At 42.4% G+C, this 142494-nt stretch overlaps 9 protein-coding genes across 10 annotated transcripts in view; 4 read left to right on the top strand and 5 right to left on the bottom strand.

The window, feature by feature from the left end:
- LOC306797762 (calmodulin-binding transcription activator 1-like) overlaps nt 1-17448 on the top strand; it is a gene marked incomplete at its 5' end in the record, with an annotated part of 47702 nt that extends 30254 nt beyond the window's left edge. Inside the window, 17 exons of the mRNA XM_079297174.1 lie at nt 393-464; nt 2298-2451; nt 3829-5690; nt 6722-6848; nt 7337-7471; nt 11446-11597; nt 11948-12132; nt 12214-12292; nt 12395-12662; nt 13283-13815; nt 14899-15047; nt 15146-15389; nt 15613-15681; nt 16328-16473; nt 16553-16624; nt 16757-16787; nt 17318-17448. Coding sequence (XP_079153300.1) covers nt 393-464; nt 2298-2451; nt 3829-5690; nt 6722-6848; nt 7337-7471; nt 11446-11597; nt 11948-12132; nt 12214-12292; nt 12395-12662; nt 13283-13815; nt 14899-15047; nt 15146-15389; nt 15613-15681; nt 16328-16473; nt 16553-16624; nt 16757-16787; nt 17318-17350 — 4311 coding nt within the window. The 3' untranslated portion in view covers nt 17351-17448. The remainder of the gene's footprint in view (nt 1-392; nt 465-2297; nt 2452-3828; nt 5691-6721; nt 6849-7336; nt 7472-11445; nt 11598-11947; nt 12133-12213; nt 12293-12394; nt 12663-13282; nt 13816-14898; nt 15048-15145; nt 15390-15612; nt 15682-16327; nt 16474-16552; nt 16625-16756; nt 16788-17317) is intronic.
- Nucleotides 17449-22518: 5070 nt separating this feature from the next.
- On the top strand, nt 22519-35146 carry hipk1b (homeodomain interacting protein kinase 1b). The gene is made up of 18 exons (XM_079265730.1): nt 22519-22813; nt 24456-25186; nt 26437-26628; nt 26747-26928; nt 27094-27217; nt 27506-27625; nt 27756-27842; nt 27985-28169; nt 28279-28429; nt 28517-28703; nt 28823-28932; nt 29855-29989; nt 30966-31126; nt 31634-31705; nt 31840-32004; nt 32098-32312; nt 32398-32510; nt 33152-35146. Exons 2-18 carry the CDS (start codon nt 24458-24460, stop codon nt 33602-33604), a joined length of 3381 nt encoding a protein of 1126 aa, XP_079121856.1. The 5' UTR covers nt 22519-22813; nt 24456-24457; the 3' UTR covers nt 33605-35146.
- Nucleotides 35147-38243: 3097 nt separating this feature from the next.
- On the bottom strand, nt 38244-45726 carry ube2j2 (ubiquitin-conjugating enzyme E2, J2). Its single transcript, XM_079266199.1, has 7 exons — nt 45591-45726; nt 43176-43306; nt 41178-41218; nt 40872-40974; nt 40648-40786; nt 40467-40547; nt 38244-40358 (listed from the first exon to the last, which is right to left on the bottom strand). Exons 2-7 carry the CDS (start codon nt 43304-43306, stop codon nt 40068-40070), a joined length of 786 nt encoding a protein of 261 aa, XP_079122325.1. The 5' UTR covers nt 45591-45726; the 3' UTR covers nt 38244-40067.
- Nucleotides 45727-47486: 1760 nt separating this feature from the next.
- On the bottom strand, nt 47487-94362 carry LOC306775907 (arf-GAP with coiled-coil, ANK repeat and PH domain-containing protein 3-like). The gene is made up of 26 exons (XM_079266473.1): nt 94182-94362; nt 71038-71095; nt 67661-67780; nt 67079-67132; nt 64842-64900; nt 64406-64589; nt 64141-64185; nt 63790-63885; nt 63155-63229; nt 62150-62161; nt 58404-58516; nt 57864-57915; nt 57547-57647; nt 57198-57309; nt 56838-57070; nt 56233-56302; nt 55962-56056; nt 55498-55718; nt 55238-55330; nt 54884-54976; nt 54477-54697; nt 53953-54062; nt 53290-53400; nt 52476-52537; nt 49070-49119; nt 47487-48276 (listed from the first exon to the last, which is right to left on the bottom strand). Exons 1-26 carry the CDS (start codon nt 94226-94228, stop codon nt 48208-48210), a joined length of 2556 nt encoding a protein of 851 aa, XP_079122599.1. The 5' UTR covers nt 94229-94362; the 3' UTR covers nt 47487-48207.
- A 1406-nt stretch (nt 94363-95768) lies between these two features.
- Nucleotides 95769-105010, top strand: pusl1 (pseudouridine synthase like 1). 2 transcript variants are annotated; one of them, XM_079297229.1, is made up of 9 exons: nt 95769-95998; nt 96082-96142; nt 96862-97049; nt 98325-98420; nt 99781-99930; nt 101237-101407; nt 104318-104372; nt 104597-104759; nt 104875-105010. In XM_079297229.1, exons 1-9 carry the CDS (start codon nt 95940-95942, stop codon nt 104937-104939), a joined length of 1008 nt encoding a protein of 335 aa, XP_079153355.1. In that variant the 5' UTR covers nt 95769-95939; the 3' UTR covers nt 104940-105010. The 2 variants fall into 2 exon arrangements, with proteins under 2 accessions (XP_079153355.1, XP_079153356.1); XM_079297230.1 differs by lacking the exon at nt 98325-98420.
- A 1889-nt stretch (nt 105011-106899) lies between these two features.
- On the bottom strand, nt 106900-111157 carry ddx19b (DEAD-box helicase 19b). The gene is made up of 12 exons (XM_079296963.1): nt 110985-111157; nt 110478-110517; nt 110278-110394; nt 110024-110159; nt 109586-109678; nt 109283-109385; nt 109053-109167; nt 108728-108905; nt 108405-108642; nt 107890-108052; nt 107385-107576; nt 106900-107215 (listed from the first exon to the last, which is right to left on the bottom strand). The coding sequence occupies exons 1-12, from the start codon at nt 111039-111041 to the stop codon at nt 107154-107156; spliced, it is 1494 nt and encodes a 497-aa protein (XP_079153089.1). The 5' UTR covers nt 111042-111157; the 3' UTR covers nt 106900-107153.
- An 11896-nt stretch (nt 111158-123053) lies between these two features.
- On the bottom strand, nt 123054-124342 carry camk2n1a (calcium/calmodulin dependent protein kinase II inhibitor 1a). The gene is made up of 2 exons (XM_079266309.1): nt 124158-124342; nt 123054-123325 (listed from the first exon to the last, which is right to left on the bottom strand). Exons 1-2 carry the CDS (start codon nt 124324-124326, stop codon nt 123255-123257), a joined length of 240 nt encoding a protein of 79 aa, XP_079122435.1. The 5' UTR covers nt 124327-124342; the 3' UTR covers nt 123054-123254.
- A 3011-nt stretch (nt 124343-127353) lies between these two features.
- Nucleotides 127354-131660, bottom strand: LOC306775595 (trypsin; the record flags this gene model as incomplete). The annotated part of the gene is made up of 5 exons (XM_079266053.1): nt 127354-127524; nt 128544-128810; nt 128975-129116; nt 130162-130321; nt 131603-131660. The coding sequence occupies 5 exons, from the start codon at nt 131658-131660 to the stop codon at nt 127354-127356; spliced, it is 798 nt and encodes a 265-aa protein (XP_079122179.1).
- Nucleotides 131661-136901: 5241 nt separating this feature from the next.
- LOC306775596 (trypsin) lies at nt 136902-141445 on the top strand (the record flags this gene model as incomplete). The annotated part of the gene is made up of 5 exons (XM_079266054.1): nt 136902-136962; nt 137127-137277; nt 137482-137623; nt 140197-140454; nt 141296-141445. The coding sequence occupies 5 exons, from the start codon at nt 136902-136904 to the stop codon at nt 141443-141445; spliced, it is 762 nt and encodes a 253-aa protein (XP_079122180.1).
- Between the last annotated feature and the right edge of the window lie 1049 nt (nt 141446-142494).

A 142494-nucleotide genomic window follows, 5' to 3' on the forward strand; every position in this document is an offset into this window, starting at 1 on the left:
TACTGATCTCTCTTGCAGTGTCTGTGAGCTGACGACAATCTGACTTTTTGTGAATTCCAAGTGGGTTATGTCTCGTCTTGCTGAGGCAGTAAATTTCACAATCTCTTGTGCTGTAATTGTCAACATCAGATTTATAGCATTTTAGAAAAGACATTAGGAAAAAATGCATACAGCATGTTTGCAATTTAGTTTTAGCACCGCAATCAATACAGCCTAAGTGGGTATAACCTAAGTTCTCCTCTCCTGTTCTCTCATTTACTCTCCTCTCCTCCTCTCCTCCTTTTTCACTTTTTGTCTCGCTTCCTCCATTTTTCTTTTCTCGTCTACCCCTGCAATCTCCTCTCCTCTCCTCCTCTCCTCTCCTCTCCTCTCCTCTCCTCTCCTCTCTCTAGTGTCTGTATGGCTGCTACGTCCACTCCTCCATCATCCCCACCTTCCATCGTAGATGCTATTGGCTGCTGCAGGTAAGCCCACCCCCCTTTCCCACCTTGCCTTTTGTCACACATTTATACACATACAAAACAAGACTTGGCCAGCATTCATAGTCTGGTGATAATTTGTCATATATGGCAGCATATCTTTGTAATTTCAGGTCTTTTGCCCCACACTATGACCATCTTGTAACATTTATTCCAGCTATGTTCAGGCATTATTCCTTATTTTTCACAAAACTGGGCAGCCAGAATATATATTAGCAGTTGTACACAAAGGTTTGTCTGTTAAACCGTCCATTTCCAAAACAAAACACTAAGATAAACCATTAACCAGCAATAAACATCACCCTCCTCTAAATTAATGAGGCAGACATAGTGAAATTACTATCACAAAGCTTGGGTCATAATAAAATTGAATGATTTTTGGCTGAGTGAACACACACACACAGTTAGACCACTAGAATATACCTAGAATATGCCAGGTATATACAGCTTGTATAATACTGACATACAGTGTAGAAAAATAAGAAGAATATTCCGTTGCAAGTTGACTGCAACTTCCAGAGCACAGTGTGTTATCGAGACCCTGACTCCCGATACATAGCTACCATCAAGGACTCAGGCGATACTCATGTGGTCTTGTCTAAGAACACACCCTGGAGCTACAAACAGCACGCTCAACATGCGCACTCCAACACACACACGCACAGGTGTCCCATGTGTATAAAAGCATGTTGTTTTTCATAGAGATGTTGGACTCACTCTGCTGCTCATGTGAAAGACAACAGAGAGCAGGATTTACACACACACACACACACACACACACATGTCTCTTTCTCTATTGGTCATGCAAGACGTGGTCACCAGGACCTCATCATCTTCAAATGACAAGTTACATGATGAATCTTAAAAAAAATGAATTTACATTTACACTGCCTCTCTCTTCATCCCGCTCTGTTCATTTCAAAGAAAATATTGACGAACCAGCGTTGTTCATTTAAAATATGGAAATGCGTACATATTTATGTATTCTTCGGCGGAATGTCCTGCATAATCTGTCACATGGAATTTACAAGGACATTCCAGCCATCGGCTGTAAATTGAATATGCCCTCAACCAATATATTTTCTTTTGCAGCATGCCCAGCTAGTTTGATTCCTGCAGTCTGAAATTATGAAGGGAAATTCGACTTGCTTCATCTGTAAAGTGCCATCTTCTGCTCTTTGCGCCGGTATCGAAACACATCAGTGAATATGATCATAAATCAGTGTGTGAGTGCTGTTGCATGGCACAGTGTGCTGCTCTAGCAGCACACTGTGCCATGCCCTTTTGGAGAGAAAAGTGTTCCAACTCAGCAGGTCCTCCCCCTCACCTGAGTCTGTCTACTGAATCTTTCATCAAGAGGAGCTTCTCTCCTTCTCACTCTCCTCTCAAAGAAACACACACACACACACAGAAGCACGTGAATGCACCTGTTGAATCATTCATGGTTGAGAATATCCATAGGTGTGCTGGTGGCCTACAGTATAGTGAGAAGAACTACTCTGAACTGCACGCACATCACACATGTGGACACTTCCACAGCCTCTGCAGGGTCAAAGAGAGAGAGCGATGAGTGGGCTTGAGCTGTTAAATCTTTTATGGGCAGGTGAGAGAATCTTATCTGACACGCAATGCCCAACCTCCTCCCGGACCTCCACGTTCTCTCCCGCTTCCCTTCTCTATTTCCTCTCCCTCTTTAAAGAGACTTTATCCTCCCATGTTGGTAAGAACATTACAATGAATAAATGGATAGGAAGACCATGTTAAACTAACACAATGTGCGTACATGTATCTGTGTGTGTGTGTGTGTCTGTGCTGTAGAACCCAGACATTGTGCTGGTGCACTACCTGAATGTACCAGCAGTGGACGATAGCGGGAAGCCATGTGGTCCTGTCCTCTGCTCCATCAACACAGACAGGAAGGAGTGGGCCAAGTGGAGCAAGGAGGAGCTCATTGGACAACTCAAACCCATGTGTGAGTTAGCGTGACGGTCATTTCAGTATCTACTCTCATGCTTCAGCCCTTGTATTTTTCCTAAACCTGGGGATATGAGTCACCTTGGGTCAAAACAACAACAACACCTTGTCATGGTGCAGTAATTCTTCAAATTAATCTGTAGCAAACCTCTAAAGCACAGGGTATTTGGTTCACTGGCTTGCTTTTAGGCTTTGTAAACAACTTGGCAGCAGATGGGGCATGGTCTGGAGCTGTGCCATTTCTTATCAGAACAGACAACAGGTGATTTCAGCAGTTCAGGGGAGATGATATGAAAATGTCTCTCTTGCATCAATTAACTACATTGAATATTGGCAGTGCTGATTCAGCACAAACATCTGATTAAGATATTAGAGTAGGTTAAGATAACTCAGCAAGCCAAACACCAGGTATGTTCAGGTGTAAACAGTGGCTTTATTTACAAAGCAGTGATGTATTGAACAATAATATTCTGCGTTAAAAAGCCACTGTATGAAGAGAAATTCATACCATTCATTCAGGCTTTATACAGATTTAGATTTGTTGTTTTGGATGGCTCCATCAGTCAGTGCCATGCTGCCACCTAGAGGCAGGTACACATTTTACCCATGAAAGGGAGGGATAGAGGGAAAGAAGACAGAGGTGCTCGAAATATCCAACATGTATTATTCATAAATGTGCATCAGGGAGTAGATAACTCCAAGACACACACTAACACACATACACACACACTTACCTAATCTCTCCCCTCTTTGTATCTGGTTTGGAAGGGCAAATCAGGACAGCTGCCCAAAACTAAGTGACTTGTTGACTTAAGTAGCACCTCAATTCTCACTCTCCCCATTGAATCATATTCCTTCTCGCTCTTCTACCTGCCCTAATTTGCTCACATGAAACAGCTCTATGCTTTTTTTCCCTTTTCTAGCACTTCTCTCTTGACCACTTACTTGAGCCATCTGTGCTCAAAGGCTTTTCGTGGGCATTAGGTCTCTGACACTTGAAGTGTTTGGTATTTGTTACTTCACTCTGAAAATGCTTCAGCTAAATCCCAAAAATGTAAATGAAGACATTGAATTTAGAAACTGGAAATACCCTCAGGTGTTAGAATTGACATGTCTTTCATGCATATTGCACGTTTTGCATTTATGTATTTCAAGTTTTGAACACTCAAGAGTCTGAACCAGTGTTATCAGAGTATTCATGATCTCAGTTATCAGTGTACATTCTGAACACTGGAGGGCGCCCTTACACACTGTCAAATGTGTGTGGGGTAATGCCACAACACTATAAAGATTGACCTGAGCAAATGAAAGGGCATACAATGAAGATGCACCTTAATAAATGATGTTTCCTTTGTTTGAATGTCTCTTCTGACAGGTGCTGGAAGCAGCTTGCATCAGAAATGTTCCAGTGTCAAGCAGCGCATCATCTCATCCAAGCAGGAGTCAGGGGCAGCAGCGGGAGGTGGAGCTGCAGCAGGTATGGGTGTAGCGGCAGGCCAGAGAGCTGAGGAAGCAGATGGCACAGAGGTCCAGAACAGCGATGTGTCAGAAGGACAGACTGAGCCCAGTCCTGGAGGGGGCAGGAGTAGAGCGGGTGGAGGAGAGAGGAGGAATGGCAGGATAAACAACAAACCCTCCTTGCTCCCACAGAGCAGCATGGAAGTGTCGTCATCTACCTCCACCAACCAGGTGGAGGTCCCTGACACCACCCAGAGCTCCCCATTGTCAATCACCAGCGACATGGCTGATAGTCCCGCTCTGGCCATTGGGGCTGGCTTGACACAGAGCACAGCTGTGTTCATGTCTGAGGTCACCACGCTGACTGGGGATTCGGTCTACTCTGCAGGCCACACCCACCTGCTGGCATCCACCCATGAGAGCACCACCGCTGGCATTCTGTTGGCTGTTGCCCCTGAAAACCAGAGGTTTGCTGCGTTTCCTGGTGGTGTGAGCTTAGGGGAGGGAGGAGAGTTGGTCCTGTCTAGCTCTTTAGACTCTGTTGGAGGAGTCAGCCTTCCTGAGGCCGCCATGACGTTTGACCCTGATTGCTTCCTCAACAATCCCAAGCAGGGCCAAACATATGGGGGAGGTGGAGGGAAGGCCGAGCGATGTAACGGTGATGATGGAGGACCCCACTGCTCCTCCAACGGCTTCATCTACAACCCAGCCCTTGTCATCAACATCAAGACGGAACCTGCACCCCTGGAGCCGCCGCTGGCCCCTCAGAGCAGCTATGTAGGGGAAGGGACAGGCCTCAGTCCCAGCACCACCCTGGAGCAGATGGACTTCAGTGCTGTGATGTCATCAGCCTGTGTCCCGAGTCTGACCCAGCCTGTACACCACCCCTCCCCCAGCCTCTTCCTCCAGACCTCCCCCCAGACAAGCCAGCCCTCCCAGCTGCACTCCAATGGCATTGAGGCAACACAGGAATCAGGCGAGGCCCAGGTTTATATAGGCCTGCCCACGGTGCCAACAGACACACCAGTCACCAATGGAGACCCGCATACACACCTCCACCAAGCCAGCCCAGACCAGCAGGGCCTGTGTGGAAGGAATGGACAAGGAGCGGCTATGGGCTCCTTTCCGCTAACACCACAGGATACCACCGTCGAACAGTCAGGCAGTAGGGGACATCGAGAGGTCGGGGGCTTAGATAAGACTTCTGAGAATGGAGGGGAGTTGCTTCTCAAGCCTGGGGATCCTCACGTGGCCTACACGAGTGTTGACACCGAACACTACCTGCAACCCACCGATGACAATGGAGGAGGAGAGGAGGGCGGAGGTGGAGGAGGACGGGGAAATGAGATTCTCTGTAATGGTGTTAGCTTGTCAGGGGGCAATAGTTCAGTGGTGGCCAGTCCTCAGTCAATAGCTGCTGGTACAAGCATTGAGGGGGCACTCTACAGCTCTGCTCTTCCTCAGCAAGGTCGGGGGGTGTCAGCTACAACAACAGGGGCAGGAGCGGCCATTAGTCTGGAAGGCTTTGAGGCTTCCTTTGGAAGCCAGTTCTCTGATCTCATCAATGATTTCATCTCAGTTGAGGGGTCTGGAGGTGGGGTGGGCGCAGCTGTGACTGGGGTTCTAATGCCTCAGGAGGGGGCAGCAGGAGAGGAGCAGGGCACAGGAACAGGCCACCTGCAGGACTCGGAGGTGGAGCAGGGAGCTCTGGGACTGCTCCAGGAGACTGGGAGGCTGTTTGGTGTGACAGACTACTCCCCAGAGTGGTCTTATCCAGAGGTTAGTAAACCCTACATGATTATCATTCATTATTTATTCATCATTGTTCCCTACAGGAAAAGCAGTCCCCCTCCCACCACATGATTGACTTACTGATGTTAAACTCTGAAATCATGCTCGGCACAATGTACTTGTAGACCGCCAGCCTGGCTGTGTGGTCATTAAGGAGTCAGAATATCTCAGACTCAGCTGATTGGATTTTGATGTAATTTCAATATTACACTGATTACGCTGGGTGGCTTCATTAATTTACCCATGTACCACTTACAACATCTCAGACATCAGTTCTGTCACTGAATCATGATGAAACTTGTGGAAACAGCATCTTTTTGTAGGAAATAACTTTTTTAACTATCTCATGTCTCATGAGCTCTCATCCCAACGTGTGCACATATTCAGCTAATATTTTTCTGCCACTTTCTTCCAGGATCATCAGTGTCACATCATACTGGTTATTCCACGGTTTCTAGTATCTTAAAAAGCAGCAATGTTTCACCCCAAAGGCTCAAAGGGTGATGGTAGAATTTTTAGAATTAATTGAAAAAGTGCACCGCAAATGCCAAATAAAAACTACCAAATGCTAGTAAATTGTTTTAAAAGCGAGAAATGAGTTGTTGATCTACTTCATGGCTTAACATTTTTGGGGGACAATATGTTGTTTGCGTTTTATTTTTAGCTACACTGGAGAAAACACATGGCAGTGTTGTTCAGATGGTTCTAACAACTTAGATGTAAGGAGCAAACCACCCTCTAGAGGCTGCTACCAGGCTTGTTCGTCTCGTAGATTTATCACTGGCAAAATGATAACCACTGTAGTAATGAGGCAATTACTTATATGTATCAGTTTAGATTCATATAATAGAAAACAAAAAAGTAGGCCACTGTGTCTCTGAGGTTTGTTTTTGCCACAGATGGAATCACGATGGTTGATAGAAACGCAGTACACAATGCTTAAATGTGTACAGTGTGTGTGTGTGTGTGTGTGTGTGAGAGTGTGGTGTTAGACTGAGTCCTCTGTTTGTGTGCTCCAGGGTGGAGTGAAGGTGCTTATTACAGGTCCGTGGTTGGAGTCGAGCAGTGAGTACAGCTGTCTCTTTGACCACATCAGTGTCCCTGCTGCACTCATCCAGCCTGGGGTGCTGCGCTGCTACTGCCCAGGTAACACACGTGTGTATGCATGCACTATCACATCGCACACTCCTTTAACAAAGAAAAAGCCATTACTTTTACAAAAAATATTCACCTAACCCCAACCGTCACTGCACTAACCCCTAATATGAGCAATTTATTTTTCTTCAGCATGCAAAGAAAGAGTCTTACTATGTCGGCCGCACACCCTTTTGGGAGAGTCCTACAAAACAATTAGGACAATACAAAAAAAGAGCATTGTGAGGAGGGACACTATAAACACAGCTTTGCTTGGAATTTGTTTTTGGGATGGTATCGTAAATGATAGATGAGTCACATCCTGCTACATTAGGTGTGATCAGGGAATAACTGCAACTTTTTCAGGCACACGTGGGCAAAAGCAATATTCAACATTCACAGTGTCTGATGGATTACAGACTGTCCTGAAATTATTCTTTGACAAGAGATCAGTCTCAGCACACAATCTTACTAATTCCTTACCTGATGTCTGTTTACAGCACATGACACAGGACTGGTGATGCTGCAGGTAGCTATGGGTGGTGAGGGCATCTCTTCCTCTGTGGTGTTTGAATACAAAGCACGTGACCTTCCTGCCCTGCCATCTTCTCAGCATGACTGGCTGTCCCTCGATGGTGAGAGCAATTTTTCTTTTGCACAGTTACACTCTTATTGTCTTATTATTGACTCAGTAAAGAGCATAAACATGGACATAACTGCTTCATTGTTGCGTGTGTGCAATTTATTTTGCATTTTTAGACATACTGCATGTTTAAGGTCATGCACTTGACTGATTTTAATCCCAAAAAGTTAAACCAACATGCAAAAAAAAAATATTTTCCTTATTATTAATTTTTACTTTTGGTGCACCTTACCTCACCTACAATTTTGGATTTGTTAAAACTTTGAGAGAACCTTTTGATGTGTCTCTATGTGTGTGTGTGTGTGTGTGTGTGTGTGTGTGTGTGTGTGTGTGTGTGTGTGTGTGTGTGTGTGTGTGTGTGTGCGTGTGGCTGTCATTATGCTGCTCTGTTTTGGTAGATGCATCCCTTGTTGTCATGCTAGATGTATGGTATCGTGGCTGTGTGTTATTTGGCTGAATTGTCTTCTGTGCTGGGGATGCAGCTGTTTTTTTCTATCGTCGCCCTCAGCTTGCATGCGGTTACTAAAGAAGGGATCTAAGCTCCCAAACCGTTTGACAACAGTGAAATGTGTAATGTGTACTGCTCCTTTCATTTTAACAGACCCTCATTTATAAAGGCTTTAGACTTTGTCTTGTTGAAATTGTTTCGGTCAGAATCATTTTGTCAGCATGTTTGCAAGTTGAAGAGAAATCTGAATTATTTAGCGAGCTTTAGATGTTGTTTTAGTGAGGTTTCAATTAATCAAATTAAAACGTAAGATGTTGGAGGGAAATTAAATGTTCCTGGAGTCAGCTCAGGGGGAGGAGTTGCAGAGTATGTGCACAGCACGGGGGGGGGGCTTCTGTGTGCGAATAATCTTCTGATGCAATTGCGGCTTGGAAACACGCGGGTCTCCTCTGCGAGGCATGTCCTGGGTTACTCTGTGTTCGCCCCCGTCTCTGCGTTGCGCAATGCGGCACTGCGGCTCTACAGTCACAGCATGGCTGGCTGTTTGCTGGAGTGAAGGGAAAGGACATCATGGCACAATCGCGGTCCACTTGACAGTCAAAATGTTTGGCACCACCGGCAACGTGCTGTGCAGCCTCATACACACTATATATAGGCTCTGCCTTTGACTTTCAATGGTGATGCCGAGACCCGAACGTGCGCTCTGGTGTTCAAGTCCTTTGTTTGGCCTCAAATGTTCATCAAAGGCGCATCGCCTGGAGATAAACAACTCCGTTCGTTCGTTTTAATCACATTTGCGTCATCACACGACTTTGTTACATGTCATTGCTCCAATTTAGTTTGTGTGCAGTTTATTGTTGAACCGATGACGACCGAACCTCCTGCAGCTCAGTGTCTGGCGGGCGGATTTGAAGCGTGTCTGCTCTGCTCTCATAGAAACAACCTCTCTCGCGCTCGCTCTCTCTCTCTCTCTCTCTCTCTCTCTCTCTCTCTCTCTCTCTCTCTCTCTCTCTCTCTCTCTCTCTCTCTCTCTCTCTCTCTCTCTCTCTCTCTCTGCACTTACAGTAGTTGTGTTTGCTCGATCGGAGTAGCAATGTGAGTCGCATGCTTCAAACTAACGGGGTTGAGCAGAAGCGGGAACAAAGAGAGCAGCAGATAGAGAGACTTGCTGTTTGGGTTCGTAGCTTATTTGATTTTAAACTGATGTTAACTTCAAACGGCTTCTAGGTCTGTGTTATTTGTACCCAGGTTAAGTTTTTTTCTTTTTAATCACGCTGCTGTCGATTGCTGATTTTTTAAATTTCGACTTCATAGCTGTAAAGCCTTAAACTGCTTTTGCATTTCATGTTTCAGTCCAAATCTTTGCACTATATGTGGTGCAGCCTCTGTCGATTTGAGATAATGGGACGGAAGAAATGCCACAAGTCCTCACGTTGTTTGCTCGCTAGATGTTTGAACAAAAAGGCACGAGGCGGTTTGCTTGTTTGATGTCTCAGGCCTGATGATTAGAAACTTGTTTAGCTGTTAACTTTCAGCACCACCAGGAGAGGACAGCTCCACTGAACAGGACAACAACAAATGACGGAGGGCTAATGTGGCTCCTGCTGAGGCCTATAGGCACAGACATGTGGGCATGTTGTTGATCACCCAAAGCTTGAATACATAACATACTCTGTGTTGTGGATGTTCATGTTTATTACTGTATGCCAAAAGTGTGTTTGTCTGATGAATGTTTCCCCAATTAACGTCAATGAAACAATGCAGTTTGAGTCCTACGAATTTCACATCGATGTCAAATGTGTACATATTGTAAAGCCCTCTGTGGCAAATTTGTGATTTTGGGCTGTACAAAAATAAATTGAATTGGATCGATTAAATATGTTGATTCAACAAAAAATTACTTGAAATTGTATGCAAACCCACTTGGATTTAGTAATAAAGCCACTAGTTGTTTGCCAACTGTAAACTGATTTTAAAGTATTCTAAACCTTTATCATAGTTTTGGTAGAATATTTAATATAAATAATTTGATAGAATATGAATGGTAAAACAGATACACTACATAGTGTTACCGTTAAAAACACAAATTTGTCTCAATGGTCTGCTCTTTCTTTGGTTTCAATTGGTTTGCAATGCAGTCATCTGTTATCAGAGTTTGTTGATGTCACTTCTAACTGTGTTGTGGTTAGCCAGTGGTGAAAGTTTGTGCAGAACCAAACAGACCAGAAAAGCTGGTCAGTAAATCCACAGGTACCCAGAACAACTACAAGTATTACATTGTATTGAAGAGCAGAAACATAGAAGCTGGAGTGTGTCACCAGAATATTTATGACGTGTTTTTTTTACTGGTCAATTTTAATCCATTTACTTAATTAATACACTCAACTTAATAATACAATGAATTACATTTGCATTTAAACAATGTGGTTAAAAAAGCTATTCGTTAGGATATGATTGCATGCAACTGACATGATAAAGATTTTTTTAGTAAATTCTTAATTTACTTTTAAAGGAGTTCCTTTCTTGTCTTCCTCTGTATCCTTCGTAACATAAGCCCTGCAGGATTTAGTAGCATGATTTGCAGGTAGATACGTGAATTGTAAAATATGAAATGACATTAAGGCGCAGTAAATAAATAAAACAATGTAAAGCCTGTGTGAAAGACATTTTATAAACATATTTTAAACTTGACAAATCCAGCTGTCAATATAAGAGGTTAATCAAATGACTATTTCCCAGCTTTCTAATTATATTTGAATGTATTTGTTAATTAAGTTATTATAATTAACCACAAAGAAGTCCTCATAGCAGATGCCAACTTCTGTAGTCTTCTCAATCATTGCTTTCTGTTTTAAAATGTCTGAAAGCATAACATGCTTTATTTGTAACCAGAAATTCGTTTTTGTGGATGTACTTGTATGTGTTTGTTTGAGTTTGCAGATGGGGGAAGACTGCTGCTTCTTATGTGTTCAAATAGTGGAGTGTTTTGATTTGTGTTTGAAAAAGCTGTTTCTCCAGAAAACTACTGCTTTTCTGATTGGCAGAGTGGAAAGGGAGGAGCCTCAGCCTCCGTTCACACTCATGGCTCCACCCTTTCAGCTCAGTTTGTGTGCCTCAGATAGAAAGAAAGAAAAATGGGAGTGAAATGAGAGGAGAGAAAAATAGAGAGACTGAGTGCAGAGCAGCAGGTGGGATGACATAATGGGCACTGCAGCAGAACTACAGCAGCACTGACTGAAACAAAGGGTCACACATACAAACAGCCATAAAAACATTACATTTGTTCTCTAATCTAAGATCGATAATCTTTCACTCACACATACACAAACAAACACACAGTTTTCTTGGTTCCCATTGTTGGTCAGGGGTTTTATTGATTGCAGTACTGATTTAATCTGCAGAGCTTCTCTCCCTGAGCCTCTCAAAGATTTACGAAAACATGATATTGATTTGCTGAATTGCAACAAGCAAGTAGCCATTGTTTACAATTTCTACATGTCCCACCTTCATTCCCGTAGATACCCAGTTCAGGATGTCCATCCTGGAACGTCTGGAGCAGATGGAACAGAGGATGGCTGAGATAACCAATCAGAACCCCAACTCAGAAACCATGGCAACCAAGGGTGGAGGATTGGAGGGAGGAGGAGGAGCCAGTGATCAGCAGTCTCCAGTAAGGCAGAAAAGGAGTGATTTAGCTCCTTCTCACCTTTAAAATCTAAAACAGTATTACGAGAGCAGTACAGGTGAACTGTTAAACAAAACAGAACTTGTTTTAGTGTTAAAAGTTTAATTAAAGCAAGTCTTGAAAACCTTGACTGACTCGGATTAAATTTGAAGATTGCATGATGATGATCTAGTGGTGTAAACCCCTACAGTATATTATAGGCCTTTCCACCATTTTGGGAACTTAAAACACAGCCTCTTTCTTGGTAAAAGCAACCTTTGTAAAAGGTTTTAAAAAATCTGCAAAAATGTTCATGATCAAAGTCCTGGAAACCCTTTTTGTCTCTGATCTTCCAGATTTCTACCGATCAAGGTTCGTTCGAGGGTCGTGTTGTGGTGGTGTGTGAGAAGATGATGTCTCAGCCTTGCTGGGCTTCATCTAATCAGCTCGTCCACAGTAAGAACTCCAGAGGAATGACCTTACTGCATCTGGCTGCAGCTCAGGGCTACGCAGGGCTCATTCAGACACTCATTCGCTGGCGGTGAGTAACACACAATCATGACACACCATTGTGAACGCACAGACTGTCGGTTAATTTCACTTGTGTTGTCTTGCTCTGCAGCACAAAGCATGCCGACAGTATTGACCTCGAGCTAGAGGTGGATCCTCTCAACGTAGACCACTTCTCCTGTACTCCATTGGTGAGTAATCAATATCAATATTTCTGAATGGTGTTTTGAGTGTGTCTTTCTTTACGTGCCTGTGTGTGATCTTTTTTTTTTTTTTTTTTTGGGCCTCCACAGATGTGGGCATGTGCTCTGGGCCACACTGAGGCAGCATTGGTGCTTTATCAGTGGGACCCAAGAGCTTTGGCTATTCCTGATTCGCTGGGACGCTTGCCGCTCAACATTGCCCGATCCCGGGGTCACACTAGATTAGCTGAGCTCTTAGAGCAGCTGCAACAGACTCCTCAAGCTCAGGGCCCACCTGCTGACACTTGGATGGACAGGTGGAGAGGAGAGTCACAGACCAGCGGAATAAGCAACAGCCCTACGCCAAACCCTAACTCAGGTGGGAAAGCCTGCTGTTTTGTGGTTTGTCACCACCAGGAAATAATTTGTCTCATTTTAAAGGGTCAGGTTCCAGTTGTCAGTGAGACTTGGTATATAGCAGGTTAGCTTAGCTTAGCATGAAGGCTGGAAACAACTCTGTCCAAAGGTAACAAACTCAAAAATTGTAAAGCTCACCAATTGATACATCATAAGTGTAAAAACAACAATTCAATATTTTACGAGGGTTATGTGCTGTATGATTGTCTCAGCTGGTTTCCTCTTTCTGATCTTTGTGCTGAGTTAAGCTAACCGGCTGCTGGTTTTAGCTACAAATTAACCGGGCAGACGTGAGAGTGACATCAGTCTTCCCATTTAACTCTGGGCAAGAAGACAGCCAATGCGTTTATTTCCCAAAATGTTAAACTATTCCTTTGAAATTAACATTTGAAAAACTTAACAGCAATGTGTCTGTCCGGTAACTCTGGATATTCTATACACCTCTTTATGGTACAAATTATTGCAAGCTATTTCTAGGTCTAAGTGGGTACAGGTACAGGCGTTTTAATAAGTTAGAAATCCAGTGAGGTAGGAATCTGTGTTGCCACTTGCTCTTATTTTCCAGCATCTTTGTTTCCCCAGAGCTGAGGAGAGCCAGGACGGAGAGCCAGCCAGACAACCAGAACCCGAGCTGGAGCCAAACAGGACACAGAGCCCAACAGGGAACCCAGGGAGAACAGGGAGGCCCACCCCCAGCCAAGAGACTCAAACCCAGCCCCGACACACAGCAACAGCTAGCTAACTCAACCCCTGGCACTAACACCCTCTCCACCCTCCTCAACTCGTCCCCTAGTCCTAACCCTCAATGCTCTCTCCTCCCCAACACCCTACAAACTCAACCCTCCAACCTCAGCTGTCAGAACGCACCTCCTGCCAGCTCCAGCCCTAATCGGCCTCAGCTCCCCAGCGCTCCATTCTCCCACCTGCAGGCCAGGATAGGGGGGTCTGGAGGGGGCACCAGGTGGAGTCTAAGACAGACTCTGGGGCAGCGTAGCCTAGCCAGGAGGATTCTAGGAAAAGAACGACTGGCCATTCACCTGCGCCAAAGGGTGCTGTCTGACAGGGGAGAGGAGACAGAGCTGCTGACCTATCAGGATAACACAGAGGACCTGCAGGTAGGGGGAGCAGTTTGTGAGGGGCAGTTTTGATCTTGGTCCTGAACCAAAACTGAACTTTTTGTGCTGTATATAATGGACAATGTATACAGCTTGCTTGCATGTGTGCCATGTTTGTGATAACATACATGAATACATTAAAAAATCTATGAAAACAACACTTTGACCTTCAGTGTGAATAAGGGGAAACTCCCATGATACCTCATTAGGGTGAATATAACCAGATAATGATATCTATTGTACTCAAACGTTGTCGACATTGAATTTGTCATCATGAGAAGGGCACCTGGTGCAAGGGCAGCGGTGCTATCTTCACCACTCAGTTACTTCCACACAAGCAGACACACACAAATACAAAAGCATCAAGTGCACTTACAAAAAGGGAAAACAGGGCACACGTACTCGATGCTCACTGGCAAGAACTAGAACTGAGTACTAATTGGTTAAACCTTAAATTAAAGGGATAGTTTAACTCTCAGTTTGTGTACACCACTGACTTTGGCCAAACAATGATAAAGGCTAAAATAGTTTGTATTGATTGCCTAATCACTTTATGACTGAAAAAAGAAGCGCTGATGCCTTGATTTTTTAGATAATTAGCCAGTGGAAGACATGTGGCTGTATATTATATTATATAGTTAAATCAGTGCAGGCCTATTTAACTGTTAAGTACCCTGATGTCACATCTACCATGACATGGGGGGTCATGAATAGAGGATAGAAGGTGTATTACATTATTAAACCTTTTTGGTTTGTTCAAGAAGCAGTCATATGTTTTGTATCAGCTAAAGACATTTGATGTATACAGCATAATGCATACATGCACTGCCTACAGATTAACTTTAACAGAAAGTTGATACATGATGATAATGCACAGACTTTGGGTCTGTGCAGGGAATTAAGAGAAACATAAATGTTTCACTAGCCCACCTAAAAGTATAAAAAGCAGTCGTTGCCGTACACAGAGTTGAGTGTCATTAGTATAGGCATTAAAATAAATGCCAAAATGAAAGATCATTTTTAACTTAAAGGGCAGCAGGTGTTAGAAATATGTGAGTAACGTCTGCTCTGCGTGTCTTGCAGGTGGACATTACGATGCTAGCAGATCACATCATGGAGGCTTCGACTTGTAGGCTTAAGCAGGAGGACATGGAGACTGAAACAGACTCCAGCAAGGTGGGGATCAGCAGTGATGTCAAGTTACTGTCTGGTTACCTCGGGGAGGTGGAGAGGTGAGTCAATGAATTCCTGATTCCTTTACCTAACTCATCAAATAGCGTAAATCTTTTTCAGTGTTCAACTTTCGCTTTCCTCCCCTGCTTTTCTCCAGGTTTCTAAACTCCAAGTCCAAGACTCCTAGCCCCAAACCAAACCCCCTCTCAGGGCCTGAGGATCAGCAGAGTCCACAGGCTAGAGACACCCTATCCGCCTCCTCTGACTGGACCTCCTTCCTCTGTGCAGCTATGAAAGAAGAGAGGTTGAAAACTGACTCCTGTCTAGCTATGACTGAGGAAGAGCAGAGGGAGCTGTATGAGACCATCAGGCATGCTCTGCACTCCCTCAGAAAACACAAGGTACATGCCTGGTTTCCACTTCTTTAGAAAAATACAAACGTTTGCCGAAGAGATTGTAAAATAATCGGATGCGTTTTGTCACCATGTTGTTTATAAATCCTGGTTCTGGCATTTCTTCAAATTATCCTCCAACCCATTTCTATCTTTCATGAATCACAATCTTAATCTTAAAAAGTCAATGAACCATTTAACATGTACAAACTCTTAATCCCTCTCCCGTCAGGGTCCCATTCAGGAACAACGTAAAGAGATTGCAGCAGTGATTCAGCGCTGCTATAAGAGATACAAACAGGTAAGCGTTAACAGCACACAGCACTTGCTTTTACGTCAAGCTGACCTACAGTTAGCTACTGAATTAGATATCCAGAAATTATAACATCAATGGATGTGTTCCCTTTTATTTCATTTGGGCTCAAATGTCATCAAGCATTTTGACTCTCTGATTTGTGCTGAAATCTATTTTGTGATTTGGACATTGATTTTTAATGAACTGAAAATACTAATGTGGCTTGTCCACATCCCCATTGCTACAGTTTTTTGTCTTTTAATGGTAGTAACTTGTTTTTATCTTTCTAATAGTGCTAATGTACTAATGTATAACGAAGCCATACAGCTTAGTCATGTCATTTAGTATGTGTCTCCATATTATAAATAAGTTTAAAGCACCTAAGTCAGTTTATTGCACATGTTAGTTTTTTGCTTCAGACAGCTTGATGTGATTTATTAACAAATCTATTAAGTGTACGTGCCCTTAAACTGTGATCAGTCTGTGGGTCATGGTTCGAGATTGCAGAAGGAAACATTTATAGCCACAAAGTTATAACAAAAATGAAGAAATCAAAAATGATGATACATGTGTACTCAGGATTAAACACAACAACGGTACATATCTTTTGATGAAATGGTTTACAACACGCTGCTTACGTCTTCTCTCTCAGTATGCACTTTATAAGAGGATGACCCTGGCAGCCATCCTGATCCAGAGTCGTTTCCGGAGTTTCCATGAGCAGAGGAAGTTCCAACAGAGTCGAAGAGCAGCGGTCCTCATCCAGCAATACTACCGCTCCTATAGACACTCCCTCGGGTACTTCACTCTCTCGCACACACAGAAAGGGCATAAATATGCAAAAGATTTCTTCTTACTCCTGTGTCTTACCCTACAGCAGCCTCCTGACGAAAAAACAGAACCAGGCTGCTCGCAAGATCCTGAGATTCCTGCTCCGATGCCGTCACAGGTGATCTCCTCGCACCCTCTTCAACACCTCTGCACAGTGCACACACATCCAAACCCGCACACACTTACAGCTCACTGCCGTTAATGCGCTCTCTACGTTGGTGCTAATAGTTGTTTTACTATTCCTGTGAAGCCCCTTGATGGACCATAGGCCTCTGAAACGGGTGAGTTTTCTCTCTTTCTTCTGTCTTTCCCTCTCTCCTGGTGGCTGATGCCTGTTTGCATGTCAGCGGAGGGAGGGGGAGAGGAGATCCTGGATTATCATCCTTCCCTTTCGCTCTCTCTCTTCCTCCCTCCCTGTCTCCCGGTCTCTCTCTCTCTCTGTCTCTCTCCAAGGACGACTGAATGATGTCGATACTTCTGCATGATTGAATAATAGATAGATAAATAGAGGAGCGATTCTTGCATATGGTGTTCATGGGAGCATGTTCTGACTGACATCACTAGGGGACTTTAAATGTCTTGCTTGGCCTGCCAGCCTCTCTTTTTGTGCTTTGGGAAGGGGCGATTACAGGATGTGTGTGTCTGTGTGCGTGCCGAGCAGAATTGCAGGGGGTTTGCTGAATAACTTTTCTTGTTGCTCCGAGTATGGCTTTTAGATATAAAAATGGAGAGAAAGACACATGCAAAAATACACACATTCACACACAACAATTTCTCTGAGCATGTCTCCAACGTGTGTTTTTTTCCCCAGGGCCAGAGAGCAGAGAAAGGCCAAGGGTCCTGAGAGCCCACCACCAGGCACCACACAAAGCCCCCTCAGCCTGTGAGCAATCTATAAACCCTCCCCGCCCTCCATCTTCTCCCTTTTCCTTTCTTCCATCCCCCCAAAAACTCGTTCCATCTTCCATTCCCCAACCCCTTCTCCTGCCCTTTCCATTCCTCTCCCCCTTCCTTCTTTCTCACCCTATCTCCCTTCTTCTCTCAAGAGGGGACAAAAACTCTTCCCAGACAGACTGAGGACAGGATAGGTGTCCATCATGGCAGCTCAGACAGACAGACTGCTGGGTAGAGCCACGGGACCTGGCTCTACCCACAGCACTGATCCTCCGCCACAGTTTCACTGGGAGGCCATCACATTAACCTCATGGCATTCTTTGCACTCCTCATGGGTATGTTTCTTTGCAAGAGCAAGTCGACGAGTCAGACGAGAGAGCACGAGGATGCGCCTGGCGACAACATCCTGACTTTTAAGGCAGCATCTGGACGTGCTGGCTCAAGATAAAAGCTACTGGCGACATGCAGAAAATATACAAACCCTGTTGCGTTTTGTATCCAAACAGTAATCCATGAAAGAATAAGAAAACATAAACCAAAAAACTCACTTCTGTGTTGCATTTGCATGCAAGGTTTTTTCGCTTATTCCTCCTCTCCATCATCCTGAAAAGCTATAGTGGCAAATCATTCTGCTGATTCAGTATATCACAATATCACTAACCACTCACAGGCTTACAAACCTATTAATCAGTCACCCGATCAAAAGGGGAGGAACTGCACTTGAATGTAAGAGGGGCATTGTTAGACAAGGGTTGGGGTCTGAACAACGATGTCTTAATTTGTTACATGGACTTTGTATGGAGTCGTTCTCAGAGGCAGCACTTTGCTCGCCTGACGTGGTGTGTCCGTGTTTGTTCAATTCAATGCATGTGTTTGAGCTATGAGCTCCTGCATGCTTGCCAAACTGCTTTAGTGTTGTTTCTTTTGTATTTCTATGTGTAGTTGTGTCTCACTTACGTCCTCATCAACTTAACCTTGCCCTGTGTAATGTGAACTGTGTAAGGACAAATGACTTATTTTGGGTGCTTTTTTTAAACTTTATTTATTTATTTAATTAAGGGTCTAATTATTTATTTAATTGGCTCAAGAGTGGTTCAGCTTGAGACTGGTTTTCCCCCCTTGTGTGGTAAAATATGACATGTCCCAATGGTTAAATGTCTCTGTTAGTTTGTTCTTTGCGTGAACCTCTAAATCCTAACTGCGGTTTTGAGGAGAGAGTCACATACCATTGCCTTGACTTCTTCTTGACTCTGAGAGGTCTCTATGCTTGCTCTGTACAGGACATGGGTCCTATACCTGCCCCTATACAGGGCATTGGTCCCCATACTAGCCCATATGGGCAATCAAATCCATATTTTGGACTATTGCATATTCCTGTATATAAACTGACGAGGTAAGGGGATACAAGGACCCTGAAACTTTTTCATAAGAGGACTGTATTTAAGATTATAAATTATTTTACTCCCATAATGAGAACTTAAGACAGAGACCTGGGTACACAGGATGGCTGTATTGCTTGTAAATAATGTAGATATTACAAACGGAGTAATGTGCATGAGATTTAAGACAAAGAAACAGCAAAAAGAAGATGTTAGTGGCTATGGACTGTGAGAGGATTTTAACTGCTTCACTTTAAGAGTATCCAGTATAAGTGTTACTGAAAAGAACATTTTGTTAAAGCATGCAACTGAAAAATCTAATGTTAGAATTATAAGTGGGAAAACAAACTTAGCTGAAACAATGATCTTTCACACAAAACATTTACATTTTGTGCTTTCGTTTCTTGGCTAGCAAAAATTAAACCCTTTTTGCCAGTAGTGCCAATTATTATGAATGCTATTTTGCCTAACAATATGTTACGTTGGGGAAGCCAACACCCAAAAGATATCAGTAAGATCCACAGAGGCAACACATAGACAATAAACCGTGGAACAGATCTAGTACTAGCTCAACCATAGATTAGCTCTGGGGTTTGTCTAAGGCAGACATAAGTGTCGACGACCATGATGCAAGTATGAACATGATACTAATGGTGATGCTGATGATCATTTTAATATGAATGCAATGAATGATGATCCAAAACGGGAAGAGGGCACTACATTATTTACAATGTGGTTGTGCTTCAGCAACACACTAGCTTTTATTAAGACCATTCATCACACCTACAGAGGATCCAGCCTGGCCTCCAGTCAAAGCTTTCCATCTTCAAACAGAATGTCTCCTCCCCCCACCCCCTGCTTTTAACATATCATTTGGTTAATTTTTCTTTTCTCCTCATTGTCACTGCCATTATGATACAACATGTACTTTAGACTTCTGGAAAGCTCTGTTGAGAAAGTGCCTGCTCAATAACAGAAAAGTGCAAGCTAATATCAGGAAATATCTATTGTATGTCATCCAAAAGGTTGCCAGTTACCTGTTTATTTTCCTAAATTGTGTGTTAAAAGTGAACTTGACAGTGTTAAACTTGATCTGAGTCTAAGTTAGAAGCTCTAATTTGTCAGTGGTATGAATGAATGCTCATGGCCTGATGGATGCTGTGTGTTGCTTTATGAGACAAACCAGTAATTACAGTATCACTTTATGCCCCACTTGTGTGTCAGTTTTGCAGTATTAGAACAAGAAACCCATAGAAATGAGCCTCTGTGTATGAAAGGCACTGTCACGAGTCTATTCAACGTCCCAGTGTCGCTGTTGGGAGGAAGATGTGTTTTCTTGCAAGGACTCACTTTGTTTTTCTTTCTTTGAAGAAATAATCTTGCAGCATTTCAACGAAAGCATAAGCAGACAGTTTTTCCAGAGGACAAAATAGCTGTCCCTTCCTTTCTTTTTCTTTCTCACACTGATGTGCACACGGACACACACACACACACACACATGAACACATACGTACAGTACACAAATGTACACGCTCAGAAACAGCCACACTCTTTCTCTCTGTGCTTATGTCTTTGGGAACAATTAAATCTCTCCCTTAGATTTTACTCAGGGTTGAAGAACAGGGAGATGGTATGTGGAGTGTGATGATTGTTGACACAGAGTTGTACTGCTGCTGGTGACCGTGTACATTTGTGTGTGCATATGTATATGTATGTATTTGTGTATGTTAGGGATACTCCAGTTGTTCATTCACTAACCTAGTATCTACTAATTTTCAAATCATGTTCTTGATTGACGCAATCCTTCTGATAGTCTCATTTTGTGAGGCAGCAAGTGTGATGCTTCATCAAGCTGCCTTTGCATCACTTTTTCTACAAGAAAAGAAAATCTCCAAATCCGGTATTTTATAGGATTTTGTTTGATGATTATGAACTAAATTGAAAGCAAGTAACAAGTGTTATTTCTATTCAGATACTTGCTCTTGTCTTAAACGCACAAGATTCTTGATACAAATAGTTCTTGAATAAAAATAGGTAACGGCCACATATCACCTCAATTTTCTTAATTAAATAAGAAAAAATGTAAGAGATAATATATTGAAAGATTTACAATTGGACGATCTCTATTCTACGTGTTTCACATGTTTTCGGAATTTTCATCATACTGAGAGACAGCCATGGTTAGGACAGCGCTGTAAGGAGCATTCATGTTACGCTAACCTCTTCTTAAACTGCCCCTCTTCTCACATCAGCACACTCAAGTCACAAAGAACACTGCTTTGGCCTCCTATATATACATTATATATTTATATATATATAGATATATATATATATACATATTTATATATTTATATATATATATATATATATATATATATATATATATATTCATATATATACTCAAACAGTCAAATATACACAGACATCCAAATGCCTGTGCTTATCAGCACACGCACAGAGAATACACACACATACATATGAAATTAGACACACAGATTGCAGATAATCCATCAATCCATTCATGTTTTTGGAGAGGATGGTGACTGTAAAAAGAGTATATAGAGTAGAAAAAGTTTTTAAAAAATATAACATTAAGAAATAATGCCATAGTAGACAGCTGGTAGACATGCGCAGAGATGGCCTCTGTTCTAATAAATCCGCCTAGAAATGAATGGTATAACCTTTCAGGCCTTGTTTTGGGAGGGTGTGGCCAAACACCACATTGCATGCTAGAATGGTAGACCCTTATCGATAATCTATGGCTAGACCTCTCCTCGCCTTCTTCTTATTTCACCCCGTCTTACCTCTCTCTCTCTCTCTCTCTCATTTCCTGCTGTATTCCCACCTTGCCTGCTGTTGTGTTCTCCATGCCAATCTCAGTCTTTCATTCCTCTTTTCTTTTTTTGTAGCCTAGTTTTTATTTTGTTTGTTTTACAAACGTGCATGCACAAGCATCACTAAATTGTTGATGTTTTTAAAAGAATATTTTGTTGCTGAGGCCATGCAAAGTGTTTTGAATATTGCCCTTATCTGTGGAAAATGTCTTCTGAATGCTTTACATAATTTCTGCTGTAAAATGAAATCAGAATAAAAAGAAAATTTGCACTTTAACTTGTTTTTTTCGCCTGATATTTATTTCTTCTGTGTTTTGTTAAGGGGAAGATGTAAGTATCTTTTACCGCTTTTCTTATTTCATATTCTCAACACAAATCGGGGTCTATTGTATTTCTTCCCCTCCTGACTCCTCTCTGATATTTTGAAACATGTCCTTTCATTTCTATAAGGTTCAAGCTCCTTACTGACTAAAATATGTGCAGGTTGATGGAAACAATCTTTAAGTGTGCTTTGTCCAGTCGTTTTTAAGTTTCAGTTGGTCTTCAGATTTGTCCCAGGATGTGTGGAACATCTTGGTCCTACTGGAAAATTACTGGTATTTTCTACATTACGTCACGAGTATGTATTTTTACCGTAAACTTGTTGTTTCCCTTTTTCCTGGATGTGTCAAAAAACTATCCAGAATGCCCCTCGACCTAATCTTTCGACAACCGGTAAATCTTATAGCAGTTGAGAATAAAACAGTACCACCACTAAAACCGCCTTAGTTGTTGATCTTGTAAGAAACGCATCTATGTGCATCGCCTGCCAGATCCACGGTAATTACGGTAGTGTACCGGAAATGACGTACGAATCGCAGCTGATATAAGGACGTGGTTTTTCCGGTGAAAAGTGGATTTGCTGCTTCAGGACAGGCGGTTTTTAGAGTATTATTTATTATGTTTTAATCAACAAATGTACATATTTTTTAGCACTAGATGTTTTAAGTTCAGTAATACAATGAAACCTGTGTGTTTTTTCTCTGAAAACACGACACTGTAACGCCTTCCCCTGCTGCCCAGCTCTCCATCGATTGAAGAAACAATGCAGGCCTAGCTAGCATCTGAAGCTAACAGGATAACGCTGCTCCGGCACACTGCAGTGGGATTTAAACCTCGGACGAAGCCCAGTTTTTCGACGCTGTAATAACATCCAAACCGGTATGTAACAACGGTTTCTGATATAAATGTTGATTTCTCATCCAATCTATGTCATTCAACCTAACTTTTAGTTGTTCGTTAAGCCACTAATCCATCTAACACCATATTTTCATGAAGTTAAGCGTTAGCTTGTTAGCTTTAGCGAGTTAAGTAATGTTGCCTTGTTGATTCGTGTCATGGGGTTACCGGTGTTGATGGCCAGCAAAGCGATGATCAACACAATAAATGTCCGTGTTGTATCACATTAGAACAGAGTAACGTTGTCGATCACAGCTTGACTTCCACTGTGGTCCATACCATTTTGTCCTCTGTCTCCAACCATGTACACAGCACTCTTGTATTTTCGGTTGCGTCGAAACCTACGTTACATTTGCTTTACTTGCTCCTAACAAGAAAGTGTAGCTCAACCGGGAATCTGACACACCAAATACAGGCCCACCTGGTATTTAGATCCCAGCTTGTCATTGCATAGAAATACAGTTTGTGCAGCTTCAATTATAGAGTTAAGTTATGACATACACCTTTTTTGAAAGGTTTGTGTTGCTTGCATGATTTACTTTGAAATACAACATCTGTAGGATAAATGTATGTGAAATAGCTTCATAGAATCAAGAGTTGTCTTAGAAATACGGAGAAGCGATATAGAAACAATAGGATCTTGATAGAAAGTACTCATGCATAACCCTCACATGTGACTCGATGTGCTCACTTTTGTCCTTTTGCTTTTGCTTTCATTTAAAGTATACATGCTCCACTTTAGGAGATGTTTTTGTCTGTCCTGCAAATTACACATCCTATATGACATTCAATGCTGGAACCCAGATGCTCGTGGTGTCTCCTTATAATTGTAGTATAAATAGTTTTATTATAATAATTTATCGGTCAGGGACCCAGTCCTTCAGATAATACCTTTACAGTCTCTTAAAATATAACGTGTTGATGGAAAACAGACTGCACGTTTATGGCCTCGGGTTTCATGGCTCATTTCCATGTTAATGTTTTTGTTTTTTGTTGATTTCAAGTAATTGGATTTTACACTTAAATTGCCATTTTATTTGGGACAGCTAACTGAACCTATTCTAGTCTAATACAACAACCGTGCTATTAAACCTACCTTCACTAAGGTACATGTTCAGTTTAACGCTTTCTACAGCTAACTGCAGTATTTTCATTATCGGTTAAAGTGCTGATTGAATTGATAAATACATTGTTTAGTTTTTAAAGAATGTTTGGCAGTTTTGCTTGAAATATGACAGAAAAAATGAATAGACTTCCGGTGCAGTTGATTCATTGTTTCATCTTTAGTCCCGTTTCATTCAGTTTTTGTTGAAACTGTGTTGCAGTGGTGTTCAACTTGAGTCATTTTGTAGTCTGTAGACTGAGGGTCCTGTTAATGTGTATGGCATGATATTGGGACCTGTTTGTAACATTTAGTCACTGATATTTGGGCTGGACTGTTGAATTAGACTGCATTCATTTTAGCCAAGTATACGAAATACATGCTGCATATTATGTAACGCTGCAGTATAGCAACACAAATTGTAACGTTGTAATAGCTTTGTTTTAAGAAGTTATTACGGTGATTTAGGTTCCTGGCTATGTATCCGTATCTAATCCCTGATCCTCATCGATCTCTTTTCAGCTATGAGCTCTCAGCTGCAGGTCTTCTCTCCTCCCTCCATCTCCTCCAGTGCCTTTTGCCGCGTTAAGAAGGTGAAGGTGGAGAGCAATGTTTGGGACGTGTCCACCACCGAAGCCTACAGCTCCATAGCGGGCCAGTCAGCATACACCTTTGCTCCAGCCATGGCCGTGGCACCCTTTGCCCCATCCCTGGTCTTCCCCCCGGGAGCAGCCGCCTCCAGGGGTCAAGTGGTGGTGCGGGCAGCCGACAGCACCGGCAGTCTTCCCCGTGGATCCAGCCGACGTGTGGCAGAGCAGGCGACGTCTTCCTCTTACGCTCATACCGAGACGTCCACTGAAACGAGGGGCCACAGGCACGGGCAGAAGAGGAAGATTGAGGAAACCAATGAAGGCAGCGGGAGTGGATGTGGCAGTGTCCAAATATTGGAAGAGCTCTCGGCCCCTGCGGCAACTTACTCCACCCGTACTGGTGGTGGTGGTGGAGGCACGGGCCAGTCGATACCCCACTCGCCTCCAACCACCAAGAGCAGCAGCTCCAATGGTGAAGGGGATTATCAGCTGGTGCAGCACGAGATCCTCTGCTCCGTGTCCTGCAGCTATGAAGTGCTGGAGTTTCTAGGAAGAGGCACGTTTGGACAAGTGGCCAAGTGCTGGAAGAGGGGCACCAATGAGATCGTGGCTATCAAGATCCTGAAGAACCATCCTTCGTACGCCCGTCAGGGCCAGATCGAGGTAATTAAGCATCATTTTGTGGATAACATATTCGTGTGTCTGTTTTGATAAAACAACTACATGGACAGTGGTTTAGGGCTGCAGCTATCTATTATTTATCCAACTGTTCTATTGATTACTTGACTTGATAAAACAAATATTTTTCATTAATAACTAATTATTAACTAATTGGTTCCCTTTTTAGAAAATCAACATTTTCAACAATAATATCTGTCAAAACTAAACCTATTTAAGTGCATTATTATTATTATTATTATTATTATTATGTTATCCTTGTTATTGTCATCTATATTTGTTATTTACATAAAACCACACAATTCAAATGTTTACGAAATAAATATGTTTCTAATTAAATATGTCATTTGATTATGAAAGAAATCTTGACTTTACAAGTTTTATTCATGTATTATAAGCTGCTTAGAGCTACTGCTCCATCTCCAATGTGTATTTTACATTACTGTGAAAACAGCTCCTTCAAACAACTTTATATATTCAAGTTTCTCACCAAAAAACTACTATAATATAACTCAATGCAGCCTCATTATTTAGCCAAGCTGTGCTGTTTGCTAAATAACGGTGCATCTGCTGTTCTTTCCACTTAGCACTTATTGTATTCGTATTAGTTTGTTTCACTGTACTTTTGCTCTGGTTTATGCTCGTAGGTGCTTGTTTATAAAAGGAGATGCACTTCTGGTGACGAGTAGTTCTCTTGAATACTTATGTTGAACACGCTTATTGTAAGTCGCTTTGGATAAAAGCTAAATGACTGTAATGTAATGCTGACCGCTAACATGAACGCTCCTCCTGCCAATTTCAACACCGAGTTGTTGTTGTTCGAGTCAATATTTAACAGCAAAGCTGATTTGTTAACACTGATCTCCCCTGTGCCAGAAGGTATAAGGTATAAACTGTGATCACAGTAGTGTTCAAGGGTAAAAGTAGATTGAAGTTCTTGCCAGTGTTGTAATGTATTGAATACAATTTCTCCATTGACATGCGCACCTAAAACCTAAAGAAACATTTGACATAATGTATAGCGAATTACTTATTTAAATGGCATTAGCGGATGTGTTTTCGTGTTTGAAATACGATCTTGGCGGGTTTGTGTGTTTTTGTCATGCAAAACCGGCACTGAATCTTTTAGTGTTAGACCGGCTTACTATCACCCCCCTTGGTGTGTTTCCATGATTTTCCACTTCACCTGCAGATGCATCACAGATGCTACAAAGGTTTTGTGTTTCTCTTTACAGGTGGGCATCCTGAACCGGCTGAGTGCAGAGAACGCGGACGAGTACAACTTTGTGCGTTCGTACGAATGCTTCCAGCACAAGGGTCACACCTGCCTGGTGTTTGAGATGCTGGAGCAGAACCTGTACGACTTCCTCAAGCACAGCAAGTTCAGCCCGCTTCCCTTAAGGCACATCAGACCCATCCTGCAGCAGGTTGGCAAATGATCTGGCAGACATTCATAAAACCTGTCATATTGTTACTTTAATGTTGTTATTGTTGTGATGAAGTAGTAGCATTTCTGATGGCTATTTGCGTGTTTTGTGTCTTTAGGTGGCTACAGCGCTGATGAAACTGAAGAGCCTTGGTCTGATTCATGCAGACCTGAAGCCAGAGAACATCATGCTGGTCGACCCCCTTAGACAGCCCTACAGGGTAAAGGTCATCGACTTTGGCTCGGCAAGCCATGTGTCCAAAGCAGTCTGCTCAACCTACTTACAGTCTCGCTACTACAGGTAACATCCAGCTGCGTTTGGTTCATTTAAACGCGTCTTTTTTTTAATTTACCCCTTTGAGGATAAGTGGTGGCAAATAAGCCGAGTCACTGTGACAAAACTGTAGTTTAGTTCAGTTTTCCTTGGTACTCCAAGGTAACCGTTAACCCTCTTTTTGCTGTCTAGGGCTCCAGAGATCATTTTGGGTTTGCCGTTCTGTGAGGCCATTGACATGTGGTCTTTAGGCTGTGTGATTGCTGAGCTGTTTCTGGGCTGGCCTCTCTACCCTGGAGCCTCCGAGTACGACCAGGTCAGTACTGACGTTACTGTTTCCCAGGACTGGAAAAAAAAAAAAAGCGCAAATAAAGCTAACTGATGAGATGGAACAGAAGCCACAACTAGTTAGTTGGTAATGAAATGACTGTAGGTGATCTGTGTTGAGAGCTGCTAGTTTCTTCAAAAGCCAAGACATCCCAAAGTGCTGCAGGTGAACAAGTATAAACTGTAAGACTATTGCAGGCAGTCACGTTTGAGTCATGTCCACTTACTGTTTTGTCTCACTCTCATCTTACCCTGAATGCTGTTTTGTTGTTTCCAGATCCGTTACATCTCCCAAACTCAAGGCCTGCCTGCAGAGTATTTGCTGAGCGCCGGAACTAAAACCAGTCGCTTCTTCAACCGAGGACCTGACTCCAGCTACCCTCTCTGGAGGCTTAAGGTTAATAGAACCTCATATATCAGAAAATGACTGAATATGTTTCAACATAAAGACGTCTTGTCGTACCAATGACGTTTATAAGAACTAGTTTTTAACACGTACTGAATCAGAAATGGTTTATTATTTCCAGACCCCATCAGAGCATGAGATGGAGATGGGCATCAAGTCCAAGGAGGCGAGGAAGTATATCTTCAACTGTCTGGACGACATGATGCAGGTACATGGCTTTCACAAATATCCTCCAATTAAATAGTTTTTACTCTCTGCACAAATACTACACACACACACACAAACCCAAGAAACCACCTCACCTACACCTTATGTTGTTTATTACACATCTATTTCATTATGTGTTCCAGGTCAACCTGTCTTCTCATTTGGAGGGGACGGACATGCTGGCGGAGAAAGCCGACAGACGAGAGTTCATAGACCTCCTGAAGCGGATGCTCCGTCTGGATGCCGACAAAAGGATCACGCCTACAAAAACTCTGGGTCACCCCTTCGTCACAATGAGTCACCTCATGGATTATCCCCACAGCTCACAGTAAGTGAACGCTGTGAAGATGTTTTTATTAGGCGCTGCTGCACTTTGTTAGGCGGGGGATCTTTATTTAAATATAGTCGCTGAAAAACTGTTACTCCATTCTCTCCAGTGTGAAGTCCTGCTTCCAGAACATGGAGATCTGTAAGCGCCGGAGCTCCTACGACAGTAGCAAATCCCTGTACTCCACCAGCGCAGTGCCCAGCGCTGCGGCGGGCAACCTCACCGTTACCTTCAGTAGCCAACTCAACCAGCATAACCAGGTATGATTCGCTAATTCTCAGACATGGATTTCGGGGACGTGCAGCTCCCGTGGTATTAACCGGTGGTGTTCTAAATGTCTCCAACAGGTGCCTTCTGCGGGGGGAGCGGTGCCTTTGCTGAACTACCAGCCGGCTCTGTATCAGCAGGCGACTATCAACATTCCCGGGCTCGCTCAACAGAGCGTCCCGATTCCAACGCGTGCTGCTGGGCTGTGTAGCCAGACAGAACCCTTCCAGCAGACTCTCATCGTCTGCCCTCCCTCCACTATTCAAGGTAAAAGGATACGGTCGCAATCAAGCTGGTAAAAAAGGCCCAAAACGACGCAAGGGTCTGCGGCAGTGTTTTCATCAGTATTTTGGTGTTACTCATTGATGTGCTGAATTGTTTTCCAGGGCTACAGCCATCCAGTAAGAGTTCCAGTTTCCCTGTGAGGATGGAGAACTCTGTACCTCAGAACCCATCTGCTCAGTCGTTGCAGATCCAGCCTAGTATGCTCACACAGGTAAGAGCTCGTAAGGTGTGTTGGGGGGGGGGGGGTGTGTGAGGGGGCTTTTTACTGTAGTCTTTAGTGAAAAGACACTGTGCTTGTATTGTCTCTGGAACACTTGAGTTTCTTTGACAAGATGGACAAAGAACACATGCACACATATATATATATATATATATATATATATATATATATATATATATATATATATATATATATATATATATATATATGAGAGAGAAGTATAGACTTCAATTTCAGACGTTTCATACATATTTCTTTTGTCATCCGTCATTTAGAAACCTAAACTCAGGGTTGCAGATAAAATATCTGGCAACATCCATGAATCACGTCATGTCATTAGCGCAAAGCTGAGAGCGATGGTGCCCAGTTTTGCTCCTTCAAGGATACGACGAGTGCATGGAAAGAGTTTCCGTGTTGGAGTTCTCCTTTCATTCTCTCTTCTGCTGCCAGCAGAGTGAGCCAAAGTTTAGTGGGAACCAGTTTGAGAGTCTTCTTCAATGTAAAGGTTTGCTTTCAGTGTAGATGTTTAAATGCCTTTTTATACCCCTGACTTTTGAATTTACAAAAGATTTGACTTTAGCATCATAGTCCATGCTGTTTTTAGTTTTCTGCTGTATTTGCTTCCAGGACTGATTCAGAGTCAGGCCTCTCTTATTCCCAGTCTGCTATCTGGGATGGAGGCCAGATGTTTAATGTGGGAGACTCATCTGGCTCAAAAAGCTTCTTAATTGCCATTTGCTTTATAAAACTAAATAAAATAAAAAGGATTAATCGCTGCACACTCCAGAGGTCAGGTGTCCAGGTGGTGGCCAGTGGTACTTGTGTGCACCTCCTCAGATTTGAGCCTTTTAATGGACATTACTGTTCACCGTGCCCTAACCCTGCCCTCCCCTATCCTCCCTCCCTTCTCCAGGGTTCCTGCACACCCCTGATGGTGGCCACCCTGCACCCACCCTCAGCAGGCATAGCCCCCCAGTACTCCCTGCCCCTTGGGCTGGGCCCCGGGGTGGGTCGGCCCACCCTCCTGGAGCACACAGCCACAGTGCTGGTAAAGCAACAAGGACATCCCTGAAGAAATTCATTCACATGCACACTGCTACTGCCACTAACAATGCCGTCTCTTTCCCGCCCCACTCCGCCTTTTTCTTTTTTCATTTGTTTGCAACTTTTCCTCCCCCCTCTGTGCCACAGGGCTAGTCTTTAATGTCTGCGTCATATTCCCTCATTTGCCGTTTCACAGGCAGGCTTATTTTTTGTAAGACAATCCGTTTTTCTGGAATCTGAAATTTTGTGACATTAAATTAGAATTGACAAAATATACAGAACTTTTTTCCACTCCAAAGGACACCCCCCTCCCCACCTCATTCACACGCTGTGTCATTCCCTCCCCCACAGTCTTCTCCCGTAGGTGTACTGAGGGCATGGATGGAGCGCATGCGTTGCTGAGTTAGTCTGCGCTTTGCTTGCAGCTTCTCTTGTCCCGTCCTTCCTCGTTTTCAGCAAAGGAGGTTGCCGCTACAAAGCCCCACTAAAGCCCCCACTCGACAGCCCGACTCTCTGACACACACCTTTTGTTTCAGCCCCAGAACATTTCCCAAGACAGCTTATATCAGCAGACCTTCAGTGAACCAAACTAATCTTTTTCTTCAGTATTCTTCTTGAACAGGCACCGCGGTTCTGTGTATACTTGTCTTTCATAACCGATCTGACTGTTCGCAGTGCTTCATTGTTTGTGCTTTGCATGGGTATCATCTCGTGCATTTGTTGCAGGGCAATGCTATAATAAGAATGGCTTGGGAAAGGTTGCTCGCTTATCTATCTCTGTTGCTTTTGCCTGTTGAACAGTTTGGCCAGTCGGTTTGCCTCTTTTGTCTTTCGGTCTTTGGATTTATTTCTCGGCATGGTTCGGTTTGTCTGGTTCAGTTTGTCTGGCCCATTCCAGCATCATATCACTTGTGTTGACTTAATATCTAATCCTTGATATTGCATGTGCTAAATGTGTGGATGTCTGTTGTTTTTCTCAGCAGGCCTGGCCCACTGGCACTCAACAGATCCTCATCCCGTCCTCGTGGCAGCAGGTCCCCGGCGTGGCCATCCACAGCTCCGCCCACCAGTCCAATGTACCCGAATGCCCTCTAGAAACGCTTCACTCCAACGCTTCCACGCAGCAGGGACACAGCTGGAGGTGGGTCAACCAACGGCTGTTTAGTCCAGAAAGACCAGTTCTTTTTTTTACAAATGTAAACTAGCATCTTATATTTTTACAATTATTTTGAGTTTTCTTTTTTTTTTTTTTTATGTCAGACATAGAATGAAAAAATAAGTTTTTTTGCTCAGTATCTTTGGTCAAGGATACTTCTTTTTACTCACTTAATACTTATTATGGTTCTGACTTCTTTAACATTTTAAAAGTAAAAATATCATCATCATCATCATCATCATCCATCCAGTTTGTTCATTATGTTGACTTATTTGCGATATGTAAGGTACTGCAGATGTATGCTTGAATAACAAAGTCAGGGATGTAATGCTACGGGAGTTAAACCAAACATGGTAAATATACTAAATAGACTGGTTTTGGGATCATTTCCAACACAATGTCTGAAAAGTAAGCGTTCTTTGTTTATTGTTTCATGTTGTGATTTTGCCAGTGGTCTCCACCTCTGACTTGTTTGATCTTTGGCCCTAATAGGAGCACAACCCAAGCCAGGACCCAGCCGGAGAGGAAGAAGGTGAAAGCCAGACGTGGAGAGAACAGAAACAGGTTCGTCGTGTCCTATTTCTTTCTAAAGTGGAGGAAGACTTTTGCACCCTGTTTTTTTTTGTCTGTCATCACGGCTGAAATCACGTTTGCGTTCAGTGGGAAAACTCAACCTTTCCTCTTGTTTCTCTGCCTAGGGGTATATCCACTGCATCATTACTCAGCAGCAGCGGTGTGACCCCACCCAGCGCCACATGGTCACAGCCAATCGTCATCTCCGACACACCCAGCCCGACGGTCAGCATCATCACTATTCACAGTGACACCGACACCGAGGATGAGCGCAAGTTCCATCCCGCCAGGTGAGGAAGAGATACTCCTCTAAACTATCTCATGTGTTTTCTGAGCCTCTTCGACACAGATTTAACACAACACGTGTTTCTCCGTTTACATAGCGCTGGTCTCAGCCAGCGCGCTAATGTCATCAGCTGTGTGACGGTGCACGACTCGGACTCCTCTACAGCCAGTCCCCTGACTCCTCTGCCCCGCACACTGAACCCAGCGAGCACCATGTCGTCGCGCCAGGCCAAGTCTCTGGCAGTGGTGGCCCCGTCAATCAAAACCCAGGGGTCTGAGAGAGGAGCCGCTTCTCGTGGACGCCTGGAAACTGGTAAAAGTGCCTCATCTACCGTGTGTGTGTGTGGGGGGGGGGGGAATGAAAGCAGTGTTATTTAATAATACGTTTTAATTCACAGTGACCTACATGAAGCCTAAGAGATCATCCAACCGACAGCCCTGCAGCTCCGGGGAGAACATGGAGCGTCACGCACTGGTGCCGAGCCAGTCGCACCCCTTGAACCTCAGCCAGGTGAGGCTTCTTTTATATCGGCGGTTTCACAAGCTTTATTTTTAATTGCATTAAAATCACAGTTTAACAAAGCATTTACTTGTGAGTCACAGGACGTAGGCAATGCTGTAAGCAGTTCAGTATCTTAATCAGTGTTTAAAAAGTGAAACTTGTCAGCTGTAAAGGTTAAGCAGTCCATCAAAAACAGCCTTTTTTCATTTCATTTCAACTGTAAAAGATAAGGAAAACATCTGGTCATTAGTAGTTTTAATGATGCATCATAAGCTGTAAACGGATCATAATTCATCTCTAATATCTATTTTATGTTGTTGTGAACACATCTCCTTCATACAACTGGATTTATTCAAGTTTCTCACCAAAACTACATTTTATGAGATTACACGTGAACACATCATGATAACGTCATAATTTACCTTCACTGAACAGAGCCTGAACGCATCATAATGTAACCGAACAGAACCGTCGTTGTCACAGATCGGTGACTAGAAAAGCATAAATGTTGTTCTGGTCGCATGTTTTACTGAATATTGGCAGACAACAATGGTCAGTAAAACTTTATTTCAACGTTAACTGTGTTATTAATCCGGTTGATCCGTACAACGTTACGCCACTAATGCTGAGTATTGCTTTTTTTTTTTAAGGTTCAGCCGGTTGTTTCTTCATCTCAGGAGCGTTCCCACAGTGACTCATCAATGCGTCGCCAGTCGACGTTCCCTCCGGTCGTATCGTCCCACTTCAACTTCCCCGAGGTGGCGGCCCTGGCTTCGGCCGCGGCCCCCGGCCTGTACGCCTACCCGGCCTCCACGGCCCTCTCCTCGGCCTCTCAGGCCATGGAGCAGCTGCTAAGCCGTGGTCACGCCAGCCACGGACACTCTCCCTCCGCCTATGCAGCAACGTACGCCTCAGCATCCTCCTCCAGGAGAGACTCGGCCAGTCGTAAGGACTCTGTCAGCAGTCTGCTGCACGGCCTGCCCGCGGCCTACCAGCACCAGTTCGCCACTGGTTCTCCCTACGTTAGCGTGACTCCCCGGGCCGAAGCTTACAGTGCCTATCAGCTGAGCCCCAGGCGCCTCACACAGTATCCATTCCTATAGGGACTCACGCACACTTTGAACACAACAAAAAAAAATCTACTTCCCCACAATTTATCACAAAGGGACATTTAAACTGTGTTTCTCGTAGAATAACTGTTGCTCACCTCTGTGTTTGCTGCTTTTGACTCAAAAGTGGCGCTTCACCTGCAACTCATTCACATGCTCTTTTGGGTCATTTTTAAAATGTTTTCTGGGTATTATTTGATGTCGTCATATTGGTTTATTTCCCCTTAACAATATTGTTTGTAGCCCTTATTGTATAACCATCTTCTCTAGATGTATGATTATGGCATTGTGGTCAATGTATTGTACTCCTGGTGTGTGTGTGTGTGTGTGTGCGTGCGTGTGCGCGGAGAGAGATTCTCCTCCTGTCACAAGCTGCGACGACACTTTAGGCGAACTTCTAGACGCCTAACTCGAAGCTAGTGAAGGGCTAGCTGAAAGAGTTACAAGTCCTTTAGTTTCTCATGACCCTCATTATGACGTCGTCACACTAACCCAGTGTGACCCTGTGTTTTTATCTAACATATAATCATGACTACCATACTCATGTCTGATTAATCACAAATATGTCTTTTACTATGTTTTTTTTAAATTATGTTATGTCTGTGTGAGAAAGGAAGAGGAAGGTCCATGAAGATGTGGAGGAAGAGAAGCGATGTGAAAACTGTGATGGATAAGTGTTAATTTAAGTGCACATGTGATAGTCTGTTAATATAGTGACAGTGTTTAGGCAGCATTAATCATGTCCTTATGCAATAGAAACTTTAAAAAAGAAAAAAAAATGCATCAACTTGAGTGCTGAATGTATTTATGAAGTACAGCGGAGTGAGATCACCATCCTGAGGAATGATGTGGTAGCTTTTATTTAAATTTTCATGTTAATCTTCTTCCCTACTTATCTGCCCCTGAAATATAAAATAAAATAGTTTGACATGTACCGAAAAATATCCTATATGTTTGAGTTCTGATTGTGTCTGACCTGCTCATTTATGGACATGAATTATGGTCAATTTGAACTGTTTTCATACGACACATTGGAAATGCTCGCTAGGAAGTTGTAACAAAAATTGACAAATAAAAATAATATCACGCAATCTTTTAGCAAATTGACCTTCTGCTCGGCACAGTTATGTTTCCGACAATAAGTCAGTCAAAGGTGGCGCTGTCTACTAAATATACAAGGTGTATTCCCCCCCCCCCCCCCCCCCCCTAGAAAATGTGCAAAAGTGCCACTTTGGCTTCAGTCTTGTCGGAATATAAAACATGTTTTTCAGACATGGATGACTCGTGTGGGTACAACCGTCACACTGTTGGTCTGTGGCTGTTAGTCTAAGGAGGTGCATCTCGGGATGGTTTCTGTGGGTTCTGAAAGCTTTTTCGTAACACTTCCCTGTTGTGTTTGCATCAGTTTTGTGTTGTAATGCCTGAATATTTAACTGTATTTCACCTTAACATAGTATAGTTAAGAGGCTATTTAGTAGAACTAATTCAGGGAAAAAAGGTTTCAGCTCAAATCATCCACTGTTTTCAATAAAAATAACCACATATTCACAACGTTTTGTTTCGTTGTTCTTCGCCCCGGTTATGAGTGAGTGAGTTTCCGTCATCACGCTGAGCTGCAGATAAACACTCCGTGTTAGTGGTGATGAATGATCTTTGAGTTCTGTGAATGTTTGTACAGCGGCCGGCATGAGCGCAGACAAATAAACCTAAGCTCGGGCTATTCAGGCCTCTTCCAAGGTATGTTAACCGGTAAAGTGACAACGATTTTCCAGAGAACAGTGTTTGACTTTATGATGGTTCATAATCTGTTCAAGGAATGGATTACCTTTTAAACTGAAGTCAAAGCTTCACGACCAAAGCAACGTCGATCACACTGAACCGTGTATTCAACTGAAAAAATCAATCAGTGAAAAGCTTCAACAAGCAACCTTCAAAGTTATAGAAAGTCAGTGTAACATGTCAGAATAAGTGCATATGTTTGTAGTCTACTGTACACAGGTTTAAGCTGCTATTGTCTGACTTGTGTTTTCATGTTGATTTGCCTTTTTTAACTTTTACTACTATGCTATGACTTATATATATTACTTGTATCACTTTTTTCGGCAAACTATATTGTGTTCTTTTTTTTCCCTATGACGATGATATACTGTACTATGACTTTTTTAGGATATACTATTGTATGTAGCTGTGATCAGCTTATTTTAAGGTGACGAAGAGGCAACAATTTTTCAGGTAATTATACACATACACAATCAATTTCCAATAGATCGCCGAAAGTCATAGACTCTGGCCCCTTAAGGAAATATTGTTTAGAAAATTATTGTTTGACACAAAAATATGTCTTGAAAGGTTTTCTGACATTCACACATTACTTTACATCATGTCTTACATCATATCTTATAATGGTATGAAATACACAATGTTCGTTTTTAATAGTTAAATCCAAACTCCTGAGATCAACACCTTTAGGTTTACTCCTGATGTTAGTGCTGTTTTTTTATCATGGTTTGAAAAAAGCAAGTCGCATCAAAAATAGTTTTTAAAAGTTGTTTTTTTAGATTTATATGTTGAACAAATTTTAAAGTTTAAAAAAATATACTTTTTTCCATTCTGAAGTTCAGCAGATTAACTTAACTACCGGTAGTTCAAATAACGTTAAAGCCATTTAAGGCAGCAACAATATATTTTTTACAAAATAAGTCAAGGTGCATATCAATAGTTTTCATCCGACTCACCCAGAACGAATGAAGAAGAAAGTATACTCCAGCCAAGAGATGTTTTTGAACAACTTTATTAAAAACATTGAATTGCTTTGGTCTCAGAGATGATGTTAACTAACGTGGAAATGTGCACAAATGTCTGAGTCAAGTAAACAGCAGACGGTTTTATTTCTGTTCAATAAATAAATCAGAGTAAATTGTGCTCAAGTATTTAGAGCAACTTTGAGGATAACAATCCTTCACGTCACCGATACATGCAATGATCCTCATCAGACCTGTTTTCATTACAACTGCACCAAAACACATGCAGGCAAAGTGACGAAAACAGTGAAAAAATATATACATGTATAAATATCTATACATTATATTACATAAATCATGTCCTCTGAATCAGAATGAGGTCTTCCCACTTAAATACCATGCTGGTTGTTAAAGTCAGCTTTGGGAAGCAAATTAGGATTGATGAATATGGATTTGTTGATATTTCACAGTTGGTCATAAAAAAAAACTTGTGGCAGCAGAGACGTGCTGCCACATTCATCAGCGCCGTCAATTTAACCCTTCTGCCTCACTTTAAAAAAACTAGTTCTGTTGCTAATCAACAAAAATGTCTGAGTAAATAGTTTAAATAAAAATATTGTATCTTAATATTATTATATGTGTTTTGTATTTTGGCTACTAACTAACTCACAACCGTGCTAAACTTTATACAAATTTGCATTACAACAGACAAATGTATGGAAAAAGCCCAAAATGTCACTAGTGAGGCATTTGGGTCAAACGTGCTGAGGAAGGGAGATGCCGCTGCGGTAAAACTGTCAGAAGGTGTCCATCCCGTCCTTTGTGCTGCAGCACGCAGCTGAATATTGTTTGAAGTGTGGACATGAAGCCATGGTGTCTTGAATCAGGTCTAAAGAGTGACAGAGAGAGAGAGATCTGTTGGAACGGGCTTGCATACATTACACTGCTTGCTGTGACAGAAGTAGAATCCATTAGAATAAAAACTGAGGCTGAACTTACAGTGTTGACTTGATGAGCTGGGTCTTTGTCTTTTTCAAATCCTCCATCGATTCTTCATTCTTCTGCTGCTGCTCCTCCTCCGTAATCTGGTCCCAGATATCGGTGTTAACCCACAGGGCCCCGGGCAGGGTCAGACTGGCTCGGGTGCAGGTAATCCAGCGACACAGCGGGCAGGAGACGGTGCGGATGACCCCCTGCAGGTTGGACAGTTTCTGCAGGCAAGGGGCGCAGAAGGTGTGATTGCAGTGGAGCAGCCTCGGGACCCGGTCGCTGCGCGAGTACTCGTAGCAGCACACAACACACTCCAGCTCCAGCTCTTCGTTTATGGACATGGTGAACGAGTGGTGTGTAGAGACTAGAAGCAGAGTGGAACTCGTCACCGCACAACCTGCAGCACATGAGGAAAATCAAATAATCAGAAAAATTAGGAAATTATTTTCTTGATAAATGTTCCAGAATAAAAATTTAAAAAGAAAATACTCAAAACACCAACGGTTTTAGAACAATACTTACTTTGAGGGTTGATTGCTTTAGTACTGACGGTAAAGTGTCTGCTGGACTGACGAAGCTCTTCTGTGATGCTTGCTGCTTCGGTGCTTTAAAGCCTCCCCCGCCTGCAAACGTGACTCGTCTTGTCATGCGATTCCAACAGTTCCAAGTAAGCGGCCTCAGATAAAATTCTTCTGTGGAATTCAACTGAAGCGTGACAAAGTGCAAACATATTAACTTTAATAGCCTAATTAACAAGCTAAAGATCATTGCCTTTTTAAGCAATCTCCGCTTTATTAAAAGTCTTGATTTGAAGAACATAAATCTTTGACCTCGTTAAACGATGTTGATGTTTCTGTCACAGAAGCACATTAAACAGGTTTTCTAAAATGCCCCGCCAAGCAGGGTAATTTATTTGCATTTACTATGAAAACATACAATGTCACACAAGATTAACTGAAGCATGGAAATTTGGGCATTTGCTGTATAATCGCACACAAACACACTCATCATCATCGTCATCAGTTTGTCTTTTTTTAAGATGGTGCCAAGAAAAGAGCAATAAAAAGGCAAATCTTCTGCTTTCAGAGCATTTTTCTATTGAACATTAGATACACAGTAGAACCATCTTTACTAAATGCAATGCACAACAGTAATTATCAGCCAACATGTGAGCCTGGCTCATGGACAATATCCATAGAACCGCGACACAGAAGCCGAGGCAGTTTCTATAAATAAGAGAACAAAAACCAAAAAAAAAAATGATCAAAAAGAAAATATACAGAAACAAAAAGGTGGTTCTCTTCTTCCGTCTCATTACATGGACCTTTATAGATTGGTGTTGTATTGGTCAGCTAAACCAATTAAAAAAACAAACAAAAGATACTGGTCTGTATGTACTTCTGTGCAGACACTGGGTTCACTGTGTGGCTCATGGGTTGACAGGAAGGAACTGGACTCGCATCAGACTTTGACCACCGATCAGTAGCTCGTTCGCAGACTACCATGCCGAGCTTTATGTTTTTTTTTATCTTTTATGATAAAGAGAAATATAGATATAGAAAATACACTTGTCAATACCTCTCTGCACTACTTGCCCGGCCTGTGAAGCATCATCAGATATACGCTTTGCGTGCAGAAAGTAGACCCTCCTGATGAGATACAGAAACACTGACAAGTGTATTCAGTTTGACAAGTATCACGTTGTTGCGCACTGTTTTGGGACTTGTTTTTCTTCTTCTTTTTTATCATTCCCCGTCTGTCAACATGGACCAAAAGGCATTTCTTCTGAACTTCCATTTGTGCTTGAAAATCACAGGGCTGTTAGGGAGAAATGCTACAGAGTGGTCTTTCGGGTTTGTGTATTGAACTCACTCATCCGTGTCTGCATGATTACATGTTCTATTTAAACTAGAGCGTAACGTATTCCTAGGAAGAAAAAAAACAGGTTACCGAGGGCCAGATACACGCTCGTTACGTCGTGAGATTGAAGGTGGAGGAACCAGTTCTTTAGCTGTGGCTGCAGGTTACTGGCACCTGATGCCTCGATGCTATTCAAGATATGGAAAGATATGAAGTTGAAGGCCCTTCAAATGCACATTGATGAGGAGAATCACATAACTGGTCTTAGTGGCTCTTCCTTTTCTCTTGATTTAAGGAACTTTTGGAGTTGCAACAGCTTGAAGTCACAGCTCGAGGAGTCTTAGATCTGATGAATAACTAGTAAACACCGCAGAGGGAATTACTTCTTGTAAAAGTGACGGGCAGGGAGACGCCTTCTTTGAGAATTATCAACTTAAGCATTTTATCAGTAATGTTCATGACGCAGGAGAACAATGGTGCATTTTAGCATTTTCTGCTGTTGTGACCTGCCTCCAGCCTTCTTCCCTTTAGATCTACACTCTTCCACAACCCAAGTTTGTTCCTACTGCTGACATAAACCACTGAAGCACAGAGTGGATCGCAACCATTTTTTTAATAAGCCCCTCCAATTCCCCGGCCCTACTGCCACTCCCGTCCACTCCCCCACCTCCTCCTCCTCCTCTCAATCCTTCTCGGGTGGGTCGGCTTTGAGTTTCCGTCATCCAAAGTCCATGGTGGTGGTGGTCGTGGAGGGGTTTAACCCAGGACTGAACATCCCTCCCCCATGTAGTGTGTTTGTAGAATTTTGGAGTCCACTAGCTGGCTCGCCTACAGGGGGGAGCGCCGCCCTACAACGCCGGCTCCTGTCACTCCTGGGCTATGCTCCTCAGCACGTACTTGACCGTGTAGGCGAACGCTGCAAAGCCCACGATCACAAACAGGTTGGCAAGAGCGCCGCCTAAAAGTCCGTGGTTGCGATTGGCCTGCTGCAGGCCAGGGGCGGGGTTAGCGCCGCCGACGGGGACGGGAACTCCGTTGAGGGCGGGGAGCCCGTAGTGGGCGTGCTGAGGGTCCCCGTCAGGAACCACGTCGGGTAAGGGGAGGGGCTGAGTGCGGGCGCTTAACTCCTCCTGGGCCTTCCGTTTCTGCTTCATCTCCTGGTGTAGGGGGAGGAAGGAAATCGGACAATATTAGGCCAATAAATAAAAAAATAAAAAATAAAAAAACAGAAAACGTCAAGAAGTTAGAGATCCCCTCATACATACTTCGACCACATCGGGGAACAGCTCACAGAACACTTTATCCTTGAGGTTGAAGGTCAGGCTTTGGGCTGACAGCTGTCTTTTCTGCCGTAAAAAAAAAGAGAAAAAAAAAAAGAGCTATTTGAGGCGTCACAGGTGGGTCACTACCATGTGCTGCATTTTGGGGTCATTCGTTCGCACTCACTGTGTAGTCGGAGGTTTCAATGCTGCCGAGGGTGGGGCCTTTCTCCACCATGAAGCTGAGCAGACCTGTGAGGATGGTGGAGACGGACCACGCGGGGTTCCACGTGTCTGGATGAAAGTCTGTGATGGACAAACATAACCTGTGGAGAAGACAGGGCGGAGTTACAATAAAAGAGCATGAGCAAAGTCGCTCATTTAATTCAACAAGTAAAACTATATTCTTACCTTGTATTGCACTTAAATCTCCCATTTGGTGTTATCATATAGATGCTTGGTGGTTTAAAGGGAAATTCCCGAGGAAATATGAGTTTTCCATGATAATATCCTCCTATGGAAAATGGAATTTATGACATCACTTAACACGAAAAAGAATCGCCTGCGTACAGCTGAGACGGAACATTTGCCTCACTACTTCTGAAGTTACATCATTCACAAAACACAGAGAGCAGCTGGAATCAACTTGTCAAAACATGCTGAGTAACCGAAACTACTTGACGAGGTTGTGTTGTGGTAACTGGGAGCAGGTTTTACCTTCATATGGAGTTTTTTCAGGACCTCTGACTACATAGTGCCTAGAGAAGACGGAAAGAAAATTCCATTAGTGACTAAAAAATAACATTCAAAACTAATCGTTGTTGGTTAAATCTCCATCCTGTAGAACTGCATTCATGTGCTCGCAATGGCCTAGAATTAAACTCTGACTGGTTCACTTCAGTAGCTCCACTTTGAATTCTTTCCCGTTACGTTTCCATCATCTTAAACAAGTGTCCTGGTAGCTAAGATGCACATCATACAGCTGCACCGTCCTTAGGACCGTCATGCATTTGTTTTGATGACAAATGTTGATATTTCTGCTCTAACTGACTCAGTTGTTCTTTGCATCTGTTCTCAGCTCATTAAAGTGCAGTGTTGTCTGTTTAGTATCGTTTTATTGATTTGACGGACATTGTTTTGCCAACACTAATTACAGATCATCCATCCACAGAACAAGAAAATAAAATAGATGAACATGACTCAACACTAGTTTCAGAACAAATATTAAGAATAATGTGAGTGATTAAGGTATAAACATACAGGAACCAGGAAGAAAGCCCAAATGATGATTGGCGGTAGTGACACACAACGGATTTTATTGTTAGCATGCACACTGCTGGAGGTGATGTCATATTCTTTATAAATAGCTGTGTGGTTGAGGTTTTCCCTGGAAAAACAAATTAACTTTTGCTTATCTTTATTCCACGTTAAGGATTTTACCATAACAAATAAAAAAAGGTATTATACGAGGGTGTTGTCTAAAAACGATGTAAAGACTAAAATAATCTCTTTTGACCCACAGGCAGAGGGTGAGGGAGACCCTTCCCTCTGCTTGCATTTTCTCATTCGTTCTTCTGATGCGTTTGAGACGTTTCTGGGCATCAGCAAAGGGCCTTTGGGCCCCGTGTGGGAGTGTGACCCCCGGCCAATAACAGCGGGCAGGGTGTGCGGGCTGCTTTGTCAAGCTCATCTGCGTTTGATACAGAGTTAAGCATCACACACATGTTGACGGGTGGCAACAGGGTTGTTAGATTGCGGTGTGTTTTTTATGTGCACGTACTCCTCGTCTCTCTCTCCTCTGCTGTGTGCAGAGTGCTGCTATTGATGTCAGGTTGACTAAGGGTTGTGTGTGGGTGTCGCGAAACAATAGCTGTAAAGCCTTAAACTGCTTTTGCATTTCATGTTTCAGTCCAAATCTTTGCACTATATGTGGTGCAGCCTCTGTCGATTTGAGATAATGGGACGGAAGAAATGCCACAAGTCCTCACGTTGTTTGCTCGCTAGATGTTTGAACAAAAAGGCACGAGGCGGTTTGCTTGTTTTATGTCGCAGGCCTGATGATTCGAAACTTGTTTAGCTGTTAACTTTCAGCACCACCAGGAGAGGACAGCTCCACTGAACAGGACAACAACAAATGACGGAGGGCTAATGTGGCTCCTGCTGAGGCCTATAGGCACAGACATGTGGGCATGTTGTTGATCACCCAAAGCTTGAATACATAACATACTCTGTGTTGTGGATGTTCATGTTTATTACTGTATGCCAAAAGTGTGTTTGTCTGATGAATGTTTCCCCAATTAACTTCAACTAAACAATGCAGTCTGTTTGAGTCCTACGAATTTCACATCGATTAAATATATGGAGAACTATTGACTGTAGACCGGCCCTTAATAAGCAAACGTTACAGTGCGCTGCGATGATCTTATATCTATCTTAGAGATTGTCTTGTGGCCCTTCAGGCCCCTGAGGTTTTGGTTATCTTACATTTTTGAAAGTACATATTTTTTAAGCAAACCCGTTTTTTTTTTTCATTTAAATGTTGATGATTCACAGATTTCTCTGGACAAAAAGAGCCGTAGTGATTTAGTGACAACGTGTCAGAATTAGAGAATGTTTAAACTCTGCTGAGAACATAAATAATGTCCAAGTTAGAGCTCTGAGATGCAGCGTATTGGTGACGATGATTGCCGGCTCTTGACGGGATGGAAACCTTACCATTCTAGGATGTTAGACGGGAGAGGTTCTGCACAGATGTAAGGCACAGGGTCTTTCTTTATCCGGAGGTAATCCTGCTTAAGTCGCTGAGTGGCTGTAGTTGGAGCTCTCTTATTCCCGGTGCTGTTCATCTGAGGATTTAGAGGACATGCAAAAAGGAATTAATGAAATTCATCTTGATATTATCTCTTGATATGCATTACTGATACACAGAAGCACCACGATCAGGTTACATTGCCTTACAATACTAGGCCCAAGTGTGGCCTTCCTTTACATTTTAAAAAAATGTTTTACATTTGACTGATGGCATGGTGTTCATGATGATGATGATGATGATGATGATGATGAATTTAAATTGCTCAACACACTTAATGTTGCAAGTGTTTTCTCCAAAATTCAACACAAAATGCCACTTTTAATGACCACAGCAGTCTCAAAATGATCCAACCCCTTCATAACAAGCATCTTTAGTACATAGTAGAACACCCTTTTGCTGTTATGACCTGATTCAAACATGATGCACAGCCAGACACCAGGTTCAGAAAGTTTCAGTTTCGTTTCATCGCTCCACAGAACAGAATCCCAAAACTTCTGTGGCTTATTACCATGGTTTTGAGCATATTGGAGCAGACTTCTCTTGTGCTTTTGGCTCAGTAGTTATGTACGTCTTGGAGTTGGGGCATGGAGACCTTCAGCGTTTAGTATGCAGCTTACAGTGGAAACTGAAACCTCAGTGCCTGCTGCCACCAAGTCCTGCTGCAGGTATTTTGCAGTCACTCGAGGGTTTTTGGCCACCTGCCTCCTCAGAAGTCTGGTGGCAGCTGTCGATAGCGTCCTCCTTCTGCCACGTCCAGGTAGTGTAGCCAGTGTTTCTTTAACATTGAACTTGCGAACTATGCTTGCAACAGTATCTCTAGGAACATTCAGTGCCTTTGCTATCTTTTTGTATCCTTTTCCTTGTTTGTGAAAGGCAACAATCTCTTCTCCTAACTTTTTGGACAATTCTCTTGACTTAGCCATGTTTCTATTATGCAATCAAACGTCACTGCCAGTCCAGGTATTTGATGCGTTCTATCTCAAGCACACCTGATGCAACTAATGAGGCCCTTGATTAGTTACATCAGGTTTGCATCAGGTCATAACAGCAAAAGGGCGCTCTACTAAGTACTAAAGATGCTTGATATGAAGGGATTGAATCATTTTGAGACTGCAGTAGTCATTAAAAGTGGCATTTTGTGTTGAATTTAGGAGAAACCACTTGTAACATGAGTTGTGTTGAGCTATTTAAATTGTCCTTGTTTGAGTTGTTTCTTGAAAACAGCTGAAAGTTTGTAAATTTTGTCAATAAACCTAATTTGCAATAGGGGTTGAATAATTTTGAGTGCAACTGTATTTCAATCCTGCAATGAATGACTGATCTATGGATTACCTATTAGCGCACCAATGAATTGTTTAATCTGTAAAATGCCAATAAAGAGTTGTGAGCTGTTGCTCACAGAGTTTGACCCACAGTCAAAAGACCCAAAAGCAGTCAATTTACAAATGATACAAAAAGGCATATTGTCATGATACAAAGACAAGCAGAAAAATCTCATATTCAAGTTGTAAACCAGCAATAATTCACAAATGTCACTGATTAATCTTATGGCTGTAGAATCAGGCAGCAGTAGCTTTAACTGCGCTACTGTTGGAGATTTATACTACAATTCCTGAATAACATTTCTATTGCGGTAGCTGTTGAGCGGGTCGTACTTTAAACACACGGTTGCAGTTTGACCCCTCTAGCTCCTACTGTCTGCATGTCAAAAAGTGGCCTCGAGAATGATACTGAACCCCAAGCTGCTCCCCGAGCTCTTCACAGCAGCCTACTGCTCTTAAACGGCTTAGGACGGATAAATGCAGGGATCAAATGTCATGTATTTATATGACGAGCTTATAGTTTGTTTTTGAATAATAAAGTGCAACGTTTACTACATACAGGACACATCAGCATAATGAACTTGAGACTATTACAGTTTAAAAATGGAAATATGCAAATTACTTGGCAAGCTACTGCTACATATCTGACTAACCGCACTGATCGATTGGCTAGCTCAATATCGATCAACAACCAACTGTAAACTGTGTAACGTTAGATCAACTTCAAACTATTTGTATTTTCATCAATCACAGCGTATCAATACTGTCCTCCCAGACAGGGTAACTTGATACAGCGCCTTCGATTAAGCTAGCAGGCACAGCTGATGAGAAGTCCTGTCTGTGTGTACTATGTTGACGTTAACGCTAGCTAACGTAGGCCGGAGCTATGTTTGGCTACCTAGCTTGAGAAGCGGCTAGCACAAACAGTTGTGTGACAAGCAAGAGCATTCGCATCTCTCGTATTTACAAAGTAGCGGAAGTGTAGTATAGACATACCTCTCCAGACACTCCAGTGACGACAGGTATTCGTGGTTGGACACGAAATAAAACAGTTGTTTCTGTTGTCAAACCCCAACCCGATAAGACGATGACACCAACGTAGCTTTAGCTATCGCCAGCAGGAGGAAAAATCACGCTTCCGGTTTACTTCTTCGTCTTCTTCTTCTTCTGTGATGTTTAACGGCAGCTTGCATCCTATCACTTGAATTACTGCCACCTTTCCAAGCGGTGATAACATGTTCTACAGTTTCTGGGGCCTGGTTGTGCTTGCTGTGTCCTATTCTTAACCTTGATATTGCGACCTCTTCTCTCCTGTTTATATCGTACACTGCCCACTTTATTTTGAATTAAATATAGGTGTCTCCCCCTCGTCTCCTGGTCCCAATGTTGTTGCCATATGTTGTTGATATTTTTCCTTACAATGCCCTTTCCCTCTGGTTTGGATAACTTGATACAGATGTCTATATTATTTTCCTTCAGTGCGTGTTTAGCTAGTTTGTCAACTTTTTCATTTCCTCTGATACCTTTATGAGCTTTATTACCTAATGTAACCTCAGTGCCTTGTTTTTATTGCTTCAGAGTGAATTGACATTATTTTGAATAACAGATCTTGTCGAGTATTGGACACATCTGACTTTAGACTAGAAAATGCAGACGTGGAATCACTGCAAATAAGGACTTTGTCTGGTCGGTGTTATTAACCCGCTAGGGCCATAAAAAGTGCATCCAACTCAACTATATACACAGTGAAAAATATGTTTAAATATTTAAATTTTGTGACTTGGAACTGCAACATCAGAGCCTGTACTGTCTGTAGCTGGGTCTTTTGATTCATTGGTAAAAACATGCACATGATCGGAGTAGTTTTGATCTGTATACCCATAGAACTCACTCATTAAATCTGCATTTTTATATCTTACCTTAATTTGCAGCAATCCCATATCTACCTTTGGATCTTAGCATCCACACAGGAGTTACTGGCCAAATGACAATAGGGCAAAACTCTAAGCTTCTTGCTGTTGCTTCTCCAATCCAGCCAAAACTGGCCTTTGGTGCTTTATGGCTTTCCCCACATGCCTGTATAATACTTTTTTGGTTGGGTGAAAAATTTCTCCTGTCTCTACTTGGAGGGCGCACCCGGGTGATGTTCTTACTGCACCAATACGAACTCTTAGAGCCCTGGTCTGGGTAGCATAGTTGTTTAAGTGTGGTTTCTGATGTTGAACCATATGCTATACTACCGTCTGGATTTAATTAGAGCTATGTAAATGTGTATGTATCAAGGATGCAATGTCTGCTCCCCAGTCCAACCCTGCTAGATGTCTCATCACATTTATAACTTTTTTACGCTTATCAATAACATTTGTGGTGTTAATTCGTGGTGATTCTCTCATTCTTTTCTACCTCCACTGTCATTTGCTGTCAACGTCTCATGGGTTTAGGAGTATATTCCCTAACATTGTATTTTACAAATCCAAAATATAGTACCCTTGGGATGTCTTTTACATAAAACTCAACCAGAACAGTTTGTTTCCTTTTTCTCAGCTCCTCTTGTCATTATTTTAGCCCTCTTAACTACTCGCAAGTTCTCCGGTTTCCTTCTTCATTTGTGTAGCTGATCTGGAATATTATGCAAGAAAGTACAATAATATTTATTAAATAGTCTATTGTTACCCTGGAATATAATTATTTATAGACTCATCCATTTGTAGTCTACATCTCTGAGACATGCATGACACGTAACAAAGTCGCATGTGTCCACTCTGAGTACCCTTTCTGCATCTTTTCAACAATCAGCTTGAGGTCGTCTTGCTGGTGCTTTATGCTTGCTGCTCTCATTGTTCGCCAAAGTTGAGAAGAAAACCCAATGAAATGCACACAAACATTCATGGTTTAGACCTTTGACTACAGGCTATTTATCTTATTTCTGCCACCAGTTTCAAAACAGTTTAAAAAACATTTCATCAGAGATTCACAGTTTACTAAATCAAATCATGCAAAACATTAAAGTTCACTTCACTGATTTTCAGTTTCGTTTACTCATCACAGAGAGTATAATCAAGCCTATGGAAACAATTGCATTGGAGGGAGGATCTAACAAATATGGTGTCACATTACAGCAAATATAACATCCAGTGTTTTTGGTCTCAACTTACAGTATACCTGAGACTAAAAGTCTCAGCTTCTGCTGCTTCAATTTTGAAATGTTCTTTCTGAATGAATCTAATGTGAGTCCCACAACTTTATGCAGGTGCAATATTAAATTGTTGGCGTGCATTGGCCCTCTTAAAGACACCATGGTAATCTTTGTCCAGAGATATTCTGACATGCTACAACGACTGTTGTTAACTCCTTGCCATCAGGAACAGTTTGAACTATATATTATAACATTTTGACACGAGCAAGTTATATTATTTTTACCTTGACTTAACATATTTGCTTTTCACCATTTGCTTACGTCTGCAGCACTCACTCCCCAGCATCAAAATATTGTTTTTAATGGCATATGGCTTGCTCCCTCTTGTTTCCAAAGTGACTGAAGAGCGGTCACAAGAAGTGGCGGTCAGTGGTCACTGTGGCTTCTCGCAGTGGCTGAACTGTATGCTCCTTCTCCTCAACTTCTCGGGCTGGAGAGACGCGAGGAGAGAAAACTCGCGAAAGACATCAACGCAGGAGATCTCACCTGCAACATGGGATACTAAAGTCAAACAGAGCACTGTTGAGACTGCAATACTGCAATCTCCATTGAACCACATTTCCCAATCCACGAAGAAAGACAGATGAAGATAAGCCTTTGCATGAAAGAGAAAACGGCCCAAAGCATGGCCTCAAGACGGAGTGCAGTTCCTCAGTCTCCTTTGGTGCTACATACGACACCTATTCCTTCAGGAAATGACTCAGTCTTCTAAGAGTCTTTGGTTTATGAGTAAATTATTTTTATATACCCACTAAAAACTTAAGCTGTGCTTTATAAACATTCATAAAAGATTCCCCGCTAAATGGGACTCTTGGTTAATTTGCAGAGCAGAAATCAGGAACGTGCAGGTAAAGAGTGATGAGCATCCTGTCCATTTCACTCCTACATCATCCTGGGATCCCTTTTCCTCTATATTTTTAAGTCACTACCTAGTTATATCTGAATTCATGAGCTTAATACACTAATTTGCATTTCATAAAATGAAGTGTACCATACTTACCCATTATCTGTGACCTAGCATACATTTGATGTTTGGACGTTTTCTGAGTATGAACTATCCAAATGTACGGGATTTCTGCATTATAGCTATAGGTTCTAGACACAATAGTCCTCCACAAAAGATTTCTTTGTCCTTCCTTCATTGCTCCCCAGAACCCTAAAAACATCAAGACCACTCCAAATGTGTGTGTGTGCAACAGAACCCCACAGCCACCAGAGCAGAGAGAATCACACTATGACACTAGTCCTCTAGTAAGACAGCCCGGGATGCTTCACTCACTCTATCCAGAACATCCTTTGGTTTAACTCTCCTGCAGCTCGTGGCAACCCCTGTGGTAACAGAAGCAATGATATCAGTGTCAGTGATTATTTCCTCAGGTGGACATGTGCCGTTTGCCTGAAGTGTAAGGTGAGGAATTAGACATTTCTGGCATGTGGGAACATTTTTTCAGCGATGGTGTAACAATGCTTGTGAGATCACATGAATGTTTTACACCTTGGAGACACTGAATTATTCAAGGCACAGTGTTGCTGCTGCAGGCTAGAAACCGAGATACTCTTTGAAACTGATCCTATACACTTATACAGTTATCTTTAAATTGTGTGTTGACATTGACCTGGTTGTCTGGAGATGTCCACGTGTACAGCTCCTTTATATTTGTCATGAAGGAAATCATTTAATTGCTTTGAATAAGCCCAGTGCGACCCAAAAGTGTGTTATAAACCAAAAGACACACCAGACCAGATTGAAAAAAATAGCATTCTCCCAACATCGGACAGTATTTCTTCACAGCTACATTTATTCAAATTGAATTTAATCTTTTAGAGAAACCATTTTCTGTAAAAGTTTTTCAAATACATTGCTGCTATGTTGAGAGAATGTTATGCATAAGAGATGAGACAGGAAACAGAAATGAGAGCAACGAGCAGGAAGCAGGGTTAGTTCATCAAGAGTTTCTGTTTTATTGTACGCATTTTGTTGTCTTTTTTCCCCTCAGTGCTTCTAAAGACAAGGACGAAAGTATTTCAAAGATATCCAAATGTCAGTGAGCAGAAGAACACCTCAAACTGCCGTACAGTTCTGCCTGACAGGTTGTTGTATTTGGAAGAGAATAAAAAGACAGACATAAACCAGATCAGACAGTCAGGATTGGTGATTGAATGCTGAGAGGCAGAAAGTTGGGTTTAAATACACAAGTGTACTATTTACAACAGGTTTGCTTTGAACAGCATCTTTAATCACTCCTATGTCAATACACACAATGGACACAACATTTAATACTTCCGCTAGAGCGATGGCCCTGAACAGTTTGGTCACAGTAGCTTCACATAACCCCCTAGAATGGTTCTACTTGCAGTACATTGAACTATTGCAGAATATCACCTGCCATATCAAAATCTCTCAGGTCTGTCACATTTCTGTAACCTCTTTTCAACATGTGAGTACACCAACAGTGTTTCTACCACTCTGCCACTTCACAAAGCATGGTAAAACTATGCTTTACTCAATCTACTCTGAACAGTTTCAGTTTAAAAAAACAAAAACAACTGTGATATTATACAATGTCAGACGCTTTCCCTTTAAATAGTCTTTGGCAGAGGAAATAAACCACAAGATAAAAACAACATAAAATCACTAAAAAAGAGACAGGCATGAGGAGGTCACCAGAGATTTGGTCCATGGATGGAAGAATGGCACAGAGGTGCAAAAAGTGAGATATTTCTGACACCAGAGGGGTCATGGTGGTACATGCTTATTCCACGGGACTGCACTGCACGACATGATCAAACCATAATAAAATATCTTTATCATGCTCAGAATGCAAACGATGTTGAACTTCCAAAAGTAAATCCTGGTAAAGCATGCAGAGAATACTGCAAGCATCGACCAGAGAGGGAAGCCAGATATATAAGTCCATTGATCCCACACATGTATAAACTGTTCTGAAGAAAAGTGCACCTTCCTCTCACCACAGATACCATAACATGGATGAGTACAACACAATACAACACAATAGAAGTGTCACGAGTCATCTTTGTCTTGTAAAAGGAAGTGAACAGAAGAGCTGTTTAAAGGTGAGAAGTAAATCCAGTTGTACCGGTATGTACACCCTCGTTGTTGCTGCTCTGCTTTGTCTTAACTTCACCTTCACAATTTAGCAAGTTTACATCCCCATATAATAAACAACGGATGACTGCAATTACACTGTAACTACAATTTCCATATATTAGCTAGTAAAATCGAATTTAGTTATGTGTTTGAATGCCAATAATGACAGCAATGTAAGGCTGTTCCAAATGGGAAATTAAATGTCATAAAATGTCTTTTACGAGTGCTAATACGTAATAATCTGAAGTCAAAATGGTACACGGTAATCGAAAGAATCCTGTCAGTAATTCCAAGTAATACCTTCAGTTTGAAATGACAATCATTAACACAAATGCAGACGTAAACTGCACCCACGAATGAATTGCACTGGTCCTCTGGGGAGATAAACATAATTAAAAAGAAAAAAATATATAGAATACTGTAGATGGGAAAAGTGCACAGTTTCTTTTTTCCTTTACATAATGTATCATAATATCATATTATTTAACTCTCTCTCTCTCAGTATTCTTTGACACATGCTCACCTGTCCACTCACTCACTCACTCACTCACTCACTCACTCACTCACAAAGTATCTTACAGAGCAGGCAAGGGTCTCTTCTCCACAAGTCTTTCAGTATTTTTGTCACAGTTTTACATTAAATCTCCCTTCCTGACATTCTTTACAGTAAACTACCCTGCTCACCTCTACTGCAGCAGTTAACTCTTTTTCTATTGGTAATGAAACAAATACCATTTTTTTCACCTCATGCCACAGCACATAGTTTAAAGATTACCCATTTAACTTCTAAATACGTATATTTACATCTCAGATGAAGAAGAGATGGGTAAGTTGGAGGTCACACAGATGGTCTGGATAGATATTGTGTACGGGGTTTAATGTTCCGAGAGTCTTCGGAGGAAAGAGCTGTTAGGCAAAAGTAAACCCACACCCTCACTCAAGAGGTTAAACACCATGTTATGGTAAGTTGTTAGAGGATAAATAACCCTGTTGGCAAAAAGCAGATGTCATTTTATTGTGCGTGTCATGTAGCTAGCATAGCGTGGTTGTTAGCGAGTAAGCAGAAACATAGTTGTGATGCAGAAAACTGGTGGTGGTGACTGTATTGTCAGTATAGTTAAAAAGGTCCATCAGGGGTCTGCCTATGACACAACACACCCCCATAAAGCGCAAGTGGTACGCTCCTCTCTCCTCAGACACCCCCAAGAACTTGATCATAAGCCTGTAAGCAACAGACCTAAGATCAGTGTCTAGGGGCAACTTCGTCTCCACAATTATTTTAGGTTGTAATTCAGGAAGAATGTGTATATATATATATATATATACACATACACATATACATATATCTATATATATACATTCTTCCTGAATTACAACCTATATATATACCTCTCTATATATATATATATATATATATATATATATAGAGAGAGAGAGAGAGAGAGAGAGAGAGATAGCACAAGCTTCGCTTCTGGATAAAACAGTGGCCACTAGCACTCTTCTATGGTGAGACAGATGAATTCCTGGATGCACTTCCTATACTGCTGCTCAGTGGGGCTGCTGCTGTGGTATTGACCTGGTTGACCCAATGGAGCCTCCGCCTCTCGCATCTCCTCGTTCATCCGTGCAAGACGCAATCTGGAGGACAGCAGAAAAATACACAGGGCAGAGGGAGACACAGTGATGAAACAGAAGGACACGCATGGAAGCAGACATGAGAAATGGAATCGTAAGATGACAAAAGACAGGCGAGAAAAGAATAGGGAGTGAAAAAGTTGAGATGTCGAGGTGAAGCGGGGGCGATAGACCACAGTGGAGAGAGGAGGATGAGAGAAGAGAGGAAAGCAGGGAAAGAGAGAGTAAAGACAACAATGAGGAATACAAGTCAGACAATCAACCATCAGATTTTATAATTGAAATATAATGCAATCCGATTAAACAGCTTTTAGATATTGAAGAGTGAAGGTTCATTCATGAACTTCCAGAGCTTCCAGGGCTCAACCACATCTCAGTTTAAAGAAAAGCAAGTAAGAAGACATAGGGTGAATATTATTTAGTTTGTTTTATCACTTTTAGTATATTCCAAGCAGTCTAATGCTCTAGTCTGTTATTGCTCACATTAGAATGTTAACCAACAAAATGATCAGACTACACATTTCAAAATACAGCATTAATCTGACAAAAAGACACTCAGCCCATTTCACTGAATACAATGAATGTGATTTAATGATGCTGGGTGCAGCGTGTTACTTGCTGAAGGAAAGGATGAGCTACGTTTGATGAGACAATGACTTATTTCAACCAACTGTTCTCAAGCACGAGTGGTTATCAGTGAATAAAGAGTTGTAAGGAACTTGTTCATGAGGGCTGGTTGAAGTAGGATCACTCACAGGGTGACGATGTCTGCGTTGGCAGCCTGGACGGCGATGCTTAGGGGGTCATGACCCTGCTCATCCACCTCCGTCTGAGATGCTCCCCTCTTCAGGAACAGACACACTTGACTGCGCAAAACAAGAATTAGGCACAAAGGAGAGAGGTGAATATTAGAGTTATTGACACCATGACAGATGATGAGAGGGGAAATTAAAGATATTGTATGCTAGAGAGTTAGGAGAGCAGATCAACTGATGGGGTGGATGGATGCCTCAGTAACCAATTCACGGATTTGTCAATGCAATGACTTGTCTTTTTTATCATTTGCTTGTCTTTCTACTCCATGCTCTAGTCTCCAGTTACAGATAAGATTTCATGGGCGACTTAAGCTGTCCCGCCATGTTTTTATAGCATCCTCCCTCACGCTGTGAGTCAGGGAGACAAGACTCTACAAGAACGTATGCCATTCAAAGAAGAGAGCCACACAGAGAGCTTTTGCATTCTATCACAGTGCTGTGTCATGACTTTTTGCATTGATCAAACTTCCTTGTATGCTCGATTTACAGGCCAAGAAGGCTCAAAGATTATCGGCTGTGAAATACTTGGAAACTTGGAACAGTTTCAGTTGTGCTGTGCTCACACTATGAACAACATCCTGCCACGTTGCAGGCGATCCTTACCCAGTGTGTCCCAGGTAGGTGGCGTGGTGCAGCGGGCCTCGGCCTCTCATGTCCCTCTGGTTCACATCGGCTCCGTTCTGTAGCAGGAACTCACACGCTATCAGAGAACCCTAGTAGACAGACAGAGTGGTTTGCATGAGTTTATTTGCTTTGAGAAGTCTAGTTTTGGGCATTTTAACAATACCTATTCGAACTTCAACTAGTTTTCCTCAAAAGGAGGGAAAGTCATGCAATTCATAGCAGCAGATATTATGTTAATGGAGGAGATCTTTCCCATGTTTTTAATCGCTTATGGCTGAGGATGTTTATGGCTGTGTTTACGCTTAAAATCTGTGTCCTTCAGCAGGTTATCCACTTTTAATTTTTAACCCAGACAGTATCCACAGAGACGAAAGATCTTAACAATAAAAACGGTAATAAAATCAAATAAAAAGGTTCAGTTGACCAGGCTTAACCATGATGTGTTTACAAACCTCTCACTTCCAGCTAATTGTCTAACAGGCTGAGCAAGCAGAGTCTCTCACCCCGCCCACGGCTTGAATGAGTGGCGTTTTGCCCTCCTCCTCACTCCCAGCGTGTATGTCTGCACCGTGCGCCAATGCCTCAGCCATGAGTGGCAGGTTGTGTAGACGGGAGGATCGGTGGAGTAGAGCCCCGGGGTGGAGCTCCCTCGGGTCCTCGGGGTCTGAAGACACTTCCTGCTCGATCTCCACCTCACCACTGGAGGACTCCTCCGACTCCTCCTCTGAGGGTAGGTAAGGCAACAGGATGATGCAAATAAATAGGGAGGATGTCTTCTTTCAGCAAACTTTTTGGGTACGGCAGTAAATAGTGTCAAGTTTTTGGTATTAAACTATACATAATATGTAAAACATATGACAAGTAAACGTAACAAAAAGTAATATATAATACAACACGGAAACACACGTACCTTCTTCTGTGACACTGTCCACCACCGAGCCAAATACCAGGATGTCTGTGCTGCCGTCAGTACTTCCTCCCAGGCCGCTGTCGCTGCTAAGACCTGCAGGGCCAAGCATTGCCAAGCCACGGACACGTTAATCATTACACAGCACATACTGCTCTTCTTATACACACGCGCACCGCCATCACTGGAAGGACTGCACAATTAACAGAATTCATTTCAGAAATTGCAATACGAACTCTCTGAGTGTGTGAATTCTTCTGTCACAGTAAGGAACTCCGACCTGCATCTTCCTGAAAATGTACAATAACCTTGCAAGGTGCATTGTGCCTGTGTGTACTGACTGTGTAGTGGACTTACTGCGAGGACCAGAGCCAGTGTCAAAGTAGGAAAAGAGTGAGTCCAGCTCATCTGGACAGAACAGGGAGTCCCGGCGAAACTTTGCTGCAGCAGCTGCCAAAGGACAAAACATCACAACAAGATTTCAGTCTGGGCTTCAGGTTGTATTTATAGACTCGATATATATATCTATATATATATATATCTATATACTCATATCTTGCAGCTCTTAATTTCATGGGCCTTGTGCTTCTACGGAGAAGTTAATTCTCTGCACTGACCTGCTGAGAGGTTAGCAGGTGCAGCGCTGCCCGGCTCGTAGCGATGATATTTCCTGCGGGCCTTGTGGGGGGCCCGAACAGAGCTGTTGCGTCGCTGGCACTTCTTCACTGTCCAGGGCCGGGACTTCCTTTCACCCTCCACCAAAGCCTCGCTCCCACTCATCTTCTTCAGGAAGCGTTTCTCCACATACTTGGACTTTATCCAAGCCTCCTTCTCCTGTCTGGAGGTAGATGGTCACAATCGGAATATTTTAAATAATTGGAGACATGACATATACAGATAATTCAGTTTAAAATAAGATGGTGGAAACTGAAAGACAGATGTTACCAGACAGATAAGTCAGTGAAGACACCTTTAATAGACTTTAGAGTGGCCAAAAGTATCGAACAATGGAATATACAGAAGAACGTTTTCCTTTTTGCTATGATGCTCTTCTCCTTGCCAAATAGAGTAAAAGACTGACCTTGAACTGGTGGGTCCCGGTTTTTTCGCTCCCAGCTCCCCGCAGGCTCCCTCATAAATATGGTTGATCACAGTGTTCCCCAATTCACACATCAGCTAAACATGAGAGTAGAATGAAGGAGGGCAAAGATGGAAGACAGAAACAGAAAAAAAAGTAGCGGTTCAAAATTGTTTTGCAAAGCACTAAGGGATGTTAAATGAAACTCTGGTGGTGGGGGAAAAAAAGCACAGAACAGAGAGAAGCAGGAAGAAAATGTGTTGGGGAGACGCACCTTGAGTAACTCTGGCTCCCATGAGTCTAACGTCAGTGAACGCACTTTAGAGCACTGGACACCTAAACTCCTGACAGAAACAAGAAGAAAAAGAGATTATATATTAATATTTATACATATAAATATATAATAGATTATATGAAGAAAGTGTAAGGAGAGTATTTAACCACAAGCACAGTTTTACTCTTGCCTCTTTTAGCACAACTGCCTGAGGTGGCAACTTTTTCTGTGACTCTACTCGAGTCTCTAGAGCAAAGCTAAAAACTTCTCTAATTACTTCAACATTCACTTTGGTGACTGTAATTCTCATAAGAGTCGCATACCCATATTTTTAACTACCTCTAGCAGATATCTTAATAACTGCTGTTTTTCTGTTCACAATAGAGCTTTAACTGATGAGTTGACATAATAGCATAGCAGAGTAGTCACTGCAACGTAACATGCTAATAAGATGGGATGCTTTAAAGCAGAAGTAAGTCAGGTGGGCTGTGACAAGTTAGGAGGACTTCATGGAAAGATGGTTGAGGTGGCTTATCTCTGGCAAAACCGGTTCTTTTGTGGTTCTTTCCGCCTCCAAACTCTCTCGCATTGTTAAGTGCAGTCACCTGTGGATCCCTGAGCACTCGATGCAGAGCAGGACTCCCAGGTTGATGGAGGCCCAGCACGGAGCCGTTTGGCCACAGTCACAGCACAACTCATTGCCCGGCAGGCTCTGTACCCTATGGAGGAGGCTATCCACGCCTACCCTAACAAACCTCTCGGCCCTCTCCCCCCTCTCTCTGGGCTCGCTGGCAGAGTCGATGCTGCTGGTGGAGGGCGAGGCTGTCCGGTCCAAACGCTGCAGACACAGGTGGACAAGTCAGAGACGGAGAATCTGAAGCTACCTGGGGAGCCACTTGTAATGAAAAGAAACACCACTCGTGTGCTATTATGTGACTGTTGCGTAGTCATGTACGTGCTCATACCTCGATGTAATAATTGTCGGCGATGTCTTTGTAAGCAGAGGCGATGCTTGCCTGGACTGCCTGGATCCAAGCTTGCCGCAGCTTCTCAGACTCTGCCTGCAGCATACAGCTCCTGCAGGTTTGTAGAGGCCAGTTATGTAATACCTGCCCACAGCTGTCGAATGCTATGAAGCTACATGTTATTTGGCTGATAAGTAAAATCCAAATGACATAGTCAATAATGTAACAATTAATGAGTGAAAATCTAAGAAGATAACAGCAAAAGCTTTTAGAGAGGTTTAGTTTGGATTAGCCTTTACCCTTATAAAAGGACACACACACACACACACACACACACATTCAGACTTACTTAGAGGGTGAAACAACCTCGAAGCAGAACCTCCTCTCATTGTCTTCACATGGTTTGACAGAGCACAGCCTCAGGTCCTCCACCACCACTGTCAAAGAGTCCTGTCATTGGCAGAGAGGAAGGTCACAACAACTCTCTCCCATTTTACTCCTCAAGCCATAGAAGCAGGTTATCCTCCTCATAAATCCACCATTGTTCTCCTCTAATGTGCAAACTATTAATCATTTTACCAATAACGCTAAACCGTCAAACATTCTTCAATAGTTTACTCTTAGTGAAGAATTTGTTTAGTTTAAATTGACAAAATCAAACTGTACCTTGAGTTTCTTTTGGTAGACCAGCTGGCTGTTTTGTATAGAAAACCACCGCCTTGAGAAGGGGAGAAGGTGTGAGATGTGACAGCTTGTGAGAGAGAGACATGATCAATGGTATCAAATGTCTGCATGCTGAAATTTGTCCTGGAAGGGAAAAGCACTGGACATTACAATGGTGATTAATAAATCTGTCGATAATTATGGATGCGTTTTCTTTCTTATACAAATCAGTTTCTTCGGTAATAGTCATCCATCACATGAAGGAGTTCATGGACAGTCCAAAGTTAAGAAAATACCCGTGACATTGGGGCCTTTAGAATTTGGTGAAAAATATTCAAATGCTTTCTCAAAAAACAAAACAAAACAGACCTTTCCTTACAATACATTGTCTTTTTATTGTAATTTCACCCTGTTTACTGACTAACTGTTTGACAGTTCATTGTTTTGCATGTGTACCGGTTTTCATTAACTTTAATCAGAAGGTCTTTTGAATTGTAAATTGACTCCCTCTGTGCTCTCCCTCTCCTCACTTCACTCTTTTACCTGTTCCAGGTCTTGAACGCGTTGCTGGCCCTCTTGAAGAGGTAGCCCTCCATGACCACACCATTGGGTGCATCCACATTAAATTCCAACTTGTGGTCATCATAAGAAAAGTCCTGTCGGGGGGGGGACACATAGGTGCACAAGATCAACATAAGGGTATTGCTTCATTTATTCAGCATGCTTTCATTTTAAATGAAACAACTAAAACCAGTGTACTGCAAAGACCAAAGTTTCATGATTGAGTTGCTCCTGCAAAAACAATGGATGCCGTCCTTTCAACAAACTATAGCCAGTTTTTTACGATGGCTGTCTTTTTTTCCAAGTGTGTCTTCAAACATTACTAGCATGTGCATTGAAAGATTTAGTGGCGTCTGTAATCATTCCTCCCATCCACACCGCTGCAAAGAGTTTCCTCTCTTGAAACGATTCCAATGTGAGTGATGGGGGGCAAAATCCACAGTCCTCGTTCTGTGTAAAATGCATGGTAAAGTTCACTTCATGCAAGGCTGGACACACTGCATAAATACTAAGTGAGGTGACAGCATGGAGCAATACGTGTAAAAGTCCACCGTATCATAACAGAGATAGCGCCTTATCAGCACCGCATTCAATAACAGTGCTGCCGAACTGCTACTGTGGAACATGTCTTCTGTTATGTTCACCTTTTCCTTCTGAAATGCGTCTGTGTTCCTCCACAAAAACAAATGTCGGTCTACCATCTGTTTATGAGTTTACCTTTAAAGAATAGGAACAATTTGCACTTCTCAACCTGTCATAAGAGCTATTCTCTAATTTCGAATCTATTTTGTTTACACAGAGTTCCATTTCCCAAGAAACACGTTTAAAGTCACATGCCACCTGCTCAGCGAGGTGAAAAACACAAGGACACAGATTTTAATTAAAGCCGACGCTGAGGTTGGTTTCACTATTATTAAGGAGGCCTTTGGTTTGGGGCAAGGTGATACTGGGCATATGGCAAGCTGTGTACATAGGCAGATGAACACACACACACACACACACACACACACACACACACACACACACACACACACACACACACACACACACACACACACACACACAGACAGAGAGAGAGATGAATAAATCTTTTTTTCACAAAACCCCACTGACTGTATAATCGCACACCGATGTCATCATGTTCTTTCAGGGCCCCTTTGACTTTGTTAAAAGTATCGAGGCCTTTTCATTGATCAACCCAGATGCGGCAACATTCACAAACAGCATTTGTTTTTAATTTAATGCGGCTAGAATTGTCTGCTTTCTTCGGTTAGTTGAATGAGTCATACAGAGATTGACAACATGTGACACTGGTGACCAGAATTGAACTGCTGTATGTACTTTAAGCAACAGCTTTAATCATTTTTTCAGTGATTGTGTGAAAACATTCAGGCCATGTGAAGCAAAAACATGGTGGGATGCGACACAACAGTCTGTCTCCTTGCCAGCTGATGCGGCATTCACAGCTCAGAGGTGTTTCCTCCAAAGAACCTGGTTTGACACACACACACACACACACACACACACACACACACACACACACACACACACACACACACACACACACACACACACACACACACATTCAGATACACACACGCATTCAAGCATCACAGCTTTCTCCCACAATCTGAAACAGACCACGAGTGAGAAAGTTCATTTTCATCAACCCTGAGTAGAAGAAGACAAAATGACAAAAAGAGAAGTTTTTTTTTGTCTTTGACGAATTCCATAGAGACGTAAAACAAAGCACTGATAACCGAAGCATTCATGAAAACTAGGACAAAACGAAAGAAGTGATCCTCACCGTATAGTCCAGCCTGCCAAATATCTTCATCTTAACCACATTGACATCCAACAGCATCTCAAGCGCAACAAAAAACGTAAAAATGAATCACTAAATGATGCAAAGTTGTCAGAGAGAAAGGAGCATCTCTAAAGTATCCCACAGGTTTATAAGTTAGGGTAGCGGATCGGGAGAACCACGCGCATCCCACGCGAATACAGATGAGAGACTGCCAGCAGCGGCGCGCTCGTGCCGTTCCTTCACTCAACGCCACCTGTCGACTGCCGCGGTCGCGTGTAGCCTATCTGGCGCGAGAGCTCATTATCATACAGCTGCCACGGAGTCCCCGTGCCCCGCTGACCCCGTCTCGGTCTGCCGGGGATCAAACATTTCATTTTTACGTACCGTGCCTCCTCCCCGCCCCACAGCACGATTTAAGGCCCCCCCACTGAAGCGCAGCGTTTCATCCACAGTTCTGGAGTCCATCTGTCTGCGGCTCTGAACACTATTCCTGCTTAATCAAGCCAACATTATTGCTCCCCAAACACCAGCCGGAGCCCCTTCTTCCCACCTTAAATCAGTCGGACCGCAGAGGATTGCAGCACACTAAGTGTCCAACGGCACAAGAGGCTGCAAAACGGCCTCTATCCAAACCAGGGACCCACAAAATACATTAGAAATGTACGGTATATATTGCAGAATTGATCCACGATTTGTGAAACAATGTGAGACTGTGTCAGGGATGTTAATTCAATTATATGGTCATTTTTAGGTTGTAGGCTATAGATGTATTTTGGATTGTCCACAGGGTGAACAACAGACACACCTGTTCAATTATGCAATCCAACACACCCCACAGTGACACAACACAGCCTATGTAGGCTAAGGTTTAAGGACCATATTAAATCACAGCCTCTGCCTGGGATACAGTGACAAGTCGCCCCGCTTTTACTTCATTATTTAACTTCATTCTAATTCTAACATGATAGTAGAGACGGACAGGAAATGGTGGGAAAGACCGAGGAAGACGACATGCAACAAATCCATAGTTTGAATCAAATTGAAGACGCCCCCATCCGCCATGTTTTAACACAAATGTATTCAAAGCATTGATTCATTGCTATATCGGCTACAAAGACATCATAACCCGGGTCTGAATAAACAACTTAAGGTTGTAGTTTAGTTAAATGATTTAATATAAGTGATGACGTGTAGTCTGCATTGTAATGTAAAAACACATTTGGTTTATAAAATGTTTACTCTCCCACTCCCTTCCGTTTTCTTACAGCACTTGCATATCTTTCTCAGTGTTTTGGTCTCTCTCTCTGTTTACGTCTCTCTGACTTAAACAGATGTACAGCCAAATGCTATAACAATGGAGGAGAGAGCTGAGGCGACAATCCCTCTGGGAGCCACAATGAAGTCCTGCACAAACATAAAAGACGGCTGTGAAAGAATAGAGAGGGGAGAAAGAGGGAGCATGTGAAATACTAAGAAGGGGAGGGGATAGTCGAGATAGTGAAAGTAAAAGCAAGGTGAAGAACAACACAAAAAGGAGAGGAAGAGAAGTGAAGAAGAATTGTGAAAGAGATGGAATGATTAAAGTCATTGCTCTCACGGACACGTTTTGGCTTCATGTTCGAATACACAGATGTTCCGATGGATTTCCACTGAATGGTAGACGTCACTGAGCAGTGACAAGTACATTGATTTGTGTGTATGTCAGGCAAACTGACATACACTTCTTCATTACACATGCAACATTACACATGCAACACTCCCATACAGAATATACATAAATAAAGTAATCTATCTATCGATCTAAACCTCTGATCCTTGACAAGATTGTCCTATTTGGGTGTGTTGCACTGCATCACAGGGCATGTCTTGTGCAGGTTGTGTAATTCCAAGGTTCAGATCAAAGTGAAAGATATGAACTCACCTGCATCAGAGTCTGGAGGAAGAACATGGTCAGGAGAGAACCAGGTGAGAAGAGAAAAAGAGAGGTACAAGTGTTAATACATGATCACCACTGACTGCATTTCACCACATGAAGCCAACTATGTTATCATGAGACATCAGGTCCCAGTCAGTGTCTTGAAGGTCTTTTCACATAAGAAGTAATAAGCAATCATAAGTAATCAGCGGGAAGGGCCAAGTCGGGCAGAAAAACTGCCATGTTTTTGGCATCTCTTCAGGTAACAGATGGAGGAATTTTGTGCATCTGTGTGTAGCGTGACTGTTAAGCAGGGTGAGGTTTTTGAGTGAATTGTTTTTATTAAGCTGAGGGACCCGTAAAATAAATATATCAAAGTTGTCTTTGTGGAAACTGCTGTCTCCCTTTAAACTCTTAATTTGTGGCCAAAGAAAAAAATACATTCAACGCTCATAAACTTGTTTTACGGTAATTCTTTTTGGAAGCCTCTGTGAATAAAAAAGAGGAAAAGAAAAGACGGCAGCTCAAGTCACGAAACAGACAGCGTCAAAAGAATTCAACGCTTCCACAGAACGCTCTTTGTCAAACTTTCAAGATGCTTACACAAGATACGTTTTTTGTTTTAACGAGACCCATTTTAGATAAATAGGTTTTCAAAGAGCTTCTTCCACTGAATCCTGAGAAACTTCACCCTCAGTGAGACTGGAAAATGTTGATATGACTTTTGTGTCACGAGAAAAATCTAGTTCAGCAACCTTTTAGGAAACGTATCTAATCGTCCACTGAAAGCATAAAATAAACCACTGTGACATCTTCCCTTCTCTCACACTCCAACATGGTTTAACAAAAACACTTTATATGCAAATAATGTAGAATCTGCAATTGAAATTGAAATGCAGTTGCTATAAAAAAGAATAAAAACACAATGTCAGCATTAAAATCATGGCCACAGTGTTGAGGGGCTCCATATTAACCACATTCTCAGAGTCAAGAGTCGTGTTGGTGTCTCACTCTCTGCTGGATGAGGGCGTGTTTGTGCTCCAGCTCCCTCTTCTCCACGGCCGAGTCGATGACCAGCTGATCCAGCTGCACAGAGAACACGACAGCAGAGTCAACGCGACAGGCAAAATAAACTGCGAGCGGAATACAAGAAGCATGAAGACAGACAGAAAACTATGCACAAACAGAAGTACACGCTGAAACATGAATGTATACTTGCCCAGCCCAGCCTTATGTTAACCTTAAGCTTAACGTAACCTTAAGGAAGTCACTCTTTCTATAATACAGATTGGTAAAGCTGTTGTAGTTGTTTGACTTGATAGTATATTCTCCTGTGACTAAAGAAAACCAGAATGAATCTGGAAAATAACTTCAAGATGAAGTCACAGTTTCTGCCGTAAACATTTTTGATGCATTTGATGAAAAAAATGAAATAAAACCACAGACGCAACTCAAACAGTTGAAGTAACGAAACTGAGCGCGCTTATTTTTCAAGTGTGTGCATTATTTGCCAAAAGGGCTGTTGCTCATAAGGGAGTGCTGAGCAAACGCACTAACAAAAGTAGTGGTACACTGCATATGTATTTGTATTTTAACTGTGTGTGTGTGTGTGTGTGTGTGGTATCAGTTCGTTGATTTCGTCTTACCTGCGCAGCCAGTGTTTTCATATAGGGGTCAATCTCGTCCAAGATGTTAAAGCCTTGTTGGAACAGTGTGCACTGGGCACGCATGAAGGACAACATCTGGAGGAGACACATGGAGGCAATGATGGTTGTAATACAATCAGAATCAGAAACGATTTATTGCAGAGTATGTTACACATACAAGGAATATGGCTTGGTGAATGGTGCGTAACAACTGTATTACTTATCCTCCTCACACCACAGGGTGTACACAGGGTGTATTTACACCACAATGTAAATGTTTGATAGACTCTCACAAACAATAATGTTGAGATGTCAATCAGAAATTAGAAGATATATATTTGGGCTACTCACTGCATCCAGGATTTCAAACTTCTTCTTGGCCTGAAGCACATTAATCTGAAACAAAAAGGAAAATGTCGGTTTTCGGCTGCTTTTTTGAGACCGTATGTGATTTAATCCCTTTTTGAAACAACACAGCGCTTCCCTTTCTGCATTGAGGAGTATTGAGAGTGTGTGTATATCTAGGCTCAGCAGCTATTAACTGCCAGCGCCACTTACTGGACAGCAGTGATGAAACAACGTTGAGTATGTTTGCGTGTGTGCGCGTCTGTGTCACCTGCAGGACGTAGTCTAGTGCCAGGTGCCTGAAGGCTTTGCGGCTGAGGATGAGAGCCTGTGTGGCCTCTTCAGCCTCGTGCACCTTGTTCCTGGGTGCCTGGGCGTTCTTCACCTGGGCCAGCTCCATGTCCTCACGCACCCGGTCAAACTGCTTCTTGGTGTCCTTGAATTTACGCACATCCCTGACGGAGGCGCAGAGATAGAGGCAACGAGTTTAATTCATGTCCATGTCTATGCCAAATCACAAGAGTATGTAGGTCTTTTATTTTGAAATACACGTGTTATTCCCGGGCATTTTGGGGGGGAAACTTTACTCTCACTTTCTGCCCTAAGATGCCTGTTTCCTGTCTTTAGTCATTATATATAAACTTGAATACATCTTTCTTTAGATCAGCTGGGGGAAGCTACTTAATGCATTGTGATGAGATACTCACTCTTTAATGAAGGTGTGAAGCTGCTGCTTGATCGACCTCTGAGCCTGGTCAAACAATATCTGTAGACATAAAGAAGGTGCCAGAGGTGTGAAACATCAGCATTTTACATTACAACATGAGCTACAATGCTTGGCGGCAATTAAAGCACTGGCTGTAAGAGCAGCGTCTGAAAACCTGTAGTTGCTACATCACGCCACAGGATGGCAGTATGAATCCTTCCACATTATCGCTGTACCAGATTGTGCCTCAGGCAGAGGACGGGTAAGGACAGAGACATGAGGATTTCCACACACATGTGCACTCACTCAGCTGCTGCCTCAACAGATTTTTAGCCCTAAAGGATTTTACTCTTCCGGTTAACTGTGTGATTTCCACGTCTTCTTCTCCTCTTCCTTCTTTCTCTCATCTCACACTCCTGTCTTTCACCTCCCCTCCTCTTCCTTCTTCATGTTTCTTCTCATTATTTCTTGTGCAAGGTGAGAATGGCTACTGTTGAGCAGACCATCCATCTTTGTAATAATATGTAGCCATGTCTCGCCAATTTGTGTCCATGGACAACGGGAATACCTCAACGTCCATGCAAAACACACACACAAACACACACACACACACACACACACACACACAGACACACACACAGACACAGACACACGCGCACACCCAATGCATTTGGATTAGATTGTGATTGAAACAATGTCAACAACAATTACTGTTGGTAGGCTGTGGATTAAACTTTCGAAAGCAATCCCCAGTTAATGAACATACACATTGAGAATTACAGGCTTTGTGTGTGTTTGTGTGTGTGTGTCTAAATCTAATGACTTGACATGCTGGTACTCTGATTCCTTGCTATCCATGGCCGTACACACGTTTTCACAAATGTACACTGCACTCATTGTGGGAATATAAATCACCTGCTGTCCCCCTTTTTAAATGGCTGCCACACTGTGGTGGTCAGTCAGCTTCATTTATACGTGTCTTCGCACCTGCAGTCCCTTTCTACAAGTCCGATCTATTTGTTGCTGTGCAATATATTATCAATGCAAGAAGGAACAATATAGTTCAAATGAACAGTTCACAGCCCATGCAACGGTGTGGTTGTATCAGCAGAGAACCGTTGTTTCTATCTTCGACTATTTAACTCAACTTCTGACAAAAATACACGAAAATCTCGAGCAAATCTGTTCAAAAACACTGTGATATCATTCTCAATCTGTTAAGATTAGGGCAGGAATTATGTATGTTTGAAAGTAAACACTTGCTTATTTTGTGCTTTAAAAGGGAGATTAACTTTCCTGTATGATTTGGCTTCTTTTGTGTCTGACGAGAGCAGAGAAAGTGAAGAACTAAGTATCAGTGGGTGGTCGAACAAAGACAGATTCTCTTTCACTGTGTCTTTCTCTTCCCTTCCTTCACCACCTCATTCATACTTGTCTGCCATACAAGCTATTGGTGTAATTCCTGGATGTTAGAGAGGATGAGTGGGAGGTCTGTGGTGAAGGGTAAGTGAGTGTAGGGTGGAGATGATGGTATAAGAGGAGGATGGATGGAGCGGTGGTGGAGGGGCAGTGGAAGAGAAACAGGTGGTGACAAAAAGCAACCCAATCATGCACAGGCATGGAGAGGCGAATACCTCAAAACTCCACACACTCTCACATATTGCCTCATTATTAGTGTCGTAAAATGAAAGACAGAGTCACTGGTGCATGAACTGTGACGTCATTGTGTATGACTTCCAACTATTTAAATTGTCATAGTATCTCTTTCATTTTAAAACTGACTTCAGGCTTCCCAGACCTGTCGCAGATTCCCAGAAAAGGACATTTCTTAATCACACTTAGTCATGAGGAGAGAGTCATATGAACCTGTATGTGTGTGTGTGTGTGTGTGTGTGTGTGTGCCTTGTATGTGAGTGAATGGTTGTACATTATATAGCTGCCGTACACATCTGCCAACACATGTGGTTTGAATCTGACACACGCATATGGACTGGCCTGTGTGGACAGATTCACCGTCACAGAGAGAGGTCACAGTTAAATTGTGTGGTGTGTGTATGTGTGTATGTGTGTGTGTGCGTGGGTGTGTGTGTGTGTGTGTGTGTTGCAACACTGGACCCAGGAGGGACTGGATGAAAGACGTTAACATGCCAAGAGGACCTGGGCGTGTCAGAACAACACTCTGCCTCGACCTCTCGCCATTGGCTAAAACTAGTGTGTGTGTGTGTGTGTGCGTATTACCATGTGGTAGTTGACGATCTCCTGGAGGCTTTCTCCACACTTTTCAAGACATTCCTTCAATGTTGAAGACACACATATCATGTAAATACACAGCTTTCTACATAAACATAAACTTCTTTTTCACATAGTAAAGAATGTAAAATCCCTAAAAAACAGTCTTCAAAACTGTCTACAAGATGTGATCTACACCTGAGCTTAACCTTAAATGGTTATCGACTGTGAAACAATTATGTCTCTTCTGCTTCACCCAAAGCTACCAAGGCGACACCCGTACTGACCGGAAATCTAGTCCAAATGTTTTCCTAGAAGAAATCCATGAAGCAGGTTTCAGATGTCTCTGCTTCCAGCCATGTAAACTATCAGCCTACACATCTCCTGCCTGCATGTGGTCACATCTGTCATGTTTAAAACAGCTGGATAACTCTGTGCACGATACTGTTTATGCTGCTCTCCCGTTAATATTCATGTGGAGAATCACAGGAATGTCCCAGCAATCATTTGCTGAGATGCTGACCCTAAAATACTCCTCAGTGAATGTACAGATTTGAATTCAGTTTTAAAGAAAGTGCAACCTCCGCTCACCGATATCATCTCCTCTTTCTTGCACTGATGGGACAGATCCTTGATTCCGTTAACAAAGAGCTTGTTGGCGCTGACGTAGGCCCTGCCGGCATCGATCATCCCACTGCATAGCTTCACCAGCTAGTGGGAACGGAGAAACACAAAAATAATCACTTCAAATACATAACAAACACATTGTCTATTTACAGAGTTTTTGGTCACATTCAGAATCCAGGAGGATGCTCAAATTTAGAATAATCCTCCTGGTTGAATCAAGGCCAATGCAGGCGTTGTTGAAGCTAGTGTGTCTGCTATCCAAATGAAAATGTAGTATTTATTAAGCATTATGATAGAAAAGTAAAATATGATCAATATCATCCGTAAATCTGCACCTTGACAGTAAATAACCTGATGATAGCGCGAAATGAAATATAAAGGGATCATCCAAATTTTTACAATTCATCCTGAGGGGAACATAAATGTTTGAACACAAATTTCACCATCCACTAGTTGTTGAGACATATCAGCCTCATGGCGGCGCTAGAGGAAAAGTCAGGAGATCATCAAAATCTGTCGGATACATCACGTGGAAGCCATGAACAAAATGACATGCCGATCCATGAGGTAAATGTCAAAATATTTCAGAGGATAAGGATAAAACTTTGACTTCTGATGGCACAAAAACAAAAGTCAGAGCATCTACTGGCCACGATGAATATATATATAACACACTTCATGATAATCCATAAAATTATTGCTGAGAAATTTCATGCAAAACCAAACAAATGTCAACCTCATGCTGGCGCTAGAGTAAAAGTGAAGGCATCAACGTTTGTGGCATCCTCTGAGGACCATGTGTGTCTGTACAGATTTAGAAAGGAAACCATCTGATAGTTGAGCTACTGTATTTTAGTCTGGACCGACGTGGTGGAGGAAAGAGACCCCCCCCCCCCCCGACATTGGTATCCTTAGAACCTTGTTGCTAGCATTACGTAGGCAGTAAAATAAAACGGCATAAAGTAAGACAGCGCACACACTGTGAGTTCAGACCCAGCCATATGAGAGCAAAAATGTAATTGTAAACATATTAATATACAATAATATATTACCAGGTGCAGACAGTTCACAGCAATGGTATGTAGTCTTTTAAACACCACATGAACTGGCAACCGCTGCACTTGCCCTCTTTACGGGTTATATGATAAGCTACAGAGTGGTACACTGTCATTACCACCACATTGATGCAGCTGATGTGTAGTACAGGATCAAGACGTGTGTGTGTTGGTAAGAGAAGAGAGAGAGCAAAAAACCTTTAATTATCAAATTTGGTGCAAGAGTTCCCAAGGTTGTTGCTAAGGGAGTGCGGTTTTCTGGGTAGCCGACGGGCCAGAGATGAGAAACCAGAGAGGGAGGACCGATAACAGCACGATCTACGACAACGTGACTAAAAAAATAACAGTTGTAATACATATGTGAGCATTGCTGAAACAAGCAGCTGGCATTGTTGTGTTTTGACACCAGTTTGCACACCGGTCACAACAGTCAACATCACCGCAGGCAGGTTCAGCTGTCATCAATGTCATAAACGTCCTCCTCTAAGAGCCTTCATTGCTGCCAGAATGTCCTCAGGCAGCTTCAGAGGACCCTAACAGAGCAGTGTGAGGACCCCTGCTGAACAGAACAAATCACCCTGAAGGAACCCCCCCCCCCCCCCCCCCCCCCCCCCACACCCTGGTCATCTTTCAATGGCGTTCAAATGGAGCTCAAAGTTCAACGGAGGCTCCTGACCTATTGGGGGCAGGAATAATCTGTGTGTGTGTGTGTGTGTGTGTGTGTGTGTGTGTGTGTGTGCGTGTGTGTGTGTGTGTGTGTGTGTGTGTGTGTGTGTGTGTGTGTGTGTGTGTGTGTGTGTGTGTGACTGGGTGGGGGAATGGACATTTGTTTGAAATGTCAAAGTGTCGCCTGTTGGTTCACTAATTTAAGAGATGGGGTTTGAACAAGGTGGACCTATTCATGAACCTGAGATAGACTGCAGTGACAAGAAAATGTCACAATCATCTAAAATAACCAGTTTATCACCGAACAAAGGACATGAATCTGTATTTATTATCTACCGTCTGCAGATGAAGATGGACTGTATGCGTGTAAGTGACCTTGATTTAAACATATTATTGATGAGAAGATGCAGATCATTTCGGACACGAGTGGAGCAAGACGCGAAAAAACCTACAAAACAAACGGAGAGAAAGGGAGACAGAAGAGGAAAGGAGGTGCGGCCAACACATAACTACATTAACGCGATCTCGTCCTCTAAATGCTCTCTGAGTAACACGTGTATTAGGTTATCGAAAGACCGTTGATCTGCTTCTTAGGAGACAGTTCTTGCTGCTCTTACATCCTGGAAGCCTTTGATGCTATCTGGCAATGAGTATCTAAGAAATTAATTTCCATTATTTACCATTAAGAAATGAAACTATTATTTTTCATCATGATTTTGTTTAAGTGAGTGCAGCTAATCCATATTATGTTCTGCTAGTACTATGTAGAACTGTGGCAGACTGCTAGTGTAGAATGTGTACTATACAGTATGTATCACTAAATAATGTGAAAATAATCCAAGTACAATGCACTCCACAGTAACTCAAACCTTAAAAATATGGTGTCTCCACAGTGGTGGGTCTTAAATGAGCTAGCTTTATTTCATATCTTGCAAATCCTGATGAATAATAATTAGCTGTTGTTGTATTGCTATTGTATAAGCAGGACAAACAAAGACATCACATGCTCAGATAAGGGCTGTTCTCATACTACAGAATATAAACCAGCCTCTGTGACATTAATCAGTGTTTCCTCAGTGTGTTTACCGTGCACAAGCACCAGCGTGCGCGCGTATGTGTGTGTGTGTGTGTGTGTGTGTGTTATCTAGCAGTGCATGAACCTATTAAATATAATAACTCAAGTCTGCAGTGCTTCCTGGATTAAATAGCATTGGCATTTAGATAACAGAGAGCGAGAGAATGACAGACAGATATAAAATAAATGAAAAGAGAAACACAATTACAGAGCAACAGCGAGACAGAGGTACAGGCAGACAGGCAGACAGACAAAAGGCTCGATAATCAGTTTCACCCGAGCTAAAACAAAAAACTGTTAACAGGCAACGTCACCTGGTGGCGTTTTTCATTCAAACAATGTGAATCAAATCCTAAACGTTGCTCTTTTAGTGTTCTAACAATGTGCAATATAAGGTCATTGTTTGTGATTTTCACTAGAAACATGGTGGAAGAAACCCAATTCAACACCAGTTAAAAGTCACGCATCACACAGTATATCGGTCAGATTTGACATTTTAATGAGCAGCACAGTCCAGAGAAATAACGTGTTTGCATGGTTCATACCTTGTCGAGCTTTGCCTCAATCTCCACCACGTCTGTCTCCACATCATCAATGCCGGCCCTGCAGAGAGAACACAAAGCCACACGGTTAATCAGATCTGCTCTTTTAAATGCCAGACTCTGTACAAACCAGACAGACGGCCGTTTCTGAGAAGAGGAACCACATCACGTTAAGCTGAAAACCCCTCACAGTCAGAACAAGGTTCAAACTCGAGTTTGGGAGAGATTCTGATTTCTGATTGCAGCTTGATTTTCAGTTAAGGTCAACAACAAAAAAACAGACAAATGACGCAAAGGAAACAAAAGGGATTGAGAGATGAAAACATGATTGGAAGGAGAAAGTAAAAGTACTTGTACTGTACTTATGTCCATTCAAACATGAGCCAACCCATCAGTGTCTGTTTTTTTTTTTTTACCTTAACTGGAAACCAAGCTGCAATCAGAAACCACACATCACAGACTCACAGACTCGAACATTAATGACTGGATCGACAAAGGCATCACTCTGAAAGATTAGTGGCCACGGCCGAGCTGCAAAATCAATGGATGACATCATGCAGAGACATATAGACTGGTACTTCAGTATCTATAAGGTGAGCGGTTAAAAGAGGCCACGGCAACACAGAAGCTTTTATATTGGGTATATTGGCAACTTCTAATTTAATAAACAACAATAACAATAATGCATTAAAGTACTCCAGGTGTAGGTGTTATTTTATGTTTTTTTAAAAAGCTACGCAAAATATGAAGACAATCAGCAGGGTGTGTGTGAGTGTGTGTCAGGTGGTTTCGGTGGGCAAGAAGCCTTTACCACCATCCTTCCCCTGGGGGTCTCCTCATTAGCATGCAAGAGCACACACACACACACACACACACACACACACACACACACACACACACACACACACACACACACACACACACACACACACACACACACACACACACACACACACACACACACACACACACACGCACACACACACACACAGGGTAAATGGACTGTACTTGTATGGCGTTTTTATACACTTCCGACCACTCAAAGCGCTTTAACACTACACATCATCATTCCCCCATTCACACCCATTCATCCACTGATGGCATGGGGCTACCAAGGTGCCACCTGCCCATCAGGACTCTAACTAACCATTCATACGCCACAGTGTCTTGCCCAAGGACCCATCGACATGGACTAGTGGAGCCGGGGAGTCAGCTGTTATGGCAACTCCTTATATGTGGGCCACAGAGGCTGTACTTCCTATTTCAAACTTTACACCAAAGAAGAAGAAAAAAGCACATTAGGCTCAAACGTAATTCTGTCAAAAAAACAAAACACATAATATCTCCCCAAACAAATAAGTATGAACTCATTTGTCTCCAGGATCATCTGGAGCTTATTGGAGACGGGACGAGCCAAGGATCAGGGTCACACCCTGCATGTGCTGGAACATGTCGGTCGTAGCCCCAAAACGATGATCTCATCACACAGTCTCAACCCCACCCTCGTCTCCAACTCTTTAGCAATCGGAAAACACCCTGACAGCTGAGCTTATATACCTTAGCAGAAATAGAGGAAGAACATGTAAACAATTAAGCAACCTTCTCAGCTAGTTTATTTTGTAAATGTTGTGACGCAATCTATTTCTGCTTAAGAGAAGACCACAGCTGAGGGGGGGGGGTGTCAGTCTGCAGCTTTAACACCTGTTCTGGAGAACAACATTCACAGAATTCCTTTCTGCTCCTGACCTTTTTGTTTCTTTACAATGCTTGGTGATGTTCTGCTTATTCTTGACTTGTGTCTATCCTTCACTTCTTCTTTCCTCATCCAGAACACACACTGAACACAGACTGCACTTTTCTTCACCACAACATCACACCAACACAGCAGGCAGGCGTGTGTGTGTTCTTTCACAGAAGACTGATTCATACCGTTTCAAAGAAAAAGAGAGAACTGGAGATCAGAGTTGAGAGACCTTTCATTCAGCCGATTGAGTCATTTGTTGCACGACTACGAATACTGTTGTCCATGCAGTGTAATCCATCAAACTGGCGTATAGTTCTGCTCTTCTAGCTGCATGTCAATTAGAAATACAACACTGCACATCCAAGCTCCACTCCCAACAGCATCATGTTCTCCATTCAGTCACTGGGAACCAAACACACACAATGTCGAACAGCTGTTCAATCAAGAGGACAAGCTCATTACAAGCACACACTGCCAATACACAGTGACTGACATTTGATGACAAGGACCCACAGACGACATTTAATACAGAAGCAGCCGATGACCTATTGATCCAAGTTTTCAAGTTCAGTCCAGTCTTCAGAGGAAAGGATGACTGGTACTTGTGCTTTAAGTTGCAGTTTGAATGCATTTTTTCCAGCCTGTTTTCATCATGCATGTATGTGCACTGGGAATTATAAGCTTTGAAAATCAATATACTAAGAAGGTTGTCAGCCCTGGCAAGGTTAAATACCAAAGAAACAACACTACAGAGGCAAATGTGTGTGTTTTGAGAGTGTGTGTAAGCTTGTCAATGTAGGCTTGTCCCTATTTATCCTTCTTAAAACCATTTACATTGTTCAGTATCTCAGCTATTAATGTGTTTGTAATGCTGCAAGACACGATGGCTGAATGAAGACGCAAAGGCAGTGAGGAAGAAGATGTGTGTGTTTCAAAATCTGGTCTTTGCTTCCTGTGTGTACACAGTGTGTGTGTGTTCAGTGTGTGTCTGTGTGTTGAAATGCTGTAGGAACACCCTAAAGCTGCTCCACTGAGGATGATGCTGCCCAGTCAGGAAGGGGGGGGATGGGCTCATGCTCGCCAGTGGTAGCATACTGTACACCGTCTGACATCATAGAGAGGGCGGGGGAGGGGAACCTCACGCGCACAAGCTCTGAAGTCACTACCATCAGCCCCAACAACCATCCACACTACATACAGAGTCTATTCTTGTCCCCCATGCCGTGCGTGTACTCTAGCTACCCTCTCGCATCTCTTGACACGAGAGCCTAGTGGACACACACTGCACGGGCTCCAGCCCAGAGACATATCTGAGCCCCCGTGTCTTCCAGACTCGATGCGTCACATTGCATCACATCCACATCTGCATCACATTCAAGGACCAGCGGAAACAACAAGTCCTCTGATGCCAGACAAGCCCGCACCCCAATGCCTTAAATACTCACATGCAACGAGACATGAACAAAGACATTCAACCTTGTCTGTGATGCTTCCTAATCTGAGCCCCTGACCTTTAGGTGTGCAGGTGTGTATTTGTGTGACAGATGTGTATTTTGTTTATTGAATACAAGCATACTGTACGATACATATATGTAGCAAAGATAGTTTATTGTATCATCAACAGTTTCTCATGTAATTCTTGCATCATTTTTTTGAACATTATTTGTTAGCTGACTCAGGCTGTAATGGGCAATGACCTAATATTTTACTGACATCAGGTGTATGGAAAGCAAAGACTCTCTGCTCGGACACGAGCCAAAACTACGTGTAAAACATTCAATCTGCCAAATTTAGTTCCATTCACACAAACAGGTACCTTAACTGTCTGCTGAACAAAGAGGATGAGTAAGTCTCTTGCTGCTGTGTGAACAACTGTTTGCTAACAGCTGGAACATTTACATAAAACAACATTTTCATGCAACAAAAGACGATGAACAGCAGCAATCTTTGTATTTAAAAAGTATAAACAGGAGGGGGAGTACGGCAAAAGTCTTGTTATTACTGTAAGTACACAGAGAGCTTCAAACGGTCTCATTTATAATGTATACACGCTTTGATCATCCTCTACCCACAAGTTCAGACATACACACATCAAAATATCCCCTTCCCAGAATTCCAAGTCGAGCTCCATGGCAACCATTCATTGACCCCAATCACCATGGAAACAGGCATCAGCATTACTCGCGCTTTTTTTTTTCACTGACCAATTTTCTCTTTGTCTGTCTGATGTGTCTGTCCCTGTACAGACACATCGGAGCGGTCTTACCAGCTCCGTGTTTCACAAAAAAAACGCTTATTTTCCAGCGTTGTTCCACCGTTTCTTTCCCTGAGAGAGAAAATCTGCCAAAACACAACAACCTGCTGGTACAATGTTAATCGTGGACAGGCCAGTGTGTTTCTGTGGTGAGCAAGTGGCTGCCGTGTGGCTTGTGTTGCATCTGCAGCGCCCGCTGCCACACGCAAAGTGCCCTTAAGTGGCAGACTGATGCCGAAAAGCTACGAAGGCTCAGTATATAGAATCAGAATCAGAAACTGTTCATTGCCAAGTTACACATACAAAGAATTTGGCGATAGGTGATTGGTGCGTAACAGTAAACACAATTGCAATACTATAAGACATCATTTCCAAATAGAAAATGTGAAAATGTACAATAAATTAAACAAACAAACAAATAAGAGTTTGTTAAAAACAAGTCTATTATTAAATAATAATCTTTATTAACTAAAGAGACGTTTCTTTGCCTCTATGTGATTCTTCCATGTTTTTTTTACACAGCATCACTTGTTGCAAGAAAAAAGGAGAAACTACATTGTCAACATAAAATCAGCTCACTGAATCTGTATTACAGATTTTAAGATCAAATTGTCTTATCACATGTCTTCACTTGCTGTCTTTGTCTATAAGTGAGCAGACGCAGGTGGTTTTGGGGTGGCAGCAGTAACTGCAGCCCATCCTTCTTCTCTTTGTTCTTACATCCTTAACCACACTGACCCAGCCATTAACAACCAATTTTGGTTCCCTCAATCAAACATGTGCAGCTTTTACATCGATCTACTGCATTGTGAAATGTTTCTTCATAACAGGATAGGAGTCCTAGTCATGATGTTGTCAAATTATCTCAATGATTCTGACCACAGCAGCCTTCTCCCCCCAGAAATCCTCGATTCCCCGTTCTCTCTTTGTTCCGTTTGTACACGCCTCCGTCTGTCCATCTGACAGTCTCTCTATCTCCGTCTGCCTGCTGTCTGACAGTAACCCTCCTTCATTATCTGCTGGCATGAATCTGAGGACTGTGTTTGGGAAGGGATGTATACAAAAGGACAAGCAAAGAGAATCACAAATGCAAAAGTGGACATATATGAATCAAAAAAGCTCCATTTTCATGGCAGAAAGTGTCTGAAGCTGTTCAGCCGTCCATTTAACGAAACGCAACTTGATTCAAGTCTCAATAGCACCTTTGGTACGTGCACGCACATACAGACTCTGTCAATGATCCTCTCACAAAAAATACACACGTGCCTAAACAGACTGCCTTTTCACACCAACAACAAGCCAAGCCAAACACGAGTGTCTTCTGTGTGTCTGACAAAGACGCCTTCACTGCTTCCCTTTAAAGGCCCCGCCCAGCACGCAACAAACATCACACTCATTGCCTGAAAAAACATTTGACTGCCCCGATGGCTGATGAGACAAAGAGACCAAACATGATGCTGACAGAAAAGACCATTGCTCGTGTCCTCTAGCCTCAGTTTAATGGTATTTAAGAAAACCGGGCCGACTGAGACAAAGCAATGAGCGGATCCAGTGCAATCCAGTTGAAATGTGTTGAATTATTCTTTTAAAATAAAACTACACTTAAAGTAATAGTTGGAAAATACACTAATTTGCTTTCTTGCCAAGAATTAGAAGAAAAGATTGATACCACTCACGTATCTGTACGGTTAAAATAAGTCTATAGCCATCAGTCAGTTAGCATAGCTTAGCATAAAGACTTGAAACAAGGGGAAACAGCTAGCCTGGCTCTGACCAAAGGTAACTAAATCCACCCACTATAATATGTACACAATGTTATTCCAATAAGAAAGGCGACTTTTACTTTGAAAGAGTACACGGCTGTCAATGCTGGTGGATTCTTGCTTCCAACTTCTTGTCAGGGATATTTGATTATGAGCAGCAGAGGATGAAGGCCAACAGTGGCCTGTGCAGTATCTATATAATTCACCAAAGCATTACCACAAACACACTACAAGTCAGTAGACACAGTTTCTCTGCTTCCCAGCAGCTGTCGGACCACCTGCCTGCTCGCCTCACTGAAGTAGACCATTACTCCAAACGTGATGCGTCTGTGTTATCATTACTCATAAGCAGAAGTTTTGTACGCCACTCTCTATAAACACAATACATTTAGAAGTATTTCTGGTCAAGCAGTCTGGGATGTGGGAAAGTCATTATATCATTCCAGAGTACATTCCATCAACAGGCCAACAGGAAGTGTGTTCGAAGCTTCGGAGTGCAAAGCGGAGAGAAATGAGTTCCCTCGAATGTATTGTAACCGCAACTCAAGCCAGGTGGAACTGCTTTTTCTTGGAAAATACAACATATTTCTTGCCAAGAGAAAAAAAGGCTGAGAGTGAAACAGGGAAAACTCAGCGACGGTTTTCCACAGGAAGCTACTCTGCTGACTTCGAGAAATGCAACTTGAGTTACATCATCATCAAGTGACCATAACTGCTCTGTTGCCAGAACGTCTTGAACCCGCGTGAGTTAAAGAAACAGAGGGTTATAAAATCAGGAATCTACAATCTGCTCCCAAACATCAAGGTTTCCTATATTGACACATATACTGTGTGTACGCACAACCCTACCCTACCTCCTGCTGATCCTATCCGCGCTGTGCGCTAAAGTGGCTCTTAATGTTGTTCATGGTGGAGCGTGTTGGGCTCATTCCCACTGCATCCTCACAGCATGAGGCAACATCGCTGATCTCCGAAATTTGTGGCTCTTTTTGTTGGCCAGTAAAATAAAGCGATCTAGATTTGGGTCGTTTTCAGCCCTTTAATGTAGGCAGATCATTTCTAAACATTGCAAAAGAAGGAATGGAAGAAAAAGATGCAACCACAAGGCACCTCAAGCCTGCCGACATGTCGTTCAGATACGCTGTCTAACACACAGAAACATACTTTGCGAACTGCACTTGTATCCGAAAAAGTTTTTAACATGACAAAAGGCAGCACAAGTTTGGCCCACACAGCCCTGTGTCCTCTGTCCCGGGGGAGTAGAGCTGTGGCCTGGGTGGAGTTGGGAGTTTTGGTTCTGAACCATTTAGGGCTCGAGGGCACGTTTGATCATGCTCCACTCACACTCTGAGGAATGTGCACTCACAGACTCACTCCCCACATAGTTTAAAATGACGGGCCTCATCTTCTCAAATTAGGGGGTGAAAGAAATAGTTGGAGGGATGGACGGATGGACGAATCTGATCAAGAACAGGAATGTCAAGATCACTTGACGCCACATGGCAGCAATACTCACTGCGCATCTATTTTTTGTGATTTGAGAAACTGTGATGCTAACTGAAAGCAGCAGGAAGCCAAAAGGGACAGCAAGCTCATCCCATACTCCAACCTCTTTAACTTGGCTGACCTGCCAGCGGGGTGTAACCAGCAGACGACACGCACACAGACGCAGCTTGCATGAGAAACACAGGGGAGGAAGAAGACCTCCTGTGTTGCATAAGCACTTTGCTCTCAGGCCTCTTTTGCCTCTGTCCTCTTTGCACCCATCCAACTAACAGACAGCTGATTGCGAGGGATGACAGAGGAGCGGTGGAGTGCAGAGATGGAGTCGCACCGGGAGATTATCCTCTCTTCAGTCCAGAAGACAGTGTGGGACTGACAGCAGCGACTTGCCTAGTATATTGGGTGTTATGTTAAGACCACAGTTAAATAGTTGCATCACATCTGTATATTCGTCTGGGAGCGGATGAATGTACCGGTATGTCTCCCGGTTCCTCAGGCAGACACAAGAGACTTCATGTAGTGGATACGGGAGCTCCTTATTGGCTATTGTACACACAGAAATAAGAACAGTTGAGCTGAGCTGATCCACAAAGGATCGGTTTCTGCATACAGATCCACAGTATGTCTTTAGATTGGTTTGTATCCATGAATTGAAGTCAGTGTCTTTTGAGCTATTGTAAAGAGGAACACGCACCAACGAACACATCCTAACAGAAAAAAAGGACATTGTTCAAATTAGTTAGTACCTCTCTGCAATAATGTTTTCTAAAAGCGCAGTTTTTCAGTGTAAAACACGCTTGATGTTCTCACTACACGTGGATGACTCTACATTGCAAGACCTCAAGAGATATTATAATGCTGTGATGCCAGTGACTAACCCCGCTATGTATCGCAACACCCACACGCCTGCAGCCATGAACAGAAACTAAAATCAGAGTGAAAATGCCAGCGTGAGGTTTTGCTCACTGGAAACAACAGTAGTCCGCTGCAAACTTGACTAGCGATGATAAAAATAAGCAAGAATTTGGATAAAGCCACCTCTGCAAAGCACCTGTTAAAACTTGTGTTAACAAATATAGAGGGAGTAGAAACTCTACTTCATACACCCCTCATAAGATCTGGTTTGTAAAATGTTGATAAATAACTGAAAGGAGCATAATATAGATATTGATCGACTGATACAGACAGGTTTACAGGTAAAGCAAGTCTGCATTCCTCAGGATTTGCAAAGCACAAGCAGACACTGTTCCTCTTAATCCAGCACAGAGCATGACTTCTTTCTTAAAGAATGTCTGGTACAGATATGGCCAGCCTTTTGTTTCAGCCCTGAAACACACACCCACACACACACACACACACACACACACGTATACACAAGCCGATGCAAATATACACAAGTATACACTGTATTAAGAAATGTCAGACTCAAGCACATGCATCACCAGTCAGAAACCTGATAACATGTGGTGATGTTTACAAAATGCTGCTTTTTATGGCTGGGCATTAAATGTAATATTAATATTTACATCTCTCTATAAAATTGTTGAAATAGTAGTAGTATCGAAATATTGTAAGACAAGTCATTTATGCCATTTTTACTTCATTTGAGTGTAGACAGAGGGAAGAAAAGTGAAACTGTAAAATGTATTTTTTAAATGTATTTATTGGATTGGATATGTATTGGATTAAAGGGGATAAAAATCTGTTCAACTTCCGCTCAGTGATTTTAAGTGCTTGATGACAATATTATTTTAATCTCCTTTGACCACCATTATTGTCTTGATGCTGTTTGAAAGTGACATCTGTGAGTACAGTTTATTACGATTGTCTGTGTCTGATATGGATACGACTCTTACTGTCAATTGATTTTATGATTTTTCTCAATTTTTATTTTTACTGAAATGTCCAATGTTTCGATCAATGGGACTGTAAATTGCTGTTTTTCTCTTTTAGGGCACAAATATCAGGCAGGGAGTCCTCCATGCAAGAGGTTTATGTTTGTCACAGTGAACAGGTCACGGCTTAGTATGTGTTACTATTTGATGCCTCTTCCCACGCTAACCTACAGTAGCAGAGCTAAAGATATATGCTCTAAGTAAAGGCGTGTATTTATGGCTCTGTGCGATGTGAAAGAGAAGAGATGCTGCTTTGAACCAGCTGTGCACCAGAAGAAAGACGTGAGCTTTGCACAACAATCAGCTTCCCTCCTGTTATCTTTGGCAGCACTGACCGAACATCGGCGGAATAAGCGGGCTGCTGACACCACGGTCAGATCTGCCAAAGAGGAAACAACCACCGATTTACACTTTTATCCATCTAAGACTGGTCAGTTAGTGCCAGGAACTCAGGGAGAGGCACATTCTGGCTGTCTGGTTGGCATTAGATAATTATATGATCGCGTGCATCTCACTCACGCAATGTGATCAAATCTTGGCTAAAAAGTAACTGTCTGGTTTTGGTTTTCTGGGTTTAGTTGTGGTTCACTGATGTACTTTACTTCCACAAACAGACTATTTCTGATATTCATTCTCTCGAGGAACCTGGGTACTCAATGCATGTTTTGAATTATGCATGTGAGTGTGAGACACCATTAAGACACCATTAAGTTTGTAGTTCTGTAATCATTTTTTTAAAATCATTTTTAAACTGTTGCTTGTAAAAGTGCTGCCTATCTATCTCTACACAGCATTATAAAACAAAGTATTTCTTACTCTTGCTAATATTTGTTTTAATTGGACAGATGCACTGGAAGCCACACATTTTCAGTTTTTTTTAGTGGCTAAGCAGTTAGCAGTTTTCTCTCACAGCCTAAAGTCCCTGGAGGTGTGAATGTGTTGTCTATATGCGTGTTATCACTCTTAACAGAAAGCTTTTCACCCAAAACATGCTGGGATGGGTGCCAGCCGCTGTACTGTAACCATAATGCGATGTTGGGTTGTTAAAAAAAGGATGGATGTATATTGTATTCATGGAAAAGGTGAGCTACAACTAAAGGTTAATAAAATGAGCTTAATTGTACCGGGATCCACTTATTTTGTGATTGAAGACAGTGGCTGCAATCTCAAAATCCTAAAAGACCCGTCAGCACATTTTAAAAAGTCACACAGCCCCCAATGTTTTCAATGAATGGCTGTTTAATAAAGCACTCACTCACTCTCTCTCTTTCGCTCTCTCTCACACACACACACACACACACACACACACACACACACACACACACACGGTCCCTTATCTTCATGTGTGTGTGTGTGTGTGTGTGATGTAAGAAATGGAATCTGCTGAGACGATCTGGGACGCAGAGCTCACAGACTAGACACATTTAGTTTGGGACAACATTTATACATCTAATGGATACTAGGACCATACAGCTAGTTATTTAGCCTCTTGTAATTGTGAATGCCCAGTTTGTAATGGCCTGATCTGGTGATTAGTTCACTCCATAAATTCAGCCTGTATCTCAGAATGTTGCGAAGGATGCAGTGACACCAGAGTTTATTTTACAGTTGAGGACACGAAGCAGATTTTAATTTCTAACGCCAAACTTCAAGCACGCTCTCAGTCGGAATCCCCTGATCATTCATGTGGAATGCGATTGTGTATTTATTAACTAGTCACTAAATAGACATGTGGTATTGGTGTGATGGGAGGAAACGGGGGACTTGATGGGAAGTGGAGAGAAGGCTCAGGGATTGAGAAAGAATGAAGAGACAGGTTTACATTAACACATGGGGTGGTCTTACACAAGACCCCCGCACACTGAGACAGCTAGAGAAACAAAGCAGGCAGGACACAGAGCTGGCGTCTGGAAAATGTGCGCGGTTCGACTCAAAGTGCACATCGTACAGTGTTTCTTGGTTCAGCTTGGAGGGATTGCATAAAATAGTGCATCTGAACGAGAGCAAAAGAGACAAATGGTTGTTTTTTTGATGCCAACTTCTACTGTGATTCTTCTCAGGTTGTCTTACATGAGGTGAATGTCAACAGGTACTAGTAATAGGTAATAGTACTTGGATGTCAATTAAAAACTCTAGTTTCCCTATAATCATACCGGATTAAATAATCCTTTCCTTTCCAAACCTTCCTTTGAATTTAAAGTTACATGTAAGATCCCTTCTAAGAAATTGTGATAACGGAGACATTATATTTGTCCGTGACATTTGAAATACATTTAACCTGCAGTTGACTGACTCAAGTTTTGCTTCACCAAAACTTTACTATAGTGCACAGGACAATCCTTACACTACCTTTACTACTTGATGCCTATTCTTTCACAACTGTGGAAACAATGTGGGAAAAGTGAGCCTTAGCTGCCAAAGCTATGAAATGCTTGATTGCCCTCTTGTACAAAGCAATCCGCAAGTTGCAGTCACCGTGAAACCTTTAGTTATGCCTGCTTCATGTACAATTGAGCCTTCATCTCCCTTCCCTTACAGAACCTCCCTGTACGGCTATCTACATCTGTCTACACAGATGTAGTCACACTGTGATATGCACACACACACACACACTATAATTCCCACCACTATTCTATAAAGATAGGGTATATGGAGCATGGTCATCCTTCCTTCCTGCTCCAAGACATATTGTCCATTATAGAACGGTGACTTTGCTTCAGCTGTTCTGATTTTTTCCACTTGTATGCGACGGGCAATCCATCCAACAAATGGAAGGAGGCACTCCCCATGCGAAAGAGTGCATGTGTGTGTGACTTTGTGGAGGCGGGAACGATGGATCCAAGAAAGTGCAGGACTGCTGACACGGCAGATGGGAATGTTTTCATTTGGTTACAAATAATTCCACAGAGATCTGAGGCGAGGATGCAGGCGGAATAATGTAAGAACGTGGAATGTGAAGTCAATCCGTCGGTTTTTAAGAGAGCAATCGGTGCTCCTGTCTCTCCTCGTGTCTCAAAAGGAGATTGGCCTGTCCATCACACTTTTGGTTTCAGCACTGCAGGGGTTTCGGGGGATTCAGTGAGGATCAGGGCTGGTGGTCCGCCAAACACACAGTGAGCCTGCGAGGGAACAATCAACGACGAATGTCTCAAAACACTGTAGCTGAGATTACAAAGGAGCAACTGAGAAGATAAAACTCATTTAAAAAAAAACCTTGAAAAAAGATAAAGGCAGATAAATGGTGGTGTTTACTGAAGACACCGGAAGTTAAAGTCAGTGGTCAACAATTCTGACGCAATCCTGTTAAGCTTCCTCCTCACCGCGTCACATACCGCCCGGGCCGACAGGAACGTGGGTGGAGGAAGAGAGAGAGAGAGAGATGAGTGAAAGGGTTGAAGAAGAGTCAACAGGAAGAAGAACAAGCTGAAAATAATAATACGACGTGAAGGGAAAACAACAGTGCACAAAACTACAAGAGAGCAGAACTAAAACAAAGGCAGAGAAAGTTGGGCCAAATCTGAACCAGCTGCTGAACTGGATCCCAGATGTGAGAGAGTGAGAGTCAACACACACCATCTCTCCTCCCAGTTTGCATGAGACGGCTATGAGCCAGAGCGAACTGCGTGACGATTTCATTTGTCACCTCAGGGAAGCTGTGTGCGAGCAGCGCCCACCATTTGACAGGACAGCTGTCCGCTTCTTCTCCTGGCTGCCACACAATGTAACTCATGACGCATTCAGTGTGTTAATGTATGAAATATCAGGCAGGTTACCAGGACTGCAGTAACGATGGAGACCATTAATCCCTCTTCACTTCCTGTATTCCATCCTCTGTCCTTGGTCTACACCTCCTCTGAGTCCATCCACCCGATCAATCCATCCTTCTGTCTTATATGCTCCTCCTCTCAATCAATTATCTCCCCAATCCTGTCAGCCATCTATCATCCCTCCAGCCATACCACCGTCTCTCCCTGCATCCTTCTAGCTACATGCAGTTAGAAGACAGACTCAGGTAATCGCCTGAAACCCAATCTGCCTTGCTGCTGCAGCCCTGACACATTGATTCATAACCATGGACAAAAGGAGGAGGAGGAGGGGGAGGAAGAGGAGAAACAAAGGTAAAAGGGTGAGAGCAGGACATAATACCTGTAGGATAGATGTCAAGAGGAAGACAAACGTGTGCAACTGCCGCAGTGAAAGACAGAATTACTGAGGATAGGAGTAAGAGGGATGACAGATGTTGACAAACGAGCCCTCGCTCTTTATCTTTTTCTGTCTTTAATCTGCCAGTTGGTTAAACCAGTTGGGTTGTTTTTTTTTTAAGGAGAGCGAGGTTTGCCAACACAATATAATCCCCACATTGTGTGTGGACGACAAACATCCACTTGCGGCTAAACGTTTCTTTTCACAGGAACATTGTAAAATGAGTCATACCATCGTCAGAGGCAAGGATTTCTTTGACAAATATGATCTTGAAAGATAAACGGATGAACTGGATGAAACGGATGAAACGGATGAATGTCTGTGTATGTGTATGTGTGTGTGTAGGTGTGTGTGTGTGTGTGTGTGTGTGTGTGTGTGTGTGTGTGTGTGTGTGTGATGGACAGACAATCTTGTGGCCCTCGCTTGTCCCGATAGATTTCTAACTTTTGACGTGAGCCACTTGAACAAGATGTCAACAAGGACTGCAGTTGATATTTCATGGTAGAGTTTAGTTTTTAAATGGTTTTCCCTGACCAAGAAACGCTTCAGGAGGAGAAATTATTTACTGGTCCTTTAACTCTACTGTATAAATAATGGCAAAATTGTGTATGAGAAAATCCCAAACAAACAGAAAGCCACCATGAAGTTGAAAGTTCTGTTTCTGCAGACAAAAAGCTGACTGTTTTGAGACCTTTGTTCTCATCTAGGACCTCTTGATTCTGCAGTGTAAACCTTTCACCCTGCAGAACACGAGCGAAAAAATAGCTATGTGACACTATAGCACCATATGCCATAAAGAGTCTTTAATGTGCAAACATGCATGTTGTTACTGTACATGTTCAACAACTTTATGCATGTGGGCATACATGTACTAATGTCTTGAGAGGGTTTATCCATGCGTGCCTAAATATGTGGCAGTCAGCCAGAAGTCTGGCTCACCGTAGATACATTCCACGTATTACATGCCGGCTGGTCCTGCTTGTTTCCTCCAGTGTGATTTAACGACTTCCTGGGGAGCGAACTCTCCACGGCAAGTCTTTAGGTCCACAGTTCAGACATGATTTACATTTTGAGCGGTTAAACTCTGTCCGGCTGAACCAAAAGTCAGTCTGCTTGTTTTTCAGTCAGTCAATATGACAAAAGATATCGGCTGATTGACATAACACGCCAAACCAGCAAATAGGGGTTTCTGAGAAAAAGTTTAGTGAAGACAAAATAAGTGTTTAAACAGGACAACCAAGGAGAGACAAACGTTTCCCACTGAGAAAATACCACGTAGCGCCAAGATGAAGAAAGCAGCCCAGGAACAAGATGCAGGCAATTCACCTAATAGTTCTGATTCAACGGGCCTTGGCAGGATTTTAACAAACTCCCCACCGAATCCTGATCTCAGTGGGGATGAATGATTACAGTGAGATCTGTGTGAAGGTTCAATTTGTGCCAAATCTTTCTCTCTTGTTTCAGATTTGTTCTGGGATAGGACCTCTACCTATGGCTGCACAATTCATCAAATGTTTATCGCAATCACTAATTTTGGCTTCCCACAAAAAAATGAACATCCTCAACTGCGATACTGACATATTAAAATGCGCGCTCACAGAAAACTGCCAGCCAACAGGGGGCGATCACCATTTTTGGCTTCACTTTTAAAAGTCAAGGTGAAAGCAACGCTCTGTTGATTTAAATGTGAAAATTAGATTCAAATATTTTCTCCTTAAAAACAATGAATAATTGTGATAAATAATCCTGATCTCAATATTGATCAACAATAATCCTGATTATCATTTTGGCCATAATCGTGCAGCCCCACACAAACCCAGCTGACCTTATGAATTGTTTTCCAATGTTTCATTTCAGGTCATTTCTAAATAGATTGACTGGTGAGCAACGTGAGTCATAAATACTTCATTTTCAGAGGGCATGCTCCTGCTGATGGCAATGTCTTTATTGAGGAAGTCATTACTCATTGGATCTACCTAAACATCAATCCTTGCTCTCTAATTGGAAAACTGAAACATGAATTATCAACAGCTCATCATGCAGACTTCTTTCCTGGTACGTGCAGCTTTTGCCATCATGTCCTTATATATAAGAGCCTTTTACATGGTTCTTGATTTAAAATGATTCAGCTGGAGACAGAGTTTTCGACCATCTTACTGAGTTAGTTTCATCAGCTGTAGCTAAGCAGTACAACAAAATCCTTGTTGTGTTGGAGACATTCAAGAATGACTCTACATTTGATTGGTAAAACTGCCCCCGCTATCATCATAAACTGTATATGCAATCGACAGATGTAGCAAAACAAACTAAGAGGGTAGCAAAGGGTCGGTTGTCTGCATTACATTGTCTTGAATGCACATCTGCACATACATTCCTGTTAAATCCCACACCCGTTGCTGCCCTTAATCTGGAAAAATCGGAGCAAATTCTAAACTGCACTGCGGTTCAAGCATCCTCCCGTGTGAAGCATGACGTGTGCCGCGACGACAGGTTTTAAAATAACCCCGGCTAGATTAGGTTAAAGGGTCAGATTGATATCATGGATAAAACCCATAAAGCCACGGCGAATGGTATCTGAACGATCAAAATATTAATATCCCCCAACAAGCACAGAAATCCTCCGTGCAACAGATCGAAGGCTCACAAGTTCTTTGAACTGAAAATCTGACATAAACTGCGTCGAACCAATTTCTGCAACTCTGCATTATCCTGCACACTGCTTCTGAATGGGAAGGGGAATTGTATTGAGGTTCTCAGGGTAAGAGGCTGATAGTGCGTGAGCTTTAATAGGGTGTCTATCCAGTTGATTTAATCAGAGACTGTGGTGGTTACTGATAATCCCATTTCATATATGGGTCCCCTGCTAAATCTGTCGGCAACACGTGCTTCCGCACCGTGGTGTCCACGTGCTGAACTGATGCTCTGAACACGTCAAACTACATATTGCCTGACAAGCAGGCAGAGACAGGAATACGAAAATATGACATGCCTACATGCACACGTATGCATGCACGTGTAACACAGCATCAGATCAGTACCAGCACTCGTTGAAAATTGGTAGAAGGTAAAGGGGTTCTGAAGAGGCAGGAATCCCTGTTAAACCTTCCTGATGTGTCGTAGGTCTAATTCAATCAATCACCAGCGACAGGAGTGCCGCAGATCCTGTTCACTTGATCTCATGTGAGAGGAATTCCAGATTTGTAAGCACACAAGCAATCCCAATCTGTGCAGTGCACACCATGTTTCAGTAGACACACGAGATGCTGTGTGAGCAAATGTGCACGCTTGCAAGCTCCGGGGATGTTAAAAACTCTCAATCACTTCCTGAAAAATTATTACCGGCTCCAATATTTTTGGATTCGACAAACATCTGCAGACAGCTACTGTGTTCTGCCTTTTCCTATTTGAACCACTTTAGGTCACACGAGACGCCACATGACTCTAATTCATCGCTTAATGATATGACATCATCTAGAGAGGCATCAGCTTGACGCACACATGCTTTCAAACCAACAAGGGTGGGGCTGCCCTCTTTGTTCCACTGGTCTGCTGTCTTCAGTGAATTTGCTTTGATGAGGAGAGAAAGAGCACCACAAATATCTATATCAGAGCGGGTTAGACAAGACATAGATGCCGGAGTGCCAATAGGATCCAACCTAGTAACCCCTCTCCTCCTGCCCACTAACGCCACATCTCCATTGACACAACTGCTTTGAAGTAACCACAATTCTTCATGCTTCTGACATGAAAGACGGGGTTTCCTGCAGTTCACAGTCGGAGCGTTCCACCAAGGCCTCTCTCTACCTTCACACACACAGACTGGGAACTCAAATATTCATGTGAACTGATGGGGGACGTCAGATGTTTTCACGCGCCCCGATGCTCTGCGTTGTCTGTTTGTGACACTACTAGGTTACGGGAGTTTAAAATGTCAATTGGTGGTTAAATGGTTGCTTCCCTGAGGAAGAGGACAGTTACTGATCTCACCACCGACATCATTAGGAGTTTACTAAAAGCTATCACTGTCTCCCTGATCATCTGCTGCAACCCAGCCTGTCACAGCTTTTATCCCATAATAAAAGAGTGTGTTGGTAGCAAGGCTTGACGTCATTTAGAAATAGATATTTCCAGTGTATATATATATTTTTAGGGAACATAAATTCAGATATAAAAAAATACCCATGCAGTATTCAAAATCTATTCAAATTGCTGAGATGTATTAGTCTAGACCACACTGTCAGACATGTCCAGTTATATACTTTATGCAATTACACTGGAAAGTATATGCATCTCACAACGGCAACAAGAATGTAACAAAGGGAATTTAGATCTTTACATTATTTGCTGTTGGCTGCATTGTGCAGATTAAAATACACTTTAGTCATAAACTTCTGCTGTTGCGTAAGACCCACCATAGTGATATGAAACCTACATGAATACATCCTCCCCAGGTGTGGGACTATACGTTGAGCATAAATAAATAGTTTGACCTTCAAGGAAATGACTATTGATCGGAGGCCAAATCTCTCAAGATTAGTGTCAAAGAGACAGAATTCTCAAGCAGAGGAATTTAGTTGACATGGACAGAGAAGCTCCATACATGGAGGGTAAGAGGACAGGGATTCGAGGCCAGCATGGCGCTTCTCTTTCTGTCAGCACACATCTCCTGCGTACGTGGATGCATTAGGGAGAGTGGTTGGGAACGAGTGTCAGACATTAGCAACTTAATGTGAGTGGTCTGGGATCTTTCCAAACGTTTTTGCCAAGGACTTGATGTCGCAGAGAGGATCTGTTTCCGGTGAAGTTCAGAGGGTCACGGTGTCTCTCAAAGAGGTTTTCTCTAAAATCAGTTAAAGAGAAACAGACAAGGACATTGGGTGACAGCTGGCACTCCATGCTTCTACGGCTTTAGTCTGGGACACTTTCCAGGCTTCATTGTCAAACATGCAGTTTATCAATGTCGGCCTACTTTGGCAACAGGTAATCTTATTCAGCACATTAATGCATTTCCTTTTGTGCTATAAAATCATCTGCACCGTTTCAAGGCCACCGTGTACAGTTCCATTTACTCCGCAAATAACACCACTGTGCCGCCCTGAGTGTGTTTCCGTGTTGAAGGGGCCAGATATGAGCCTCTCTCTACATCCTTGACCGAGGCAGAGGGAGAGGTAGCTGCCCTCCGAAGCGGCTGCAACAACAGCGCTACTTTCCCTAATCCGACAAGAGAAGGCAGCGTGGTGCATATTTATATATTGCACAGGCTGCTGGCCAACAGGACTTTATCATCTCAGATGAGCAGAATGATGATGTGTGTAAAAGGAGGATTATGACGCAGGCGGGGGAATAAAACTATACAGACAGTTAGGAGAAACCAGATAAAATATCTAGAGCATCAAGGAGCACTTTAATCTGCCAATAAATGGAGACATGCTTTTAAAATAATGCAGGAAATCACAGAGGGGCCAAAAGACCCTTTTTACCCAGTGCTTTCAAATCTATTACTACATCCAGATCACTAATGAGTTCAATAAACTTCAAATGTTCTTAAACTTCCTTTATTTAAAAATATATCATGACGTAGACTCTCTCTCTCTCTCTCTCTCTCTCTCTCTCTCTCTCTCTCTCTCTCTCTCTCTCTCCAATAGAATGTATTCACGAGAACTCTTCAAGGCTACAGATTTAACTTTCTGATTGTGGAACTTTAACCAACTGGGTCTGGAAGTGCAGCACAAGCACAAACAGTTTGTCTTTATTTGTAAGAGCAGGTGCCAAGAGAGGAATTGAAAAAAGAATCACTTTGGATCAGCAAACGTAATAAAACATACCTAGTTTGTTTCCTTATCACAGGGTTTAAGAGCTGCCTCTATCAAAAAAGCACACCGACTGGTTGTAATCTCATATCTGTTATTCCTGGAAGTAAACATGAAAAGCACAGGGGAAGTACACGCCTGACAGGTGCTTAATAAGGGCTGCAGATATCAGAGAACTTGATAAATCATCATCAGAAATACCTTTTGAACATGCAATGGTGCTCCGATCAGATAAATAAAAGATTTAAACATCTGTATATGTGTGGTTTAGCGCTTGTTCGTTCTTCCTGGCGGCCATGCTTTGACATGCAGCCACATGAAGAGCTTATTTGAATGAGGTCAACTAGGATGCAGGTTTGGCAACTTTCATGTGATATGAAGGTGATGAGTGTAACACAATCCCATCCAGTCTTGTGTGGGAAACGATTCCCTGTTGATGATTTATTACTCATGACGGAACATGCCCACTGGTTTTAGCATATAGTTAACAGTGCATTTAAAAACAAAAGTATAATGTATTACAACTATGAGAATTATAATACACTATAATCCTTGCAAAACAAATAAATGTTAGTGAGTGACATTAATTATGAAGTATTATGATACTTGACCTGATAAGTCATTATACAATCCTTTATATTGTTTGATGATTATTGCTATAATGTATTATGAATATGTATATTCATTTATGTTTTGTGTTTATGTCATTTTGTTTTGAACTAAATTGTTCAATAACATAAGCAGATCATATCGCATTATAAGTATGTTACTAATGCATTATAGACATGGAAAGTGTTACCGATTACACTTTTCCTTAATGTCTTGAACTTAAATTCATTTAAAACCTGTAAAATTTTGGTTGACATAAAAGGTCAAACATAAGATGGTAAATGGCCTTGTATAGCGTCCTACGACCACTCAAAGCACTTTTAAACTGCATGTCATTCACCCATTCACACACTGATGGCAGGCACCATGCAAAGGTGCCACCTGCCCATCAGCACTAACTAACCATTCACACCCAATCATACACCGCAGGCACTGTGATTGAAGGAAAAACCCGCTGACAACGACATCCACAAGACTGATAAGACCCCAAGACCATTTTGCAACAAAACATCCTATGCGTCCAATCTGCCGATCTGTCTCCACCCGCCACATTCTGAAATCTTGTTGGCTCACTCACTCAACCCGTCTGGACAGCCTGATGCAGTTTACTCTATGTGGCCGAGATAAAAAGGACAGAAGGAGGCCAGGCCGACAGGTGCGGCTGGTTCTCCGGATCTGTAAACCCTCAGCTGTACACTCACTGACCTGAGATACCCATCGCTAGAGGAAACATTTGCTTTTCCATAACCAGTATTTTCATTTTATTATTCGTTTGAATTTCGTTATTCGTTTCATTGGGACGTACTCGTCCCAATGAAACTCTTCTCGGTTCGGGATATTCAATGTAACGAGCGGTGTCTTTTCAAAGCACCCACTCTCCTCTCCGATTCTTAAATTCTCTGTCCTCTTTTCTCCGAGCTCCCATTTGTCTCACTTACAGCAGCTGTTGCTAGGCAACAGCTCAAACCCTATATGCAAATTAAAACTGATATCAAAACAATGTCGCCAATGAAAGGACGGAATATAAGTTCTCAAAGGTGAATGTAATACTTGCTTATTTAGTTTTGGTAAAACTTGTTACACTTGTTTGTTAGCGGATGAGTGAGATTATCACAGTAATACGCTAAACGCCGAGCACTGCTTATCAAAATATCATGTTCAATTGTTTTCTTCAGTTCATAATGGCCTGGCAGGTGCACAGGGCTTTGTCTCAGGTTGTGTTACAGAATGAATGAATGCAGCAGGTGACAGCTGAATAACAGGCAGGGCACAGAAGAAAACAATAGGTTGGAGTACAGTAGAGATGAGAGGGAGACTGAACAACAAGATGTAAGTTATAGCCACGCCAGACGTCTCCTAGAAATTCTTTCGCGCTCACCTAATCAAGCACACGCACTTCAGGACCAGGCACAAGTTAAGACCTGCAGTGAGAGGGTGTGTGTGAGCGGTTTTTTAGCACCATGTGTGGGAAGACAGACAGTCCGGCTCCCTGCTCTTCCTACTTCTGTTTCTCCAGAATGACACAACAAAGAGGAGAAAGTCACCTGGGACACCAGTCATTACAACATCATGGAAACAATCTGCAGTGACTGTCTTTAAGTACATGCCAATGTATAGCAATGGTTGTGTTTGCTCTTTGGACAATGCCTTCTTTATTTATTAGTCGTTGTTTAGGCATTTGGAATAGCTCCTGGATATTTGTTTCATTGTATCTGGAGGTAAAACATGTGCACTGGTTTCAACTATTACTCTCTTTTCTTTTCTTTTTTAGCAGGAAACAATGTGTGTATTTACATGAACACAAGTATCCTGAGCGCTGTTCAGCTGAGTGTCCAGACAGCCAGAAACCAAACCTCAGACAAACCTTCACCAACAGATGATCAGAGAAATCTGGATAATATCATACATGCATACAGAGGAATGTTACATTATAATACAAATGTGATCCAAACCAGGATAAGGATTTTCACTACCATCATCATGATCGCAGTATTACACAACATTACATTTTCCCTACTGCAAGGAAACTTCAGCTTCCTTTGCCATTGTTGGGATTTTCCAAATAGCAGTCTTCATTAGACCATGGGAAAGTGAACCAGGCAGGAAACGTCTCTTCCTGTGACCTTACGTCTCAACCGTCCATCACTGAGGTGGGATTTAAGCATGCAAATTCAGTGTCTGTCTCTCTCAGCTCTTTCTCTTTCATTCCACTGTCTGCTTTATCACTCAAATCACAAACTATCTGTGAGTCGCACAGCGTTCAACAAGCCGGACAAGTTGTGTCTGAGAGAGAGGGAGAGGGAGAGGGGAGCAACAAAATGACAAACACAGAGAACAGAGAGCAAACAGGCAACAGACGCTGACATGAAGAAACAGAACACAAGACAGAGACACAGAGAAAACGGAACAAACATATTTGACAATAAACAGTATAAACCCACATCCTGCTCCTTTTCAGTGAAACACTGAATACATGACACTACCAGACAGTTTCTCTAACATAATTAACATGAGATCCCTGGCCTACATGCTGTTAGAACTTCCTCTGCTGGTTTCTAATCGGCCTGCTCAGGAGTGCCAGACTGGCACGTGGACTGAGCGTGGCTACAACCCTCCAGCGGGCAGGCAAGGGGCCGAACAGCTGTGCCCAGGATACTATCTCCGTCTCCTGCAGAGAGAAACTCCTCTCCCTGATGCCTCTTTTCCAGCCAGGCAAAGACTGCTGCTGCAAGGGCATCTCCTCTCCGGTCTCCGACCACCACTGAGTGACAGGGCCTCCTCCGTGAGCAAATGAAAAGACTGCACTCAACCTGTATGCCATGCTGCAACAGTCATCCACACACAGGTGCCTCCCATCATACACTCTCACTTGTTATAAGGCCACATTAGAGGAGTGTCCCTTTCTTATTCAGTGCATATCAGGTGGTTTATTGAAGCATGCTGGAAATCACTTATCATTTTTACACTGAAGCAAAATGGATCCTCACTGTGCATGGCTGTGAGTGTCCCTCCTCTCATATGTACTGAGCTAACGTTACAACCCACATTCAAAAATCACATTGGAACCACTGACACGCGTGTCTCCCACAAATGTATCACAATTCAAATATATGTTTCAACAATCAACCTAATGTGTCATTTGAAAAAAATCTGGATTTTGAAAAATGCAACAAAAAAAAAAATAATTGAAAGAAACACGCCATGCTGTTGAACACATGAGCGAATCATCTTGTATCACTGTTGATGCCAACACAAATGCTGCATGAGCGGAAAGCGGTCAGTCCCCATCATAAAAAAAATCATGCGTAAAAGAAGGTGTGCCATTTTTGCGCACCGCTGTGATGTGTCCGCGAGGAGCAGCCTTACCTGAATCGGGGTGAATCTTTTATACATTCTTCAAAGTCCACCGTCATGTTTGCGTTTTATCGTGTATTCCCACTTCAGTCAGCCAATGTCATTGCCCGCGGCGGGATGTCGCTTGAACCGTGCGGATGGTGACTGGTGTCCCCTGACGCGCAGCAGTCTGTCGCCTCTCTCCCGGTGGCACCGTGACACAAAATGCGAGCTCGGTGCGCGGCAGTCAGATTATTACTATGCTGCTGCCACTGTATCCGAGTCAGGCGAGAGGCGTAGCTGCACCGTGGACACTGAAAAAGGAGAGGAGAGCGCCGTCTAGTTACAATCCGCCGTAACAACTCTGGCCGACAGGCGGAATCATGGTAGGAAGAAGAGCTGAGCCTTGAATAGATATTTGCCCAGATAATATTTACATCAGTATAACAGACACTACAACATCAAATACACTGGTGTAGACTACATCCTCCCATCATCAACCCCCATAATAATACAACAATGGTGACGTTTATGTCTGTTTCATTCAGAAAATAGTCCATGTTCATATAACGTCGAGAAAAAAGGGAATATTAGTAGGCCTAATATTTTATAATGTAGTTTTAATATTAAGAATAATTGGGTTACTAGGCTAGTACTTAACCAAATTATTCTGCCAAAACACAATCAAATCTTGCACTGTCACCTCCAAATGTAGACTACCTCCTCAATAACTTGCCCACATGATTAGTAGGCCAAATGAACCCAGATATAAAACATTTGGCAGTTTCAACAAAGGCTTGCAATCAATTATACATTTTGATCGTGTAAAGTTGATTGCTTTCTGAAAAAATATTGAGTTCTAAGATGAATATCTGAATTTGTTTCCATTAATCGAGGAAATCAGACTTTAATCTCAGATGTATGGCTGTACATTGCGCAATAGAGAAGTGAAAAGAGCAATTCGCTGCAGGCTAAGATTGTTTGCCTCTGGAATGATTAATCAGAAGTCTGATTTACTTTCTCTTTTCAATTTCATGTCATAATCCTCTTCAATCTTGTACCAGTGTGTTGCTCGTGTTGACTCTCTTTATCCCACTCGCAGCTGACACATCTCCACTGTCTCTGACCTCAGTGACGTAATCAAAAAGCGACCGATAAGGGGGCAGAGCCCTTGGTCAGACATCAATATGAAACGTGCCTGAAACTATACATCAATGTTAACATGTGTGCTTGATTTATAGTACGTGCAATGGCCGTGGATGTCACAGAAGTGCACACGTGCAGAACGCACGTTGTACAGGCAGCGCGTGATCACAGAAATATGGCAAGAGGCGGGATGTTCATCATGTGTCTTTTAGCTGGTGTGCAGTGTTGGATAGTTTGTCTATCTTGACACAAAGCGCCTATGTTGGTTGTTGTATCGAGTTAATATTGAGATGAAAATACTGAGTACAGTACTAACCCGCTATGTTTCAACTGAGACGCTGCAACTTGAGTCTTTAAGGTTCTTCCGGACTACAAATAAAACTACTCGGAAATGCGGCACATGTCGACGTTCCGTCGCCTGCTGCCTTTTCTCTGCTGTAGTCCGTCGCTTTGGCTGCGTCCCTAAACGCATGAGTCCTTCACAGGGTTTTGTGAAAGTCGTCCTTCCCCGTCAGCAACCATATGGACGCGGTGTTTACGTAAAAGTTGTCCGCGTAAAAAGGCATGTTTTCCTCAAATGTAACGTTAAACTCTTGTAAACGCGAACAATATGATCAAGAAGTGTCAAAGACATTTTGAGAGACAATGCACAACAACTGGGCACGTTATCTCGTATTTTTTCAATACATTGGAACAAATTACAGGTAAGGGTATACTACGGGGTAGCTGGTTACACTGTAAGGGGTGTTATTGTTTATCTATTATTTGATTATCATTATTTGTGCAGGGGTGCAGTGAAAGTGCCTCCCAATCAGCTGGTTAGGAAGGGGGTCCAGGACCACGTGGAGGTAAGTTCACTGATACTAACGTGTTGTTGTGTCCTCAAATACACGTTCCTCTTTCTTTCCTTCATCCCAACATCACTTCTAGTCCTACAAACCAGAAAACAAGCTACTGGTAGCCTACTATGTGGTTTTGTTGTGAAATGACCTGAACAGCATATTCATCGCATAGATAACAACATACAGGCAGGCTGTGCAGGAGGCTCTCTATCATGTCAAATGCTATGTGTATTACACTCAGTTGCCAGTTTATTAGGTACACCTAACAGAAACTAATGCATATATCAAAACAGCCCTGCATTAATACCAAGGACTTCCTCCAGATGTGAGCTAATTGCATTGTCTTATACGTGGCAGGTGTTTCATACAGCAGATTATTCAGCTCATCAGTCTGCATGTTGGTGACTCCTGTCCCATTCACCTTCACTCTCTCCCCCTTATTTCCCGTCAGCCCGCTACTGTCTATCTAATACTGTGTTTCTAATAAAGGCATGAAGAGGGACAAAAATACGTTGGAAAAAAAGTGGACACACTTTCTATTTGTGGCAAGCTGCTGTTTACAGCTTTACTTGACATCCCTTTTTTCTCTGTTTTGATGTAACGTATCTGTCTGGCTATTTGTGGTAAGCTGAGAATGGTTTAAAAAGTTCAAAAGCTACTCTTTCAAAAGTCGATCACAGCCCACAGCTTTTTATCTCTGTGATGTTCTCTCTGTCTGTGTCCAGGATGCAATAAGGAGGCTGAGGCCGCTCAACCCAGTGTCTCTGTTAGTGTCCAGCAGGACAGACACAGGTGTCCACGCCCTCTCTAACTCCGCCCATTTCGACCTCCAACGCATGAACGATAAGCCGCCGTTTACTGAAGACGTTCTTGTTGAAGCTCTTAATTTCCATCTCAAAGCCGAGCAGATCAGGTGAGTCAGAGGACAATCTGAGCATTTTATTCAAACTATGAGACATGAAAAGAGGCGCAGAGGTTTGAGAAGAAAAGTGTATACGTACTATTGCTGCTATGAAATTACAATGTTCTATGACATTTGTGATGAACACGCCAAGTTATTGGTTGTAATATCCATGATTTTAATATTTCTGCAAGCAGCCAAAATTGGAAAATGTACTCAAATATTCTAAGATAATTGTACTGTAGAGGAACGTGGGGCATTGTTTTGAAAACCTTAAATCACCAAGAACATTTCTTCTCATATTTATACAACAATGCAAGTATTCCTGATGACCTGCCCCAAAAAACAACAGTATGTTTGGTTAATATCTACTCAGTTAGCAGTTAGCATATAGCTTTGATGAAATGCCACAAGTTGAGCTTTCGAGGCAAAGAGCCATATGAATTGTACGGAAGTATTTCATATCCTGGTTGGTGGTGTCCCGTCTTCTCCTTTTCTCTCCTCACTGTGCTTTTCTCCACCTCCTCCTTTTAATCCCTTTATTACATACCATTGCATTACTCAAAGCCAAAGTCCCTTTTTTTATGACTACTTAGGTTTAGACTGCTGTGATACTTTGTGTGGCAAAGTAAGAGCACCAAACTGATGTTGACACAGACTGCATTCAAACGGAGCAGTGAGAGTTTGAAACAGAATGAGCCATCTGGGAGAGAGACAGAGGAGAGAGGGAAGGGAAGCTCCCAGCATCCCGCTAATCCCTAAACCTGCAGAGAGAAGGTTGGAAAGGATTATCCCTGCTCTGCTTTTGGTCACTAGCCTAGTCTTGCCAAAATATTCAACCGCCAGTAATGTTCATACACATTCCCCTATGTTGAGATTGGATAGAATTTTTCATTCTGGATCTGTCTTAAAAGCACATTGTCAGATCTGGCAACACAAACATCTTACTTTGGATGGAAGAGGTGATCGAAAAAGAGTTTTTGTCACAGTCACAATCTGAATATGGCTCCCGGCTCATAGCTTTGGTCTGCTGCCTCCTGAAACAGTGTGCCAAATCAAGATGTAAACATAGACTAGCACACTGTAAAAAATAGTACCTCTTCAGTCGGGGGTAAAAAGGGCCTAAATTAGCCCAAATTAAATGATCGCCTCTTTTCCCATTGGGGAAACTGCTGATTAGCTAAATGCTGCCATGTAAAAAAATGCACCAGTTCACAATGTTGTAAGGCCATGCTTTGTACACTGCTTATGAAAATGTAATGTGTGTGTGTGTGGTTTGGGGGCCAGGCAAAAAGGCTGTCACGTCACATCGGAGCAGGCGCTGAAGGCAGACGCAAGGGTTTCCTCTGCCACGTGTCGCACCCAATCTCCTCCCCTGGAAACGTAACCTAGATTTCTGAATGTGCACTGGCAAACACACACACACACACACACAAACATATACTAGACTGTACATGCACTGCTGTGTACCGGTACTATAAAGAGACGCGTGTGCACATACATGGGATGCGTGTATTGGAACATTGTTCATATAGTTCCATGCATGCTAAAGCGTCTCAACCCCGAGTCAACTCCTGCCTTCTCCAGACACACACGCATGCATGAGTGCATACTCGTGTATGGATAAACACAAGTGTGCTCGTGTGGTCACAATCACACTGGCACAGCTGGCTGCAGCTCTTTGTTCTTTCAGTCTACAGATGTAAGTATTAAAGATTTCCCACTCGTCACTGTATTATGACTGTACAAACATCTCTGCCTCATTGAAGGGAGATGGTGTGGAGTGTTACTTTAACAGCCTTGAACATGAAGAATGGTAATGAATCCAGCCAGTAAAAGACAATGGTTTTGTGTTATGTTGCCCAGTTATAATTTGGACCATTTAAAAAGAAAAGGCTGCAACTCTGAAAACAGTGACTTGTATTGCCATATGCCATTTAACTTATTAGGATTAAAAGATTTCCATAAAAGCTGCCAGTATGTTGATTGCACTCAGTTATCACAAGAGCTTGGGCAGTTTGAAAAGTTAACAACACAGCCAAATATATTCATATTTTTATTCTTTACATAACACAATGTGGTTCATTGTTTCAGCAAGTGGATTCAATTACATGTGCAGAACTCTGATCAGAAATGCCAGTTACATTCTCTGGTCTGCTTGTTGATGTTGCACAAACTCATAAATTGATCCACACTGTTTGACTGAATCATAAAGGGGTGTTTTGTCTGACTGACTTAGAGTTAAAATGTGCTCTATCTCTGCCCGTGTGTTTCTCCATGTTAGCCGTGCCCCTGCTGGAGTCGCATCAAAGAGCTCCAGCTTCTGAGTCTGTTGTGATGCTATCTGTGTGCGCATAAGCGCTTGGCTCTTGAAGGTTCCTGGCTGCCCTTTTAGGACTCTGACATCGGGTGTGCTTTTGTGTAAAAAAGCTGCAACGCTGGCATTTTGGACACTGACTTGTGCACAGTTTTTCTCTCTGGCAGTACAAAATGAAAGTATTAACAGCATCTGGGTCTGGGGACTGTTCCAGTCTGAGGGAGGAATGAAACAGTGATGTCTGGTTGTTTAGTAATTGTCTAAACATCAAACAGAATTCAAATGTTTCGTATTATTTTCTGTGGTTTTAGAATAAATAACTGCATATTCAGAATGTCAGACATAAAGTAGAGCTCAAATTTCCAGCTTTTCTGGCCTGAATGGACGTCATCTTTCCCTCTGGTTGCTCTTTTGTGACTCTGCCAGGATCACGCGTGCCCACCGTGTGCCTGATGATTTTCACGCCCGTTTCCGTGCCCGGTCCCGGACCTACGTCTACCGGATAGCCCTGGGAATCTCACACCACTCCCTGCTTCCCCTTACAGAACGCGATCTCTGCTGGAACCTCCGCAACCAGTGAGTTATCCCACTTTATACGCCGCCCCTCCCTCCCTTCATTCACTCATCTGCCTTTTCACCCTGCATCCATGTGTTTGATGATTTCCCATAAGAAAGAAAAATCGAGCACACACTCAATCTAACATGTAGGTCCAGACACACACACACACACGTCCTCAACGAGCTAATGCCAAGCCTTGCAGAAACAATGGCATGTTAAACACATGAATAATACACACGTGCCGGAACTGCAAATTAGGGCTAGTCAAACAAAGTGTTTTTATCTGAGCTGACATCCCAAAAACAAACAAAGGGGAAGGAGGGAGAGAAAGGAGACGGGGGATGAGGATGGACAGAGTACAGAAAGAGAGAAAGAAACGGATGAAATGGCGAGTGCTTGGTAGCTTAGACAATGTTTCGTTTAGCTGGGAGGGAGCGTGAAGAAGCACATTTCAGAAAGCGTACGTATGAACATTTGTCTGCTCTTCTCTCTCCACTTTTTTGGGCGAAAAGTAGGGCAAGATAAGCTGCAGGCTTATACACATGCAGAACAACACCCACGCACATTACCCTGACGGTGGGTATTTTCTACTTTCTTTCCTTCTGCCACCCTTCTCCTTCTCTCCACTGCACTTATTTCTCTCTTGCTCTTTCCATTCCTCCTTTCCTCCCTTGCTTCTATCTCTCTGGTGTCTCTGCTTTTTTTTTTTTTATCCCGTCTCTTATTTTCAGCATCCATCTCGTCCATCCACCCCAAAGTGTCTCTCCGCCTCAGCAGCCTCTCTCCGTTCTCTCTTTGATCTGCCGCTCGCTCGTCATCACACACCCCCATCTTTCCCACTGCAAAAAATATGCATGAGACTCTACAGAGTCTGAGCACAGGGCCCACTTTCACTCTCTCCCTCAAATGAACTGTTCGTCAACATGCTCTGCTCTCTCACGTGGCATTGTGCGTCAAAGAAGTTCATATTATATAAGCAACCCAATAAATGATTCTACTTTGAAAGCAGGAACATGGTCGTACTTGATGTGTACTTTCAGGCTGAGAGAGAGGAGGTGAAAGGTGCTGACCATGGTGAAAATACAGGTGTGAAGGAAAATAGTTTTGCATCGTGGCTGCACCTGTACAGAGTACCTGTTTACATCACATCCCAGCTGCTTGACCTCGCTGGTCATGCAGGTCACTTTCCGGGTCAAGTTTCAAGAACACAATGAGAAAAAGTCTGCTTACATTAACTGGGTGTTCTTGGCACTCGTAGAAAATCTAGCATTTTTTGTGATGACTTATTATAGAAAAGTGTCTCCTGTTTCTGTCTTCCATCAGGACGCTGGATGTGGAAGCCATGCGTGAGGCTGCAGCACTGCTGGTCGGGACTCAGGACTTCAGCAGCTTCAGGGCAGTCAACTCCGACATTCATTTTAAAAGCCCTGTGAAGACGCTGAATGTGGCCAGCGTACAGCCAGGAAGCTCCTTCGTACACGCACACTTCCACAGGTAGGCTGTTTATATTCAGGTAGACTGATCACATCGGCTGCCGGCAGGCAGCACCAGGCCAAGTAAGAGGAGGAGAACAGAACGGACTATTCCAAATTGGAGGAGAAGAAAGCCAAGTACATAAAGAAATGATGCATGTGCTTTTCCAATCTGGTATTTTTCAATCAAACTGATGCTTAACAAGCCAAAGTTTTGAATCATTTACAGTCACTCCACTGCATGTACAGCCTTGAAATGATTTCCCTTTCAAGCTTCAGTCAGACTCAGTGGCGTGTTTGATGTGATACCAGGTGAATCACAGGTCAAGTCGACTGTGATCTGGAAACCAAACTAATCTTTTTCAGAAGGAAAAGTTAGAAAAAAACTTGATTTACTTTAGTGCATCACAGGAAGTACTGTTTACTATGGAAGGACAACTGATGTCTAGCTGTTACACATTTTATTAAAGTGCTGTGTGTGTGTGTGTGTGTGTGTGTGTCATGCAGGTACTTTAGACAACATAATCCATTGCAGAGATGGGGGGGGGGGGGGGGGGGGGCTGGGAGACAGAGAGGACCATGTGGGCTTTGGGAGATTACACGTCCATGGGGGTCACTCTGCATGCCAAATACCACTTCCGTGGGTGTTCATTTGCCCTGAAAGTATGGCGCACAATATGGACACAGGCAGACTGTTAGCAGTTCTCAGAGTAAATGGCACATAGTCCCTCAACCTCAACGCATGTGGAGCCTTAACCAGCTGTGAGCATCACATACCTGTAACATGGTGTATTTGTTTCATTGCATTTTCACCGAACTAGTCTTTTCTCTTTTATTCTCTACAAAAGTAGAGAAAAGAGTATTTCTTTTTTGATAAGGGTTTCTATTCTAAGTAGCAGTGATAAGATGAGAAGAAACTGAGTTGTGAATTGTTTAAAAGCAGAAGGTTGAGCTAAATATTTGATCCTAAAATGAGGAGCTGTAGGACATTGAGGCAGATGGATATTTCTCATCTCATTGTCATAAACTAGTGAACAGTGTTCTCCCACATCAACTGTAGTGTAGCTGAGTGTGTTCTCTTCTGGATGGGATTTATTGTATATTTAATGTGCTGCTTACTAAAGGCTCAAAGCATCACCGTAGTAGAGCCTCATTGAGTCGCTAGTGTGCGTCTTATGCTTTGCTTTAAAATGAAACTAACAAGCATTATTTCATGTTTTTTCTTCTGCTTCCTTCTTTCTATTTATTTGTTAGCATTGCCATTATGAGCATGTTAGCATTTAGCTCAAAGCCCCACTGTGCATAACAACTGTCTCACAGCCCTGCTGGCATGACTATAGCAGTCTTGTTACTTGATAAATGCTTTTAAACCATCAACTATCAAATTAGTTCCAAGATCATTTTCTTCAGATGAGCTCCTTAATTAATCCTTTCAGCTTTATTTCAGTCAAACGAGTAAAATCAAAATAGTTTGTTCTAAACTGGAGGCCTTGCTTTCATCCTGACCTCTGTCATACCACGTCATGAACACACACACACACACACACACAGCAGATGCACGTATGTGATTGTGCAACATGAGACAGCCTTTATCTCTGAAGGTATATTTGTGTCTTTATTACGCAAACAAAAAATGTTTTAAAAGCAAATTTCTCTCACTGCAATCAAAAATCAAGTTTGTAAGTGAAAATATATAAACTGAGAATAATTTATTAACCAAAGATTTAATTTTTTTCATCAAAGATTTTATTTTTAACCAAAGATTTTATTCTTTTAACCAAAGGTTTTATTTTCTTAACCAAAAATTCTAGTTTCAGAAGCAAAACTAACAAATAAATGATTCTCAGTTTATATATTTTCACTTATAAACTTTTGCAGTGCGAGAAATTTGCTTTTAAAACTTTTTTTTTTGTTTGCGTAATAAAGACACAAATATACCTTCATATTATCTTTCCACGAAAAATATATTGTCCCTCACCAGAGTCCATGCTGTATGAATCTGTCTCTGCACTCCTTACCAGTCAAATGTAATCAAACCGCAAGCACTGAGTCCGATTTGCATTTGACCCAATTCTTCCCATGTGCCTGTTTGCTCACTTCACTGTTTCCTCCCCAAAAATATGAAGTCTGTCCGTTTGGAGGGGGGGGGGGGGGGGGGGGGGGAATTGCTGTGACTTAAATGCTGAGATAACAAAAATTCAATGTCAAATTGCAAAAGACGCAGATTCATATTTTTTATGGCATTAAAGATAATCCTGTTGGGCCGAAGCTGCAGTATTCAGCATGTGACATTTAAACAAATCTGTGCACGAGGAGTCTCGACTCTGTCTGATGTCTGGCATGAGCGTGAATGTCACATCAGCCTCCAACTCTGTCCACATGGTGGGGGAAAGCATAGACGCATCCAACAAAAGAGAGATAAAGGAGAGACACGTCTCAACATACAATAGACATAAAACAGGAGCTTTTTACAGTCGATTCACTTAAATCGTGTGAAATACATTTGTTAAAGAAATGTTTGGATTAGTTTTTTTCTTCAGTCAGTCAATCTTTGTCATTCAGATCCATGCTTCTCCGATATAAGTAATGCTATACTACATCTGACGACCATTCAGGATATTGTTTTGCTTCATTGAAATGTGCCATACAAATAAACTTGCCTTGCCTTCATGAACCCCTGTGGCAATATTTAACCTTTCCTTCGTGCGGCACATTCAGTCAGTGACGCCAAGTAGACGGCCACGCCTTCAGGACTCGATGCCGTCTTAACGGTTCATGAGTGTCGGGAATAGGCCTTAAAGCCAGTGCTCCTTTTGTCCAATATGCAGACATCTCAAGAAATATACAGCTGTGATGTTTAACGTGTGTGTGTACTGTACATGATGTTCACACATTTGTGCAAATTTTAAGTTGTTTTTTCTGTTTTTCCCAGAGAGATACCATTCTGGGAGCTGACATTTACAAGCAGATCCTTTCTCTATAAGCAGGTTTGTTCCTCTTATTGTGCTCAATTATTTAAAAATCAATATCTGTGTTGCAGTTCATTGTTAGTAAGTACCGCCATCTGCTGGTGATGACTGACTGCCTCGTAATTGAAGTTACTCGAGCATAAAGGGGTAATAAAAATGTCTGCGATGAAGGCAAGCAGTTATTTTGTGATATTTTCAGTGTTATTGTAAAAACAAAAGGTTGCTTTGGTGCTGTGCTCCAGGTGCGGAGGATGACGGGGGCTCTCGTGGCTGTAGGCCGGGGGCAGCTCTCAGTGCTCCAGCTGCAGGACATATTGGAGGCTCGGGACTCTCTTGCTTACCCACAAGGCCTGGCTGCTCCTGCCAACGGCCTCTTCCTCACCAGGGTGGACTACAGAGAGACAGGTGAAGAGGCAGAATCTGATTCCATGTTAAAAATGACATCCCAGTACTGTATAATATTAATCTATCTACTATAAACCACATTTTCAGATGTATAACCTCTTCTTTGCCTCCTCAGACCTGCAGATTTCACAACAGACATCAGAGCAGCAATTTGTCTCCAGTGGAAATTCAGAGGATTAGTTCTGCGTCATTCAGTCATGTTGATACACTGTAATTCTACAACAGCTGTAATAAAGTTTTATATTTATGTGTATATTTGTTTTCTTCACTTACAACAGAACCTGGCATCTTCAGTGACCCCCAGTTGAAATCGCCCCCCCCCCCCCCTCACTTACACAAATAAGCATTTGACATCATGTTCTTTTAATTCAACATATTAAGAATACATGACTGTCCATGACTGCAGCTCAGCTACAGAATACCACACACCTTGAACCTATCATAGTCTACACATGATCTTCAGGTTACACTTTAAGCCTAGTCAGGCAGTATTACTCCTATGTATACATGTACGTACTGGGTTTTGGTTGGTTCTGACAATTCTCAAACAAGGTATACAACATGTGGAGGAGAGTGTTGCGTTCTATAGCTAAAACTGCTCTGCGTGTCCATGGCTCTCGTACAGCACTATTACATTATGGATCAACAAAGTGCACACACTCACTGATAATGTATACATCCAAATGTCCAAATCAAACTGCATACATTGGTTCTTTACCCGAAAGTCTTCACAGAGCATTCTCGTGGATTTCCAGCACACTCTCACTTGCTTCTCGTTTGGCTAAGTTGTCCGTAAACAGTCCATTGAAACCGGACCCCCACCAGCAGTCTTCTCCATGCCGGTGGGAGCCGGATGAGGTTTGCACACAAGGTTCAGACGGACCAATCGCTGCCCTTAATGTTCCCGCACATTGATCAAATAAACCAGACATCCCAACGTTTCCATAATGCTGTACGGTCGTCCACTGATGCAAGGTTAACCCATTTAGGCTTGTATTCCAAGTGCTGCGTCTGTCAAAATCGAACTTCACGAGGAATGTTTTTAGCACTTCTTAGAAGTGACAAACTTAATATTTCTTTCACCTAATTTTTTTTGTAAATATGTACACAAGTACATGTTTTCTATCCATGTGACCACGTTGGAGCAACAGTGAATCTGATTGGCATAGGTCCTCAAGTCAGCATTTGGTTTTAAGATAATTCATTCATCCTGAAGACGCTCATAATTCAATATATAATCAAAATTTCAAGTGTTAGTCAGAATATTAAGCCCAATGTCTTAAAAACGAAATCATGTGTGTGTATATATATATATATATAATGCACTTGAGGAAGGCATTGTGTAACTTTTTTTTAAACTCACAATCCTTTAACACAGCACAGTCTGGGTGAAGAATGTAGCTGAGCTCAAGTCAATCTGGAGACCCTGATTGAACAGATTGCATGGGACAGTGAGACACAAAGGGAAACTGATCACATCAGACCTGAACGGACACATTTTCAGTTAAAAATGAGGTTTTACGAGACAGAAGACGGGAAAAGAAGACCAATGATTAGAGCTCAGCAGTGGCGCTGAGCCCGTCCTGATAAAAGCCATAATCGGTTATAAAATGATATAAATAACGTGTGTGAGATGTGCGGTTAACTGATGATTGATTACTCATTAAAAACACATATCTAAATGTCCATGACTTGGGAGTTAGTAGTGGAATATCCCTCTAGGCCGGCTACACAACCTGATGCTAAAGATGAGGTTAATTAATTTAATACAGGTTGATAGGATTTGAGAATGCTATCACAGGTTGATAAGTTTTGCATAGACCCTTGAAACCCAACCAACACCATCTCGATAACAATCGTAATGATTAAACTACTGCTCGGAGCAGCATACCCGACTTCACCCTTTGTACTGAGGTTTGGTAGTCATCGTCTACGTACTAGTTACATTCAATCATACGTTGCTCCTTTTAAAATGAAGAACTTTGTGGCACATAGAATGTTTTTAGGTTTATGAATCTCTTTACAGAATAGCTTGCATCATGCCACCACTACAGCCAACACCAAAAAGTGTTGTTTTTTTAACTCTACGTGTGTTCAGTAAAACAGAGTCAACTATGGCTGCTTCAGCAGCATCACGATACACAGTAATAAACTCATAGACTTTATTCAAAGGAGTACAAAGAGTGAGATGGGGTATGTTCCAGAGACTTACAAAACACTCGTCTGAGAGGAGACATATCCAAGTTTAAACATATAGTGTGTTTGTAGTTCTGCTCTTTTCTCTGACTGCTAAAAAAAAATAGAAGCGTAAAACACTGTAGGAGCGCACAGTCCTTGGAGAGCCAAGAGGGGAAGGGAAGTCGGTCGTCCTTCATGCGATAAACGCCTTTCTCTTTAGCCGGAGATTTTCTCAATTTCATCCAGATCATCTGTGTCTAGTTTTTCAATTCTCTTACCTGCAGAGGGAGAACACATAGAACATGGTGGGTATCATTTAGAGGGAAGCCACAGTCGTCCTAAATTGAGTAGTTATTATATGTTTAAGTATGAACGTCCCTCACAAACTTGATCCCACCGCTTGTGTGTTTAAGAAGGCGTCAGTGTGTCGCAGCTGTGCACACTTACTGAAATGCTCCTGGATCCTGTTGAGGATGTTCATGCTCATCTTGCTGTCCACCATGTTGATGGCCAGCCCCCTTTTGCCAAATCGTCCCGTGCGACCAATCCGGTGCAGGTACGTCTCGTTGTCTGGGTTACCATCCTTGTCGACCGGCAAGTCAAAGTTGATGACCACAGAAACCTGCTCCACATCAATGCCTGAATGTAGGAAAAGGGGAGAGAAACATTGGCCATTGGCAGCACTGTACATCTGTATTTTACTGTTTATGCATATTAAACAGTAAAATACCCAGATTTATGCATTTTAAATTCCACTGTCATCAATTTAATTTGATTAATAGGACATTAATTGTTATTTATTGTCAGGTGTTTGTATTCAAACTTTCACTGTTGTGCCAATTATCTAGGTTTGTACACATGATGATGTAGTTCTATTTTTACCTTTTATAATTCAATAATAATTGTAATAGAAAGTCTGATGATGACATTGATGACGTTGATTGGTCCTTACCTCGGGCACAAACGTTCGTGGTGACCAGGACCTTCTCCTTGCCTTCTCTGAAGCGGTCGATGACAGCAGCCCTCTGCTCCACCTGCATCTCTCCACTGAGCAGCGCCACCTGGTGGCCCTCTCTGGACAGCTCCCCTGCAAGCCAGCCCGCAGTCTTCCTCGTCTGGATTACAGAGAGGAAAGTACTCGCACTACTACACCAGCAATCTAAGTATCCATGTAATACGAGACCTAATGTGAGGACACGACTTCGCAACACTAGCTGATTTACAGGAAGAGTCAGGGTGTGATGAAGGCCGTGTGTTGAAAGTATTGGTAAAAGAAGCTGACCAATAGTTCTCACATATAAAAAGCTTTGCATTGGAGAACAGCCGGTTTGCTCAACGGGTCACAGAAGAGAAACTTCAGGGAAGTTATATTTCTTTATTCCTATAAAATTTGGGGTGCGCAAGTAAGATTCAGTGTTTTTAGCACAGATCATGTGAGTTGAATGAATATGAAGCGAGTGAACTCACGTGGCAGAAGATCATGGCCTGGGCGATGGTGATAGCTCCGTAGAGGTTACAGAGGGCGTGGAACTTCTCCTCCCTGCTGTTGCACAACACGTAGTACTGTTTGATGGTATCCAGCGTCTCCTCCTCTCGCTTCAACTTGATGATGTTGGGGTCAGGCACGATGCGCTGGGCGAAGTTCCACACAGTCTCTTCAAACGTGGCTGAGAACAGCAACATCTGGCAGTTTTTAGGCAGCATCCTGTGGAGCAGAGAAGGTAGGAGTGAAAGGACGGTAGTTGTGGATTTTCACACGCGGGTACTTTTCATTTGGTGTTTATTCTGACCTCTGGATGCGGATGCTCTGGTCCTGGTGACCCTGTGTGGCGATCATGACGTCGGCCTCGTCGAGCACAAACACCATGATCTTCTTGGGGTCTATGAACTTGAATTTGCCGCACCAGTCCAGCATGGTACCAGGTGTGCCGATAACTATCTGCTCCTGCAGCTTCACGCCCCGTTCCACTGCAACATTCACAAGACACAAGAACGCATCAACACAAGAGAGCCGACTCTCAGCCGCAGTAATGTTTTCATGAGCGGGAACGATTCAAACACTTGACAAAAAGTAATTCTATAATCATGTAGATGTAGCATTGTAGCGAGCCTTACATTTATTTCCTCTGATGGCGTAGACGAGTGAGACCTCGGGATAGTGTTTGCCCATCTGCTCGATTACCTTGCCAGTCTGAAGTGCCAGTTCATAGGTGGGTGACACACACAGGCACTGATGGAGAAATTAATTCAGTTAAATTTATAAAAAGGTTAATAATTATCGTGAGAGGAAGGATGGAAGATGCTCCAAACAGCCTTTTAAAACACAACATTTCAATGGGACTAACCTGGGGATATCTTTTGTTGGGATCTACATGACTGAGCATGGCCAGGACAAAGGCAGCTGTTTTCCCTGTTCCCGACTGCGACTGAGCAATCAGATTCTGTGGACTTTAGGAAGAAACAAAGAATTAGCTCACAAGGAAAAGAGGCAAAATACCTTTATATTGTAAAGTGAGTTAAAAGAGGTGTGATGAATTAGTTGTACCGTAACTAAACTGTTTCTAAACTCAATTTCAGTGAGCCTTGAGAGACACAATGCCTTGCTAGAGGACTTCACAACATGCATGTACAGTGCAAAGTATACTCACGGTTCGGCCAGCATCATAGGTAAGGCAGTCTCCTGGATTTTGGATGGTCTGTTGAAACCCATGCCGTACACGCCCTCAAGCAGCTGTGGTTTGCTGCACACGGGAGAAAATAGGTATATGTCACACCTTCGGCAAAGTCTGAAGGCAGATCTTTTTTGAAAGAATCTTTAAGCAGCTTTGATTGCAAATGTCCGTGCGGATGCGCACACGCCTTAATAGATCGACCAATAAAAAGGACACACAGAAGGAACACCCCTGGAGCAGGTTTGGTTTACATCTGGGTCTTTTTGGTAACATTTTGGCTCCAAAGCATCCTTTCTGGCTACATGTGTCGTAAATATTAGTAAGCCTGATTGACAACTGATTCATTATTAATATCTGATGCTCCAAAATATTGTAGAGCAACAAGAGAGGTGAACGGACGTAAGAGTCACTTACAGTCGCAACTCCTCGAAGGACTTGACCGAGTAGAGCGGAGAGTTGGGATCCTTCTGAAGAACTTCCACTTGATTCGTGTTATTGACGAGATTATTCCGGATCAGCTTGTTTAGTAATGACTGTGCCGCTTTGTCATCTGGAAAAAACAAGTTATGTTGTCAAGACTGCAACGATTCAAGAGACAACCAAATATCTCAACGAAAAATACAGTAAAGCATTAAAAATTTGGAGCATCTAAATAATAAAGTGCTCACCTTTGTCGTTTTCCTCTTCATCTGTTCCCTTGTTTTGTACCTTAACTTCTGTCTTTGCAGCGGCACTGCTGGACTCTGTAGCAGCACTGCTGGACTCTGTAGCATTTGCAACCGTGCCTATAATAGTGAATATTGTGCTTATATTTACAACCCAAACATTTTACGGGATAACAGTTCTTACTATTGCATCTCACACTTACCATTTTCCTCTGGTTTATCCTTTATTTGGAGGCTACCGATCTGTAAGGGGGAACATAAGTAAGTTTAAAGAGTTGTTGCTCTCATAAAATAATGATTAAAATTATACGAGCCAGGACAGGGTAACACATGAGATACACTAACGTTACATCTTCATTGGTAACGTTAGTCCTATTTAGAGCATGTTGCATCATTTGCTTGCTAATCAGCTAACGGCTAAAGCTAGTAACTCACTGAGCACGCAGCAACTCGGCTCGAGCTAGTTAACTTAGCTTTCACGACAAAAACAGAGGCCAACCGGTAGTTTAGATTATTAAGTTGATAAGTTATTGAAACAGACTTTCACTAAAGCAAATTTATTCACAGGCAGCGCTGTCGTTGGAAAGTTTATAATGTAGGAAGAAACGCTGAGCAGTTAAAGTTTCGTTTACACTGAGCCACAACAGGCCAACGCATCTTCCTAACATGCTAACAACACGTTAGCTCGTGTTGCGTAAGTTAACGTTTACCGATTCCGCCGCGGCTTCTTGCGCGTCCACTGCTTGTGCCCAGGAGTCCGTAGACATTGTGGAACAGTTTCTTCTTTCGTTATTTTACCCGGGACGACTCAGCTCGGAAGGTAAGCTCTCAGCGAGGAGTCAGTAATGTGAAAGTAACTATTTTCCACAATGGCGTGCCGAAACCGATTCTGGGCACCTGTGCAACGGCTAACATGTCCGGGTAGAACGCAAGTGCACACGATAATATTTCCCAGTTTGTTGAATGTTCCTATCCGACTTACAAAAAGTAGCAGGTATGACTGACACTTTAATTCAAACAAAATTTAACAAAGAACACAAATAAATAAATAAATAAATACATTTATTTGAACGTTTTTCATAAGAGATTGGAGGCTGAATCTCAAGAAAAACGTTCCTGAATAGCCTGTAGGTGGCGCCAAAGCGGTCTGCATAGACTCACCCTCCAAAAATACTGTTTATGCCTGCCTGTACACACACACACACACACACACACACACACACACACACACACACACACACACACACACACACACACACACACACACACACACACACACATACACATTAACTGTTAACGAAGATGATGCAGGTGTTTTTTATTTATAATCCAACCTAGGGGCCAGGCAACCCACCTGTTTGAGAAAATAGATATTTAGGATGGATTACCAACCAGAAAACATGTGCCATGGGGCCCCAGCCCAAGACCCTAGAAGCACTTTTTGGCAATACATTTGTAGAAAGTTGATGTATTGCAAATTTGTTTGGTATTATGCACCACTAACACACAATATGAACTGTAAGGGCCTTAAAGGTACAGTGTGTACCATTAGGGGATATAATAAAAGTGTATAATCACTTGAAAAAAATAATTGTAGTGTTTTTGTTAGTGGACAAACCAAACGCTAGATAAGGGCACTCTTCAAACTCACCACTTGATGCCACCAGGTCCTACGCATTAGACCTTTAAAGTGGCTCCTGCATGTTTTACCTGAGGCCTTGTCTTGCAGAGAGGCCCTGGCTGTGTCAAAATGTAGAATACCAGTAATATTTCAGTCAATATCGTCTTTACATCCTGTATTTTCCGAAATACCGTTAAACGTAATTAAATGATCACAAAATACTACTGAACTCCACAGCTCATTTTTGCACTGGGGCCCCCTCGTTATTAAGCCTATCCTGAAGATGTAGTGAAGCACTGTTTTTCAGCAGATGTTTTGAAATGAATTGAGTGGAACCTTGTTCATGTTGGAGTTTGTCACAATTTCCAACATTGTGCTGCTTAAAGGAGGAAGTGAATTTCTCTTGTATTGCTGTTTTTCTGAGATACACGTAGCATGACTGCATCAGTTAACAGCCTTATTGAAATAATGAGTGGGAAAACCCTAAATATGAAGACAACCAAATTAAAAAACTCAGACACAATGAACTGATGAACTCCTCTGATGCAACCAGAAATTAGTGTTGTTGGGATCTGGTAGGAGCGGGTTTTGGTTATGTTTGAAAATGTAATTGTTAATATTTATAAAAGTATTCATATTAATACAATTGTTAATATCAATAGGATTAGAAACATGAATCCACCAAACTGTGGATTAAGTCTCAAAGCAAAGTAAATCCTCAACACAGCTGTTAAGTTCAGTAACTCCAACTTTATCACACAGAAGCTTGATGGGCAAACTCAGGATTGATGGCTGCGGCACTGGTCCTTTAATTACATACAGATCTGAGAGTTCTACTCCTGCACTTTGTTTAGGTGTAGTTAGTGGATACCAGGCTATCAACCAGAGCTGGGCTTCACTAAGGACCGCGCAGGAGCACACGGGGTCACCTCTGGGGCCCGACTGATGAGGCTGGCTGCTCCTTAATTAAATTAATGCAGAATTGATTTCAAACACACACACAGACACACACACTGTTCCACTGGGATACATAGATATATGATGACAGTGGCTTTGGATTGTGCCGAAGGAGATTACATTGATCGCGGTTCCGCTGTCATCCAACGGTCAAGTGCGTCAGTCCAAGTCAATCGTCATCATTATGTGTGGATACGTTGGTTGGTTTGTGTCAGCGTGTGAGCGCGGGTACAGGGAGTCTCTTAGATTGTCAGTTTGGAGACAAATTTGTCAAAGGCTTGGAAGCGCGGAGTTTATTGTTGCCTCGAATTAGCTGCCTTGCCGTAGGTATCCATGGCAACTGAAAGAGTAAAAGTAAGGCTTGATCTCTCCAGAGAATTTGGAAGAGACAGAGAGAAGAACTTTGTACTGCCACATAAGGACTCATTTCAAGTGCTGAATATGACAGAGAGGATATCAAAGTGAAGTGGTCAGAAAATAGTTTTCTATGTGAATAGTCTCAGGTAAGGTAAGCACTCAGCACACAAATACATCACGTAAGACCGCCTCAAACACTACTTCATCCTCATAGTTTTGACCTGTGAAAGGATGAACGAGCAGTCCACCAGTGTCCAGATGTGCCTTCAATTTGGAGGCACATGTGTGCGATTGTGTCATGATTATCAACTTTTATTCTGAAAGTCCCCCAAAATACAGAATACAAATGACTAACAGACAATTAGTGAATAAATCAAATCTAATTAAGGACCATTATTACATTCTGTGATGGCCAACCATACCAGATGGTTCAGATTAGTTACAGGTTAAATGTACACAGTCCAGTTCATGACACAAACTCATATGCAGAAGAAAAAGGCAGGAAAGGTGAGGTAAAAACTGTTTTTCTTGGTCACATGGGACACTTACAGTCGGTACAGAGGAGACAGTCTTTTCAATAAGGGGTGAACATGCTGGCATGAAGGCATAACAAGACCAGACAGGCAGAACTGAGCAAAAGGTAGCAGCAGCAGACTATTAGGGCGAAAGCCAGCGCCAGCTGTCCTCAATACGTACTGGGTCTGATGAGCAGCTGTGTAGACAGGTGACTGAGACAGATGAGGTCGGGGTTCTATTGTGACAATTGGTGGGCAGGTACAGAATGGCAAGAAAAGGCAGGAGATGTTGAAATCAGCATTCATTGTTTTTTTGTTTGTTAGTTTTTTTTTGCCGATTGGCTGCAGAGACCCAAAACAAGCAGATTATTCCAAACACATCCGATATAGTTTTATAAAGTTTATAAAGTACATCACTGGTGTCCATGGCAATCAGGAAGGACGTCTCCTAAACCATGAAAAACAGGCCCAAACCAAAAGTACAGAAGTGGACATGGTTATTTCGTGTAAATTAATTGGGTGGAGCCCCTTACTTGTCATAGGTCTGTCCCTCGTAGCACTTGACTGTTTGAATGACACTGAAGAGTTTAATAGTCACATAAATGTTTCTACCTCTAAATATTATATGCATCCTACTCAACAGGGCAACATGGTTCTGTTCATGCTACTTTGGAGTGACGGCAACACTGCGTGTAAAGCTCTGCAGCAATAGGAGTCTGTTTCCTCTGTCTGGTTCTCTCTGTCTTTAACACGCCAGCATTCAGCTCATTGTCCATCATCAACGAATTAAACTGAATGAAAGGGAGACAAATCCTGTAAACACAGACGAGCTGCATGCAAGGGTCCATAGGTGAGACAGAGAGGAAACCAGAGGGGGAGATTAAGGGCAGATTCTCCCCAGACATACTCTCCCCACTTTCTTCTGGTAGAAGTCATTAAGATTCATAACCCTGATCCTTCACTCTGTGCCGGCTCCTCACGGCTTGCTCCATGCATATTTGGCAAGAATAAAAAAAAATAAAACAAAACCTGCACGCCCACGCCCGAATTAAAATGGTGATGCAGCACTTGTCTTCAGTCAACAAGAGAGAGCATATAGAGAAAGAGAGAGAGAGAGAGAGAGAGAGATAGCATGATAGATGGTAAGAGGGAGAGAGAGTGAGAGAGGGAGAGAGAGTAAGGGGCTGACAGCTGGTTGGTATTCCTGAGGCTTAGCCAGAGAGGCTGATGGTGCAGAGTGGACATCACCAAGGAATTTCAATCTGGATGGAACGGCTTGCTCTCGTCAGAGTCAGAGCTCCAACCTTTATATTGCACACCTGCCTGCTTTAGTAACGAAAATATGTTTAGTAAAGCAAAAGCTGCTCATGCATATGTTCCGATTTAAACATGAACCTGCTTTAACACAAAATGTTGCTCCAGATGCCTCTTTTTGAAAATCCCCGACATTACTTATATCTAATCATAGTATTCATAAAAAGTATGTTTCTGTTTGTATGTTTTATAAGATAATTGGACACGTTTTAACCCTTTAACAAGCAGAGGTCTTTTTAAGTAGTGGTGTTTCTTTCTTCTTCTTTCTTTAAATGATAGTGGAGAACACAAACCAAACACTGTCCCTGTAAAGCTACTTAAGAGGAAATAAAAGGAGGGAAACTGGATGTTAGGGGTTGATGGTGCACTACACTGTATTCTGGAACTCTGCCCAAAAACAAAAATGTACAAAGTAAGACGTTTTGGAAAAAATATTTCCTGGTTCTGACTTAACCATGTCAGTATTGCTTCATGAGACCAACAGCTGCTTCATGAGACCAACAACCTTCACAATGCCTGCTGAAGGGCAACAATGACTCTGTTCAACTGTTCTAGTTTATTTGTCGAGTATTGTTCTACATTTTGATCTCTAGTTCCCTGAGGGTTTATAACTGCTGCAGCTTCAGGCTCACCTGTTGATCTTTGAGTGACTGTCAAATGTAACGGTTACAGTAGCGGTAGCCCATGATAATATTTCCACAAATGTATTTATAAGATTTTTTGCAAGATTGAAGAATCAGTTTGTTGGGACAGGCTCAAGGACTGAACACGGTTTCAGACCCCCAAGGGTCAGCCTTCCTCTTTTCTCCGGGGGAGACCCAGCTCTCACTACCCAACCTCGTCACTCAACAAACAGCTGGATTATTACACAACACAAGGTGGGGCTAAATAGCCGAGAGTCCTTTGAAAAACCTGAAAAAAAGGATGAAGCAGACTTTTCATTCGCTCATGCAGTTTAGAGTTCAACAGTTATTGACGATCCCATGAACGTGTTCATTCATCTACTGGGGCCAAAGAGCTTCAAGGCTATCAGGCCCCAGCTCAACAATTTTCAATTCCTCAATAAGTTATGAATGGCGAGCAGTCAAATTGCATATCAATTATGTAGAAGGCTCAGTACAATGTTGATATAAAACACCCTTTCAGTTGGGCTCATTCATGCTCACAGACCTGCAGACGTATGTACTGAGTTTAGTCCCACGCGGTCCGGCGCTGGCACATCGCATGAATCCAATCTGCATCAGTGAGCTGTGAGATGTTAGTTGATGATGGAGCAGCTATAAATGTGTTTCATGTTTCCTTTCGTGATTCTGTCTTGTGTGCAGAGTAAAGCCCCCGAAGGTGAAAAATTAAGCTTTTTATAGGTTGGGCTAGGAGAGAACGACATACACACTACAAAGACTTGGAAAAAGCACAAATAGTTAGACTATTAACAATATACACCATACATTCTTAAATCTACCTCACCTATTATTGCGTTTTCATCTGAAAGAAAATATTCTGTGAAAACTTGTAGAGAGAAGTCCGCTGTCGGTCAACTGGACAGCCATATTGTGTTGATGGGCACGGGCCAATCACACATGTAGAACAAGTTAAGTGACCAATGGCAAATTTCCATCTCGGTCAGCATCTTTTATTCAGGAGGCACGCGTACACAGTTACATGCCATCCCGCCTCGGGGGCCCTGCGGAGACACACTCAGCCACCAAGAGATGGCCCACCATTTTGTTCTGTTTTGAAAATGAACTCCATCCATGAGATAGGCTGGGGGGCCCGCAAGCTCTTCCCTTTGTTGCGTATCCCAGTTTGGATATTTCCCGGCTGGTGTGTGTGAATGTGTTTGCAGGGCGTGCACTTGCATTTGTGAGCATGCATATGCCTGTGTTTGTGTATTTAATGGGGGGGGGGGGTATAATCTCGATGGAGAAGTCCAATGCTGCTACTGAGCTTGAAGAGAACGCTGAGCAGCAGCATCTCCATCTGTCTGGGCTGTTTACAGCGATGCACACTTTGCAATGCAAAACCCTACACATGTGTACTTACAGTAGATGCCTGTGTGTCTGTGAGGAAGGCAGGGTCAAAACATGGCATTTGTTAAGGTCACCAGAGACTCTTGCTGGTGCCTTTTCCTTGAACTGTTCATGACCCGCACTGGTGCACTGTGATGTAATGCATTGCTGCTCGTTCCTAACCCTAAAACATACAAAAGCTTTTGCAGGGAATTATGTCACGGGAGGAAACTACTGCTTCAGGAGGTGTTTGTGACAGACATCAACAAACCAGGAGGCAAGAAATAACCATAAAATACTGACTCCACATGAGTGCGCACACAAGTATGTAAAGTTGATAATGAGGCTTTACGATGCCACTGCACCAAAATGTAAAACGCTGTCTCTCTCGGCTGTTGGTTTCCCTCCACAGACTTAAAGCAGCAACAAAGCAATAGGCAGAGAGAGAGAGAGACAGAGAGAGAGACAGAGACAGAGAGACTGGGGATGTGGTTGCTATAGTAACCATCTGGTGGGTCTGAACTGTTCCTCCCTGACATTCATTTCATCATATTGAGCCTCTGTTTCTCTTCCTCTACTCTCACTTTTGTTTATCCCACTCTTTTCCTCCTTCTCTCCTGGCTCTCCATCTCTCTTATCTTCTCATCTCCCTCACCGTGCCGCTGTCCCACTCCCTTCCGATCTGCCCACCTCCTCCCCCCTCTCTCTCTCCCCCCCTCCTCCCGCTCTCTTCACTTTCCTTGGAAAACAGAAAGAGAGAAAGAGCGAAAGAGAGAGAATGTTAAAGTGGTCCCAGTCTTTTTTGGCTGTTTGTTCATTTCTGTGACTCTGTCCTGAGAGTCCCATCTGTTAAATCTGGACTCTTAACCTTTTTCAGACAAGAACAACACACAAGGACAATGTGCACAGAGCCAGCATTTGGTTGGCATTCAGGTTTTGGAGATAAGTAGAAGCTGGACTGATATCTGAGAGGGAACTTGCTTGAAAGATTGACGTCATCTGCAATCACGATTTAGCTGCGATAAATGTGGGTTTTACCATCATATCATAGGCAGGGTTGTTGTTGTTTTTGGTCAAACCCTCTGATTCAGCTCTGCCCAAACAAACTTGACGAAAAAAGCAACACTCTAGAGCAGACAAAATATACTGGTGCCTGGTGGGATATTCATATATGTTTCCAACCAGCACTGCAACCAAGACTGCATTTCCCTTTTCCCTGCTATCAGCTGTCGCAGCTCTGAATTCCCAGCAGAGTCTAAATCAGCGAGAGAATACCTGATCCCAATGCCAATTGCGCTTGCCCACTATACACACACAGGAATGCACACACATATATGTGCGCACATTTATGCACACACACAAAATCTGAATAAATACACCCATCTGCCCCATGCACACACAGACAAAAGATGCACATGCAGTTAAATAAAATGCAAATGTTTGCCCCAGTCATTTGCATGAATTACACATTATATTACTGCATCATATTTTTTTAAGTAGGCCATTGATTTCCTCCAAGTAAGAGGGGAGGTGGTTTTCCCAGTGAGTGGTTCAGCATGCTGCGACAGGAAAGGTCAGATACAGGAGACTCAGAAGCAGAGGCTAGCACTGGCTTTCCTCAATGAGTGTGTGTGCTTGTGTGTGTGTGTGTGCAGCTTACAGGGGGCTTGCAGGGAGTGGTTCCCCCCCTTGTGTCAGTGACCTATGAATACTCTCACCGGTCTCTTTCCCTCGTCTATTTCACTCCTTCCTGTTGTCCTTCTGTCTTTCTCTTCTTCGCCTGTCAGAGCAACTAACAACCACCCAGATCTTGACTTCCGTATGCCCTCCTTTCACAGCACCAGTAATTAGCCTCTCATCACTCCTCACTATAAAACCCATTTGCCACAACATTATCCAAATAGTGACTGACTATGGGTAACAGAGAGCTTGCCGTTACGTAAATGACAATAATGGAGGATCTCTTCTCTCTTCAGTGTAATTTTGAGCCTCTTCTAACAGCGATGGTCACACATTGTGAGCTTGAATTTGAATCTGTCCAGTCTGAGGTGAGCAATATCTGCTGCATCTCTGTGAAAACAGCATCAGGATTTAGCATCTTGTCAGTGTGCAGCTACTGTCTGGAGGTGTGTGTGATAAACACATAACCTGCATTTGAGACATATAGGTTTATCAATGAATATGTGCAATGCATGTCAACTGGATATGTGCTGTATTAAATGAACTGCGAAATATGTCTTCCTGCATTATCACTGTGATTAATTGCAAGAGAAGGCTGTCAATAGCGACAGAGATGTGACAGTGAGGAGCGCTTTGACACTCATAACTGTTTATGTTTAAATACTAGGAACAAATGAGCAAGAGGAATTTGAGTGGATATCATAAAGTAGACCTTAAATTGAGCCTCAGTTCCTTCCCAGGAGACAAAGTTATAATAACAACAATGCTTCAACCAACTATTGATCAGGAAATTACATAAAAAGACAGATTTCTCTTATTATTTTCTCCTTCTTTTCTTTCTCCTTTATCCTTTTTTTCTATAAGCTTATTCTTTCACAGAAATTCATCAATAAAGGAGGTGCATTGCTTGACTGGTCACTTTTTTTTTATAAAGTTTATAAAGTACATCACTGGTGTCCATGGCAATCAGGAAGGACCTCTCCTAAACCATGAAAAACAGGCCCAAACCAAAAGTACAGAAGTGGACATGGTTATTTAGTGTACCGTAAATTAATTTTACCCAGGGTGGAGTAACTATCTGTTCATCATATACTTACTGTATATACTGGTTATTATTATTATACTGTTGCCTTTTAAAATCTCTGTGAGTTACCTTTCATCTGCATGTTTCATTAAGTCAGCTTCTGCTTTAACTTCTCTGTGATGTTTTTGAAGGGAAATGAAGTCAAAGAAAACCGTAACAAAAGAAACCACAAATGTTTAATAAATATCTGAGATCTTACTTTTTTAGACACACAATTACAGAAAATACAATAGTATTGGTTTTCCAACAATAAATAGCATTTGAAAAATGGGAGGCTCCAGTTCCCAAAGGCAACAGAGAATCAGCATCAATATCATTACCAATTCCAAATGTTCCAAATCCACCTGTGACCTTGAGCCTGTAGATGATGAATGCTGATAATTGATATTTGACTTACTATGAGAAAAAAGTATGACATAATGGCAAATGCAACAAAACTTAAAGGTGCTCAATATGAAATCCAGAGCACATCTACTCCCTTCAAACTGCTCTTAACATGGTGACAGCTGAGCCGGTAGCTGGCGGCTAACAGTGCAAACATTGGTAACAGTGCTGATAGAGAAACAGAGTTTACCTGAGGGAATCCAAAGGGTTGGTGCTACTCTTCCACGACAACCTCGTTGGTCGGGACATCGATATCAGCTGTAAAACACCATATGAGCGCAGTGCAGTGTTGGCCATGAGCTAGCCAATGGGGCACGAATGCTATTAGTGCACTCACATGCGCTAATATCCACTAAAGGGCACACACTGCTGGCCCGACTATGTAAACAAAGCACAGAGAAGCTTGGGTGACAACAAATACAGAGGGAGAGTGACTTCATTCTCTGCTCAGGGAGACATTACTCCACTATATCTTTACACAGACAATAGTTGTGCGCTGCTATGCATGCTATTAATGCTCTGAATACTTTATCGAGAACCTTGATGAAACAAATAGCAATGAACCTTCAAAGTTACTGAAAGGCAAATAATGGTAATATGTGCAACACAAATAACATTTTAAATGAATGAATTGTGATTTCCTGCAGTATGTTACGCGTTAAGTCCTACAGGGTTGACTGTGTCTGAATACTATCTGCCCCTTTGTTTAGACTGATCTGAGCCAAGCTCAATCCGATCACATCACGCCTTCATTTCGGGTGAAATCATAGACCATTGCTCTTTAAATGTAAAACCCTCATTCTGTGCGAGCGGAAAGGATGTTACTGCAGTATAGGCGCCATCGTGATGCTTGACTGCCGTCTTGGAAGAGGAGACTATTTTGGCGGCATAATGCGGTCACGCCACTGAGTGAATAGGAGGTCTTGAGAGAAGAGGGCAGAGATAAGATAATGGAGAACATTCCATTAAAGATAGCGATGGTATCACGCTGAGGCTCGGGGAAGACTATTGCGCCGAAAACCCACCGCAGCACCCATCGAGTGCAAGGTGCATCTGTTACCATGGTACCCAGCTCAGGCAGCCCCTTTCATGTCTGTCAAGACTGGGGAGGAAGAGAGACTATATTTTAGTCTTGCCTGCAGTTGGAGCTGAAACAGACGTGTGTGCCTTTGTGTGTTTGCTGCATGTATGTGTTCCCAGCAGTCCGGGTTTAAGATGCTGTACGCTGACAGAGGCTCCTCACACGACATGAATCATTTAGTCACCACAGCAGAGTTGGAAATGTCACGTCTCATCAATGTTCCTCACGCCTCGGTGCCCCCGAACCATTTACATCCCTGGCAATGGAGTTGAAAAGAGGACTTGATTAAAGAGAGGAGCTGAGATTTTAGATGCAAACAGACATTTATTGCATTGGGAAGCAGTGGTGTACATTTTTTTTCCCCACAGAATCATTTGCAATACTGTACTTTCTGATATCGTGGTCTGTTGCGCAGTCGTCCGAGCCGAGTGTCTCAATCCTCCTTTAAACAAATGAGTGTGGATTTCAAAATCTTGATGGGATTACTCGCTCGTCTTTCGTCCCATTTTCTGTCTCCTCCCATGTCTGATCTTTCCAAAGAATGGGATGCTACTTTCTCACAGTGGAATATGCTGACTTGCCCTTCCTTGGCACCCAGATAGGCAACCCAATAACAACAGGGGAAACTGTACAAGGAACATGTCCAAAAGTCAGCCAAGCTAGTGTGTGTCTTCATCCTTCTGGTACAAAACTATATTTTTGCTACAGTTTTAAAACAGTTAGTTAAAAAAACAAAAAGCAACATCAAGTACATAATTCCTTAAACCACAATCAACACTAAACAGTACTTTAACAGAATCTTTATTACAAGATATTAGGCCACTGTACAAATCAGTGTGAATCGTACAGTACAACGCAGAATTAAGACTGTTTCTCGAGGTTTGTCATTCAAAGCTGTATACGAGGCGCTCCAAGAATACACAAAAGTTTCAGAGCTTCTGCCGTGCATGCATGATTTCATATTTGCCATGCATGAGTTGGTATCTCAGTGTTTTAAGAAAGGGCCTTAAAAAATGGCGACCCAACAAAACAACTGAATTGATGTCGAGTTTATGTATAAAGCACAAAAAAAGAAGTTCTCTTGTACAGTATTATTCCTCATGAGATTTGGCACACACAATAATGCACAATGCAATGTAAATAGTTTATCAATAGGATGTGTACAGTCAAGTTACAGTATTAACCAATCCAGGTGAAAGCCTGGGAAGCTTACAGACAGGTGGGAGGTACACCGTCTATAAATGACTCGTTAGCTGCAAAGTATGGTGACAAAAAACACTCAGGCAACATCGAGAATTGTTAAGTGAAAAAACAAAATGTCACTCAATGCCATTCATTTCAAGTTTTCTCAACATACAAAAGAACACTCCCTCGGGCCTTAAGTCACTGCAAGAGACATATTCCAAAGGATCAATAAATAAAGTCTTCAACACAGAGAACAAACCAGTTTCCCACTATGTGCAAGAAAATATGGGCTACCCTTTCCATATTTACAAACTCTGTTATTCGGTTGCCCTCGATCAAAATGAAGAGCAGAAATGATGGTACCATAGGTTTGATTGATAAGATAGAGGAGAAGTGTGTGCTTTAGTTTATATATTAGATTTATTTCTGTATCCTGTCCCTGATTTAGACAGAGTCGCCTCCTTCCTCCACCTCGTCCCCCCCCCCTCTTGTTGTCTTCTCCCGCTTTTGGATTTATGGCAAAACCCTGCAATCGAGGGTGTGTTTGTTTTTGTGTGTATGTCTGTCAGGGGGGGGGGGGGTCCACCTGGGGGTCTCCTTTGCTGCCATCTCCCACCCATGCCAGTGCGTGTCACTCGGATGGCCATGACTGACTGGGCGAGCAGGGCGTGGAAGTGCTGCTTGCTGCCACATGAGAGAAAGTGCTTATATACAGTGTCTTTGGATTAAAACTGGTCAACATCGCCATACAAAATTTCAAGAGTGTCTTTTGGGGGGTGTTGAGCCGAGCGCTCTAAGCCTCTGCCGGGGTCTTCTCTGTTTCATTTTTCAGCGCTTCAGCGTCGCCATTCTCATCCTCAATCACTGTGGATGACATGGGAGAGAGTTAATGAGGGAGGCTCATCTTGGTGTGGCGTCTCAAAAATTCACCACCGGCTGACAGGAGGGCATTAAAGCGCAGAACCATTACCACTGCGCTGCATGAGCAGTAGTGGTGTGTGCATGCATGAGAGAGTAAGAGTACGCAAAAAAAAAAAAGAGAAGCATTTAATAAGCATGATTGCGTGCGATGCACATTTGTGAATGTGCGTGTCTAAATGTCTGCGGGTCTTCTTGCTGTGCGGGTCATCAGCACACACACATGCAATTCTTAGATGTCTGCTTGTTTTCCATGTTGGTCCGTGTAGTGTCTGTGCATTACTGTTAATGCAACTGTGTCTGCCTGTCCATGCATGAACCACCACAAGTGAGCCTCAATTTTTCAAGGACCATCTCATGGGTCTCATCAGGACATGCGGGGACACACAAAGCTCGAAACACAAAGAGCCTCAATGTATCATGCAAACACAAAAATCATAATTACAAAACCATACACATTTCAATCATTCCTTCCAATCATTGGGGAGGGGACATTCAGCACAACTCTGTTGAGCAGCATTCACAAGGCATTTAACAGCACGCACTGCGCATCCAACTTGTGTTGCAATGCGAATAAAATATTTTAAAACCCGTACATCCGCACCATGCACACAATAGCCAATGTTTCTGGTATACGCTCGGTTCAAGACCACTTTGAGGCCAAGGTGTTGCCTTCCTGGCTTCACAGGGAACCATCCTTAATTATGGTCCACCAGTAACCTACGTGCGCATTCAACACATCACCATACAAACGAAAACGCCTTAATTATATAATTACCCCGTTTGCTCCTGCCTATTTCTCCGAGTTTCGGCGGACGTTTGTTCTGTGATCCATTGAAGAAGTTGTTTGTGTCTTGAAGACGACAGGTGAAGGAAAGGTGTCCCTCGTCGCCCTCATTTCCATAATGATTCATTTTTTCCTCGTTGAAAGGCAGCACTTCCGACATCTCCAAATGAGTCTTTATCACCAAGGCGCATAAACTGAAATGTACAGCTCGTCGCCAAGCTTGAACCCGCTCGTCTGTAACAAACAAAAGCGAGGAAGAAAAACAATTCTGCTGACACGATCTAGCCCTTTCCGTTTACCCCGAAGACACGTGTCCGTAAGGTACGCAACAGAAATAACAGTAAATGGAAATGTACTCAATTTTCTCGCTCGTGGAGCTTCGGCAATATTATTCAAAATTTCCAGAGTTGTTGTTTTTTTTGGTCCGCGCGTATTGCTTTGGAAATGGAGACGCGCGTACAATAGAGCCGTGGAGCGCCCGCTGGTTTCGAGCGGCTGAACCCGTCGCACGGAAAATCTGAGGAAGAAATGCAAATTGAGGAGCGATGCAAAACACGGATCCCGGGGAGACCTGACGAGGGAGCTGTACGGGGGTTTTCTGGTGCAGCCCAGAGAAGCTTCCAGTCGGAGTTGTGGTGTCCCAATGCTCCACTCTCCGGGATCTACATGCAATCAAACAAATGGCGACTTTATATCCAGATATGGCACCAAAACGTGAACCAATTCAGGTCTTTGCTCGACGTCGTTTACGCGCCACCAGTCGACGAGAGGAAGATGCCAAATCTTCCAACCTGTTTTACAAATTTGGTGATTTATTTTTTGGCAGGTTTTGAGCGTTCCATCGGCTATATCCACCAGAGCTCACCAGATGGTGGCAGTGTTTTATAGGCTGAGATGTGACTTTTGGCCCCATGGCGCACTTCCAGTTTTAATACAACGACTCTGTGCTATTTTCACCTGTTTTCACCACAATATCTACAGAGCTATAGGCTCATGTCAAGATGGAACTTTTGGATATAGGTTGAAGATGCTACACCTGGGAATCAGGCAACTTCTTTGTTCCTGATTTGATGATGTTCTAGGTTTTACTCACCAGATAACTTGTCAAACTTCTTATTAGGATGTTCTTAAAAATAGCTACAACAGAAGATAGGTATAAATACATTCCATTACTCCTAAAATGACCTTCAACTGTGATGAGATGATGATTCATTGTAGACATATTAATAATAACCATAAACCTAATAGGATCCAGTTTGAGAACGTTTCTTTTCTGTTTTGTTATCACACTATAGGTGTAAAGTTACAAGATCAGAGGGCGCTATGTAAAATAAGCTGCTCTGTCAAATGAAGCCCACTGGGATTCTCAGGTTTAAACACATTTTCCTTTGGTTTGCCGCCCACTGCTGTCTACAGTGTTTATAGGAATCTATAAACACAAAGGGATCTTATGAAGCACAAAGGGATCTTAACACATAAAGGACACAGTGCAATGGGCAGGTCTTAAGTCTTGACACCGACTATCGTTTCTCAAAGGGAACTTAACCAAATATCATTACACAGACAATGAAATGAAAGGTGATATCTGAGCCTGCTACATAACTTACTTTGATATGCCGTCAACTATTCATATGAGGTGCAGTCATGACACACCTGGACTGACAGAAGCCATGATCTTATCAGAGGCTCATCTTTCACATCTTAATTCATTAGTAATTGTAGGAACCATTAGATATGTCTGTGTATTATGTCTGTTTGTATTGGGAGCCTGAAGTTGACCATGGGAGGCAGTGTGGATTTGTGGGGCAGGTAAATTGTATATGGGGCACAGGTACAACAGACAGGCTAATGGTGCATGGGTGACGGTTTTTATCCCTCATAAGACCCACCAGAATGACATCAGGAAGATAAGTCAGTCATCATATCATCATCTGTAAACCGAAAGCCAAATGGGAACCTCGCCCAAAAGTAAACAGCCTGGAGTCTATTGAAGCGAGTAAGAAACATGATATTCTCCCGCACCCAGCCCAGTGGCTGCTAGAATTAGTCACTGTAGTAATCTTAAACAAATGTGCCCATATTGAACAACAAGGAAATAGTCACTTTTTATGTAGTTTAACCGTAACAATTTGCTTTCGAGCTTTGTGTACATTTGAACGGAGAAATTGAGTTCAAACACAAAAATAGTCTCATACCAAAAAAAGGCACAAAGGTCGAAACCTCTACGAATATTGGTGTCAATTAACATAGGAAAGAACAATGAGAAAAAGAAAGAAAGAAGGGATGAAAATGAGACGCAATATGGGAAAAATAAACTGGAATAGACATAACTACACCCTAAACTCAATACACAACAACAAAACAAGCACAATTTCAGCTAAAAAACGACATTCAAGCGAAACAAAGGAACCAACAACATCACAATCAGGCTGGCATTTTTTTAAGCAAGATATAACTTTTGCACAAATGACTATTATTGGATGATCATGCTAACACCTATTGTAAGAGTAACACAAGCGGAGAACAGTCCCTAAGTGACATTAAGGAGTCAATGAACAGACTCAGTAATGTCAGTTACTCAGCAGCAGCTGAAGTTTGCTGACTTGGGTATTTGTGACTTCAAACCAGTGAGCAGAGCACAGAGAAAAACACAAATAGGCTAGAGAAATTTCATGTGTGAAATAACCAAAACTGCTCTGGCAGAGGAAGCTTCATGCATGCATCACTGCTCAAAGTAAGCGGCTGATAGGAAAAAGGCCTTTAAGGTGCATTGTTGCAGAAATGAAAGAAAAATAATTGAACATGTGAGGGCACACTTGGAATTTGCTGTAGACATTCAACACTAAACTGACACAACATTACACATTCTTTAAATGTGAATGTTTATTGATTACAAGTTATGAATTTGACATCAGTGGATTACATATACAGAGGACTTATAATGCGCCCATTGCAGAAGATCTTTCAGCTACTGTAGCAGGCAGAGACCAGCCACAGCTGGATAATTGGAGAACATAAGATACGTCACTATTAGGCCTATATTGACGTTTAAAAAATGATCAGAACAATCAGAGGAGTGGATTAAAGGAATATTTTCCACAGAACCAGCTTTTGTCCATCCCAGCAAAAACATTTCGAGGGTAATGACCCTTTTCAGGCATAAATGGCTTTCATATTTTTTGTTATATCATATGTATCTGTTGCAGCGATATGACCCGTAGATGGTTTGATCTATCCACCGACGGAATTTGGACACCGATGTGTAGACTCCCGGAAACTTAGGATCACCGCAGCCGTTGCCCCAGGAAACCACTCCATAGACAGCCCCCCTACACACCAGCGGCCCGCCAGAGTCTCCCTGCAAGGAGACAACGCCCTCCATCAGTTATCATGTCACACTGATCTCACGAAGAAACAAATGATCTGACTTTCTCATAATTTACTGGAAATCCATTTCAATGTCCTCGATAGTGCTACACTGAATGATACCAAGAGTCTGAGCAGTTTCAAGAAGCATTTACTACTCACGTGAAATGACAGAAAATGGCATGTGCTTTTAGCATCTGAATTTCTATCACAAGTGAAATGTCCAAAAACCACACCATCATACATGTAATTTCATATACTTATATGAAATGCTATCTCATTGGCTTTTATGTGAATGTGTCACATTGATATTTTTACATGTGAAAAAAGGATGGTTGGAGTCATCAAATCCTAATCTCTTGCTGCCACTTGGAAATGCCAACACACAAAGTTGCCTATACTGCAGGGTTAAATATAGCACATTTGAATTAGTCAGTCCTTGTCTGGGGCTGGTATATCACACATTGCATTTCATGTAATTTCCTTCAAAGGGTGGGACTGAAATTCTTTCATGATACCAAAAACCAAATCAGAGCATGTTGTTATCTGTGGCTACAAATGACCGTTCTTCAAAATTACAGCAAGGTTTTCAGAGTTCTTTTTGTGTCTTTTTTGTAACTATCACAACTAATACAATTCCTGAGGGTAGGCCACAATGTCTGCTTAATAAAAATGTGTAGCTGAACCAACACTGACATGATGAACGGAATATCCTCATACTGTCGTGGGGACAAAGCTTCCCAAAACTGAGTTATTGTTTCGCTGCGATGTGAGCTGATGAAAAGAGGATGGCCGTGCGGTATTTGATATACACTGGGGACTAGAGCCAGAACCTTGGAGAATTTATATTTAAAAAATAGATTTAATGTCTTTTCAAAGATCAAATCATCACGTTTTTACAATGGGGCAGATTGGGCAGCCATTGATGTGCAACACCCATTTACCTGACAGCTGAAACAGTTTAAAATCATTGCCAGTGAAGGAAGGTATGACAGCATTTGTCCCCTGTACCTTACATGCATCTTTCCCCCCGGTCCTGTAGCCTGCACAGATCATGTTTGCCGTGATGTTTCCGTTAAAGGACTCGCTGTTGTTACACCTTGCAGTTGAAACAATGGGCACTGTGACCGTCCTCAGGGTGAAGGGGGCCTGGCCTCCACCCAGATTGTTGTAGCCCCACCCGGACACCCGACACGCCAAGCCTTCGACCACTCCTGTCCCCTGCCTGGGGAGAGGCGCCAGCGACACAAATTTGTTCAGCACCATGGGGGCCCGCAACTGGACCGAAAATCGGGAGAGAGTTTGAGAGATAGCGTGTGAAGAAGGAAAAAAAATATAACTATCTTCTCAAACATCAAAATATACAACATTATATACTCTCGATTTGCAAAATTTGATAACAATTGCTGTGTGGCTAAATGTCTGCACTGTGTCTGCAGTACCTTAATGAGCATGATGTCAGCATTGTTGGTGCTCCGGTTGTAGAGGGGGTGGGTGACCAGCCTGTGGGGTTTAGCGTACTGCTCAGTACCCTCAAAGCTATTGACGATGTAATCGCCCGCCACTATCATCATGTTCTCCGGCCTAAAAGACAGGGCATTTCCATTTTACATCACATGTATCAACTAATACAACACCAAGTAGATCATTGAATTGAGTATATCAGGCAGAAAAGTGAAATGGAATACATGAGAGTTCTTGACCAGGACACAAAGACACAAAGTCACATGAAGCCAGAAGTGTTTGTCTGCCAGCATACAATGGCTTACTGTGTGCAGGCAGGGCCCGGGAAAGTATAACAGAAATACAGCCAATTTCCTGGATCCAGACAATCTCCCACTTAACACACACACACTGATGATGTGCCAAGGTCAGTTGACTCAACCGCATCTGAGTGTTGTTTGACGTCCCAGTGGCCTGCGTACAGGTTTACTATGCGTCATGACCAAGCAGCATCGTTTCGACGTTACCTATACCCTGTCGCAGAATGGATGTTTGCATTTAGGCATCTGTTAGGACCATCTGCTTACAAAATATAATCATGCCAAGTAAGCTTGCACACAGTGACTTCTACAGAGTCCACTGAGAGAATGCCAGAAGAACGTCTCTGCCTGCGCAAGTGTTTCAGACACAGTTTCATCTTTACCGTGAATAAAGTTCAAGCAAAACTGTCAGGTCGCATTTTAGATTTAGAAGGGGATTTGAAAACAATCTATTCAGGAGGCAGAGAAACAGCCTTGATTGTTGCTTGTAGATCCTTCTTTTAACAAACTAGTTTATGGTTAATAAAACCAAAGGTTGTATATGACTACTAGTTTACAACCAGGGGCTCCTTGGGAGTGTAATAAGGCACAGTAGTGAGCTAAAAGCTAATGTCAGTATGCCAATGCTGATGTAAGATGCCAGTGTGCTTCATCAGAACTGCGTGTTGGATGAGGTGGTCGATCAACGTGTCGTAAAAACTCGTAGGATTTGCCGATGAGCAATAATAGGTATGTGTGATTAGTTCTGCAGGACAAATTGTTTTTTATCTGATGATAGTACTAAATGAAAAGTTAAGGGATCACCCAATTCATTTGTATTTGTCATCCGGGGAAAACAAGTGTGGGTTCCAAAATGTCATTCTTACCCGATGTTGCAGTGCGCTGCTGTCACCACCCAGTACCTGTGAACCAGTGATCCACCGCAGAAGTGTTGGCCCCTGCTGCTTTGCAGTGACACAATGTATTTCATGGAGTTTGGTGCAGCCGTGTGACCACCTACTATACGGCCCTGCATGAACACATAACCTGTACGGAAACAAAAACATTTACACGACGGCAGATGGATTTAGAGTTGTTTGACATTGATGTGGATTCTTGAAGCCGTTTTCAGCCTCTCATCCGTAAGCCTCTTCAGTTCTGGTGGAGACTGACTGTTGTTGAAATTGTTCCAAGTCAGTGCTCACAAAACGGATGGAGAGCGGACATTAAAACCGCTTTCCCAAAAACATACTTTCCCTTACTTATGTAGAAACATGACATCCTGCACATATACGGTAGTAACAACTCACCTGGTATGGATTTCAGTCATGCTTAAAAAGTCCATCTTATGAAACATGAGAGAACAGAAAAGCATAAAGAGAGAGGCCCTACTAATCCCCCCTTCAAGCCCATTGACCCGGCCTCACAATTATTGGTTTTCTGTCACCTGGGGGGCCACGGTGTAATAAAGGTAATCCAATATAACCTGACCTTTTAGTGTCACCACCTCACTCTGAGCTCTGACACATTAGAGTGGGGGCTCTCCCCTTCCTGCCTTGTGCAACAGCTCAACTACTGTACAGTGGAGCAGAAAAGACTGTGGAAAGATAAACTTCTACACGGTTACTGTAATCATAGGCGGACATAAATCACAATTTTTGGTGAACACTGTTGAGGAGAAATCACAAACGGCTGACGCTATAAAGTCGAGGAAAGCAATTTAAATGACTAGTTAACATTATAAGCTTTTTTGCTTTCTTGCCACCATCCCGTTTGTTTAATCCGTACAAACACTGAAGTGTAAAAACAAGAATTCACCATTTCACGGAGGGTTATGTGCTATGTAGCTGTGCCTACGGTATATGAATGTGATAGAATCTGAATTGTAAGTCGCTTTGGATAAAAGCATCTGCTAATTGACTGTAATGGAATGTAATGGAATGTAATGTCCCTGCTCCCAGCCAAGAAGAATAACCCTCTTTAAAAAGCTAAATTGTCATCTAGTCGTGCTGGTAAACAGATTGTGTTACCTTTGGATAGAGCCAGGTAAGTCTAGCTGTTTCCCCCTGTTTCCTGTCTTTATGCTAAGCTAAGCTTACTGGCTGCAGGCTTTAGCTTCATATATTACCGCACAGACAAAAGAAGCGAATGTGCATATTTCATCTTCACATCATAAGTATTCCTTTACAAATGGGTTAAACCCATTAAACTGGCCGCCTCTTTCACATTAATTGAATGAAAAGACCATTAAACTGCAAGAGAATACAACAGTTAAAACAAATCCTCACACATTTTGTTTGCAAAACTGAAAAAAACCCATGCACTCACTGTGGACAGTCATGAGGTCCAGTAGCACACACCACGAACACATGAGCAGGTTCATCATAGGCTCTTGGCGGTTATCCTTACAGCAGCTGAACCCATGCAGCCAGGAAACCAGTGTCCTCTGCTCTCGTCTGCCGGCCCAACACACTGGACATCCACTCCTTTCTGGAAACAGTATAGGAGTCAGTCATATCACCCTTTATCCTCGAGTTTTTCATTTCATCCTTCACCATGACGTGCAGCACCAGAGTCCAACACTGCAGCATTGATTGAGAAGGAAAGAGAGCAACAAAGTTGACCTTGAAACACTGCCCAGCACCACTCCCACCCCCTCTATCTCCGACTGCCATCCCAGCGCTATCGCAACTCTTTCTCCCGACCCTCCCGACTTGTCGAAAGGCCTTGGGTTGTTGCCATGGTAACGCAGGGTACTGTGCCGAGCGGGTTCATCCATACTGTATCAGCATGCTCCGTTTGTGTCATCATCCAGGCTTAGCCGTGCTGAAATGTCTCAGTAGCCCACTGTGTGTGTGTGTGTGTGTGTGTGTGTGTGTGTGTGTGTGTGTGTGTGTGTGTGTGTGTGTGTGTGTGTGTGTGTGTGTGTGTGTGCATGGCTTTGTTTTGTAGCTGTGGGGAGATCCACGTCTGAGTCAAGACAACACAGAGGTATTCTACGCAGACTCGCCGCACAAGTGTTTCTCTCCATGAGAATGAATCATCATGTCTGCAATGATAGTAACTCATTATCATCATCATCATCATCATCATCATCCTTCTGGCAAGTCAGCATCATCCACAGCATGGGAGGAGAATCTTGCCTAACCTCCTCTTGTCCCACATTTAGAGCGAGCTGAATAATTGATGCTCCACACAGTAGAACGGGAGAGACGGCTTTGTGTGGCCTCCCACTGGCAGGTGTTTCCTGGACCAACACCTGCCGACTTCACAGGCAATCACCTTCAAACGTCAGGCTGTTGTTTTTTCATTCATGGAGACAAAGCAAACATGACTCATGCAAACATTTTGGAAATATTATATTTGACCTGAATTTAGTCACAACATTTGTTTGTTTCTTGACAAGAGTTAGTTGAGAAAATGTACACAAATCTCATATTTCCAGGAAATCACTGGTCCCGCCCTTGAAATTGCTGCACCACAAAACCAAGTTTTTGTGTAAATTAAACAAACAAGATGAAATGTGTCGATGAGTCATCTTTTGCTTTTGTACTATTCTGCACCTTAAAACAGAACCCGGTAGCTTCTGCTTGCCTCTTTATGCTAAGCTAAACTAACGTTTCCAAAGCTATATCTTCATACTTAACGGGCATTATATGAGAGTAGTAGCAGCCTTCTTCTCTAACTTTCAGCAAAAAAGTGAATATGTATTTCCCAAAATCTCTATTTTGTTAAATGTAGTTTTGGATCATATGACAAAACATTTGTCAACCATCAGAGAACTGCCATTCCTACAGAGGTATATCCTTAATTATAGCATGTATTCAGCCATTGGACAAAGGATATGCATCCTAAATCTATTGCTTTGCAATATTGACTTGTATAGTACCATGTCAGACATGTTTGTTGAGCTCAAACTTTCACAAATTTAAGATTTTGCCTTGTCCGGCTGTTACTTTAACATGCAACTACAATTTAGTATGGTTTTGTTAATGAAACCACAACGCCATATCTGGATGCGGCAAACAAGTGTCAAACGAGTCTGTGTACATTTCAGCACCACGTGCTCCTCTCAAACTAAATACTCTATACAATACTAAATACTATACTCTACGTCTATACTGCACATGCAGTTCTGTACAAGGCATCTGCCTCACTCTCTATATCACACACACACACACACACACACACACACACACACACACACACACACACACACACACACACACACACACACACACGTGTCCTGTTTGTCATCTCAGCTTTGCACCTGCAAGAGAGAGCGGGCACCAGTGGTGGCTGGTCAATAGAGGGCAATGGGGCATGGCCCCACCTTGAGCCACACTAAATAATTTAAAAAAAATTCTAATAATAATAAATTATACAAATTGTCAATATTTGTGTTTTTGAACTGTGGAATGTACCCAGTAACATGTGTAAAATGTGATATCTGCGCAAAAGATATGCTTTTCCTGCTCGTCCTCTCCGCCTGTGTGCTCTCTGTCTGTGTGCACGACACTCTAAGAACGCACAGCTAGGGGGGCAAAATTGTTTTTGCCAAAAAGAGGCGGGTCTATGAAGCGGTTTAGCCAATTGCTGATTGAAGATATAAATGAGTGACATACAATTTTGCTAATCAGCGCCCTCAAATAGATTCAGTGTGGGGCCAAAAATATTTTGCCCCCCTAGCTGTGCGTTCTCATCAGGAGAAGTCTCTACGCTCGAGCGCCAGTGCGAGCACTCCTCCAAGTCTCGTTTGAGAGGAGAACTGGAGAGTCTGCAGCCAAAGAGCTGATATCAGATCAGCCTGACCTCACAATCAGACAGCAGACTCGCGGGAAAGGGAAGCAGTACATGCGAAGCTTCTGTACCAGCTGTACACCAGACAGGTTTGGCTAGCTGGATGACTTCATGCTAATCATTTATTTAGCTTTTTTAAACAACGGGGACAGATCCAGCACCGACAGCTACGGGAGTGAGGGATGAGGAGGTAAGGAAACATGAGAACACCAGGACACATATGGAGAACTCTGTCAAGCTACATATTATGCAAAGTGAACATCTTTTATTCTACATAGTTGTCCTCAGTCTCATCTGCTTAACTTGGTCATGGGGGCATCAACATGTAATAGAGATGTTAAATTAACAGTGAAAACTCATCATAGCTTAATTTAACATCAGCATTCATAATTACACTTCATGTTTACTTCTCCTGATCTTTACCTCCTATAACAAGGTCCATAGGGGCATCTCAATAAATGAACATGTTATATTATATTATACACCGTACTTTCAGGACTATAGAGCGCACAGGTATATAGGCCGCACCAGCTGATTTTTAAAAGAAAAAATAAGTTGTACATAGATAAGCCGCACTGGTCTATAAGCCGCAGGTGTCCCCGTTGAACAGCAAGATGCTTTCAAACAGTACTGAAGTTGTCTTCTTCTATGAACATCATAACATGTCGCTAGCTTGTAAGCTAATTTTAACATTACGACCAATGGGGAAATGCTAACCGCGATTGGCATTAGCGAATATATAATATATCTTTGTACATCTTTTCATGCAGACATACTTGCATTACAGACTAAGGTCTCTCATGGCTACCAAACGAAAAGCAATGAGGCAATAACTGTTGTTGCTCATACTAGCTCTGAATAGCTGTTGTGCTAGCAGCAACTAGCCAAGCCAGTTAGCCGTAAATGCTATTCAGAGCTATGAGCAGAGAAGATCAGCTTTTTCTCAAGTCTGCCCGTGGATCCTAACAGCCCGGAACAGTGTGAAAGAATCCATCATCACCAACGGGTTCTGAAAGGCTGGGACACTACGAGATTAAGGGGACAGCGCAATGAGGAGGACAACACAAGCTCAAGGGCGGATTTGCCCCGGTTCATGATGTGGTGTGTTCAAGGACCCAAATGCAGACCCGTTTTTTTTTGTTTTTGTTTTTTACAGTTCTACAAAACTTGTTCTACAAAACATTTATTTCTCTCACTCAAAAACACGCACACAAAAAAACTCTTGAACAAGTTTTGTAGAACAAGTTTTGTAGAAAAAATAAATAAATAAAAGAAAACGAGTCTGCATTTGGGTCCTTGAACACACCACATCATGAACCGGGGCAAATCCGCCCTTGAGCTTGTGTTGTCCTCCTCATTGCGCTGTCCCCTTAATCTTAAACCAATCTTAAGCCAATCTTAAACCAACGCCTCAATGCCTGGGGTAAAAAGTAGCGGCTTATAGTCCGAAAAGTACGGTAAGTGTTATTTACTGCTTTTTTTCGTGTTGGAATAAATGTTAAATATTTAACTGCAAAGTAGTAATGCGTGTTTGATACTTTAATTGTTTTGCATCATACTGGGATGTTTGCTGAAATTGATAGGATGGCCCGACCTAGAAAATTTTCCACCAGCCGCCACTGGCGGGCACGCTATCACCTTCCACCTTAGCAGCTGGGGATTGTAGACTGTATGGAGGCTATGAGTTATGGACCAAATGCCCCTGTGGATGGGAACTAAGAAAATAAAAAAAATGGTGGGAAACTAATTGAGAGTGACACCTGGGGAGATGTCACTCGGTCCAATTACAGTAAACAGGGTCCCTGAGAAAAAGTAGTTCCTTCTGAATAAATTGTGCCATGTCATGCTACGTCTCAGGTTGAGAGTATACAGTATGGGGCACAAATATCATGCCCAGCCATCATTATGTCATGCTCCCGCTAACATCATTGGATGGATACACATGTCTGGTGAGTACATTGTGTCATTTCTGTGGCTGGTTGGGTTTCAAGCATCACTTTGTGTGCACTTCTGGCCAATAGGCTGAATTGCTGAGAACAAAGCCCTTAGAAAGAGAGATGTAATGAAAGAGAAGGGGGAACATAAGTCATGCACTAGGTCACACTCTTGTCTCTCTGTATGTGTTTAGATATATGGCGGATAATGGAATGGAACAATGAGCGTGAGGTGCGTGGTTATAAAAGAGGCTTGAGAGTTCTCAAGCGTTTCTGTATGTCGCGGTGTTAGAGGAGCGAGTGAGATTGTGCGTGCCGCCGTGTGGATACTGACTGTTGGAGACTGTTTTCTTACTTGACTCTTGATAAGGTGAGACAGCTTTGTATCAAATTGAATTCAGTTTGATTGTCGATTGCATTCATTAGCTGTACCATGTTTAATGAGTTCAAATGAATCAGTTGAAACTTGAAACTAGATAGAAAAAAATAACAGGAAGTGTCCTCCTGCTTACTTAATTCCTGACCGTGTACTGTAATTATAGAATACAAACCACTGGGAACAGATGATGTAGAAGTTCAAAGGTGTGTTCAATAATAACTTCTTGGCATTTGGTGTTCGGTAAGACTTGGAACAGAAAGCACCGATTTTTCCTGCCCAGATCCTGCTGAAGAAAACCCTCAGAAGTGCAGAAGTGAAAACATGTATTCTCGTTCACGACCTTTTGGTTATTGTGGTTAACAATACAGGATCTTCAAACAAAGTGATCATATTATTCTTTAAATATAAGAACATACATAAATTGTGCAGTAGGATCTAGATTGCGATGAACTTTTTTTTTAACCAGCTCTCATCGCTATTCTTTCTTTTGATTTCTTTTTTGGTAGGCACTAAGATGAAGCTGGCTCTATATTGTCACCTCTCACTGCTCCTTCTGCTTGTTGTAAACCTAACAGGTGAGGCATCTGAGAATATATTTACAGTACATACTGTCTTCTTAACCTTTAATTAAACCTTCAGTCACACAGGGCTGACTTCATGTAACTCCACCTAAGTAAAAACTAAAAGCTACGAGCTTTTCTCATGTTATAAAATAGAACCTCTCCTCCTCGGCTCTTAGGTGTGTACGGGACGAGAATCGTCGGGGGTGCAGAGGTATCACCCTTCTCCATCAAGTATCAGGCCTCCATCCTGTTCATGAACAACCACTTCTGTGGAGGCACCCTCATCCACAAGCAGTGGGTGGTGTCTGCCGCCCACTGCTGGAGACCGTAAGTTACTGCAGTTTTACACCTGGGATAGATTTACTTAACGACCATGGAAGCACACACTGCACCTTGCATACGAATCTCAGAGCTGTGTATTAGAATGATCTGGAACAAATATGAGACTCTGAAATAACTGTTGGCCGGTCTGATCCGTAGTTGATGAACAAGCACCATAAGGGTCTTTTGCCTTCTACTGTGCTCTCCTAGAAGTCACATGATGAAAGTGGTCTTGGGTGAGCATGACATCAATAAGGAGGAGGGTACTGAGCAGAGGTTCAATGTCGCCTTGGTCATCAAGCACTACCAGTACCGTCACTGGACATTTGACAATGACATCATGCTGCTTAAGGTAAGGGTTGACTGTGGAATGTGACATAGGGTTGTATTTTGATGCAGATATGGATTTGATATATAGATCCTGTGTTTTTGGGGCTTGAGTTGAAACTGATTTCAGACACTGATTAGATTTCTAATTAACATTGATGAGTCAGTGACCTGCAACACAATGCTGATGCAGAGTAAACAGAACAATGTCATGATCGATATGCAATAAACCGTGAAAAATCTTTAATATATAGCTGTACAAATATTTACATTTCTAAATGATGTATGTGATGTATGCAGGTTTCATATTTGTGCTGCTCCTCAAATGACCCTTCACACAGATGTGTGATGGTAAACACAGATACAATTCATAAAATGTAAGATGTTTATGGATGTCTGTTATACATTTACAGTCTCTGATAGCCAGTCGTGGATAAAGTATTCACATACTTTACTTAAGTAAAATAACCAATACAACAAGGTAAAATACTTTGTTGCAAGGAAAAATCTAAAATTCTAAATCTTACTCAAGTAAAGTATTACAATTATGAGCAAAATGTAGAGAACACTACTATTTGGAAAGGCTGAGTAGTACTCAGTGGAGCTTCCCTTTAGCTATTATTCATTTTATTCGTTGGCTCCGTATTGACCTGCCTGTGACTCAATGAAAAGGCTCTTTTAGGGACTGCACTTTCAGTCAGTGAATATGTCCTCATTGATTTGTATTGTGCATATTGGGGATTATCAGTGGCGGGCCGTGCATTTTATACCTAATAACCTCATGATGGCGCCACAGCTACGGTTATTTGTTTCTAGGTGTGTAACATCACGTATTCGTTTTAAACCGTTCGGTACGAGGCTTACGAACCGAACAATAATACTGGTGCATTTGGAAAATGCAGAAGCTTAAATTGTGGTAAATATAATGGTTTCGGTGGCGACACCGGTCTGTCTGTCTGTTTAGTTTCCGGGTCAGACGCTGACCCGGAAACTAAACAAAACACAACGGAGGCGCGAATGTTCTGCGAGGCAAACAGGAAAACAACACGCACAAACAAGAGCCATTCAAATATTATTTACATCAGCGAACACTATCCATAAATGACACGACAGGCAAAATTAACACACTGCAGATGTAAAGAAAACAAAAGCAGTTTCACTTACCAAATGCTGTTCTATTTAAATACAAAGTCCATCCTTCTGTCTTTGTTCACAAAGAGTTCAATTACGCGGTTGTACAGTACATCCGTGCGTTTCAGTTCCAGCAAAGCTCAGGTTGCTAAATCCAGCATGGCTCCATACACCAAGACGTTCAGTCGCAAATAACAGGCATTCCCAGCAATACAATTTGCAGCTCTTCTCCGACCCCGTCAGCCAGGAATACCGTTCATAGTTTGTCGACTGAAAGTGGCGCACAAATCCTTTTCCTGGCTGGTTCAGGGCTGCTAGCAGTGGGGTTGTCCGGCCATTTCTTACAATGTCCAGTTTGTCCGGAAATGTCCTTCTTGAGAAAGACGGTCCCAGTAGCTCCGCCACTAAATCAGCTTCTCGTCCTTCCGCCATTTGATGTTAAAAAAACAAAGCTAAGTAAAAAAAAAACTAAAAATGCCATCATTTCTTCCATATCTTTCCACTTGAACTCTGACTAACAACCTCAGTTCTGCTAGCAAGCACAAGTTTCACTTTAGTCACGTGCTCGCCCACTGACCAACAGCACACTCTGCAGCGCGTGCACCTGGACATGAGCGGCATGTAATGCTGACGTCATTATAGGGAGCTAGCAGGCGCTGACACGTCAAAGAATACGCCCAACATGTCAAACTAAAGATCTGATTGGTTGAACACTATGACAATCAACAATATCGTCCCCATTTACTTTAATCTGCACTGGCTGCAGGTGAGACTCTGCAGGCCTCGGGCCTCTGTTCTTACCTGGAGACACAGAGGTGAGATCTGATTGGATAAAAGCTCTACTTAAAACAAGCTGCACTGGAAGCAGAGCAACTGAGGAAGACAGTAGCTGTGCAATGACAAAATAAGATAATGGGAAAAATATTTGTAGAAATTATAATACATGTAGTGTATTTAAGAAAAATTATTAAATTATAAAATAGATTTTTTTTTTTTTTTTTTTTTTTTATATATATAGCTTTGTGATTCTGTTTAGGCCAGCAGAGAAGGCCTTGCAGGCCCTGACGGCCCGCCACTGGGGATTATTAATGAAACTGAGATCCCAGTGCACTCTAACAATGTTGCCATTGAAATACAAAAATAATCCTTACTACCTATTGAACTAGAGACCCGATTGAGAGGCTGTTAAATTCATACCCTGTATTCAATGATCTGCTTCACAGTGATGCATTTATCCTTCTCTGCCTCCGTCTGTTCCTGTTTTATTCATTGTATTCTGTTTTATACAGTGTATGTATGCAATTTCTATGAGTCATCAGTCAATATCACAGACAGCAGAGTAGGTAATTTAGAAGAGCAATAACCCTCTTCACTCACATTTGCATGCAAATAGAAAATGTACAATGCTACCTTCAGCATTAGCTTTCTGCGTTGACTGACTGAAGGATATGTTCTCTGTGGGGTCAGTTGGACCGGCCAGCTGACATCAACGCCACGGTCGAGCTGGTTTCTTTGCCCGACCCGGACTCGCCGCCCTTGGCCAACTTTGCCAGGTGCACAGTCAGTGGCTGGGGTGTGACCTGGCTGTACAGCTACCAGCTGTCACCTGTACTGAAGTCTGTGGATGTAGAAATCTTTAACAACTGCAATTACTACTACTACTTCAGGATTACAGACAACATGATCTGTGCTGGATCTCGCTCTGGTGGGAAAGACTCCTGTCAGGTGAGGCATGACGTTGTAATCGTGTACTGTTATAATGAGATGTCACATTAAGGCGGAGTTTGCTGGAGTATTATTCAAAACAATGTGTTTTAGGACTTCCACCCGACTGAAATGTGTATTACTCTCAAACTGAGTGACAGCAAAGAACAATTCATCTGTGTAACATCATTTTCTGGCACTGTTAAATTTGCATTAATTGATTTCTTTGGCCACTTGGGGGCGGTGTAACCGGATGGAAACACATCATTCACATAAAATTGGAGTTGTGTTTGACTGACCAATTTAAAGTGTAACTTCATCCCAAGGTTTGATAAGTCCATCCATAGCATTTTACTTAATGCTTTATCTACACATTCTTGTTACAGCATAATAAAGCACCTTGCTATTGGTAATGTGCTGACTGCTTAATTTGCAGTTAAACAGACAGGAGAGAACAGGCTCGTGCTGTGATTGTGATCCTACACAGCGTGCTGCACAAAAAATGATTGACACGAAGCAGGTGGTCTGGTTACATTAGCGTTAACATTATTATTATTTTGTTAAATGTCATGATGTAGATTTGTCCTAACCTGTTAACTCTATCCCAGCATGGGCCTTGCAAGATTTAAAAGACTAGATGACGTTTTGAGCCATTTTCAACCCAAGAAATAGATTGTTATAAGTTTGGTAAGAAATGTCAATATTAACATTAACATTACCATTTGCCTTGTAGCTCTGTTTGTCTTCACCAACGTCGGGTGGAAAAAAATGTGACTCTTTAGTTGTTAAATGCTCCACTATGTTCACCGTTTGTCATACAACCTGAATAAAAACTTGTTACTGTTTCCTCTTCCATCCTCAGGGTGACTCAGGAGGACCTCTCATTTGTAACGGTAAATTTGTGGGCATTGTATCTTGGGGCATCGGCTGTGCCTATGCTTACTACCCTGGCGTCTACACCAAGGTCAGAAACTACCTCCAATGGATCCACTGGGTTACCCAGAACTCTTAATAACAGACTCTTCATAACAAACGCAACTAAGACTCTACTGTGATGAAGATTCAAATGGATCCAAATGGAACCAAAGGCCGTAATGGATCATTTTTGTTTACTTGTGTGCTTTTATTTTTTTTAAATCTAATAAGAAATCATTTGTGACAAACACCCCATGAGTGTGAACCCACAGGTAATAAACACAGTGAAGTTTCTTTTTTCGTTTTTTTAACACTTAGTGAATTATGTTGTGGCAAAATGACGAGAAGAGACGGCGAATTGAAGTTGCAACCAGCGGGAAGTGTTTTAATAAGAACAAGCCAACATCAACGAGTTTAGGAAATCCAAATGTATTACTTTTCACAGATCACTTTTATAGTCAAACTTCACCCCCCTTAAGTTACTTTACACCAATCAAACCAGTCCGTTGAACCAAAAACAAAGCACATCTGGTCTCTTCATTGTCATGTTCTCATGACTTCGTTTGGGTCGAGCTAACCTCGAAATTCTTTGGTACAAACTGGAGAGGTTTATTACAATTTGTCTGGCGCACCCTGACCACTTCCTAAGACAGTTTTTTATGAGTTGGACTGTGTTCACATAACACGTTACATAATCGATTTTGCTTGTGAGTCCAAATGTGTTCAGTTCAATCCTATAGTTATGTGATGATTTTCTTCAACAATAACATGAGAGAGAAAAGACTCAGGGTTATTGTAAAATAAATGTCAGACATACAATGACTACTACTACTACAACTAAATGCACTTTGTATTTTACTTATTTTACCATGTTTGTGGTGTTTTCCAGAAAACATGTCACAGAAATTGGTGATCATGTCAGAGATCATTTTGGTCTTTGAAGCCTCCATTTCTTCACTGAAATAAAAGCTGGACTTAACAATAGAGATAAATGTTTTCTAAAACTGTCTCCGCTGGTTTTGGTTATTTATCAGACCTCTATACACGATAAGGAACAAAAGTACTTCGGAAAAATTGTTTATTTAGTCATACAGGTGCGGCACAACATCATGCCATGACTTCATAGCAACAACAAAGCCGCCTCCC

The sequence above is a fragment of the Melanostigma gelatinosum genome (assembly GCF_949748355.1).
Source record: "Melanostigma gelatinosum genome assembly, chromosome: 3".
Classification (NCBI taxonomy): Eukaryota; Metazoa; Chordata; class Actinopteri; order Perciformes; family Zoarcidae; genus Melanostigma; species Melanostigma gelatinosum.

What these genes read in the sequence shown, in the direction of transcription:
- hipk1b (XM_079265730.1), top strand. Translation starts at nt 24,458, where the DNA reads ATGAGCTCTCAGCTGCAGGTCTTCTCTCCTCCCTCCATCTCCTCCAGT. An exon ending in ACCCTCTCTGGAGGCTTAAG is followed by an intron (nt 27,626 to 27,755) that starts GTTAATAGAACC and finishes TATTATTTCCAG; the next exon opens with ACCCCATCAGAGCATGAGAT. An exon ending in AACTCAACCAGCATAACCAG is followed by an intron (nt 28,430 to 28,516) that starts GTATGATTCGCT and finishes TGTCTCCAACAG; the next exon opens with GTGCCTTCTGCGGGGGGAGC.
- ube2j2 (XM_079266199.1), bottom strand. Translation starts at nt 43,306, where the DNA reads ATGAACAGCACCGGGAATAAGAGAGCTCCAACTACAGCCACTCAGCGA. An exon ending in CCGTCTAACATCCTAGAATG is followed by an intron (nt 41,219 to 43,175) that starts GTAAGGTTTCCA and finishes CGTCTTCTCTAG; the next exon opens with GCACTATGTAGTCAGAGGTC. An exon ending in AGATTTAAGTGCAATACAAG is followed by an intron (nt 40,787 to 40,871) that starts GTAAGAATATAG and finishes TCTTCTCCACAG; the next exon opens with GTTATGTTTGTCCATCACAG.
- LOC306775907 (XM_079266473.1), bottom strand. Translation starts at nt 94,228, where the DNA reads ATGACGGTGGACTTTGAAGAATGTATAAAAGATTCACCCCGATTCAG. An exon ending in TCTACCAAAAGAAACTCAAG is followed by an intron (nt 57,648 to 57,863) that starts GTACAGTTTGAT and finishes TGCCAATGACAG; the next exon opens with GACTCTTTGACAGTGGTGGT. An exon ending in CAAAGGATGTTCTGGATAGA is followed by an intron (nt 48,277 to 49,069) that starts GTGAGTGAAGCA and finishes CCCATGTTGCAG; the next exon opens with GTGAGATCTCCTGCGTTGAT.
- pusl1 (XM_079297229.1), top strand. Translation starts at nt 95,940, where the DNA reads ATGCACAACAACTGGGCACGTTATCTCGTATTTTTTCAATACATTGGA. An exon ending in CTCAAAGCCGAGCAGATCAG is followed by an intron (nt 97,050 to 98,324) that starts GTGAGTCAGAGG and finishes TTTGGGGGCCAG; the next exon opens with GCAAAAAGGCTGTCACGTCA. An exon ending in GATCCTTTCTCTATAAGCAG is followed by an intron (nt 104,373 to 104,596) that starts GTTTGTTCCTCT and finishes GCTGTGCTCCAG; the next exon opens with GTGCGGAGGATGACGGGGGC.
- ddx19b (XM_079296963.1), bottom strand. Translation starts at nt 111,041, where the DNA reads ATGTCTACGGACTCCTGGGCACAAGCAGTGGACGCGCAAGAAGCCGCG. An exon ending in CCAACAAAAGATATCCCCAG is followed by an intron (nt 109,168 to 109,282) that starts GTTAGTCCCATT and finishes TTTCTCCATCAG; the next exon opens with TGCCTGTGTGTGTCACCCAC. An exon ending in CAGGATCCAGGAGCATTTCA is followed by an intron (nt 107,216 to 107,384) that starts GTAAGTGTGCAC and finishes CTCCCTCTGCAG; the next exon opens with GTAAGAGAATTGAAAAACTA.
- camk2n1a (XM_079266309.1), bottom strand. Translation starts at nt 124,326, where the DNA reads ATGTCGGAAGTGCTGCCTTTCAACGAGGAAAAAATGAATCATTATGGA. An exon ending in AATAGGCAGGAGCAAACGGG is followed by an intron (nt 123,326 to 124,157) that starts GTAATTATATAA and finishes TGTCATCCACAG; the next exon opens with TGATTGAGGATGAGAATGGC.